The sequence below is a fragment of the Anticarsia gemmatalis genome, chromosome 24 (assembly GCF_050436995.1).
Source record: "Anticarsia gemmatalis isolate Benzon Research Colony breed Stoneville strain chromosome 24, ilAntGemm2 primary, whole genome shotgun sequence".
Classification (NCBI taxonomy): Eukaryota; Metazoa; Arthropoda; class Insecta; order Lepidoptera; family Erebidae; genus Anticarsia; species Anticarsia gemmatalis.
Window position 1 is genome coordinate 5,189,225 of NC_134768.1, and position 144,179 is coordinate 5,333,403.

At 34.0% G+C, this 144,179-nt stretch overlaps 6 protein-coding genes and 1 pseudogene across 12 annotated transcripts; 6 read left to right on the forward strand and 1 right to left on the reverse strand.

Moving 5' to 3' along the window:
* Nucleotides 1-7,127: 7,127 nt before the first annotated feature.
* Crz (Corazonin) lies at nt 7,128-19,512 on the reverse strand. The gene is made up of 3 exons (XM_076130553.1): nt 19,372-19,512; nt 9,367-9,587; nt 7,128-7,690 (listed from the first exon to the last, which is right to left on the reverse strand). Exons 2-3 carry the CDS (start codon nt 9,580-9,582, stop codon nt 7,595-7,597), a joined length of 312 nt encoding a protein of 103 aa, XP_075986668.1. The 5' UTR covers nt 9,583-9,587; nt 19,372-19,512; the 3' UTR covers nt 7,128-7,594.
* An 18,912-nt stretch (nt 19,513-38,424) lies between these two features.
* LOC142983444 (lateral signaling target protein 2 homolog) lies at nt 38,425-84,435 on the forward strand. 2 transcript variants are annotated; one of them, XM_076130316.1, is made up of 14 exons: nt 38,425-38,651; nt 55,763-55,903; nt 73,146-73,283; nt 74,332-74,522; nt 75,494-75,641; nt 76,113-76,218; nt 76,785-76,940; nt 77,379-77,487; nt 77,658-79,259; nt 79,465-79,569; nt 79,897-80,102; nt 80,518-80,731; nt 81,242-81,366; nt 81,720-84,435. In XM_076130316.1, exons 1-14 carry the CDS (start codon nt 38,589-38,591, stop codon nt 81,863-81,865), a joined length of 3,450 nt encoding a protein of 1,149 aa, XP_075986431.1. In that variant the 5' UTR covers nt 38,425-38,588; the 3' UTR covers nt 81,866-84,435. The 2 variants fall into 2 exon arrangements, with proteins under 2 accessions (XP_075986431.1, XP_075986432.1); XM_076130317.1 differs by having other exon boundaries at nt 79,468-79,569.
* A 356-nt stretch (nt 84,436-84,791) lies between these two features.
* Nucleotides 84,792-85,690, forward strand: LOC142983509 (glutathione S-transferase 1 pseudogene; annotated as a pseudogene).
* Nucleotides 85,691-85,866: 176 nt separating this feature from the next.
* On the forward strand, nt 85,867-90,088 carry LOC142983445 (uncharacterized). Its single transcript, XM_076130318.1, has 9 exons — nt 85,867-86,003; nt 86,110-86,171; nt 86,553-86,781; nt 87,123-87,334; nt 87,641-87,877; nt 88,503-88,718; nt 89,030-89,202; nt 89,614-89,706; nt 90,018-90,088. Exons 1-9 carry the CDS (start codon nt 85,961-85,963, stop codon nt 90,037-90,039), a joined length of 1,287 nt encoding a protein of 428 aa, XP_075986433.1. The 5' UTR covers nt 85,867-85,960; the 3' UTR covers nt 90,040-90,088.
* A 530-nt stretch (nt 90,089-90,618) lies between these two features.
* Nucleotides 90,619-95,268, forward strand: LOC142983614 (uncharacterized). Its single transcript, XM_076130586.1, has 9 exons — nt 90,619-90,759; nt 91,396-91,457; nt 91,969-92,197; nt 92,298-92,512; nt 92,904-93,134; nt 93,528-93,860; nt 94,129-94,301; nt 94,884-94,976; nt 95,139-95,268. Exons 1-9 carry the CDS (start codon nt 90,684-90,686, stop codon nt 95,155-95,157), a joined length of 1,431 nt encoding a protein of 476 aa, XP_075986701.1. The 5' UTR covers nt 90,619-90,683; the 3' UTR covers nt 95,158-95,268.
* A 313-nt stretch (nt 95,269-95,581) lies between these two features.
* Nucleotides 95,582-103,461, forward strand: LOC142983548 (phenoloxidase-activating factor 3-like). 6 transcript variants are annotated; one of them, XR_012960099.1, is made up of 11 exons: nt 95,582-95,688; nt 95,982-96,043; nt 96,532-96,760; nt 99,167-99,381; nt 99,617-99,847; nt 100,208-100,489; nt 101,050-101,222; nt 101,547-101,639; nt 102,241-102,264; nt 102,474-102,542; nt 102,658-103,461. XR_012960099.1 is itself a non-coding variant. In XM_076130479.1 (9 exons), exons 1-9 carry the CDS (start codon nt 95,646-95,648, stop codon nt 102,257-102,259), a joined length of 1,347 nt encoding a protein of 448 aa, XP_075986594.1. In that variant the 5' UTR covers nt 95,582-95,645; the 3' UTR covers nt 102,260-103,461. The 6 variants fall into 6 exon arrangements, 2 of the variants coding, with proteins under 2 accessions (XP_075986594.1, XP_075986595.1); XR_012960098.1 differs by having other exon boundaries at nt 102,698-103,461; XR_012960097.1 differs by having other exon boundaries at nt 102,241-102,542.
* Nucleotides 103,462-124,770: 21,309 nt separating this feature from the next.
* Nucleotides 124,771-126,960, forward strand: LOC142983577 (trypsin, alkaline B-like). The gene is made up of 4 exons (XM_076130529.1): nt 124,771-124,841; nt 125,312-125,480; nt 125,842-126,100; nt 126,607-126,960. The coding sequence occupies exons 1-4, from the start codon at nt 124,796-124,798 to the stop codon at nt 126,901-126,903; spliced, it is 771 nt and encodes a 256-aa protein (XP_075986644.1). The 5' UTR covers nt 124,771-124,795; the 3' UTR covers nt 126,904-126,960.
* The last annotated feature ends 17,219 nt before the right edge of the window (nt 126,961-144,179 follow it).

Below are 144,179 nucleotides of genomic sequence, written 5' to 3' on the forward strand. Positions count from 1 at the left end.
GAGTGCTTGTTGTCAAGTCTGTAGAATTTTATATTAGATCAATAAGTAATGTACAAAAAATGGTTTATACAAAATCAATTACTTTGTCTCCCGTTTCCCCGTTATTCTAGGGGAAACCTTAATATAGAAAAAATATTTGCTAGATTGTCAGAATCAAACCTTGGACCACATACTAGCTATTGATACTAGTGTTAAGAATCCACCTGCATCATCAGGTGTGATGTGATATATAAATATTTAAGTAATGTATACATCTTTTCAACCCGAGAATCGAACCCATCTAAACACCATACAGCTTAATTGGGATGTAAGTAGCAAAGTCGTTAAGTGATATAAAATCAGAAGTTAACTTGTGTTTTCAAAGTATCAAAATGATTGATGAGCCAGCTATTTCTGCCGAGACTTCTTAATAAAGATCTCCTTAATTGTATTGATAAATAAATTAAATCTAGAATCGTATAAATACTGGCACTCCAATATAATCCGAAATGCAATAAATTGACATAAAAATTACACCAAACGTGCACAGGAAAATGAAACAGCAAAAAAAGCAGGAAAAAAATTCACACGAAGCCTACATTGCCTGCACTCTGATGCATTAAATCTACTAAATTAGAATACTCAAATAAAAACTGGCAACACAATATCTATAAATAACAAAAAAAAAGTAGCAGAGGGAATTTCAAAAATAACGTGCAAAATCAAAAGTCATTAATGTCCAATAAGTTAAAAAGTTGAGCGACGCGAATAATAAATCATTTTTTATTACATCTCTGTACCAATTTTTCCTAGTCTTTTTTCATCAATTTAACACGAGCAAAAAGTGGCACTCAATTGTAAGGATACTTTTTTTTATTACGAGCAACCCGTTTAATATTTTGGACCAATCAGAGGCGTTGTTTGGCGGTCGCGCGCCGCCCTCCTCGCTCGTGATTGGTCGGTTGCGGTACAGATTGTGTGATGGCGGGAAACGGATTTAAGTCTATGGCATCTCATTCTTACAATCGACAGGGCAGTTACTGTAGTATATCGATATCGATTTAATGTTTATTTGTGTTATAATGTAGGTGGTAATTGTGAAGTATCTTAGTGAAGTTTTATGTACAAATTAATTGTGTTACATTTTAAAACGTAAAGACTTTTCCTTTGTGCACAATGTAAGATTCCCGGATATTACCAAATGAGATTTCTGTAAGATTAGAGATTAGAGAAAATGTAGCATCATTATAACAAATCTGAATTATTTATGTTGATATTGAGTATAGTGAAATGGTGCTTGTTTTTCGATACGAGTATAGCTTAGATGAACACTACTAATCACCGTTTAAAGGGATCCTGATCCTGACCCTGGTCACATAAGTCACTTATCGTTCAAACATCTGCATAGTCTTCAAACAAATATTTCTTTTTTGAACATTTCATAGTTAACTATATTTTGCAGGAGTCCTTCTTCATATACAAGTATGGGAAATCCTGCGAATTATATTATTATTTATAAGAATCGCAACCAAAACAATAAAAAATATATTACTAGACAAAGCAAAGAAATACAACAAATACATTATGTATCGAGTCGCCTTACGCTACGTCCTTACGACGTCGGTTGTCTGAGCTTGAAACATTTGAAGCTAAGCGAGTGTATGTCTTCACTTAGATGGACAATTTCATCAGTTGTACTTTGTAACACTCATTCAGATTCACAAATTTCGTTTGACACGGTTTATATACATAAATACTTTTAAATATCAGTATTTAATCAGTTGTTAACTGTTATATATATTAGAGTTCAATTAATATAATTAAATATTTGTCCACTCATTAAGGTGTTAACGTTCAAAATTGATTCGCAAATCTGTCTCTTTATCTACCTTCAAATAACGTTATTCATTTATTAAAATAGATTGTTAGATACTTTACGGATAATGTGCTTTAAATCTTTTAAATTCAATGCATTAATTCCCACATTTTTTATCTCTATTTTTGCAATAAAAATATTCTCAATCGCTCACCCGCTATAAACAAAAAACGAAAGGACTAATTAGATCTAAGATTTTACATGCAAAGCACCTGTAAAGCAATTTAAATTTAAAAAATATCTTACACTAGCTGACCCGCGCAACTTCGCTTGCGTCACATAAGAGAGAATGGGTCATAATTTTCCCCGTTTTTGTAACATTTTTCGTTGCTACTCCGCTCCTAATGGCCGTAGCGTAATGTTATATAGCCTAAAGCCTTCCTCGATAAATGGGCTATCTAACACTGAAAGAATTTTTCAAATCGGATCAGTAGTTCCTGAGATTAGCGCGTTCAAACAAACAAACAAACAAACAAACAATCAAACAAACAAACTCTTCAGCTTTATAATATTAGTATAGATTTCGAATGTAATACACAATCTCAAATCTACCTTCTACATAAATAACTAAAACTAAGCACGTCTTAATTCTATCGACACATTCCCTTCCCTACAAACTAAACGTCTCGAGACGACCAATTTCATCAACTATACATTGTAGGCACTGGTATCATTACGACGTAATCACGCGGGATATCGGCAGGTAATACTGTAATCACGTTAACTAGCTAAGGCTAAATAGCTTCGGTAATCACTGTTTGATGTATGTATGATTGTATGATCTTTAGAAATAAGATGAAACTAAGAAACGTTGGGTTATGTCTAATGTTATGTATTAAAATGGTAGTGTAGAGTTGATTTCAATTAAACTAATTTGTTTTTAGATGTACTACACTTTTTTTTATTTATGCGCGTAAGTTATTTTTAAAAGACGAGATCCGTTTTATTTTTGATCTCGCTTTTGAAATTTATAAAATAACCTTTCAATTACTCTTAAAAATAATCAGAATCTTAAGAAGCTACCTAACATACAAAGTAAATTAAAATTGACCGTTTCCTTCACTTGTTTAAGCATTTTGCTGCCACCATTAACTCTTTCAATTACGTGTACCTATTTTAGAAATCATTTTCTGTCTTAATTAATCTGTACTAATATTAAGCTGAAGAGTTTGTTTGTTTAATTGTTTGTTTGTTTGAACGCGCTAATCTCAGGCACTATAGGTCCGATTTGAAAAATTCTGTCAGTGTTAGATAGCCCATTTATCGAGGAAGGCTATAGGCTATATATCATCACGCTACGACTAATAGGAGCAGAGTTCCAGTAAAAAATGTTACAAAAACGGGGAAAATTTTGACCCATTCTCTCTTAAATGACGCAAGCGAAGTTGCGCGGGTCAGCTAGTTACACATAAAGTAAAGGAAATCCTTGCGGCTTGCAAAAGAAACCTTGTATTAAAATCTTGAATGAACAAAATGTAAAGTCTTCAATCCGCAATTGGCCCGACTCAAAGCTCAACTCCTACTTTTTCTGAAGGAGGCTCTTGCCTGGTAGAAAGACAAGTAATCTATACTAATATTATAAAGCTGAAGAGTTTGTTTGTTTGAACGCGCTAATCTATACTAATATTATAAAGCTGAAGAGTTTGTTTGTTTGTTTGTTTGAATCTCAAGAACTACTGGTCCGATTTGAAAAATTCTTTCAGTGTTAGATAGCCTATTTATCGAGGAAGGCTATAGGCTATATATCATCACGCTATGACCAATAGGAGCAGAGTACCAGTTTAAAATGTTACAAAAACGGGGAAAATTATGACCCATTCTCTCTTACGTGACGCAAGCGAAGTTGCGCGGGTCAGCTAGTTCTCATATAATATGTTTCATAATTTAGATACATCATAACCTGAAGCCGAGCCTCAACGAATCACTAACATAATTTCCGTAACAAATATTGATCAACAAACACAATTACTTTTCAATCGCGTAGATTACCCCACTTTCCTAATACATACTTAACGCACATAAAGTATACTATCATTTGGTGCCGAACTACAAGTTAATACGTTTTTAAACGACGCGATAACGAAACTTTGGACCTTAATGATGCTTGTTTCATATGATAGATGAACCACAAATTAGATACTTTGGATACAATGAAAATTTAACTTTATTTCTAAAAGATACGGTTGAAAATTGTTCAGTGGTTTGCTTTTTATATGGGTGGGATCTACTTAAATAGTTTTTTGTTATTAGATATGTATTTGTTGTGTGTATTTATATAGAGTACTAATATCAAATTGATTGTCGGTTCATGTGAAATGCTATGTTGAGTAATTAGGTATGGTGACTTTATTTTCAGTTGACGTAGTTAGACCAAAGTAAATGTAAAAATAGAATCTCAGATAGGTATCGTAGTTGAATTGTAAATCAAAGCTTCTTAGTATTTAATTAGGACTTCTGTTAGTGTTGCAAACTCCGTAGGATAGGAGGAGTAGAAAGTAATGTTTTAAATATAAAAGAGAAAGTTTAAAATTTTCATTATTTGTCTGAAAAACCCCGAATCGGCCCTGTGAAGAATTTATTAATTAATCAACGCAATATGTCAATAAAATCCTGTAAAATCAGATTTTAAAACATAAACAAGTTCTTAAGCGCTTCTAGAAGCCTCTAACAAGATTTTCTATGACCACTATTCAGTCTTCCAATAATAATTTACTTAATTATGTTCTAATAATAGTATTAAGACCAAAATGTTCCTGAATAATTCAGCAACTTATTCAAACATTACAAGTAACTATCTAGAGTATTTGAATTGATAGTGTTGCTATGACAACATTGCCTTCAATTACTTGTTCATGAATATTCACAGTATAATATCTTTAACAGTCACTTCAGTAGCCAGAAGCTTGAAAGTCTGACAACCAGTCTTACCGAAGGGTGTTATAACCCAGGTACCTGGGTTTGGGAGGTCAGATAGGCAGTCGCTCCATGTAAAACACTGCAATTCAGCTGCATCTGGTGAGAATGGAAGCCAACATAGTTTGGAAGAGAGGCTAAGCTGACTTATTAACCCATTACTAGTGTTTTCTTTTAACCCATTGCTATCCCACTGCAGAGCAAGGGTCTCCTCCCAAACGAGGTGGAGGGGTTAGGCCTTGAGTCCACCACGCTGGCCAAGTGCGGATTGGGGATTTTTCATGCCCTCAATAAATGTATTAAACAAATTTATTTTATTTTATTGATATTAAGACTAAAATGTATCTGAATAATGCAGCTATTCAGGTTTTTTAAGTAGCTATTCAGGTTTTCTAAGCAGCTAGTTACAGTACTTGATTCGGTACTGTGTTGCTATGACAACATTGTCTTCAATTACGTGTTCATGAATATTAGGCCGCAAGCGAGTGTACAGTTGTTTCACAGTTAGTTGGCTGTTTATACGCGTGCAAACATTACGGTGATTTTCATTTACTAGACCTCACACGATGTTAGTGGGTACTGCCTGAGATAGTTACATTAAGGACTATTATAGAGGTAAATGGGTATGGATTTTCGAAAAAAAGGGCCTTAAATTATTTTTATAGGTTTATTAATGGGTCTAGACTGGGTAGGAAATGATGGTAATAAATATATTATTCTGTTAGTAAGAGTTCTGAGTTTGTAAATAATAAAATAAATTTAGAACTTAACCTAAGAACGTTAACTTAGCTGTCAATTTAGTAAGTCGGAGACAGACAGTGCTGGTAATTTTTTGTTTGATAATAACATAATACAAAATTAATATGCTGCCATCTGTTGTCGAATAGCACAACTACAGCTAGCACGTCTATCCAACCGTTGTTGCGGTCTTTCTATTGCATACTAGATGGCGCTCTGTGTTCCGTAACCGATCAAAGCTTTAAGTAATGAGCAAAAACGCATAGTAATGTAATAAATGTAAGAAATATAATTTACTAGCTGACCCGCGCAACTTCGCTTGCGTCACATAAGAAAGAATGAAAAAACATTTTTCGTTGCTACTCCGCTCTTAATGGCCGTAGCGTGATGTTATATAGCCTAAAGCCTTCCTCGATAAATGGTCTATCTAACACTGAAAGAATTTTTCAAATCAGACCAGTAGTTCCTGATATTAGCGCGTTCAAACAAACAAACTCTTCAGCTTTATAATATTAGTATAGATTTATAATATTAGTATAGATTAGCTGGTAGAAATATTTTTATCGTTCAATAAACGCATGACCAAACCTGGTGGAGGTTATTGTAAACCCGGAAAGTTCTCACATACAAAGCTCGGAAACCTCATCTTCAAGATGATGCTTTACAAAGCTTAAAGCATGACAACACAGATGGCGCTTAACACTTTAAGAAGTTGAACACAGAAATGAGACTTAAAAATTATAATTCTTTCTGACATGTGTTGATATCATGTTGCCTTAACAGACATTATAAAACGTGATGGACTCTAGGCATAACCCTCGCCTCATTTCGAGACGAGACCCTTGCCCAGCAGTGAGACATTAATGGCTTTTTATAACAGACGTATTAGAGCTCCTCACTTCGATTACCTTACAAAGATAATTCCTTAGTACAGTGTATGCTATTGTCGGAGGTCACGAATTCGAATCGCATCCTACGCGAGTCGGAAAAAGCGCTATTGGTTTTTTTCAAACTGATTTAATACCTGATCATAGAGATATTTCCCATGCTCTCAGGGGAAAGAGAGCGAATCTAAATTTAGCGAAAGAGCGTGTTTGTGACAATGTCTCTCGACAAGCAGATAGTGTAATCTCATGAATAGAATCGCTAAGTAATGATAATTCATTAAATATTCAGATAATTTATCTCTGCGAAACTTGGTTAATACTTCTTAAATTAATTAAATGACTGCCTCCATGGCGCAGTGGTTTAGGTCGCCACGCCGATACCACTGCAACGGGAGGTCGTGGGTTCGATTCCCACACGGGACAATTATTTGTGCGTTCCACAAATAATTGTTTCGGGTCTGGTTGTGCTTTGTGTCCGTTGTTTGTATGTTTGTAAAAGTCCCCGCGACGCAAGAGCAATTCTTAGTGCGGGAGTTGTCTTTTTTTTTTTTTTTTAAATCTATATCGCGACAACTCAGTAAAGAGTTTTGTCGAGCAAGATTTATCTAGATAATATTGTGAACCATATCTACAAGGTCTCTAAATTAAGTTGTTGGACTATAAGGTTTGAAGCAAAATTACTTTGTAGGTAAAATGTTTTTCTCTTGATAGATAAGAAAACGACAAAATATAATCTTAGTTTTTATTTTCAATATAAGTTATAATACAATATTGTTGTCAACATTTTCAACATTATTAAACACTAATATAATTTTTGAAGTAGGTACTGCACCTCGAAATAGCACAAATTACATTTTAATAAAAAGCGAATGCAGTTGCTTTAGACATTGACACGTGTGTAAGAAATCTCCATTTTGTTTTAATAAATATTTAATTATTAATAATTGAAATAACATTTGAAAATCACACGAATTTATTTTTAAATTTTACATGATGAAAAAAGAACGAAACTTTTTAAATGTCTCTTAGTAATGCACTTTTCCAGCCATGAATGCATTACCTAAAAAAAGTATACATTACATTTAATTAATTAACTTTACAATAATAAAATCTATCAAAATGGTCCTTGTTACCTAACTATAAAATAAATAAATAATTAATCTCATAATCTTTGGCACATAACTCTTAGACAGTTTGTTTTTCATTGGAAAGCTTCGAACAGCGGGTCCTGGCTTCTCTCGTTCTTGTATCTCTTGGGGGAGTCGTCATCTTCGATGTAGTCGCATGGTACGAATAGCTGAAAACAAAGGAGAAAACACTTTAGATTAAAAATAAATAATTATTGCCTTAAAAAATATCAGGCAATCAGTATTCGTTTACAAATGCATAGGCTTATAATTAATAATTGTTTATTCAATTATATAATTTGAAAGTACTTCATTTTCGACATATTTCTCATAAAATGGTATAGGCTGTTTTTTTAAAAACTTAGTTTGTTTTGTCTTAGGAAATCATTGAAATGATTTCAGGACTATAAGTTCCTAAGCTCCTCCCAGCATACGCTATTGCCAAAGTACAATATTCTAAAATGACAATTGTTAATGCTAAGCACTAGTTAGTGAAATAAAAGTACCACTATAAAATATGTCCAACTAACTACCACTGAGGGATCGTTAGTTTAACTTTTTGTACTACAATTTTATTTGTCTAATGGATTCTAATGCAAAGGTATTGTATTAGACTGGACAAGGGCTAGTTAGAAAAGTTTCTATGTACAGTAATTAGCTGGTCATTGACCGTCTAGTGTGTTTGAATACATAATGTATTTACGTTAGTATGTAAAATTCTTAAAAAAACAGATAATATTTCCCTATTGCTTTAGCTGTCTTTTCAAAGCTTCGCTCCATGTATACTGGTATTAAGCTGCATCTGGTGAGACTGGAAGCCGACTCCAACATAGTTGGAAGACGGGCTAGGCTGATTGATGGATAGTTTGGTTTTGTTATGCGAATTCATTGCTTTATAGCTATGTAGCTATAAACGTATTGCATGTGGAAAGTTGAGTCGTAAATTCACAGGATTCTTAGATCAGACGTATTCTAGACCAATTTTTTTCTCCTTACGACATGGCAAGGGGCGCCTAATATATTATGTCGAGTGTGATTATCTGCAGTGTCATTTTTGGAGATAAGAACTCTAGAAATTGACATCCTCTCCGACAAATATGATTAAACTTGGGTCCTAATTCGAATGTAGTAAAACTAAATAATTTCACACTACCCTTTCGCATTTACAGGTTTAAGAAAAAAGTAGCATTCCTTAGATTTTCAAAGAACTGACACTAAAATACCACCTTATAATTCTACCTTCGTTCGTCTACCTCAATAGCTCGTACAACACATACAAGTTCCGCGCAAATGTCCATAATGGCGTCTATTAATAATAAGAAAGTAAACATCACAACTATATTTCCCTGCGGAGTGATGTGCGATGCATTGACCACATTTAAGCCTATGGACTTTTCCTCTAAGGTTTAGATAAAGGGAATCTCATAGTTCATGGTGAAAATACTTCCGTATCTATTTTGAAATTTTACTAGAAAACTTTGGTGAAGTTATTTTAATAAGTAATAGCTTATTTTTGGTGTATTAAAGACAAGAACATTGCTAATGTCCTTGTATGTTGACATGTGTGATCTAGGAAATTGAAATACATAATTCCCTAGTCTTCACTCACACAAATCTTAGAGAGTGTCTTATGGCTTGCAATTTAGAAACCATTAACTAGGGATGAAAAAAACCTTTTCATTTTGAAATCTCTAGTTACCCAAAACTATTTAACACCAGGAATCAGAAGAACCTTTCAGGAAAGCTGTATAATATAGGGCATTATAATATATAATATAGGGCATTATAATATATAATATAGGGCATTATCAAATCGAATAAATAGTCCAGAATAGTTAAAACCCACCCTCTCATTAAGCGGCTTCCCTTCCAACACGTACTTCAGCTTGCTCATCTGACAAGGAGAGAAGATCTTCTCGAGATTGGAGGCGATATCTCTCATCTCTTCCCTCTTATGCCCGTCTCGCTTGCCGTTTGTCCAGCCGCGGGAGTACTGGAACGTCTGCGCCGTGACGGACGCCAGGGTCACGAATATGAGAAGCAGGGTCGCGTTGGTCACCATTTTGACTGGAACAAATAGACACATGTTGAAGAATGCTATAGAAATACACACATAGACTAGGATTTTGGTAATGCTTATTTAAATGAACTTTTGAACCATTTTCGATGTCAAACAGTTCTAGTTTTATATTAATTTTGACGGTTAAGTTAATTGTAAAACTATTTGCTTTTGTTGTTTTTCCAGAAAAAATACTAAAGTCGTGAACTCATTTAAACATGAAAGTGTTTGACTGATCACTTACGATTGTTAGCTGACAATCTTGAATTTGATGCCTCAATTGAGTCCATATTGGGAACTGTTCCTTAAACTACCGTGATGACTCCTGAGGTAATTTTACTCATCTAATATACTATATCTACACTAATATTATAAAGCTGAAGAGTTTGTTTGTTTGAACGCGCTAATCTCAGAAACTACTGGTCCGATTTGAAAAATTCTTTCAGTTAGATAGTCCATTTATCAAGGAAGGTTATAGGCTATATATCATCACGCTTTTACCAATAGGAGCAGAGTACCAGTGAAAAATGTTGCAAAATCGGGGAAAATTTTGGCCCATTCTCTCTTATGTGACGCAAGCGAAGTTGCGCGGGTCAGCTAGTTCACCATAAAGTTACCTAATGGTAACATACTAATATTTACGACGCGATCTGTTAATCCATTAATAGGTATAAATCTCATTCGTAATGAGTTAAAGATAGTAATTTAATGTTTATTCTAATACTAAACATATCTTTAGCGGCCAAAGTGCCGACACACTACACGACGATACGCCAAGCTTAAGTTTACGACTGAACTAAGCGATTTTACGAGTATTTAACTTGGACTCCTGATTTTAATGAATATTATTAAGACATTAAACTTCGGTTTAGTGGTATGGTGACTGATTTCACTTACGTTTAACTTTAAGAGGTCCTTAGCTTCTCAAAGACTGGTTAGTGAAGGATAACTTTGGTATTCTTTGTACCTTTGGAACCATATTAATATCCATTGTTTTCGAGACATCAAAATAATGAAGTCATAGGCTTGTCATAAGACTTGTAAAGTATAAATTGATTGTTATATATTTTTTTATCTGAATAGTGGTCACCCTATCAAGCTGCTTATGAACGCCTCATAAAGCAATGAATGAAAAAAGTTGTGAGTGTGTTCGATCACTCGCATAAAAAGCTACTTATATCTTATTTCTGAGCAAAGGTTTCTTCATAAACTGTGTAACAAGTATTTGAAAACGTGGTGTTGTGAATCACCCACCGTTTCGGAAATATACGCTTATTAAAAGAAACTGTAAAAAATCATTACTACGTTTTTTTATTGGTTATCCTATAATAATAAAAAGTAAATTAATTTAAGTTTTTAGATTTCCACACAATCACAAACTAACACTATTTAAATGATCGAATACAATTATTTTACTCTTATTGCGTACTAGCTGACCCGCGCAATTTCGCTTGCGTCATATAAGAGAGAAAGAATGGGTCAAATTTTCCCGTTTTTGTAACATTTTTTACTTGTACTCTGCTCCTATTGGTCATAGCGTGATGATATATAGCTATAGGCTTCCTCGATAAATGGGCTATCTAACATTGAAAGAATTTTTCAAATCGGACCGGTAGTTCCTGAGATTAGCGCGTTCAAACAAACATACAAACAAACTCTTCAGCTTTATAATATTAGAATAATACGAGTATTAGTATGGATGCCTCTTCTCTAACCCGAGAATGATTTTCCCATCAAACCATCACAGGTTAAATGTGCCTATTAAGATCATAACAAACTTGCAATTTTCATAGCTTTTCCTCACATAAAGTATTAAATCTATTGCTTGTTATTTCACAGGCCATCGGTGCTTGGAATATCATATTGAACAGGATGTGGGATAAAGTGCATACAACCTTCGTATGTGTGGAAAAATTGTGACTTTAACACGATATAAATAAGGTTGATATTAGAATGAAGATAGCAGTGTTGTTGAGGGGTAACTGAAAAGGATACTAAGTAAGCCTGCAGGTGATATGAGTTCATAAAAAATCTAACGCACTTTTAAGATTTTCGTTGAGTAATATTGTAAAAAAACCGTTAAGATTTGAGTTTAAGAGTTCTTTTACCATGACTTAATCGCGACATTTGAAGTGTCATATCACGCATGTTTGCTCGTACATAATAATTGTATTTAAATCTGTAAAAGATATATTAAGAATATTTCTTCAATTGTCATTCATTGACATTACACAGAAAACCATAACTAGCCAATCAATATAACTTCTGAAAAATCATTGAAATTGGTTATTAGACTTCTCCTGTTGTATTTCATATATGACATACCTACGTAAAGACACCAAAATTGTGTCTCATACATTTTTCTTCACCGATATTTTCCTTGTTTTCCCACGCATACTTGATACTTTTACGAGTATTAAGGCGTCAACGAGCCTCAATGTGTTGTTAACACCTGATCGGAGACGACATCGTTCAATTACTTCATTTTGTTAAAAAAATTGTAAAATATTTTTAGTACATGTATCAGTAAAAGCGTTTAGAAAATTTGCTACAACAGGGGCACGAAAAACGTACTGTCATTGATAAATATAGACATACCGTCACTGCACAAAAACAATGGGGATGGTATCTTTAACTTATGTTTAGGTAGGTATAGTACATTATAAATACAAACTTAAATCACATCTTTCTCTTTCTCTATATAGGGGAAGGCTGAGACCAAATAACAAAACTTGCTACAATCGTTACAAACTTTCCTTGCTTCATTCGTTTCCATACATCTTGTCATACAGGACTACCGTTGGCTCCTGATCGTTTTGAAGGACATGATCATAATAATCGCTGTATGTCTTTCCGAGGCGCCCCCTAACGGCATTTTATTTACTTTTCAATATTAGAAATGTCATAAAGGAATACTTAAATAAGTTAAAAAACAACTTGAAAAGTTTATCAAACAGTCGCGTTTTCCGTTAATCTATCACTGTTTCATATTCATAATTTTGTCTCTTAGGAACTATAAAAAATGATAAACATATTATAATAATATAAATGTATCATAGTTTTTCTCCTTGTCAACTATATAACATAGCTTTTCAATTCCTGTTCGAACCTAAAGGGATTTGATTCAATACAAATCGTAATCAATTTTATTTGTTAGAGAACTTTTTGATTTATATTCAATATTTTGTTTAAATAAATTAGTATATTCCTTTGGGAAAGGAATGTGAAGGTGCAACTTTTTAACGTTCATAGCGATAAATTGTAGTTGTAAAATCACGTGGTTATTTCCCTAAAGGGGTTAACAGAAATGTATTACTACACCCACGTATCCATAGTGAGATTTAAGTTGTGTAGCTTTAAATTGATACAAAATCAAAGTCACTGTTTTTGTAGTCAGGGTGGTATTTGTAAATTGTATGTATGTTGCTCAGGTGTCAGATTGAGATCCGGATCAGACATATATTATATCTACAGTACAGTCTAGTCGCCACTAGACGGTTAGAACACGACTCATGAGATTACGAGTTCTATTCAGGCGTCAAGCAAAGTATTATCAGCAGTAGGTTTTCAAATTTGCATTTTTTTTTTCATGAACATATTTTAGGTTACACGGAAATCGACATTAAACTAACCTTTTACCTTAGGTTGCGACCACAGTCATTGTAACCTATGCCAAAATAACAAACAAACCAGGGTAAATAGTAAATAGAATGATTACGTGACTCCTCATGCAATATTAGATAATAATCATGTAACGCAATAGTTTGATAGTTATAACCTAAAAATAAATATCAAATAGGAAAGCTTGCAAACTTCCTAATCCACTGTCGATGTTAGTTAGAAAATAATTTGTAAACGTTTCCAAGTTGTTGGCAATCGACTCGCCTCTCTCGATTAGTTGTGTGGTAGCATTAATAATATCCTACATAGTTTTCCTCGTGAGTTCACCCGCGTCAGAAGATTCTTCATGATTTTCAGACAAAGTGTATTTTTGTGATGAACAAGCACACTCAATTTTTTAAAGGTTTTTCAATTGCACAATAAGTTTCTAAGAGTATCTACCTTATTTTTCTATTTTTGTTTTTAGTGATTCAATTTTGCCAAACTGAAAATCAATACGATAATAACGAAATGTATTAAAGCAGTGATAGCCGCGTGGTATAAGTCGACACCTGCCACTCAAGTGGTCGCAGGTTTGAACCCGAGGCAACACACCAATGACTTTTCGAAGGAGGGTGGGAGGAGATCCTTGCCCAGCAGTGGGACAGTAATGGTTTAAATTTATTTCTATTTACTTTTATTAAAGCCAAATAAAAATAAAATTTAGTTCTAACTTCGTGATGATTGCTACTCGTATTAAACAGGTAAGGTCGGTAAATCACGGTATATATTAAAATGTAACGCAATTAGTCAGACGTAGCTACTATTCAGTTATAACGACAAACTTCTTACCGAGACACAAACGCCCACCGATTCCAAAGATACTTAGAAACAATTAAAGTCCCTACATTCGTGTCCTCATATGATTATCCCGGGATCTGCAACTAAAGTGCCATAACACAATTTATAAAGAAACCCTATTATATTATAACAAGTTGGCTTTGTTTTATATTACTTTATAAGTGCAATGGGTAACACAATGTTTAATGTATGTTATATTCAGATTTTTTATGTAATTTAGTGTGACAATGATCCTACGCTTAGGATAGTTTACCTACTAATTGCTTTTGCGGCGCGGACGGTAGTGAATCTGACTTCTGATTATGAGGTCTCGGGTTCTATTCCTGGGTACGGCAAAGTACTGTTGGTCCTTTTTAAATTTATATTAGACTATCTCTTAATAGTGACCCGGTATTTCCCAACATGCCCAGTAAGTGGCAATAGGCTTGTCCCATATTACATGGAACTAACATTGTCAATAGCGAAAAGTGGCTTTACATCATGCAACTCTGCCTGCATCTTATAGGCATAACCGGGATGGAATTTTGTATGTATGTTGAATCGGAGCGGTTATCTAGAAAGTAACTCCATCGCATTTACCACTCGGTTATCGTTACCTATTTCTTGTAACTTAAACAATATGACGTAAATTAGCTTCCAAGTTCCAAGAAACCAATTGTTTTGATCACAATGCAACAGGAAGATACTGCAATTTAAATGGGACTATGCAAATAGAACGCCGTGGACTAAGGACTTTAATTGATAGACCTCACGTTTTTCCTTGTGCCCGTTCAGAACACGGACGGTAAAAATTATTTGTATGAATAAATTAGTGAAATTATTTTGACACGCTTTCCCTGAAGGGGAAAACACGATGACTGTAAGTTTGTTTGAAATACGAAATATGGGAGCGTCATAATTTACTAGATCGTATGGAGCTTCCATAGGCATGAATGTATGGCATAGTGGTTACATATGCTGTCTATTTGCCTGACATGAACACGAGTCCACACAAACACGGCTGTTGACAGTGCAACGGAATTCAAAACTCAAGTTACAATTACGTGTGGCCGTAATAAGTAACACTACGTCTTTCACTGCTAATTAAAATAGAACAGAAAACTTCTTTATGAAAATGATAACACTTTGAACCACCATAAATTGCCCGTCTTGCCATAGCTAACTTTCATTTTTGAGACGAAAAAATCAGCATATCCTATGAAATAAATACTGAGTGTAGATGTATTATCTTAGTATCTTAATATTAAAAATATACCCAAGATGCCTAGAAAATTATTTTGGGCTCCCTTTATGACTATCAATGGGCACATTAGCCCAGACTAAGTAATCATAAACTCGGCATGAACTATGATATTTACGAAGTTACAACTAATAGCTAAGATTGAATGTAAACTGCTACAACTAAAACTATTAAATGAACAGAATATATCCCTAATTCTAATGCAATCCCACAAATTTGGTTTCTTGGCCTAAGTAGTCACTGTTTTGAACAAACCAAGAACCTAGAGTACGTTCTTTAAAAAACAGTGGCAGAATAACTTTTGGCAGATTTTCAGTTGACTATAAAAATGAATCACAGTAAAAAGACCATAGACTCGCATCTTTACATGGATTTACATTGATTTACATTATTAATGGTAGGGTGTGTATGTACCATACACCTCTGCTTACGCCTTCGGTTATAACAGGCGTGAAATTATGTTTGAAATACAACAAAACGTCTAAGTATTAATGCAATCGATAAGTAAACAGTCTCTGAAAGCATAACATACTCGATTGGCTTGCTTACAACAGAAAGGCAAAGACGTAAAAAGAAATACCACTAAGTTTAACAAAATGCTTACAAATATTTTAATGGTTCGCTTCTTTTACCTTCACTACCAATGGTTTCCACTAAACTGTTAGCATTTACTTACGCAACGCAATGCCAAAATATCATTACATTTATATAACGGGAACTAGGAATATCTTTGTTCATTTGGAAACGAAGCCTTTAATAGAGTCGGAAGGCTCGTGGAAATTAACAGAAATAAGGTGTAAAATATTTAAGATCTCTTGTACTGTGAAGTGAACTTGGATCGCGAGATATTTTAACAAAACGTTTTTTGAACAATTGGCTCCAAAAACCTTAACTAATTCTGTGTGAATCGTAATCGTATATTCACGCCGCTAAGGCTGTGTGGTGTACAGTTAAACGAGAAATTATTTAGGTACATATAATCAAAAAATTTTTTTTTTTTCAAAACAAAGTTTTACGTTTCCAAAAGCGTATTAGTATATTAGTTGGTAGGAATTAAACAATTCAACAGAGAATATTCAAGAACTAGGGTATCGTAGTTTTCCAAAATAGATTTCCCTATGTATGCCCTCGAAAAAAATTATCATGACGTACCTATAAACAAATGTCTCTGAATTAACTTACTATTAAACAAACATTAGCACACTTTATAGTCACTATAAGTTTATATAAGCTTAAGATAATACAGCTAAGACTCTGTATTGAAAATAGACAATAATATTTCACACAATGAGAGAGAGATGTTATGACAGACGAGAAGAGCTTACAATGACATTGAAGATGTAATTATAGAGAATTAGTGGAATTTGTGTAACCATCTTGTACTCATTTAACTTACTATGTCAGTTATGTTTCGGAAGAGGTTTTTAGAGTACAACTGAGATACGATTTTGTACTATGACTTTTGCAGAAAGTGTTAACGGCTTTCGGAAACGCGGGCAGATTGAACAATTTTATTTTGACACAAGGATTGACCACTTACTATGCGACAAGTAATTAAAAAACTTAAAAATAAATACTTCGACGACGAATAATCTTTACGGATTAAGTTTTCATATCAGACTTTAGTGGTACAAGAAGTAGTAGTAGTAGTAGTTAATTAAAAGGTGGATCCGTTTGCCTCCAGCAATAATAGCAAACCACAAGTATGTCCAGGCATAGAACGTCCTATTATCGCTATTAACGATGTAATTTGCAAGATTCTGCACGAGATCAAAATCACCATATTGCATCGTCATAGAATTTCAATAAAATCTCAGATGCTGATCTGATGCATATTTATTGCGTAACTACTAGTACTGATAGTAGTAGGTTAATAGTACAAGCTCTGCTTAGTTTGGAATCAGATGACCGTGTGTAAGTTGTCCAAAAATATTTTATTTTGTTATTTCTGTAGACTAAGTTTAATAGTATTTAAATAATCGTATAACCGAGTTAAACTAAGTTATAACCGAGTTAACTCTTAATATAATCGTTCGTTTAAACCTGCTGTTTTAACTAGTGCGTTAGTTTGCGTTTGACCACAACTTGCCTGAAATGTTGTCTAGACCTAATTTTAGGTTTAGACAGAACTGTGTAGCAAGTATTAGCGAATAAAACAACTAGTTAAATTAGTGGTTTACCCAAAGAGTTAATAAGCATTAAAAGGTTTTATTATACCCAGGCCCTAAGGGAAAATAACACTATTTGTATAGGAAGGAGGTTTTTAAATGTCTTTCTCTAAAGAAAAGTAATTCATTCTTTCTTTTCAATGAAAATTCCCGTACTAAAAACTATATTAAAACAAGATAGTAGAGAACTGAGGTATGCATGGAGTGAGTTACAGAGTTAGTTAGTTATAGTTCTCTTTTACAAACATACAATAATCAAATATTGAAATACTAGATTTGCATCTTTACCACAATAGTGAGTGGTGATATATTCTGTGTTTTTAGCAATTATTTCGTATATTTATACTTTAATAAATGAATGGAGTACGCTTTATGGGTTATTACGTCTTGCGGTATATGAATCAACAAACTTCACATGTATTTCAAAACATTATCAGAAAACTCTGGAATGTTCTTCACGAAAGCGAGGGTTAATTAATTATCAAAACATAACGCTTGTTTCCTAAGAGCAAGCAGTGTTCAATAAAATACGAATTCTACGTAATCATTTATTGATTTCCGATTCACGAATTCAAAGCAATTTATTGGTGGTTCTCAGTACCTAAGCTTTGGTAATGAATCCGCAATAATTTTACTCATAATAAATATTAATTCGATTAAATTAACCTGTTCTGATGTTTGATTTTGACATTTACGCGAAACCCCAAACAATCAAATTAAAAACAAATTTCCTTCAGGAAATCGAAATAAAATTGAAATCTCGGTGCATTATTATAGACAGGATTTTGTTACAAGTTATGATGAAAAGTAATGGTAATTTACTTTTTCGTGCTAGCTCTTTAGTAGTATAGATGTTCGGCTTAGGTTACCAAGGAGGCTAGGTAAAGGATTTGATTTCGCATCCCTTAAAGAGAATGGGAAGAATGCTGTTCGCGAGATTTCCCTACGATAATTATTTTAATGTTTTCTAAAGATAATATCAGTAGTAGGTAAAGTGATTAAAAATATTAAAAAAAAAATTGTACTCTACGAGCTTTACAAAAAAAAGGTTTTAGTTCAGAATACAAACTTGAAGCCGAAGGATCTAAAGTTCTAAACCGTGCCTTTAAGTGCATCAAACTAAAAACTAATACAATACCAATGTGAGGACATTTCACTATCAATTTATTAACAGCAAAACATTTTTCGAACATCTCAAATGGATATTAAAATTTATGACCAATAGCTATTCTATCTAAGTGGATTGTATTAAATGCATACATCCATCTTGAATTTATTCGTACCGCCTACGACACAGTTGCTTAGAGGTATTTCATACTTTTCTAATAATAGTCCAAATAGTTTTATTAATATCTGACGCCTAATAACTTCCTTTAATGGTTGCCAGGAATTTGCTTCTACGAATACGGACTTTTTGGCGACGGAACTACTTAGTACAGTTAGAGAACATAGTTTTAGGTGAAAATTAATAGGGAGTTTTGTGAATTACTATGTGAATATTGATTTTTTTTTGTGTAATAATTCAAAAGAATATTTTGTTAATTTTTACGGTGATAGTTTATCTGGTGTGTGGGTTGTCTTTAATGCAAGTACCTTCGAGAAATATTTAGAGAACTCTCAGGTGGTTTACCTTGCAGTTTTGTCTTAGTATTGAAATAATATTGTTCTTGGTGATATCTGGACTTAATTTAATTTGACCTTTAATTCCTGTTAATACGACGTAGTAGATTCCTTGTAATTAAAACCTTTTTTATGTGAAGTCTAATTTTAAACAATCCCTAAATCAAAATTCGATTTTATCTATTTATATTTACAATTAACATTCAATCACAGCACTTCACAGTGAAACATGGAATAAAATTAAAAAAGTAAACTCAATTAATTCAATCGTACAAATGATCCTTCGATATTTAAAAAACTCACCTTTCAATTACTGGCCAATCAAAACGTGACGTCACAAACTCCACAGAAAAGAATGTAATTTAAAAACAAACGGTGACCCAAAATCGGTTGGTTTTCGAATTTGGATGTTCGGTGGTCGGTTACGTTCGAATGGTTGGGCGGTAAGGCTTGACTACGCTCCGTCGAGATCCGTTCGCCCCTTTTATATGAACGGGGCTGTTATACAATGAACGTAGGACGGCGCATGGCGTTTATCATTTTCGTAGAAGGTTCTTAAATGGTACTTGTTACTTTGTAACCAGTATAATAAAGTTGAATTTTGATTACCTTTAAGTGTATGAATCATGGTTTGTTTTAGAAGAAAATGGACATTTAAACTAACTTTACTAAAAAAATATATATAAATGCAAGGTCCCCAATCTGCACTGGCCAGCGTGGCTGACTCAAGGCATATCACGCCCCATAATTCGGGAGCAGACCCTTGCCCATCAGTGGGGCAGAAATAACAGGAGCATTGCAATAAAAAAAACTGAAAAATATTTGACAGATAGTTGGTATCACTTGCGAAAAAGATTTTTTCTGATACTACATTATACGTGTAGTGTAACAAAATCTGTATGATACGTTTCTATTCCCAAGAGTAGAATGAGCATGATATCATTAATATGATTACTTAATAATATTAATCGAAGAACACAAAGTTTCTAGCTAAACTTTTAATGTAATGTAATAAGTATTGAACGTTACTTACTTCAATATGGCGTTCATATGTAACAGTGCACTTGACTTTTTTAATGTATTACGAAGTACTGTCAAATAAAATTTTAATTATTTTTGTAGTTGCTCTAAAGTTTATGAACAAATTAACCTTGAGTTATTATCGATGAATCCACCTACATGCTTTCTTTGTATTTTAATTTCACACGCTTTTTAATACGTTTTTTTTAACTTATAACTGTGCCACCCACTGCCGAGCAAGGATCTCCTAGCGAATTAAATGATTTAAAATTTATGACTTTTAAAAAAAAATAAGATAGTGGGTATGTACTAATATAAAATCTTCATTTGGTCACGATTTCTATATTTGTATTAGTTTTATTATTTTTATTTAATATGATGTTTATTCTAGATTCTTTTTTACTAATGAACCACGTGAGTTTTTCTTCTAAAAAAAGTCTACTGCAACTACAAAGGTTTTAATTTAAAAAAGGCAGTAAGTATCTATTCACCTACGATTCTAACCTCTAAAAATATTCACGTACAAAGAAAATATTATTAAAACAAGTAAGACAGCTAATCGTAAGTGACGAGACGTGTACAAAGACCGTTTATAAATCTGCAATATTTTCCCGCGTTTTCATGACGCCATTGTGGAACGTACAGCGTACGTTTAAGTTCCCCGCCAAAACGTGAAATAATAACTTGGAGCGTAGATTATCTGAACCCTATACGGGTATAGGGTATAGTTTTGCTAGGAGATTTCGTAGCCGTATCTTTTGTCTATTAAATATTATAACCTATCCTAAGATAATAAAAAGTTTATTTTTAGTTTTTGACGTACGTGTCCTAAGTTTAAGACCTAAAAAGTTACTGGTTTATGGTCTTTTATTTTTTTAAAGAATTAAAGTTAATCATATAATTTCGTAAAAAAATAAAGTTCCACGTTTTGATGTGAGTACAAAAATTAAATAAATAGAATAAAAATCTGGTACAGATATAAAATAGTAAAAAAGAACAAGATATTCCCAACATTACATATTTTATTATTCTCTATTCTCCATTCATAAATATAGTAGAAGTTTCTTACGACGCAGTTCAAGAAACTACAGAAACGTAGAATTAAATATGTAAATAAACAACACACAAACCTCGATTTAGAACCCACCATCAGTAAATCAAAGTTGAATGAACGAAATGATTAAAGCACAAAATGGCTACATTTAACTTACTCTAATAAATTACAGGTAATTTTCCGCTCATTACCGCGTTTTCATCTAAATAAACGCATCTTTGACGTTTTATGTGTAAGCAATTAGCCACTTCGCTATTTCGGTTTTGTGGACGTCAATATGTTCCTTTTCCTTTTAATTAGATAACTTCGTTCAGAATAGAACTCGGCCCAAAAGGTAGTAAAATCACTTAACCGAACGTCTTATTATGCATTATTCATACTCCATAATAGTATTATTACAATTAAAAAGTAATATTCATATATTTATCTCTAGTTTCTGCCTACCTCTATGAGGAAAGACGTGATTTTATGTATGCTAAAGAAATATTTATTCGTTCTTTAATTTTAACTTATTTGTTGATTAATATAATTTCTATTAGCTAATAAAGCTTTTGAGATGATCATTCTCGTGGTATCAAAATTTTCTTTATATTTGGTTCATAATAATCACTGCTCTAGGCCTAATAACTTCTAATACGACTAGAAAACCTCTTCAGGGAAATACTGTCTTGTTGATGCATTAACTTTACAAAGTTTCATTAGAGCCTTGTTAAGTAAAAGTAATGCGTTTCTCCATACTCTTTAAAGTACTTACATTTAGCTTAACTCACACTTACATTTTTTATACTGTTGTATGATTTCACAAGAAATTAAAGAAGCTATATGTGTAGGTAGTACTTTTTATTGTTTTTAATAAATGTCTTAAGTAGGTAATGGCTTATTATGAGCAGTCAATACGTTTTTTTTCTTGCACACATAAACTGGTAGTTATTTTTAAACTCATGGTTAAGGCAGCATATCTATTCTGTGCTTAAAGTTTATGCCAAAGTTTTTCAAAGGCTTTTCCTGCTAATTAAATTCTAATTTAAATTCGTCGCCTACGTTTCCTGACTTGCCTTGACAACGAAATTTGGGCAGCAGTAGCTTAGCTGGGTTACTCCTCACTATATAGAATTCAAAACCGATCGAGATTGATTGTGATGTTAAATCGTACTCTTAATTTCTAAACCAGTGCATGATTTGACGTTGGTTCAAATTAAAACCAATTACGACTGGAATCAGATTCTAGCAATTTAGAATTAAAGGAAAATGCATACTTAAGTTTACATATCGAATCCTGTGAAATGCGACCACAAACCGAAAGACTAAGAGTGGGCAGTCTACCCGCAAGGTGGAACGACAACCCGATAAGGGTATACACCAATAGACCTTTTTTGACTGACATATTCATCATGTCAGCCAAAAGACCAGCAGGAGGCACCAATGTGGTTTCACCTGAGCAAATTGAAATGCACTTTATTAATGGTTAGCCTGTTACCCATAAGTGTAGAGTGACGTAAGAAGTGCACCTCATTTTCCTTTGCCTTTGAACAGTTCTTGCGGATGAAAATCAATTTCTAATTTCTACATGTAATTAGAAAGTAAGATGTGAGTTTATTTATAGAAAACACGCCACCTGAATTGATGGTGGAGTGAAATTGTTAGTGGTGGTGAGGTTAACTGAACATTAATTTAATTTTTTTTGTGGTTTTTAAATTTAAAAGATTAATAATTTAGTTCAAAATTTCATATTAATTGATTGTGAGAGTTGCAATGCATAATTCGTAAAAAAAAATCGAATCATACAGTTATGAGCATAAATAAATTCTACAACCTAAAGTTTCCTCAATTAGGCAAAATATCCATATTATCCTACTACTTTCATTATTAAATTTCAAATAAACACAAACAAAACAAACATTTGCATACCCAAAGGAAATTGGTGCCTTCAAAAATTAGGGACGGTACGCTTAAAATCTACAAGTATAAATACGCATCTAGTATTATACTTATAATACTTTAAAATATCTACGAATCCCTTTAAGCCTTAGGACTTACAAATGACTTTTGCCTCAACTCCTATTAAAACATTGGTCTGTCATGCAACAGGTTGTTTTCATAGGATGGGAACATAGAACATGTGTGTCTTTGAAATGCAAAAAGCTCGGCGTGTTGAAAACAATTGAGTATTCTAGCTAATTTTCAAATTTTTATTGTACATATCGAAGCTGGATCTTGCATTCTACATTCGCTTGATAGTTCTATTCGAAATGGACCGGTCTCGAAAAGTTTATAAAGTATAAAATTGGAATAATCTGAAAATGTGATAGTGTTCAGCAGAGTTTATTTACAATTTCTGGATTTCATCTTCGCAAACTGTAGGTTGATGACATTTTAGTAAATCAGATCAAACCATTGCGTATGTGATATATTTATATGTTTTCATCTTACCTACCCACAAATAAAGACATTGTCGTCACAATGTGAATAATGTTGTTTATTATTTGCAGGATTGAATGGTTCACTGCGTATTCTTCAGGCGTATGTCAATCATATCATGACAGAAGTAACCTCATTCTTTAAACGATTGATTTTTAGGAAGACTACAGTTTTCTCCACCCACCCACGCAATAGATCTTTTATATTAGGATTTTTCGTACCAAGATCATAATTTTTATGAAGTCCTAAGACTACTTACATCACTTCAGCATAGCCTTTCTTCCAAACTATGTTGGAGTCAGTTTCCAGTCTGACCGGATTCAGCTGAATATCAGTGTTTTACATGCAGTGACTGCCTATCTGACGTCCACAACCCAGTTACCTGGGTCATAAGACAATACTCTTCGGTAAGACTGGTTGTCAGATATCACTATTAAAAATATAGCCTCTTTTTGATCTCCAATTCCTTTTCAACATAGGTACATAGTGTTGGTTTTAAATAAAAATTAAGAACACTTTGTTTAACAAAGCCGTAATAATTGTAAAAAAATAGTTTTAAAAAGAACTGAACGTCGTAACTAAGCCTAAAAGGCGGGAAAATGGTCGAATTTTCTTTGCCTTGCCCTTGACCTCCGTTGACCTCTTTTTACAGCATGCTTAGCACGTACCCTTGTTTGTTTATCTTTCATTATTTTTAGAAACCACCAAGATTTTTTAGAGCACTGAAACTAAAAGTAAAAGCATCATAATGTTGTAGGGAAGAAAAATAAAGTGTATCTTAGATCAAGTCAGGTTACTAGGGATACGGTTATTCGTTTCCTTTTCGTACTACCATATTTCTGGAAAAGTTTTAAGTCAGCTACCACTACCACAAACAATGCTTACTTTTTTATAAATGGACAGTAAGTTTTAGGTTTTTTTTTAAATGAATTTAAGTACCTAGATAAGCTAAAATCATATGCTTGTTTTTTAATAAAAGCTTAGGCATAGTGCTTACTATTTCATATAAAAAAACAAAATCTTTTTCTCTTTGCTGACAAAAACGTTTAATAGTCATTCGTCCTCCATAACTTTAATTACAAGTGAAAGCTTTATTCCACCATGACATAAACGTCCGAGCAAACAAATTAATTAATTTCTCCCACAAAATAATAAAATGAAATTAGTTATTCACTAATTAATAATTGTAATGAAGGCTGAACGTGCCCCGGTATCATAAAATGAGCTGTTACGAGTGTGTATTTAATTATATCACCTTTGCGGTAGAAGCCTCACAATTCCGTGCAACAATTATTGGCAGGGGACTGTTTGTAGTACATTGGCTAGTCAATATTGCCATGAAAAGTTGAGTGGTCACAGTTGTATTAATTTACTTTTTTGTCGTAATAGATTTATTTAGATACTAGTTTTTGCCCTCGATTCCGCTTGCATGAAAATTTTGGTATACATTTTGACAAATGAGATTATGACTATAATTTGAATTAATATGTTCGATCGCCCTGCAAAATTACAATTAGCTAAAAATATTGGCTGCAAATGTGTGACAGACATACCTACAGCCTGAACTGGCAAACAGATTTACGTTTAACTACGTTTTTAAAGTAAAATAGATAGCTATTAGCTTGTCGACTAATCCTAGAGATTTTTTTATGATTACATGCATTTTACGATTCTGTATCAGTCTATATTTTACTTAAAGTCTTTTTAGTACCTGTACACGCTAAAACTGTTAATTTATTTTCCATGCGACTAGACATAATAGATTAGAGTTACGGTATACCATTATAAAGAGATCTATGAGGCTGCAATCTGGCCACTTGAAAGAATCCTTTCCCACTCGCAATTTTTTCTTTACATGCGAGCGAAGCCACACGGTAGGGTTAGCAATTCATATTTTTTCAACTCCCGCACTATAATCTATTGCTCTAGTGTCACGGGGACTCGGTTAATCGGACATATAATTGTTCCGTGTGGGGATCAAACCCACGACCTTCCGTCGTGATGGTATCGGTGTGGCGACTACCGTAATTACTGTGCTACGCAGGTCGTCAATTACTTTATCAAATCTCTTAACATCTATTATGAAGTTCATCGAGTTTAACATTCAAAATGAAGTTTAACCTATTGCTTTTCCGAACTTCCGAACGTTTACAACAAAATGTTACATTTTCTGTACAAAATATTCAGTTGCAGAACACCAGGGTCTAAAAAGAATCTGGTTCCTTCCGTTAATTATAATTCATAGTTGTGCTCATTTCACCACGAAAGTACGTGGGTGTTTACATGATGACGTCATGCTCACACATAAATAATTAGTTAATGTCATCAATACGATCCAAATTAATACACGTACTGCCTCCCTTATAATTTAAGTCGAATTGATAATTACGTAGATGTTGTAATTATAACATATTTCTAGGATATAAGCAATCTACGGATATAGATTTTGAGATGACTAGATGTGACACATTGAGCTTCTAATGATGAAAAGGATGGACCTTAATTAAATAGAAGACTGTTGACGTTTTTGTTGTAAGTTAGAGCAGAAGCTGAAAGCCTAAAGTTTAAAGTGTAGCTAGGTATTCATTGTTTAAAACACAGACTTAACTACCGTTTACATATTGCCTCATTTGCCTCTTAAACAAAAGCTTCTTAAAAAGATTTATTTGGAGTGTATATTACTGTATATTCTCATATGAATTCAAGCAAGCTCAGCTCCTTTTTTAAGTGTAGTTCGTTGGAAGTTGGAACTTAATATTGAGTACCTGATACGCAATCTTAAGCTACATCCCACATAAAATCCATTTATTTTGCATTAAATTTTTATCATTTTTTCAATATTTCAAGTACAGTGCAATCACTTCCAGTTGCGTCCATACATCAATATGGTAGGTTGTTAATGATCTATAGGGACAGCTTCTAATCTTCTAATCATTCCGTAGTGTATAATTTGTGACATTGTACGTTATATTAATTAATAACTGGCGGAGTGACTTGATATTCCTTCAGAGAATACACTACAAACTGTGAATTACTTTAAAGTTCAACGTGCTACAGCCTACAGACGTTAAACAGATCGAAATCTTGAAAGAAACGCGTAATTAAAAATGCTGAATAATTTTAAACGTGTGTTTTAAATGTGTGGATTATCGATTTGAGATCGAATAAAGCATAATAGCAATAATAATATAATTATCGTAACGAAAATGAGTATATGCTCGAATTATAGGTGTTTTATAATTGAAAGCCTCTCCCGTTACGATAATTATAAAACACCGAGACGAGAGAAACACAGAGACTAAAATCTATATGGATTTAATTAGGTTCCATCGATAATAAGAAACGAGTTTTTATCTTATTCCAAAGGAAAATGTTCAAAACCTACATTTCAAGTTTCCTATCCGATATAGACGGTTTTGTTGTCTTAATATGAATGCAAATCTATGTTTTGTATGAGTAAAGTTTGAAGTTGCATAGTTTTAATGGATACCGCGAATTGCGTTCATAGGCTCTTAATAGCACTTAAGGATTAACTGTTGAACTAAACGTGGAAGTATATTTATAGCAATGTACTAAAATAGGCTCAGTTTTGTGGTTTATAATAATTGCCTACGACGTATATGATGCTTGTGTTATTGAGCACGCGAAACAATTCCTTATCGAGAGAATGAGCCCTAAGTAGGGGAGTATTCTAACAACTTTAGAAATAACCGTGCTTAGGTTTTTATGAGAATGTTGCTAGCATACAACCAAGAGATGAGCCTTGTAAATACTAAGATTTCTATTATTATCTATGGAGATATCATATAAAACAGTGTAATCTAATATATGAAATTCTCGCGTTACAGTCTTCGTTACCGTACTCCTCCGAAACGGCTTGACGTTTGCCGGGTCAGCTAGTTAATAATATAATAAGTGTAACGGATCAAATGTATGAAGTGGTACCTCTCATTCTCATGAAAGTTTAAATGAGAACTTTAACATTTTCAATTCACTTATAATTTTAAAACAAAGTCAAGTGACACAAAGTTTCTTCAGCGTTTATCAAATTATCTTACTAGAAAGATTACGTCAAAAAACTGGGCAATCTTCGCAGAACTTTTTCGCCTTTTTAAAATATTTACACGCAAAAATAATTAAGTATTTCCCGCAAAGAGTTGTGCGGCGTCCGTATTTAAGTAACCAGTAATTTCATCAATTAATTCTCTTTGGACAAAAATTGTATCGATTTACTATCTTTCAGTTTTTATGAATGGAATATTTGACTAAACTGGACTTCATTGGGTTTTGGGTAGTATCTTATTATAAATAGAACTATCCTCTACGTGGGAGTTTGTAATCGGGTAAATTAAGAGATTAACTGAACCTTAACGTTTATTTAATTTTATAATTCCACTGCATTTTGCTTTGAACTGTTTTACAATATTTATTGTTTGACATAGGTATTTATTTGTTATGAAATTTTATTTCCAGGCACCTACTTATGATTTGGGATGTGTGGTAGTCATACTGATGGTATTATTACAAAGTAACTGTATGCTTTTTGCAGATTGGGACTAAATGCTCCACATATACCGACATGTCTATAATATGTTGTAAAAATAAAATAAATTTTACCCATTAATGTCCCAATGGGCAAAGGGCTTACTATAAATAGTATAGAAACCAAGACAAATCGAAGCCAAACATTTTAGTATATTATATTAAAAGTACCTGTTGACTACTGAAAATAAATATGCTATCTCCACATAAGTAGTAAACAACACTAATTTCAATGAACTGCTATACAACTCAGTAATTAGCCGTGACAGCTCCAACGCGAACGTAAAACATGACATCTTACTAAAACTTATTCATTTAGCCATCCCGCTAACCCGAGGGAAAACCAACTTTGTGAGCATTCCAGTAACATAATTCATTTCAGCTATTATTCGCCCACGTTAGAAGGAGCCGTTAAAAGTAACAAAATAATAAAAATCGTAGAGACAAGCCTCCTTTGAGTTATTTTCGGTTTGAAGTACTGAAACCAAAGTAAAGTTCAAAGAGAATGTCAATGGTGGGATGATAGCGCCGAAAACTGCACCGTTTAGATTCTAATAGTGATTTGAAACAATGAACTTATTTTTAGGGTATTTAAAAAGGCTAAACGCTTTTGATATTAGTAAGTATATTATTATTTTAAATGTCAGAATGTCTTTTAGTATCCTACAACGAACGAATAAATATTTATGGTTGTCATAGTCAAATGTTAGGATTTAAATCTATGATTGTATAAGATAATCGTGCGTTTGTAAACGGCATTTACAAAATAATCCTCTGATGCCGTTGAATAATAGTAATAATACAATATGACCATTAAAATATTAGCTAGTGACGTCATGCTCGAAAGTTTCAAGATTTTTGCACGAATTTAAATTGTATAATCGTAGAGAACGAAACCCCAGAGGGTCCATACTTACGCCCACACTCAAAGACTTACCGGAGACACTGCTACGTGTCTACATTCTTTATACCAATCGCCCTAATTCGTCGATCAATTTACATTGAAATTCGGTTCATTCCCTTGGCTGTTATTGTTGTTTTAATCCTTAAGGGATCGCTCGTCACTTTGAGAGACACAGAGGTCTATCTCTTATTATTCATAATTATTTCTGGAGAAATTTGTTCAATAACTTTGTAATACCTTTGAAAAAAATGAGTTGAGTATTGTCACACGTAAAGATAACAGTCGTCTGTAGCCGCCGAATTTTGCTTCGCACTTTCTACGTCGTAGCAATTGCGTAGCTGTCTGCGATGCTGCGTAGCTCGTGGCTACAAATAAAATAGGATAGAATGTCGGTACTCGGTGTTGTCGATTTAAGTAGAACCCCTTTCCCTATTAAATTTTGTATTCCTTATTTTGTATTCAGTATCTTTTATAATCATAACTATCATTTTTGAATGTATTTGGCATTAGACAGGTTTTTTTCACATGTTGATAACATTACTCCCACGGTGCGGGGGCGAGCTTACTGCAATACTACTAACCAATTATATATTTTTTTATTCGAGTATCGAACCCAAGACTTCGTGACCAGCAGTTGCACACATTGGGATCAGAGTAAATATTTTCTATAATTCGAGATCGGTACGCATCATTACGTATTCAGCTAATAATTATTCATCAAACATTTTACACCCACGTTCCCACTAAGTCACAATTTAATTAAGTAATTGTAACTTATGGTCTATAGTCCCATTACGCCGACTCGTTTAAGTGATAACTAAGACAAACAGACACTCTTGAATCCTTTCTTCCTTACATCTCCGTTTTGAAGATTAACTATGTAGTTGGGAATTAAGTTTTTGAATTCGATTTGTGACAAACTTTTTAAATAGTTACAACGGGTACATGGACTTATTCTAGCAAATTTAGTATTATTTACGTAAGAAACACAAAAAAAAGAGATTCTCTCAAGAATGCAATTTTAATACCTAGGTATTATATTATTTTTAAGGTAAAAACCCAGCAGGAATTATTTGGATAAGTTCATGATTTTGATCGTAGTTAACATTTTCTCACGTCAAATAGGTAGGAACGATAAGTGAATAATCACGATTAGGTAGGTACTGATATTCAGTGTAAACTTGTGTGGGTCTTAATTTGCCTAGGGATCATTTTATTACGTTATTATATTAATCTTCAACTTTAATAGGGCTATAAAAACAGTTATGTAAAGACATGCTACTATAAAATTAACTAGCAAGATTTTCATTAATATTCAAAACAAAAATGAAACATAAATCCCAATTGCCAATCCAATACAAATATTTATTCATAAACCAGTCATAGATAAGAACTAAATCATAAAATAAAAGAAAAAACAACGCATAGACAATAGAGTAAACGAGCAAAATAATCTTCTCTATTTGAAATAGATACGCTTGTTTCGTTCAAAGGGAACAACATCGGATCGGTAGACGGCGCAATGGTGAAATCTGTTGTCATTATTTCGGTATTATCCACCTACATAATAACGATAGTCAATATCTAGTTGCAGATGACACACTGGCGAAGAAATCGACAAACTGTGATTGAAATACAGCTTTTATTTTCTATCTAAACGAACTTTATTTGCTATAGGTATTTCGATATACGAAGTCAATTTTTTCGAGTCTGTTTCATAATAAGTCAATCAGATATGATATTATTTTGGCGGATAAAGAATAAAAACGCTACTTAAATTTGTTTGGGTAGGTTTTTGTGGGGGTGGTGAATTAAAGGAAGGACTACAGAAGACAATTTTATTACAAAACACACCTTTTGATCTTAATTTTCGAAAGAATTTCATGTACCTATGTGGGTAACCCATAACTTTGAAAACTCAATGGTTCGTCAAGATTCTTATAATACCTTTACCTTTTTTGCATAATCGATCCAATTTGCACATTAATTTGGGACATGTTGGAGCACTGACCACAGTCATTAATGAACTTATTGAATTATTCAATTAGCCATGATGAAAACAATACTGAAAAATAGCTCGTGTATATTGTAAAATGACTGAAACGGTAAAACGGACGAATTGGAAAACCAGGAGTATAAAAATGTGCGTTATGGATTTTTAAGGTCAATTTCATTTATCTCGTGGACTGTAGGTTAAAACTAAAAGTTGAACCCTACAAAGGTCGCGTATCAAACTAATTACTACCGAGAAAGAGCGATGAAGTCCGTGTAATGAGAAACTAGTGACTGTCTTTAGCGCAATTATCTGGTCGCGACGAGGCGTCTGCTGTAACTATAGTGCACTCACTTTTTCCTTTAGAAAGGTGAATGAAGTGACCAGAAACTTTGTTACCTACTTACTTAAGTTACAAAGTTTCTTAAAGTTCTATTTTAGTAGCTCTTCTATAACATTAAAAAAAATACATTAAACACTAGAAGAAATACTACAAAGTATCGTCAAGGTATACTAAAAATTGTATGAAAATCTTTTATCTTCGGAAAATTATGTGCGTCTGTTACGAATAATAATCGTATTTTGCCACATTTTTATTGAAACAGCTGCATAATTGGCCATAGTTAAACGGAAACGATCCAACCCACACAGACGTAGTTTCGAGATATTTAACTTTTAAGTTCAGATCACTTTAACTTTGGGGACTAACTCAGGACTATAACTTCATGGTGGGTTTGAATTTTACTTGGATTGTTTTCGTGATATTAAAATTTTAACTTCAAGGAGTGTTTTGGTATACATAACTCATTTTACCCATAGTGTGGGTTGGATCCTTTCCGTTTAACTATGGCCAATTGGTGATTCGAGTTAATTTTATGTCTATAAATACTTACCTTCCCTTATTGAAATTCAAAGGAGGATTCAACGCGACGATTCAACATTGTATTGTCCTGTAAGAGTATGCAAAGTCTAAAACACGTAGCTTGGCAGGAAAATGAACTCGAGGTCTATATGTTACTGTAAAAGCCCGAACAGTGGTAAATCCTAAGATTTTCCGGTAAAACCTAAGATTTACCAACTGTCAATGGTAAAAGTCCGAGCAATACTTTTATTTCGAACTTTGACCCGACTTACCACAGATAAAAAAGGTCAAAGTAAAACGGTGCATTACAAACGCTCTTAATTAGGATGGACGTCACTCAAGTTGAATATAAGTGTAAAGGTTACGCTCATTACGTCTCTTGTTCTAATTTAATGACTTCTGACGAAGATTGAATTTTTATGGCTGGTAAAAAAAAATGTATTGATGGAAACATATTGGAGCATAGCTATTGGGACTGAACCTTCTGCATTTTTAAAGCAAACTGATACTTAAAGAGCAAATTATTGAACATGGGTGGATACAATGTACCTACTTAGTATTACAAAGGTATTGAATTACGTAGTTCTAACTACGTAATGACTTATCAAATGGTATCAATCTTTTCTATCAATTGTAAAAATAATAAATAAAAATGTTTTATTGTTACAGATTCCTCGGGTCTCTGAGTACATTGATCACAAAATAGACTACGCATTTTCCAAGAAACGATTGTTCAGAGTTAACAAGTCATCGCCTATCGTATGTCGACATATATACAGTAAATCGGGAGCTTATTTTTCCACCTCAGTCGCATAAAGACGTAAGGTTGTTTAAGAAATATTGCTAAAATATTTTCGAAAACATTTTTTATTAATATGCAACACGTCATTAGGTATTATCTTTCAACTTAATGATAATTACTTACAAGTCTATAATCAATTGATCACCTTTTGGTCCAAGTGCAATGCTAAGGCCCATCACCAAATATATTTTTATATGCTTTGATCTCATGGGGATAGGCGGGCATAGAGTGAACTGAAAAACTTAAGAACGTTTTTAATAATTGTCTAATCGACAACCATTATTCTATAAGACGATGTTTCGTTACCTATTCATCCCCCTATAATCCAGCAAATCTTATGATAATAATAAGTCATTTTAACACTTCTTAGACAGTACTAGAAAAGCTGTAATAAAAAGCTAGCTTTAAGTAAAATTGAAGAAAGAGTCACTATTACTCTTTCCTAGTGGTAAGGTTGTGTTGATGTAAGTAAGTTGAACAACTTACTTACATCCTAACCAACCTTTTTTTATTAAGGCGCAAAAGATCTGGCGTCAGCAAAATCTACCTTTCAACTATGTTACCAAACATACTATGGCACTATATATATGAATGACTCGCCCTGAAAACTGTAACTACTAAAAAACTTGCATAATAGGTTATTAGGTAAGCATGCAGGTACATACATGCATACTTATTAAGATTTAGCAAAGCGTGGGTGTGTTGTATTTACTCATCACTCCATTTAGAAAATAGTATCATAATATTTTAAAACCAGTGACCTAAAGATTGAGGTGTTTACAACGCCCACATAATAATTTCATTCATCTTGTTTTCATTTCATATTAAGTATTTTATATTCTTGAATTGACAATTTTACTTAAAGCTAGCTTTTTATTACAGCTTTTCTAATAGGTACTCCCTGTCTAAGAAGTGTTAAAATGACTAATCACACAAGATTTTCTGGATTATTATTATTACCGATTGGCACTCTGTTCAATGTGCTGTGTAATATAGGTAGGTAAAATCATCTTAATAAACACAAAATTATTTTATTTAACATTTAATTTTATTAAAATCGTTAACTATTTGTTTTTATTATTAGATAAAATAAACCTAATGATATATACAGGGTGTGGCGTAAATAATGGATAATCCTTTACCAGCGGATGGGCGACAACCCAACTGATCTAAATATCAAAATTTACCTCTGGCACAAGTATCATAGTTTTTGAGATTTTGGCCATTTTGTGTGTTTTTTAAGAAAGCGATTTAAGCTCGTTCTTTTTAATGCTGTGATCACAATTTGAGGCTTTTTTTAAATCGGTTTTTTGCAAATAAATCCTGAATAGATGTGCTATTGAATCTACAATCTTGTTTTGTTATTACTACTTGTTTTTTATTTAAATTATGCATTCAAAGTTGAATTTTATAATCTTTCACAACATTTGTGCAACTTTGAGCACTTGTGGTGAAAAAAAAATGTATGGTGGCTTTACTGCCCATGCCATAAATAATTTCTAAATTTTATTAGAATTCTAAATTGGTATAACATGCAGCATTAATACCGATTATTGTCAAAATATTACAAAGAACTTAAATTATTAACACTTTTGCCGGTCGACTAATTTTATGTTTTCACACTAAGCGCGTTCTAGATTCAATAGCACATCTATTCAGGATTTAATTGCAAAACACGGATTTAAAAAAAGTCTTAATTTGTGATCACAGCACCAAAAAGTACGAGCGTAAATCGCTTTCTTAAACACACATAATGGCTAAAATTTTTTGGAAATAAATCCTAAATTGATGTGCTATTGAACCTAATATCTTTTTTTGTTATTACTACTTGTCTTTTATTTAAACTATGCATTCAAAGTAAAATTTTATACTTTTTCAACACTTTTGTGCAACTTTGAACACTTGTGTGCAGTGTTGAAAAAAATAAAGAAATACAAAACACAAATACTATTCAAATAATAAAGATAATTAGAAATCTAAAGAGAACTACTCTGTTGACAAAAAAAACATTTTTCATCAAATTGTTATACATTATTTTGAAATAGACTTGGTCGAAGCAGCACAGTTCCAAGCTTTTTTATCATCTAAATAATCTTTAATAGTGTAATAACCCTATAAACATGAATATTTGAAAGCAAACTTAGCTTAAACGCGCTGATAAAATAAAATTAGTCGACCGGCAAAAGTGTTAATAATTTAAGTTCGTTGTAATATTTTGACAATAATCGGTATTAATGCTGCATGTTATAACAATTTAGAATTCTAATAAAATTTAGAAATTATTTATGGCGTGGGCAGTAAAGCCACCATACATTTTTTTTTCACCACAAGTGCTCAAAGTTGCACAAATGTTGTGAAAGATTATAAAATTCAACTTTGAATGCATAATTTAAATAAAAAACAAGTAGTAATAACAAAACAAGATTGTAGATTCAATAGCACATCTATTCAGGATTTATTTGCAAAAAACCGATTTAAAAAAAGCCTTAAATTGTGATCACAGCATTAAAAAGAACGAGTTTAAATCGCTTTCTTAAAAAACACACAAAATGGCCAAAATCTCAAAAACTATGATACTTGTGCCAGAGGTAAATTTTGATATTTAGATCAGTTGGGTTGTCGCCCATCCGCTGGTAAAGGATTATCCATTATTTACGCCACACCCTGTATAATATATAATTATAATGTTTTCTGCGATGTGAGAAACAGATGAGTGGTGACGGAAATATTAAGGATCGTACCAGTCATATTAGTTTAGTTATGTTTACATAGATGGCGATGATGTCGTAAACTTTGAAAGGTTGCTAAATTAACAAGATAACATTAATTATATCAATAGACAAATAGAACGGAGCTCACTGCTTTGAAGTGCAAAAATATTTAATATCTATTTACCTAAAACTAGAAACAATAAAGAATATGTACCCACTAACATTTAAACTAATATTATGACCTATTTATTTTCGTTCACACGTTTCATTAATTTATTTCTTGTACATTATACATTATATGAATTAAAAAATATATATTGTTCGAACAAAAAGTTGATTAGGACCAATCCATGTAAACACAATATTTGGACGTAGTTATGAAAGAACGTTCCAATCCACACGCAGGTCGAACTGAGTAAATCGCGTTTTTGTAATTTTGTGGTACGCTTTTTTTTGGTAGCGAGTACAGCTAAGTAGTATGTATCACTGCAACTAAATAAATAAACTTTATTTTTAAATATACTTGTCACTAAAATTTATTCATATTTCTCATACAAATTATGAAAAAAATGCACTTGGAACGTTTTTGAAAAAAGGCTTAATGTATGGAGGTAGATTTTAACTTAATTTGCAAAAACGTTCCAATATGTTACAATTGCTATATTTTGGTAATTAATATATATATTTTCTAAAACATAAGTAAAACAATGAAACATTATTAAAACATATTTTTTAAGAAATATTCATACATAGCTGGACCCACGCAACTTCGCTTGCGTCATATAAGAGAGAATGGGTCATAATTTTCCCCGTTTTAGTAACATTTTTTACTGGTACTCTGCTTCTACTTGTCGTAGCGTGATGATATATAGCTTACAGCCTTCCTCGATAAATGGGCTATCTTACACTGAATGATTTTTTCAAATCGGACCTGTAGTTCCTGAGATTAGCGCGTTCAAACAAACAAACAAACTCTTCAGTTTTGTAATATTAGTATAGATAACATTTTTTATTGCTACTCTGCTCCTATTAGTAGTCGCGTAATGATATATAGCCTATAGCCTTCCTCGATAAATGAACTATCTAACACTGAAATAATTTTTCAAATCGGACCAGTAGTTCCTGAGATTTGCTCGTACAAACAAACTCTTCTTTTCATTCAGCTTTATAATATTAATATAGATAACATGTGATGTATGTGAAATATGTGAATGTAAATTTTATTGTGATGATTTTCCATACGTTGATACAACTGTATCAAAGCATAAAAAATTATCAAGCTAAGAAGCTGGATTTCGATCTAGATGATGAATAAAAATTATAATATCACAATTTATTCATCATCCAGATCGAAATCCAGCTCTTTACCGAATCCATCAGCATCGTCAATGGAGTCATTATTTTACTTTTATTGTTGTCTTTTATTTACGCGAACACGACACATTTAAATGAAACAACTTTTACAGATTATTTTGCGATTTATTTACATTTTATTTAATTGACTTTTCGAACACTACAGCTTTGGGTTAGTCCCTGAGTACCCCGATCCCCGAGGCCGCCGTCCCGGAGTACCCCTATTTATTTTGTCTTGATAAACGATTCTTTAAAATCAGTTTAGCGTAAAAGTACCGTCAGCAAATGATATGTAAAATACATTTTTATTAATTAATGAAACATTCTTGAAGCCAAAGAGATTTTATTACAAGGTCATACATACTATAATGCGAAAAATCTTTTTCCCCAACAATATTTTCCTTAACCAAGCACGACTTTATAATCTTTTCCTAATCCTTAAAGTTAAGTATTAACTAACAAAAATTTATTTGACATAGCATTTGCTGACGGTACTTTTACGCTAAACTGACTTTTAGTCGTTTATCAAGACAAAAATAAATTGGGGTACTCCGGGACGGGGGCTTCGGGGATCGGGGTACTCAGAGACTCGGTGTGGATTCAGTACAACACGTATTGAAACAGTACGATCCAAATGAATTGTCATTTATAATTGTTATTTTTAAAAACGTTCCAAGTTGATTGAGTCATTATTCTTATTTTATTCAGTCCAAATGTAATAAAATATAACGATCCAAATGGAATGTCACTTTTTTATTTATTTAAAATTTCTTAAAATTATTTATTTTAAAACGTTTCAAGATGGATTGGATCGTTATTTCTATTGCATTCAGTCCAAAACAAATAAAAATGGTACGATCCATATGTAATGTCACATTATACGATTACAATTTAGATCTTTTGGTACGTTTTATCATTTAGACCGTGTAATTATTTCAGTAGTTATTGTCGTAAAAGAGTCAGTGTCTTCACCACTAGATAGGACGATCCAAAATACCTAGCTTGGGCTCAAAAACTCAATTTTGACCACCTTGTGGATTGGAACGTTCTTTCATAACTACGTCCATTTATAAACCTGTATCATAAAAACCAGTTTCTATTTCGCGCGGTTTTTAAGTGTCATTCACTCATTCATTCACCACAGATAAAATATATGAAGTGCTGTGCGTCATTGAATACAGCTAGCAGAGCAGATAGACGATTGGTCGGTTATGGTTTAGTCATTTAATTTAAATAAGAAGTCTTTTGAAAACATCCCATCGTATATAGGTAACAAACATTTTGTAACACCATCTCAGGTACTTATCATACCAAAACACTCAAAATATACAACTGCGTCAAAAATTATTATAGTTTCAAAGTAGCTTAAAATGGTTTAAAAACATAACCGACAGATATGATAAACAAACAAAATAATCCTATTGAATATACAAAATTATATTAAAACAAGTCAAAAGTAAATAAAGCTTGGCTTAAAGGTAATTATTAATTTTCATGAGAATATTATTTATTATAATATCCTTTCACATGATAATAGAAGATTATGAACTTATTTTAACTTGATTTTGCAACAATACCTAAACGAGATAATTTTGCTTACTAAATCTACTAAGATGTTTTAGATTATAGTTGAGTTTGGATCGTGCAACACTAGAAGTTCGTAACGAGTTCATCATACTATCATCATTCAACCATCATTCATTCCGTAACGTGAACGGAACGCGGTTAGTGGAAACATGTCTGCCGTATGTGTTATTTGACGTAAATATTGACGAAAATCAATTTTCTGTTTTCATTTTCGTAGTGATTATCGGTGCTATTTCGTTTTATAATGTGTGTGGATGTGCAGTGATCCGTTCATATGAGGCTGCTATATAAAACTGGTCCAATGGAGTCCCTAAGAAAGTGGTTCTACAAACCGAAGGTACGTCAACACTTTAAATCGTAATTATATCTTCAACAAAGGTATTTTATGGGTAAATCAAGTAATAAAATGCTTTATTAGAGCTTGTATTTGTGGTCAATGATCTTAAAAGTGTTTCGCAGCAATGGTTTATACGAATAACGATGTACCAGTTGTCATTCTTTGTTGGCTTAGTTTGAGATGATTCAGGCAATGTTTCTGTTTGATTTTCCTACTACCTACCATTGTTCTGATTATTAATATGGTCAGAATAGTTTCCTATTGCCATAAAGGACGTTAAATCTCTAGGGTTTGATTGTTGGCCCTTACGTCATATGTTTAGTATTGTATGATTTCTGTTCGACGTGTATGTTAATGAGTTTACAATAGTAAATAAGTTTGAATTTAATGTAGTGAGCGTCTCAAGCGCGTATAACATGCAGAACAGTATACGTTGAGGCCATTATGTAAAACAGTTGCCTCTATTTAGCCTGATTTACAGGTTTGTTTTGCGACATTTGTTTTGATAGCATTGTAAAAACATTTGGCGGAGTTATTATTTTTTTTGACCGTGTTCGTTACCTGTGGTGTTTTTGTCCTGCTATCGATAGTTTGCAGCTATTACAAACTGTTTACCAACCTTTTTGTGAGGTCATAAGTAACATTAACCACAAAATGTTCTCTTTATTTCATATAAGTAGGTATAGATACAGGACATGTTGTAGAGTTAAAGTAAATAGCAAAATAACTTTACTCCATATTTCAAATTGAAATAAAATTTCAGAAGTAGGTAATTAAGGCCACAAATGATTGATATTGACAAATTCACAATTATCTTTGTATGTAGGTATTATTGTGACATATAACGCCATAAACAAAGCAAGTAAGTACCTATTAATGTTTTAATTTACTAAGTGAAGTCTTTGTGTAATGTTTACTTTATTGTCAATTCTTTCGGGAAGTCCCACCCATATAAAATTATGTTTGGAAATTACAAATCATTAAAATGTACACTTATTTGTGGTTTAATGTAAGTTTCTGATAACTAAATAAGTAAATGTATGAGATATTAATTAAATAATAACTTAAAGATGTTTTTTTATATCACATGTCATGTAAAAATAAAAGCCCATCAAACTGAAACTGAACTAAATTTTTTCTGAATATCCAGTTTTATCAAAGTGGAAAGTTGAAAAAAATGTTGAAGTAAAGTAAAAATTAAGCAATTTTCAACCTTATTGACATTACACGTTTGACAAGTATTCTTTGGACAAACAACCTTCACAGTCCTACTCATAGATAATAATTATACAATAATTATACAAACATGTACTTAACGGCTATTACTTAGGCCCTGTTATGAATAACCGCTATAAATTATTGTTTATTATTTGTTCATAATTATTTTTGTTGTGTCATCTACCTACCTATTCGTTATGTTCTATTTTCTATTTACAACAAAAATGAAAAAGGTATGTTACCAGTCCTTCCGTAGATATCTTTGTTAGATATTCATGGAACTTTTAATACTTTTATTTTTTGTAAACCGTTAAAATAAATTGTTAAAATTGTTGTTATATCTATGCATATCAAGATTGTTTGTTGAAGTTATAGAAATAGCAAGTATTTAATTTTTAAACCTTGTTAAGTAATTAGTACCACCACCCACAAACCCTGTATACAGGGCTCTCTACTCAGTTATCAGACTATCAGTCTGGTATGATGTGTTCACCGCACTACAAATAAGTAATGTAATTAGTCAATTGATATTGAGCATTGTTTTCATTCAAATTATTCAACAAATTATAATATAAGCTTAAGTGAATAAGGTACCTGTAAATATACAACAATATACCATACCATTAGGTAACTATACCTATCTACCTAGTATGTCTTTAAAGTAAAACTTTAAATACTTAAGAGAATTGTTATGGAAAAGTAATGTCACATTTCATTAAAGATATCATAATAGGAGCGTGATGCTTGAACCATTTTGCTTAGAAACACATAACAAATACCATTGTGACAAGAAATTGGCTTATCTTTGTTTATTTACGGCAGTTGTCAAGTGACTAGGTGTGTAATTAAACTTATTAACGCATAATAATTAAAACATATGACTGTATTATTATAACTGTTTAAGTCTTGCATTGCTTGTTTATTATATAATAATATAATACGGAAATTAACGCGAATTCATTCGCATTTTCTCTTCTAATGCCTGTTGTTTCGTCGCGACAAAGGAATCAGAACTGTGACCACGGCCAGTGTGTACTTCTCCGAAATGTTCGCTTCCCGGGCGTAGGGGATACAATTTCATACATAAACCAAGTAAAAAAAGGCATTCCAAGGTATAATGCGTGTCCGCGTTAGTTACCATAGTAAGAATATAGGTATAGAGTAATCAAATAATATTTTTATTTGTTGTCTAAAGTGCATATTGCAACTAAAATGTATAATTTTAGATATCTTTCATATCTATTTATGATATGTTATCTTTTCTTTAACCGCTATGAATCACAATAGCGTCATAAATTAATTTCCATTTCAAAATAACAATTGCTCATAATTTTGTCACTTTATTTGTTTGTTGTAGAAAGTGATTAGATAGGATTTTGTAATAAAAATGTTTATTTTATTGACCATTAGTACAATTACCATTATTTATTATAATTAGATAGAAATAATGATTACAAATTATTAATTTTGTGATTGAATTGAATGCGAAACACTACTGTTGCATAAGGCGTTTGCTATGCAGAAAGAAGATTTACAGGGTCAGGAGGGTAGGTAACTACCTAATTACGTACTTTCTTTTAGAGCTTTTTATTAGGTAGGTATTATTAAACACCTATAGGACCTTATTCATAAAAATATATGAAGTTATGAAAGGCTTATAAAGTGTTTTGTTTCTTTCACTCCTTAGCGAAATGAAAAAGAGAAAACATATTGTAGTAGCTTTATAACTAAAATAGGTTTAGAGTGTGTTTATGAATAAGAGGGATAGAATAATACGAAAACGTATTCATCGTAACGTAATAATCGACATAGGAGTAAGTAAGTAGTCCCATATCGGGAGTGTTCATAACTTAATACCGTAAATTATGAACACTCATGAGAAAAATCCAGTGATTTTATTATCAATCAAAAGTCACACAGTTTGGAAGAAGCGATAATTTAAACATATTAACGCGAAAGCAGGATGCGTTGATTCAATAAACTTTCCTTTCGCCTGCAGATATTGAATTAAACTGATGAGTACTTTATAACCACAGATGATACATCCTTATTACGATTGACAAATTGATCTGTGCACTTGGACCAAGGCCTTTGTCCCGTTGTGGTACAATTATCGTACAATTAGATGACGAATACGGATTAGTGTACCGATTCACACCGGTACCGTTCGCTCTTTTGTCATTTTAAGCTCATTTGGGTCATGTGATTATCATTTTACTTATTTACTTTCAACATAATGTCGTCTTTCCTGGCCTTTCGGAGGTGTTTGAACAGTCCCTGGGTTAAGACGAAAGGACATTTTTTTGGTATACGTAATTTATGTTTAAAGTAAGTTGGTACGGTCATTTGCCTTATAAAATACGTGTTCTCGCGTTTAGAGATGTCTTTACTAACAAACCTGTACTCATTTTATAAGACAAAGACTAACAGTTAATTATCACGTAATAAATCGTATCAAAAACTTAAAAAAACAGTTCCAGCCAGTAATAAACATGCGACTTCTTGAGTTAATTACCAGCACATCATAATATTTCATAACATTTATGTTTTGACGTCCAACATCAAGCGAATTCACTTATCATTACATTTGCAAACACACAATGTTCTTCGCGATCGATTTATTATATTGCTATCCTTAATCCGCGTTATCGGATTGTGACGTCATGTCGTCTGTCCTGCTTTAACTAACTTGATTGGTTATTTGCGTCTCACTCGCACACTTTCACTTTTTTTTCACCGCTTTCCCAATAGCGAAACTCGGTCGTCTTTGCCAAATGTTTTGCGAATGATGCCGTCTGGCCATTCAACGATTAAACTTTGTGGGTGTCTAGAGACTTTAAACGGGTTTCTTGTTCCATTGTTTTGACTTTTTTTAGGCCCATTGTTCGTGTTTCGTGGTATCCGTTACCTGAGTATTGTGATTTTGGTAAACAGTTAATTTTTTGGCAACACATTTTACAGTAATCAGCTTCGGTCGGAATTTCTTTTTTTCTATTTTGGTCTTCGATATAAATGTTCTTCCTATATTTACTTGATATAAACACGCGGCAGCTAATAATAAACGAAACACGAAGTGGAAGTTTGTAAATAAACTTTTTAATTTGGTGACGCAAATAGAAGTTTCTCTTTGGCCAATAAAAAACGAATCTGCTAATGCTTTCGAGTTGAAACTTTAAACGAACGTAGCTAAAAACGTTATTATTGCTATAGATAGACGTTTCATCATCATGTAAATTGTTTGTTGATCAAATCCTTATTAGTATGGGCTGTTCGATGGGCACATGGTCGCGGTTATCTGGCACGAGATAATAAATTGACGTAAAAACCGCGCCTCGCCTGCGGGTCATCACATTACACTCCGGTTTTAATAGTACGCTGCGTGTATTAGTAAACATTGTACCGTGCCATATGTTTAGTGCACGTTTTACTCATAGAACGGATAAAATGCACTCATCCATACTATTCCATACTTCTATACTTGATTACTTTATATTACTTTATAATATTATAAATGCGAAAGTAACTCTGTCTGTCTGTTACTCAATCACGCCTAAACTACTGAGCCAATTTGCATGAAATTTGGTATGGAGATATTTTGATACCCGAGAAAGGACATAGGCTACTTTTTACCCCGGGAAAATGACGCATTTCGGTGGGAAAATTCAGGTGGCGGACGATGTCGCAGATAAAAGCTAATCTTAAATATATTTAAAACTAGTCCCAAGTAAAAAGTCAAATTGTAGAGTTTTATCTGTATTGCGTAAATCGCGCTTAATGAGCAATTAGCGAAGAGGATTGCAGATTCTGAAAATCAGCACTACTTAATTTTATTCTCATACACCAGACTGGTAAACTAATCATTATTGTAGGCTGCTGTAATTTTTCTTTTAATTAGTCTGCATTTTTACCTCACTTTACTAATTTGGTTCACATAAATAGCAATTAACTAAGCTAATACCTGTATTTATGTCGTGTGAGGGGTTGTCCATGAGACGCCTTATCTTGAACCAGTCACCGACCTGCGTCGATCCAGTTTCCTGCTGTGGAATTACTAGTATCAAGAAGACATCGGTAATCCTACGCAATACTTCCCATTACTAAATAGAGAAAAGAGATAAACCCGTTCTCAAAATTATATTGTCCAAAAAATTATCTGTTATGTCAATACAAAGATTGGTTAGATACCTACCTACGTAGATTTGAAAGAAATCTATTAGCCAGCTAGGTATTCTGTATGAGACCCTTTACTTTCAATAGGCTGTAAACGGCTATATGCTGGAGGCGGATACCAGACGTTTTGGCATGAAATCTATACCTATTTATCGCTTAGGGCTTGATCGTGATGATTCCAGATTATTTTAACGATTTGAGTTTCTTATCCTCCTCTCTTGAATAGTCCCAAATCCAGCGATGGTTCCTTATCTAAACTAGGTAGCGAATTTGAGCTACTCATGTTCAAGACGTTATCACAGCGATTCATTAATCATGCAATCGTTGACACGCATACGGATTCTGCGGAAAATTTACAAATACATTATGTTCTAGATATCTAGGTCTAACAGAGACGATTTTGTTTCCTACTGGTAGAGTTTTTAGATAATATTATGTATAGATTTTTGTTAGTGGCCTACTTTCTGTTTGATGTTGGTAAACACTTTAAAATCTAGATTTTCTGATTGTTGCCAACATTTACAAATATAACTAAATGCATAAGTAAATAATTACCAAGTCAATGACTGGGTGACTTTGTATTGTTAAAATGTAAAGTAGGTACCTAAAATGTTCCTGGTTTGTTTTTGACCAAATCTACCTACAAAATACTATTGCCCATGGCTCCAAATGTATCTTTTAAGCTTTTGTCCTTCCCTAAAATATATAATATCGCCTTACCAAATTGAATCCAAATTGGTAAAGTCGAATTGACGCAAAAAAAAACTATGATATACAAACTTTCGCGTGTACCTAATATTAATTAGAGATTAGTCTGTATGCCCTTTAGAGTCTTTAGTCTACGCCTACGTTGCTTCCTAAGCGCCCAGCGACAATGAAAGTACCGTGACGATAAGATCATATTTAACTACTTTTGTAACACCTACGTTCAACCATTTATAGAAACATCCACGAGGAAGAAATTAGTTCTTAATGTAGGATGCTACCGAGAATGTTCTTCAACAGTACAAGAATTAGGTACTTATCTATTAATATACTATTCATGTAGGTTTAGCGGAGTATTACAATTCTTTGGCATTGATTTCGATCTACGATATATCACAGCCCTGATACGAATCCGAATTAGGTAGGTAATCATTGAAAAATCTTTAGATAGGTACTTATACGGTAAAATGACCAACAGTTTCTGTACCCTATTTTGTTAAAAGTACTTTAAAACGTCATATTTTTGATTCTACAATGATTTTGGAATCCGGTACTGAGGAATCGGCCATGAGGATTACGAATACAATGAACTAAACGCATTCAATAACAAAGAATATTATCAATATGCTACTGCTATTGTCTTTAATCAAAAGATTATATTAAAATCTACATAAGCAATTACTAGGTAGGTATTTAAAATGATACAAGGAACACTTAAAATAGATTAATTAGTAACTATTATAATGACTGTACAATAACCGATATCGTTTATTATATTGTAATTATTTGTAATCTTTCAAACACTTATGATAATAAATTGTTGCAATACGCAAATCGTGAAGTCATGCAAAGTTTTCCATGCATAAAGGTCCCTACCATATAAATTTTTTTTAACATAAGACTAGTAATCCCGTATCTACCTGAGTTGCATGAACGTCGGGATTCATGATGGCATAAAAAAACTGAAATGATATGACAAGAGCTACCTTTACTAAAGGTTTCCTTCCCTATCCTTATCTATTATAAGGTACGTGGCGAATAAACCATACTGTTATGAATGTTTAAGTATTAATTTTTCCACAAAAAATGCCAATCATTCACGTTGATCAGAAAGTGCACGTACAATGATGTCAGTCCGTATATTTCCTAGACTTCCTCCTGTATCAGATTTCTTCGTATCAACTCAGATAAGATTCTGCATGCGACGTCTCGCGTATGTATGCGGCCTTTAATGAATGCGAACAAGCGAGATTGTTATTCGACATACTAGCCATTATATTGCTCTATGTAATAGAGGAATGACACGACGCACACGCAGAGATTTTTGTTATGTCATCGTTTGATACAGTGATATATTGCCTACTGTCTTTAGACTGTAAAAAACTTTACTGTTAGTACATTTCTAAATATTTGTATTTATGTCGACGCGTCACGATTGCTGAGGTGATTAACACTTACCTACTTCGGCTTGGAGTAAACGTCCTATCTCTTGACGAAAGCAGCCATTGCTTTCGTCAACGGTATTAATAAATCTGATAGTCTATCAACATGATGACGTAGGACGGTTCATTGATACACGACTTTTCGTGTATTTTTCCGGTTCCGATGTTAGTGATCTCAAAACATCTAATTGATGACTTATTGAGTTCTAATTGACGGAAGGATTGCTTTTGTAAATATTCTGATCCATTGCCCGATATGTGTATAACCAAGGTTTATATGTTTTCAGTCTCGACGGTCATGTGATCTCATTGTCATTACATTGAAAAGCGATGAAATATAAGCTTTATTGAGATAAAATGATGTCATTCAGTATTGTGAAGCAAATCCGTTGCGAGAGAAATGTTTGTTCCGGGCTCAGTAATTTATTGTTATGTTATGTTGACAGATTACGTCTGCACAACTTATGTAACATCAATTACGAATTATGGGAATTAATTGATCAATTACATTTCAATTAACCTGTGAACTTGTTACTCGTAGAACATAGGCTGTTTGTTGAATGTTTCGATTGGCCGCTGATGGTTACGTAGGCAGATGTTCGCGTAATATACTTGACCGTCGACATCACGTGCTCACCGCGGGACTATCAAAGATCCTTCATGCACATAGCAACTGTGTATAGATCAGCCACAAAGGCCGTATGCAGCTGTTGTAATGATAATTTCGATGTATCTTTAGGGACAGATGCAATATCTTCTGTAGTCGGTAAAAATGTGTAAGACATGACCTCTTTTCTAGCGGTCGTTGTAGGTTAGTATGTCAGAAGGTAGACAATAGTATTGTTGCCTCTTCATGACATTTGGGAATTTCTTCAGAATCTTAAGGCCGTCGCGTATAGCCTTCACTGTATGAATGTAGGCAACTTGACGCGCTTGAACAATGCGAATACATGTAAATGTTGGTTATAAACAGACTTTAGTTCTCAAGCAATTCTGACGTTTTAAGTGTCTAAAGTTCTTGTTACTTTAGACTACGCTTGAGTATTTTATAGTTTCGATTTTAATATTATGTTTGTAGTTATTCCTCGTTGTTTGTTGTAACACATCGTAGTAAATAAGCGTGTTATATTACAATAATATTGTTCAGTTTGCTTTTAAACATCAATATTAACCCATAGACATATGTAAACGGTAAACGCTTTATCCAAAGGTACCTTTATGATAAATTTTATTCATACAACGTAAATTGCACGCACATAATAGACTTTTTTGCTTTTGTATCGTAATTCAAGTTTATTGAACGCACGTCCATCACGTTTTCTGTGCAATAACACGTAAAATATGGTAATATCAGTACTATAATAGAAAAAGAAATGTTTTAATTTAGTGTTACTATCGAGTCAAGGACCTGTACAACAAAAGGTCATGGGTGTCATGACCGGTAAGCTGAGCAGGTGAAGTTGTCCATTTGTTTTTAAAACCGCTTTAAGTGTAAATGTCAAGAACCCCATTTGCTGTGAAATGAACATCTCAATATAAAACTCGAATTTGATAATGAAACTACATTTTTTCGTATACCTAGACTCTTTGTTTAGGAGTGATCATCCGTAAACTTATCCAAGAGGTACCACTTACCAACATTTTTACATGTGTAAGAACACACGTAAAAATGTTGGTGAAATGTGTGTGTACGAAACTCTATAAGTTTGGAGGTAGGTACTGCCGATGTGCAGAAACAAAAATTCCATTATCGGACATTTATGTTGCGTTGTATACGAGGGGCCTTATATTATACTTCTCTACGACTCATCAGCTACTCATCAACGTAATTTCAGAGGTCCAATAGCCTTGATCCAATGATTGTGGCATGCGACCAAACTAACACCAATAAGAATAATACAGCTCAATGACCCATCGGAGATGAATCTAGAACTGAATATACCATACACCTACTTGACTTTCAATTAGATTGTCTGTGAGTCATACTGGCTGCGTATCATAATAAAACTTCTAAACAACTGGCTTGTAGGTGAACCGAATGCCAATGTCGAGGATAATTAGTAGCGCTACGTCTTTTTATATTAATTTACTAGTTTTCAAATGCCTGATATCATCGGGGATAGAATCTAAGGGATATTTTATTATGTTATGGCTCTGCATAGCAAAATTAGATACATAAAGGTAGGTATTTTTTTTATTTACATGCACTTCAATTTAAATTGGTATAACTGAAGAGTTTCATACCGGGACTGGATGAAATATGTCATCAAAATGCGACATAGCATTGATGTATCAAAACAGCTGATCGTCTTGCCATGAGTGTTGTACATGCTGTGACGCTAAGCGATTATTCCTGTCTCCAAGGTGCTCCTCCAATTAATTTTATGACAAAATTTAAACTTGAAACTCAACATTTAATATTATTTATCGGTATTTTTAATACTTGTTGCTGATCTCACAGTGTGACAGAAAAAACCGCCTATTTTTAGATCCTTTATATTTTCCTGGAACCGAAAAGTACTATTAATTGTCTGGGGAGAATTTTCTGATGCATGGTCTGTCAGATGACAAAAATAAAGTGGTTACTATAGCTATGTATTCTTCGTTTCTAATGTTGGGGAAAACCTTTTGCTACAATACGACTTACCGCGAACCGTCATACATTTTTAATAATACATTTGTATAGTATTATAAATAAAATTAGTTAAAAGATATCTTGATGGCTTGTCTAGACAGGTTTCATTCTATTTCGGATAATTCTATCACATCCACGCTCAGTTTTTGTGTTAGATCAACATTTTCTCGGTATCTGTCTTAAGGCAGTGTAGGCTGTTTGCGTAGGCTAGAATATGTTATTGCAGAATACACGTATGTTATTATGTCATATTATTTTATTATGTTATAACATTGATGTCTTCTTGTTTTAATTAATAACTTTCATATGTCTCGAAGCTTAGATTTTCGAATAAAAGATCTTCGTATGGGATAATTTTGATCTAAAAAGTATATAACTTGCCTGTACTTGCTTCTTCTGTATTACGGAAAATGTCTAAATAATTTGGTACATTTCTTGTGATTCGATCCATTTTACAAAAACATTCTGCGACTATGAATAGGTTTTACTTAAATACCTAATGACTTGTTATTTACTTAGCAGTGCAACTGCGCAGGCATCACATGATATTACAAGATTTGCTTGTTAACTCAATCTTGATGCGTTATTTTCTGACGACCGCTTGTAGTAAAATCTTCCTTTGCTATAAGGTAAATGTATAAAAATAATCAAGTAAGATCCGGTTTCTTGATATCAGATGGGTTAAGTTTGCTATAAAGGAAATCCCATTTAGTTTTATAGTCTGGAAATTACGTATATTTATGAGGTCTTTATACATACGGTTACTATTGTGTAATGTTTGGTTTAAAATTACTTGTTGGAGTGTCGAAACTGGAAACTCCAGTGTCGGCAAAGGGCTGGAATAAAAACATCAGTTTTCCTCATGAACTACATTTCTATTGTGTGTCAGTAGCCGCGTTTTGTCCAAATACTCGTAGCCAATGTGTTGTCATAGGTCTGAAATTGCCCAAATATTTTTAGCTTCGGGAAATCTTTACAACAACTTGCTTCGAATGTGCCAATTTTCCTCATTATTCAAGAAATACCAGTTATTGCAGTATTTTTATTGCTTTTGAACATTGTTTTAAACGGCTGTTTACTTGTTGCCCCCATAGCGTGTTTTGAATGGGGAATCCCGCCATTTTCCTCGTCGACTATGTCGTATTTTATTGAATGCAATGCAAAACGATCGTTAGGTTGCCAACACGAATTGAGATATACTGGTTGTTCGTGCCGTAAATACAGTTAATCACATATTTAGTTATCTGTAGTATTTTCTGATCTGATAACAATAAAGTAGGTTAAAGGAAATGCAGAGAAACTCACTCAATAGCCATAAACCGATTCTTAGAAAATAAAAGGAAATAAACAAAAGATATTACGTATTAGAATAAAATTGTTACGTAGATGACTGTTGGTGTGTGTAATCTGGAGAGCGTAACAACATGGGTTTACCAGCAAGCCATATTCTTACTCTCCAGGATGCGAAATCTTGCAGATTTACTTGTCGTATTGATATCATAATTGTGGATTCCTCAATAAAGAAAATCCAATAATAATAAGAATAAAGCTAAGAAAGTGCGTTACACTACCTTCATATAAGCGTTATTATCAGTGATCACAGACTTAAAAATAGTGGAACTTACTATTTGTCGCATAAACTCCAAATTCATCTGTCAAAACCATAGCAGATCCGCTTGACAAAACAGTTGAATATTGTTATTTTTTAGCCATCCCATATTCCTGTATCCAATTGAGTTTCTTATCTTTAGAAGCCGTTATAAATGGATAAACTGCAATGAATTTAATGGACACAAATCACAATAGAGCTGTCTGCTTCATCTGTTGGACAGTTTCAAGGTGCCAACTGCATGCCGCGCAAGCCGGAAAATTGCCGCCACGGGCTGTCGTCATCCAGAGTTGCAATTTTCCGGCAATTGTTGCATGACTGGCTTGTTTCAACACGTTCAAGTTCACAGCCAACGTTGTTTAGTTCATTACTCAATGTATTATTAGAGAATCGTATTTTAAAGTACTTATTTTCTTTAGTTTTGCCTTCTTTTAGTCCAAATCGGATAGTCTTGTTGTAATGTTAAAAATACTCCATTTCCGGTTCACAGCAAATCATTGTTCCAAATAACATCCCGCTTATCCAACATGTTGAGATAGCGAATGATATACGCACTCGTAAAAGAGCGATTCTAAGCACTAATATGCAAAGCGACAAATTGCTGTCTACATTTCGCGCATTTTTGCGATATCCTGTGATGATGCCAACAATAGGAATGGTTTATTTTCTGTTTACAAATTAAAGCGTTTAGTAGGTAGTGCCTCTTTATTAATTTATCAAAAGGCGGTCTGCTAAAGTCATGATCAACCAAAGCCGTTTACAGAACGCAATGACACCATGACCCATTTTCGTCTGTTGGGCAAGATCTCGCGCCAATTTGTTCCATGGGATTGCAACCGAGTCTGTTTTCTCTCTTTTAAATATAATAACACTGTTATTCTCCAAATGAGAACCGATATGAACAATGTCAGGGTGTTGGACAAGTTGCCATATTTGCAAAGATTTCACACAACAAAACCTGTCTGCTTGCAGATGTCCGTTTCAACAAGCCATTGCGAAACCAATGTGTTTACATTGCCACTGAAATGACTCACTGATCCTACGGCTGTCGTCACTGTAACCGTCTTGAACCTATAGTTTGTGACAAACGATTTGCTGTTGAGTCTTCATATTGTAAATATAATTGGTTGAACTTCAATTACTAAGAATATAGACTTGTTTATATTAGCGTAAGGAAGAAACTCACTCTAAATTCTGTTTAAACGCTTGTGCTATGACCGAGTCATACTATAACATGTTTAATTAGAACGCATCTTCCTGTAAGCAGACAGTAGATTAACTCATCGACTGCATTCATACTGCATATTGATTGAAACTTGAAAGGTCTCGCATGTTTCCTCACAACAGTTGTCTGTTTACAAAGATGCGCTCGCCGCATCACGGCTTCCGTCATTATGTAGCTCATGGCCGTCATACGAACTGTCAAAAGCCGTACGAAGAATTAGAACGCGCCCAATTTCGTGCATTCTAAATTGACACTCATTGAATCTGTTTCTCGGTCAATTTGTACTAAAACATAACGTTTGTTTATATCTGTGAAGTGTCTGTCGGTAGGCTAGGGTTTTGCCGATTTCGCGATGTTCGACCGCTTGGACTGAGTCCAATCGACTTGACCTAGTACGGAACTCTTGTTAGATTCTCGATAACTGATAGTATGCTCGTATTTATTTTATCATGCAGTTTTTGGAAGGTATTTTTTGTTTTTAGTTTGACTGCAAGCTTAATAAAAACGAATTAAGTACTTATTGTTACTTGATGATTTAATAACTATCACCACCGTGTACAACAAAATATACGGACCAGAATACACAATGTAAGTTTTACAATCTCATTACTGCACCAACCGTTTATCTCAACTTTATGACTACACCTGTTTCAGAACAAATTGCGACACAGAACAACAATGACAAGTTTCTAACAAAATCATACCATATCATATCTCTCAGTGTAATCCGATTTTACTTTATCGTTCAGTTTTACAAATACGTGTTCGCCATTATCTGATTAAAAGCGATAACTTATTCGTCTTCGTTCACCTGTACCTACACAGTTTCAAATAAAATACGATAAAAATACATCCAACATTTGTTTATTTGCACAACTTGTGTTTATCAAGTTAATTTGCATACACGTCAACGGATTCCATTCAACCTTATTTGTAATGTGCTAAGGATCAAATTTGAATGGCAGCCGTTACATAAAGCGAAGTCGAAAGTGACAAATTCAAGCCGTGTGACGTCTGTCGCCTTGATCTCGCGCCGTTCACTTAATCCTAGTCTTTATTTATATAATATCAAAGAAATCTTTCCACTTACATGTATTCACTTTAATTTAATAAGATTATTACGCAATTGGTTCATTCTTAACAAAATTTGTGGAGTGTTTCCATGTTCTGCGTTCTCGGTTCTCACAAATTGCAGTCTCAATTACTTACGTAATGTCGAGATAAACGTAATACAATTTTGCTCTTTGGCCTTGTGATAACATGCACTGCTTCGAAATAATAGCGTCTGACAACCTAATTTCATGTACTAAGTTACAACTTAGATATTTGAACTGTTATATTCCGTTATGTTATAGGAAATTATATTTGTTAAATATATATAGTGCCTACTTCGTCAAACTACCTCTTTGATAAATGGTCATAGAAATAGAAAATGTAATGATAAATCCTCATTTGTCATAATATCAACTTTCCGAAAATGATTATGGTTTGTTGTAGTTTTACACTACCTATCCATGTATTTACGTTTTAGATCCATAAACCGGCAAAAAACGAAATTAAAGACTAACTAGCTAAAATACTGTTATTGAGCATAAATCTTCATATAAATTATGCGTGACTACAACAAATATTCCTTCAGTATCGTGGTCAAAGTCACTAAACCACCTCGCGACGTGATATATTCTAACACTAAATAATTCCATTAACAAAATGTATTTATCCTAAATATACGGAGACGTCACCGTGGAGGTCGTTCGACAAAGGTCTAAAGGCTCGTTTAGAACTAGCTAGTAAGCCAGTGATATTTAAACCAGTATTATCTTTTTATATTCAACACTAGACTAGACTTTATGTTAGTATTCTATAAAGTTATCTTATTATCTATATCTAAGGGTTCATTACACGATACACCCACATTTGGCACGTGTTAGCACCTGTGTAATAGGGTGCGTGTTTACTGCCATCTACCGAAGTACAAGCTGTTGCGAAGTTCGAAAGGTCATTCCTATTATAATAGCAGGTCATTGCCTTCAATGTAGGCTTAAGCAAATATATTATACTTTATCAAGTAGCACACCAACAAATCTTGTTCACATAAGAAATCTGGTTTTTGTTTTTATGAGATTGAAACCGTTACAAAACATTGGTGTAATGTAGCATCATATCCCATAATACACTTGGGAAATCTATCTACTTGGTATTGTTAAGATAAATTGAATCTTGGCAGCAAAAATAAAAAATAAAACAAGATTTTAAACTTTCACGGACGGTAGAAAAGTCGATTTTAATTTAAATATATTGTTATGGCAAAATTAATAATTATTGTATTGCAAGCAATAATATGAATTGGAAAGTATTCATATTGCATTCCATTAGTGGGTAGCATTAAAGGCTGTTATTAATCAATTGTGTAGCCAGTGAACTGGAACGCTAGAACGCACTCGAACTTGGGTCTATTCTGCGTCAAATGTCCTAGGTTTGTCCTGCCGAAGGTCTTTACGTCAGTTTGGTCTACCGTTTTTATAGTTGTATTCGTTGAATCTCTGCGATCTGCCGTACATCATAAATGTTCTAGCGATGTTTTATTTAGCATTTATATTACTCTTAAATTGACGATATTTGTATCAGATAGAAATACTTTTAGGCCTTTATATTTATAGCCGTATTCGCTTTATGATTGCTATATAAAAATGCTGTATTGGCTATTATATGTATATAAGTCGTATTGGCTTTTAGAAATTACTCACCAATGAAAAGACGATTTGAATAAATATCTTCAGACGCTTTTATCAAGTAATTTGGAGTGTGACCTTTGAATGTATTATTAATTTATTCTGGAACGTGATAGTTGTGTATACAATTCAGTTATTTTTAGTGCTATGAACTTAACATGACTTTAAGTTTTAACTTAATCGACGACCGTCGTAAATATAAGGTGTGTACACTGTAATTTACTTGTCAACTCTTTCATTTGTTATGCCAACATTGTTGTACACGTACCTTAAATTGCCTTGTTGTATGATTCAACTACAACTATGTATTGTGATTATGTCAATGACGTACTTCTTGTATGCCATTACATAAAAATCACATGAAAGAAACAAAAAGGAAGACTTTGTAAGAAAATCTTGATATTCAAGAATAGGTACTTTTAATCATTTTCTGCCTTATCACCAAAATCTGTTATGATGCAATGAAGAATCACGATGCGTTCCTGCAAATGACGCTAAATGATTGCGCTTCTTGCGCCCGTCAGCCTCTGTCGATAGTAGTGCCTCAAAAATTCTCCTAACAGTATTAAAATATTTGAGATTCAGAACCTGACCTAACAGCATTAGTTGGCGAATGCCCCGCTTCATGAGCCTGGAGGGAATCATGTCATGCATTGCTACAATATTAAGATAAGCTACGTACCTCAACGAAATGTCACTATAATTTAATTGACATCTTAGCAATTCAGCCCTGCAGTATTTATTAGTTCCATAAAATCTTATTTCTAGTATCGTACGATGCATCTAAAATTAGTTGTGCAATGTATCAGTAATAGGTCCATTAGCGTCTATTTGTATGTAAATATTTTCTGTTTATACAGTTCATTAATCTTACTGGACAAAGTCCTAATAACGGGCTGTTCATGTCGTGATGATGTATAACAGTATTATCTTTCTATCAATAAGTACTTGCATTGACCAAAAAATTAGTTGGCTTAAAATGATAAGCGATAAGGAAATAAAACGTCCGTGATTCATAACTAAAACGACGAAACCTAATAAAGAAGATCTGAAATAGAAAATGCTAACTTAGCAGGCTATAAATAATTTAATTTGGTTTTAAAAGGTTAGTAACCGAAGTTTCCCTGAATAGATAAGTTAAAGAAAGAACATTAGGGTTAAGAATAAAAAGATAATGCATCCGTTGTCAGATGTGGTATAAAAATATGTACGTCGCTCTTGATCTTACCGTTTGAACCAAGAATGATAATAGACCAGATGTCCTGATTTCATACATGCATCTGAATGCCTCTTTCGAAGATTCCAGGACCATTCTCTTGGAGCTCCGTGTTTATTTATTTTTCTTTATATTAACGTGTATTTTCTCTTGTTACAGAGGGACGACCGGTCGCTTCTGGCGCAGTTCTTCTTCGCCGACGACGCATTAAACATGGTCGCGGCGGAGTTGGACTCGTTTGACGGCCGGAAAGACCCAGAGAGGTGCTCCACTCTCGTCAACCAGCTCAGACATGCACAGGTAAGGGCTGAAGCACTTAGTTTTTACGAGATAATATATGTAAATTCGCCCGATCGTCTTCTTTGTCTTGCCCTCTCTTTTTGATTTGAAGATCACCTTTGAAAGACAAATAACAAAAACGACGAGTAACAAGTGACTGTCACAAGTTATGTTGTTGCCTTACTGAAACATTTAATTAGAAAAGCTTTTAAAAGAAAATAAATTTCACTTAAGTGTTATTCTAACTGTTGAAGGTGCCTTCCCCACCCTATTGGCACGGCCTACCGTACCTAAACTAAACGATTCCGACAATAATTTTATTCTGAAAATAAATGGGACCTACCAATCGATAGACGCTCCCAAACAACTATGCTGATTATCTAACTTCGCTGCGGGGTTTCCATACATTAGCCATAACAATATTGACCTTGGTAGTTACGTCATAACATATTATATGCTTTGTTCTAAGGGACTGTTCATGTCTATCTGATATGCGTGCCGAATACCATTATACATTTTGACAGTCACGTCGGCTGGCTCAGTTTACACGGTATGGTTTAATTTTTGCAAACATTTCATACTTCTTCAAATGTTTCTTCAGGTGATTTACGATGTTGTCATCACGGTTGTCTTCTTATAACTTAAAAGGGTACAGCCACAGGTTGTAAAAGTCATACAGGTCATACAGTCTTCATACATATAGAGATTTCTCTTTTTCTGATCGTTTAAGTACGTCAGTCTATCATCATGTCATAGGCCACTATCTAATGATTTTATCACGCTTAGTACTTTAACCGATAAAGTAGGTTCACATCTTTGTAAATGTCACGGGTGTCGTTACGCTATCTGTACATTTAATTAATTATTTACTTATCATTTACAAGTTATCTTCCCGTATTTATAAAATAGTAATAACATCGCTGTAATATTAAAACATATGATTGTTATAAAACGGTACTGTTATATAAGATCTCGTAAGATTTTGAGTGCGAATGCGTCACGACAATTATGTTACGAGTAAGTGCTTCAGAATAATAAAATTGCACTTTTATCTGTTCACGAGGGTTGTTATATTTATGTAACAAACTTAAAAGTCGAGTGACTTGTTTAGTTTGTGCAAAATGTGGAGCTGAATTTATATTATGTTGAATGTAGATGTATGTTATAAGTTTACGGTTATTCAAATGTTATCTTGTGCAAAGGATTCTAAATTTCCTTTTCCATTAAAAAGTTTAAAGTAAGCTACTATGCCCATTCACATGAAAGTTTTCGCTCAGAAATGCGTTAATACGAATGTCTATGGTGCTCTGTCTCCAACAATAGGATAAACATCCAGCGATTGCCTTGTGACACACGTGATCGAATGACATTTTAAAGGCAGCAATATAGGGATTTCGCGGCGCTTTTATTGTGAAAAATTGCGAATTTATACGAGAAGGCCGCTGAGAATAATGGCTGTGACAGACAGACGTGTGGGTGGCGCGTGCGATAAGAGTTCTATTTTTCTTTTCACCTAAAAAGCGGTTAACATATGCGAATAACTTTCCGGCCATATCTGACATGTTGAGCTAAAAAAACAAGTGAATAAACGGATGTCGAGTTGAATGCCTAATTGACTACTTAGAGAAAGGCCTGGATTTTCGTGCCATGATTTTTTTATCATCTTAAACTTGATAGAAATTCCTTCTGTTCAAAACCTTTACTACTGATTGGTATGGTATGAGTACTGAGGAATATAGTCTTTGCAAACTATTAGGTCGGGGAAAAAGTCTTTTCGCATTATGGTATGTATGAACTTGTAATAAAATCTCTTTGGCTTCAAGAATCACAAATGAGTACACGGTTCATTAGGTTTCTTTCAGTGAGCTCGTGAGGTATGTAGTATAGTAGTAGTATGTATATAGGTCATTTGTGATTCTTAAAGCCAAAGAGATTTTATTACAAGTTCATACATACTGTAATGCGAAAAGACTTTTTCCCCCACTAGTATTTTGAAAGTACAAGAGTGTCGATACAGCTGTTACTCGTGTAAGTCCTGAACATTCTTTATCAGAAGGTCGTTAATATATTATGTTCTGCTCCAAAAACTCCTCTACAGTGTATCTTTAATCTCTCACGCATTAAATTAGGGTCATAACCGTGAATCCAAGGTATTCATGTTTCGACTGCGTATTGCAGTTTAAATGCCCTTAGTAAATTATTTACATTTCCAACATTATTATTGCCGGCTGTAAATACTTTAAAGAGGGAAGTTTTGTAAAGAAAATAACGAGACATTTGGAATCATAATAAGGTACTAATTTTATGACTGAAAATCATTAAATTCTAAGCAAATTGTTAATTGTGATATAAAAAGTGGATGAACTGGTTATTGATTTTCTCTTGAATTCCAGAATCCTCAAGTAATGATTTAATAAAAAAATCTTGCATACCAGTAAGAAGAGGTAGTTCAGGCAGATGTTCTACTCGTATGCCAGAATACAAATTGATATACCTATAATATTAAGTTAACGTATCGTGAATGCGAAAGAGCAAAGAGGAAACGTGTAAGCAGCCGTAGTTCCTGTCTACTTCGTTGTCTAGCGCCTGTCATCTTTGAATACAGACATGTATCTACGTAGGTACCATTTTATATTATTGGTAGTGACGAATATTATTGCGTGACGTAAATACTTAACGTATGATAAAAATGAAACTATCGTTAACCCAAATAAACCAATGTTTAGGAGTTATAAAAATGTATTTGTGTAACTTAAATAGATCGATTGGTCTTGTCGTGTTTTGTTAGAGCCAAACCTAGTTTTAGTTTCAAATGGTTACAGTACCTTGTTTTTAGGCAGAAAATGAAAGGCGAACGGCAGGTTTGTATGAAAAATTCGTACAGCTTAATATAATGTCATGTTTAGGTTTACTTTTTGTTTTAATTGATAGCTAATATGATAAACAAGCTTATTTTAAAATTCTTATATTTTTAAAAGTTGGGAGGAAAAAGTTATGCCCATTTTTAAGAAGCTCCGATAGTTCGCTAAATTGCCCAGATGCTGTCAAAACCACAATCCAAAACAACACGGATGCGTAGACGTCAGCCTAACAATGACATCTCACGAGATTTTCTTTTTCTTCAGTTGTCAAATATAACAAACAAATATGACTAATATAAGCCATAGACCAAAAAATATTATTTAATTTATCAAATCTTTCTTCCTGAATTATTAATTAATCCGGACTTCTAAAAATAATACTCCCAAATAAAAATAAGTGACTTAGTCCCCTTGATAAGTGGTACAAATTCTGTAACGAAACAACACCAACTTTAAGCTGTACGAAATCTGCCGATCTCCTTTACTGACGAATTAATTAGATTAAGTTTAACAATATTTGGAAGCGTCCGATTTATGTGTTAACTAGGTAATAAAACGACTCTCTTATTTTTTTCGGGAGAACTTGAATATGGTTTCTCTATGCATAAATTCGCAGAACAAAGTTGGACGACATGCTAAAATCTCATACGTATCATTTAGGTAGGTAATTTAATATCGAGTGTATAAAATAAAATACATGTGAAATCACAGAATTATGAATAACATTGTGAAAAATGATGTGTGGACTTGAGATCGTCTTTAATTGAGATTGGAAGCCGTGTATCACACCGAAGCTAAATAATAATTTGTGCAAACTCATGAACGCGGCCCAATTATAAAACATTAACTAGTAAAACCGCAAAAATGTTTGGCTATTAACCAATAATTGGTTTTCCAATAAAAATATTAAACGCCCTATAGTAAATAATGTACTCATGTAGACCCTGAAAAAAACCCGTACTCGTAACCGGAATTGCCATTAAAAATAACTTAAATGTTTAATTTCTCATTGTACGATAAGATAAATTCATACATTGTGCGGAAAATACTTGTTAAAATGTAGATAAACTCATTAACTTTATGACGGTCTGTTATTTTATAATATTTATCTTTAGTTATCAACATTGTTAGAGGCACGTTTATATCGATATACACAGTAGATAATATATGTACTATGATAATGAGGATTCTCTGTTTTTATCACAAATATAACATAATTATGCAATTAAATATTACGCTTAAAAGAGAAAGTTTATTTTTGTGTATCGTTCTCAAGTATTATGATCCAATAATATGTTCTCTCTTTGTATACTAAAAAGAAACTCGACCTTTTTTGTTGATTATAAATTGGTCTTGTGTAACAAATGTTATGGTTAGAAAAATTATTCAAGGCAAAGGTTTTATTTACACATATTTCCTGTTACTCACACCACTAAATAATTACAAATGAGGTAATTGCTATAAAATAAGTACAAGCGTAATGAGCCAACTGGTACTAGAACTGACCAACACTGGCTGACATCAACACTATTAAATCATTACTATTAAGCCGCGTACTGACTGACCGAGAAGCCCCGCGAGGCAATATCTAGGTCTCTTTTCTTTCAGATCAAAATGAGCGGGACCGAGATATTGCGTCGCGAGGCTGCTCGGTCAGTCAGTACGCGGCTTGAGGAATACATCACACCGAGTTGTGACTTACTCTGTCTAACATTCGGTTCTAGGATCTTAAAACCGAATGTTCGTGTGGACTCTTCCATAGAAATACAATTGCCAGTGACCTGGGTTCTGAAAAAAATCTGATCCGACATTGTTAGACACGACTCCGTATGATCGCAGACCAATTGCTTCGGTGTGATACACGGTAAGGAAACATACCTTGATCGTTCCGAGTGGAGTTTTGCGTAGTTTTTGTTGTTAATGTGACTCACGCGCATGTTGCATGGTCTAGAGGCCACAGAGACGCGTCATACTATGCAATGGTGGGGGTACCACAATAAAGTTGAAAAACTCGCATTATTGATGTGATGTTTCAAGGTGCACGTGTGCATTTATTTGGCTGCACGACTTTTAGGGCTCGCTCTTTTTTTTTCGTGAATCGACATGGCAGGTGATGTCAAGGATTTGAAAAGGATGGCGTCACGACACACCTCATAAGAGCGAAGACCCGTGTTTATAAATAAAATTTGGTAGCGTATTATTGCCTAATTGCTGACCAGATATTCTTAAAATTACTAACAAAAAACACGTTAGGAGGAAAATTACTAAGTTTTAGTTAGAACTGGAATCATTTAGTTTTTCACGTCGATTGACTCATAGAACCAGGTATTGCGCATTTATTTTCAATAATTACGCATGCATCTGGCAACGACATTCCATTTGTTATTCAACGTTTAAAAACAAGTCTTGTATAAAATGCTCATTAAAACAATGTCAAACTCCCAAAGAATTGTTTTGCAAGTTTTCAGCATCACTTGGTTGGGTAACATCTGGCTTCACGGTCTACCGATCTTGGGGTGTTGTTTAAGGATCCAAGTAAAGCGGTTATTCTCTCGCTTCTTTATGGAAATGAGTACTTGAGAACAGATATTTGTATATCGGCACCAATGCCAGTCTGTCGGAATTTTGATAATGTTATATTTAAAGCGGGCTTGTTTTGTCGCTTTGTGAATTGATTGTGTGCTTCTGTTTTGTTGAGTGAAATGGAGTTAAGGTCTTTTAAATGTTTGAATTTTGCATGTTTGCTTATAAATTCTGAAGTGTCATTGACGTTTTCTCCCTAGTTATAACACCTTAATAGCATATCTTCATCTTGCTGTACAAAAAAGCGACTGTCGCAATTATGTTCAGTTAATGAGAAATTATGTATTATTACCAATTCGTCTAATTAGTGTTTTCTAGTGTTAATCAAATCACCCAAATAAAAACATTGACGAAAAGCACCTAGCTTAGTCCATGAAGGGAACCCATCAATATATATATTTGGTTTTCCAAAATGTTTTCAAAACCACGCGACGTTAGGTTATGTAGTTCCACAACTAGACTATTTAACGTGACTAGACTGGAGTCGGTCTATGGGTAATGTTTCAGGTAATGGAATTCCAACGCTTCCGCCTAAACATTGTTTTACTATAATATTTATATCTACACCGGAACGATGGTAGATTACATTATATTGTTCTGTAATAGCTCTATGAGTTTCTGTTCTTTTTTATCGCTTTTCAATCTTGATGGTAAGTTATGATTCATACAAGGACAATAAACAACTCAATTATGATCGTCTGCTGACCTGAATACGCCTGTTATCCAAACTATGGCTTGTATTCGAGAAAATGCTTTGTAATTAACATATCTCTACTGTCTGCTGTTATTTGATTCGTATTGTTCGTTTCCTATGGAGTTCTTAGATATATACATTGTTTCAAACCTTTCACAGCCGAGAACTTTGTAGCCTATGGTTATACACTATCTGGCTGTGGTTGTGAATGTCTAAACTTTCCAATTTCAGTACCAGAATACACAGAAAATTCGAGAAATTATCCTCCGTACTAAGATATACAAAGTTACTTTTCAACCTGTCTAACAGGCTGATTTCGAGGACTTGATTGCAAATGCAGAAACTAGTTATATCCCTCAATAATAGTGAATTGATTTGAATAAATATATTCACTAGAAGCTGTTGCCTAGACTAGATGTTGAGATAAGTGTAAATTAAGGAAGCGTTTACACCTCGGTGACAAATATCATCTATCTCTTCGATAATTTTAATTTATGAGATCAACCGGAGATTATTTGGAACGCTCATCAGCTAGGAAAGCTTTCTCCACTTCTTAGGCTTTGGTTATTTCAGTAGAATTTCGCTACTAGTAGTGTAAATCATTAAATCGTGGCCGTACCAACAGATAATCGGCACTCGTCATTTTTTGTCAACAAACACCCATTTAGAGTAAACGTCGGAAAATGAGCATTGATGACGCACGAAAATAATTTTCGAAAGGTTATTCGTAGGTTCTTTTTGTTCACGGTATTGCGTACATTGAAAACACACGCAATGAGTAGGGGTGCCCTTATACAGGATAGGCTTACGTTCATTGTGCAATTCATATGTATACTGCGCAGTACGGTTACTGGGACATCGAGATTCCATTAGTGGATTACATACGTTTAAACGTATTGGCACTCGACGCGTGCTTACTTGATGCAATGTCGGGAATCTTGTTACGATTTGATTTTCTATTTCTTCTGTAAGTGGTTATTGTGTAAACGTAGATCAAACAAGCGATGCTTTTAAATGTTTTTCGTTGATTGTTGCTCTGGCTATTACCGTGTCAGCCAATATAGTGCCCTACTTAAGAGTGAATTGAAAGTTTCTGAGGACGATAGTTAACATAAAAACTGTTCTTTACTGTTTTCGACAGCCTCTTATCCCAGGAACAGCTTATGTGTATCTCAGTTTAACAATAAAAATATTATAGATAGATAAGAATCAATGAAACTCGGTATTGCTAGATCGTATCGGAGATGGCCCACATGAGACCTGATCCGGTTTATAGATATCCACCCAGTTTATTTCTTGCTGATTCTTCGGTACTTAAGTAGGTTCTAACTAGTTCTTAAAGAAAGTATTTAACTAAAAACTGGCCCTAACTAGCAGAATAATACGGAACTTACCTTCAAATCTCGTAAATATGATCATAAACACAATAACAAAGAAAATAATCCATTCAATATCGGCTTTTCCATACAAGTATCAGTATTATTAGATCTGACATAAAACCTCTTCTATCTCAGATCCTGGTTCAACGGTATAATTCTTATTTGGTATAACAACCGGCAACTAGCGGACTTAGCGATAAACTGTCGTCATAATCGCCTTCTAGTTATAGATTACGGCTAGGAATCAGGACAATCGGTGCCAGTCAAAGGAAAATGCAGCGACGCAAATCAACCGTGTAATTGCTTTGACATTATTAGTTTGAGTGCTCCTTTGAACCGCTTTATTTTATTAATTTTTTTGAATTGTGTTGCGATTTTAATTCTATATTGTAATATTTTTTTGTCTTTATTTGAAACTTTCTTTCCTTTTCTCTCTTCGTCTCCTGTGCCATCGATACGTAGGTCTTTGCGCCAAATAATACGGTGACATCTCGGTCCAGCTTTTCTTTCAAATCTCAGTTTCTTTAAAGCTCCGTTTTGTGAGTTTTACACAATACCGGGAATTCTGTTAACCATACTGTTAATTTGTTTTTGGATTGTGGAAGACGTAGAAAAACGGTTCAGTAGTTTTCGAGTAATCTCACCTATAGAAAAATAAACACTCAAAAATCGTATTGCCGCTATCACTAAGTATTATTTTCGCATTAATCCGCATTGTAATCCAGATTGACTATCGATCATCAAGTTAAGTGTATTTGAAACACATACAGTTTCTATAAGGAACTTTATTAACGGCTTCGTATCGCGATAACTTTGAAGGTTACCACTATGTACTTGAACGCTTTGTTTGTATACTAATCGGCGGTAATTAGTTTAGCAATATGTTTCCTTGTACAGCATTTTTAGTAATCTTTAGAAAAAAATAATGTTTGGAGAAATTTCCTAAGAGATTAGCAAGGTCTTTAAAATAAGTGGTCACTGATACAGATGCAAAAAATAATTAATTTACATGGACAAATATTTCTCCAAATGACTGAGTTATTGCTTAGCGGCATTGAAGAGAGTTTTTTTTAATGGTCACCCATCTCAAACCTGTCCTCGACTAGGTTGCTTAACCTTACGCATTGTTAAACGTCGCGGTCACAACCTTATTTAGCCTTCGATATCCCATGTAATATCTTTTATAAGGGATCGTAATTGGACGAGTAAAACTTGCATTCGGCCGGTTATGAATTTCCACCTGCTATTTAATCGACGCGCTATTACTGTGCTGTCACAATTGCTGATAAAAAATACATATTGGACCTTTTGTGGCCAATGTATTGTTGGTTGGAAACCTATTAACTATTGTTGGATGAGTCCCAATAACTTACAACGACGAAAATTGATATTTCTCCCGATTTGTTATGGCATCGAATTTGGCTAGCAATTTCCATGTTTTGGGGTTTTCTCAGATTTGTGGGAAAAAGAATCTCCATCTTGATACTGAGAATAATAATGGGAAATTTAACTGAAAAAGTTCATTCACACGAATATCTTAAATTGATTTTAATAACTACACTGTTATTACAATCGGGTTTCCCTTCACATATTGACCGAATTAAGACCAAGCGATCTTCAAGAAATAGTTTTCAATAGACCTAGGTACTTAGTTGTAATGAGTGACCTTTGTCTGTGTGTTTGTATTGGCTTATCAATTTCGGATGCGGGAGATGTCTATTCATTTAAAAAACGATTTATCAGCAGTATACTTCACTATAGTTATCGATATCTTGTTTATAGCTGCTTTGGTTGCTAATAGACGATACCCATATTAAGCAGTGGACTAATTAATCGTAATAGTTTGTATTGATTTATTAAACTCCACTATTTTACTTGCAGATACAATCGTTATACGAGCTATTACTTAAACGGGAAACTTGCATTTAATTTGTATTTCAATGAAGTTGTTGATAAGGTATTCATAACTCTAAATTGATACGCGGTGGTGGTCTTAGTAAAAAGTCGATCCAGGGTTCAGCAGTCAGGTTTTTAATCTTTGAGAGTCAAGCTTGAAAATTTTGATGTGTGATCTTTGAAATAGGTACTTAGGACAATCATGTACAGACTAGACTTTGCTTTTGAAGATCTCTCTTTTCCCCTGGATCCACGTGATTTTTCAAATGTACTGTATTTATTGCTTATAATCTCAGTGTCTTTACTTAATTCATTTCTCATCCTTGACATTCCATTTGGAGAAAGTATAACCTTCTAAAATACAAAGCAAATAATATGAAAGAAAATCGTGAGATGGATAGACGATATAAGAGTACTTATACTTTTCGAACTCGGAGCATACGCAACAATAAGAACTGAACATATTAAAATTGCCTCTACTTCATAACATAAACAGAACATGAGTAATATACCTAGCTTCAAAATACAGTCACAAAGTCTGGAGTCGGCTAGTTGAGTCACTTTCGAGTCATAAATATAAGAACGGCAATATCAGCTTACTGGACGACATTGTCGCGGGCCCGTGTAGAAAGTTCACTGTTTTATTCAGCTCTTACCTTTTGTATCGGACCTGTTTCATTATTATTCTGCTTTATTATTTACGTATATTTGAGATTGAGTTTACGAATTCCAGAGTTTCAACGTTATGAAGTTACAGACTTTCAATGAAAGCCAATACCTTGATTTATTGAAGAACTAGTTTCACTAACATCAATATTGAAATAGCAATTGTACCTAATTGGTGTTTTCTTTGTTATTATGTTTTGGTGGAACTAATTTCTCTTAGAAACATAAAATCTTTTACCGAAATTGTCATTTCATCATCTTTAAATAAAAGACTTGGGTAATGGTTGACAGCAAAACAGTTTCAAGTAACATTTAATTTTGTAGTTTTCTTCAAAACGAAATGCTTTTTTCAATGCTCTGGCAAAGACAATTTTCCTACGAATTCTACAAGCATGTAATATAAACGTGACAATTCTATCTTTACAAAAAACACGCATAAACCCCGCCTGCACGTGATAGACGCATTTTCTTTATATCAAATCGTTTTGTTCGGATTACAAAGACAGGGGACATTTATAAACCTTGAACAAATACTTAGATATGGCTCACGTAAAAGGCGAGTCGCGCTTAAAAGAAAAAGGTTTGTTATCATTCAACTGACCTTTCTCTTGAATTTAATGTTATCGTGTTCATACGTAATTTATGTTCTACGAATAGATAATGGGATGTTCGAAATATGCGGTTTTTATTCATTTACGCTATTATCGTGGATAGGGGCGTTGCTCTCGGCATGTCGAAGAATTGCGACGCTTCGTTGTAATTCAGAACTAAGTACCGAATGGTTAGAAAATCTTATATATAAAATTTCCGTGTCACAATGTTATAGTTACCGTACTCCTCCGAAACGGCTTAACCGATTCTCATGAAATTTTGTGAGCATATTAAGAAGGCCTAAGAATCGGCCAACATCTATTTTTCAGTATGTTTTTTCAAGTGACACTATTCTTTTTTATTTATATGGCAAAACAAGGTTTTCCAGGTCAGCTAGTGTATACTTATATTTCTAAACAAAATTTAACACTTTCGCTGCCAACAAACCTACTTAGTAGGTTTTCTGAACCCACTCAGTGAGTTGCTGGCAACCTATGTGTTAAGTCCTTACTTAGACGTTTTATTCATAATTCAAAATATCTGAATAGCATGTCAATCATTATTCTTATTGCATTTCAAAAGAATTCATGCCAGTATGCATATTATCACTTGGCAACGAAGTTGTAATCCTGCCGTAATCGCTTATGAATGAGTTACGTTATACGATATTTGCATGGAGCTTCCTAGTACATTAATTATAATACTCCTCTATTATATACGCCGTGTGTCATACTTTACGTAAATTAAGCACGCTTAAACAATTCTTGCGGTTGAGACAGCTGCGAGGCGCGCGTAGAACGGAATGAAGTCACTCATATTGTTCGATGATGCAGCTCTTTGTGTTGCTATCGTATTGATAATACACGTATGTGCGGTATAGCCAAGAATTTCTTGGTTTAATGATAACCTTATTTTATCTGGCTTTACCTTAAATTTCATTGCGGCATTAGGAAATTGTTTAACACAAAAAAAAAATAGGTTATTGCATCGATAAGGATGTTCAGTAAAACTAGACTCAAGGTTTGGTTTCTATCAATCACAAGGTAACTGCTACCACCTGTATTTTATTTATTTCTAGGGACCTACTTAGTTTACCAGTTCCAAGATATGGTTAAGTTGAAACGAGAATTTGCTGTTGTTAGGTTACTTAGGAACTAGGTAAATTAGTATAACTTCAGTCACAAGACTGCAATAAACAGTATTCTTCATTGTGACAGAACGCATTCAATTAATCAATGGCGATATATTCATATAAAATATGTGAAGAAAAACCTAATGACCTCGATAATACACGTGCCCTCATTGAACACTGTCGCGACTAATTACTACAAACATTACTGTTTTGGTTTAGTTCCACTTAATATGGCGCTTGGAATAACAGAAACGACACAATATTATTGTGTTGGAAAACAAATATCGTGCCTTTAATTTTAAAGTCCAAAAGAAAAATAGAGAAGGTGTGGTTATTTTATTTAGCAAGTACAATGTGAAAAACACCCAACTTCGACTTATTTAATTTGTTAATATTTATCACCACGATGTTTACTGTCAAAATCTATTGAGTTTTTGTTACTTTGAGCGAATTCTTAGTTTTTTCATAAAATTAGCCTATCAAGGTGTCGAAAGGCCAAGATTGTTTTGTTATATTCTCGCCTGCCTGTTACAGTTTCAGCTGTCTTAATGATTCATAACACCAGTAAACAATTGAGTCATTTTCATCTGTCTTATTAAAACCAGACATTTTCTGAACAAAAGTACTGCCAATTGTATATATGTTAGACAATTTTTTTATACAATTTTCTTTATGTTTCATAATCGGTTTGCTGTTGGACTATCGTTGCAGTTTTATAAACAATTACAAGTTGTTTTCATAAACAATGCCGGTCAATTATATGTACAAACATTGTATTGGCGGGTTCGGACCCAATTAGTTATTACGAAAACTGCACAGTATCGAATTATTGTCCAGTTATACAAGTGTGTTTGTATGTTAGTAGGCTTGAATGTAATTAAGAACTAAATAGAAACAGTGATCAGTTCGTGTTTTGATTTGCCGAGTACGTTTGCGGGATCTCTTGCGGGAAGTGAACTGTTTTATTTCTATTTAAAGAATGCTGGACTCATTGTTTTGTCCTTCTAACTATTTTGCTTTACTTTAATTGGGCTAGGAATCTTGTTTGAAGATGAAAGAATTTGAAGTACTTCTCAAATAAAATGTAGATAGTTCTCAAAAGCAAGAAAGCAGTGTCGTGTAACTATTACTGACTGCTTTTTATGTTTAGCACATTTTTGATTACTCTGCTGTATAAAACTGTGCCTTAATGCCTTTGCAAAACAGTCAATAATAAGTTCCCGACATACACTTTTCAAAGGCAGAAAATAAAATGGGTATTCACTCTTCCTACGCTTAGAATTAAAATTTCAAACATGTATCTTTATTCAGCTTCTAAAATATTATACAAGACGTATTAGAAACTGCGCGGTTATGCGAAATTCATAATTCTCGAGCCAAATGAAGTTATTTGCGTGTTCACCGGTACTTACTATGTGGAACGATCACTCGCCTCCAGTGCATATCTGACATGATTTAATTTACTGTAATTCGTTGTTTTACCACTACACTATTAAGTTTATCACGCTCAGCGCATTCTCAGGTATTATTCTGACAGTTAGAACCAGTAAATTGGATCACGGAGAACTTAATCAATTATCCAGGTAAAATTAATTTGAGAAAAATCATAGTTCATTGAATTGTCTGATCATTGGAATGTTTTTTTACAACAGGGAGATTTACTACACCTAGCACCTTTCTTGGTAATTCACTTGAAGAGATAGTGTTTTTAATTAACACTTAATTTGTTTAATCGAATCTTGTCGCCAAATGATCTTATCTTAGGTAGTTTTCCTCCTCGTTGCCAAATTACTATCATAATATTCCCAAGTCATATTTTTCCAATGTTGCTTTTGATTTCTTCAACATGTAAGACCATGAACCATGAAGCAACGTTTTTCTTCCTAGTTTAAATGAATCCTATTAAAATTATTTATTGTTGCCAAAACAACCGTAATTCCAACCTCCTTTTCATTCTCTTTCTTAATCTATCCTACATCGTGTTGTGGTCCACTCAAAATGTTACTTTATTCCTATTGACCAGAAGTACTAAATCTTAATAATATTAATGGAAAATAACACACCAATTTAGGCCAACAACAAATAAAAACGTTAATCATTAATGACCACGTGCTCTAATCTATTTTTGTGTGGACACAATGTATCGTGCGTCGTTATCTGTGTGTGTATTCAATGATTGAGTTTCTTTCACGTGCGTCCTTAACATTCACATAGTTTGAACTGTGCAAGGGCGTTTTTGAGGTTTTGTTCTATGATATGTCTATATAATTGTTATAATATATGGATAGAGGGATATGAACAATGACGGTTACAACGTCTTAAACATCTTCCAAACAAACTCTAGTAAAATTCTGTCATGAAATGGTTAGTTACTTTCCATGGATACCAACACAATATAGTTTAGACTACTCTTAGATTCGTCCATGGTTTTATTTCAGTCTTTGTACAACAATCATAGAAATTAGAGATTGAAAACATACGGCTTTCTTGACGTTAAGATACGGTATTTACTTCACCAAAAATCCGTTCAAATGACCTAAACCAAAACTTACTTCAACATGCTCTTACTCTACTAACATAAGCAAAAGTACAAAACGTTTGATAATTCGTGACCGGGAATATTTTATCCCCTGAATACATTCAACCATCAAATGCACTGTTTTATACATAAGCGGAGTCAAACGTGTAGCCAGACGGGCGTATCTTTATGTAACTATAAAAATTATCGCGTGGTTCGTTAATAGTGTGTTGCACGCTTCGGTTTTGGCATTCTTAGTTACGTTCGTGTTAACTCTCGTGTTTTGCTATGTAATATCACTGTTGGTATCTGTATAGGTAAGGACTTAAGGCCGTTATTTTGGTGAAGAATTATGAGTTCAAACTTGTAATCTTGACTATTGGCGGAAGGCAAGATCTCCTTCCAAATAGAGGGGCTATAAAAAAGCGCAGAATCGTAAGCGTCACGTAAAAACATCACGCCTATTTATTATAGTTTTTTTGTTACGAGGATACATTAATTTGATGAAGATCTACAAGCGTGCGTTTGCGCCGTAAACCCATGCCTGTGCCTGTACCCCTAATCAATCAAAATTGCAGTACCATTGCAAATTAAACTTTGCTAGCTTCAGGATTTCCCCCTAGTTCAGGAGCGAGTAAACCAGTGACTCACACTGACGGGTTTTCTCTTGAATAAGTAAAAGAGCATTTCTATTATTATAGAGACGTGATTCACACAGATGCTGTGAAATTTTGATCAACTGAAAGAATGAATGTTTTCTCACCAGGCGTTAATTACGTTTGACGACTGTTTAACTTTAAAAGAAAATGATAAGTGAATGTATGCTAATACCAGGTTATAAGTGCTTCTAAATTTCCCCATAAAAAAATATTTTGTTCTGTTTGTATCAGCGAAACCTTTTTACTAACCATATTCATAACGCATAACTTATCTGCTTATTATTCGTGTATAAAACATAGGTATTTAGCCTTACCTTTCATGAGTTTCATGTGTATTCGTGATTAAGTACAAAACAGTCCTCCATCTGGTTGCACGCATGGTTTGACACGTGACCTTTAGGCCGACAACCTATCGTGCGACTAGTCGGCCGAATAATGCTGTTACTTGTGCATACTGAATACTGACAAAGGTTTCCGCATAATGGACTATGCTTATAGTCGACATTTGCCTTTATTTATAGTAGCTCACCACATTTCATTGTGGTTTATTAATTTGGGGCTGTGTTTGGTAGATAAGAATTGATTTGATGCATCGAACGTGTTGTATTTATGCAGTTATCATTGGACTTCATGGCGGAAAAACGTAAATAAACCAAACGTAAAATGCAAGGAATACGTAAGATCATCATCCAGTTAGAGCACTAAACATAAAGCACACCGAATTACTTCTAGCAATAAGACCGGCAAGTTATTAAGATGCCCTAAGATCAGCGTATGTTGGGTTGAGAGAATGTTTAAACCAACCTTTAGAGAGAAATTTCGCTACAGCCGGTGATTGGCAACCATTCAATATTACTTTGTTATTAAAATGATCTAAAACGTTCTAGGGCATTGACAGTAATATTTATGCCAAATGTGTTTACAAATTAGTACGTTGGCAGTAATGCACTTTGCCTAATTAATGCTAATTCGGCAATAACGGTCGGATCATTATCTTGTTTTTAAGTACCTAGTTAACTATTACTTAGAGCTATTTATGTTCTCAGAATATAACTGAATATTCTCATCAATATACATTTTGCAATCGTCGTTCGTCTTGTAATTTGTGAAACTAGGACTCATGCGCCTGCTTGTAATGTACAATTAGTTTTATTTTACTACTAGCGGACTGGCCCGACTTCGCCCGGGTACACAGTACAATTTTATACCGTTGATTCCATTCCCATGACAATTTTGATTCCATCAATCCCATACAAACCTTGTCCCGTCAGTTACAAATATATTAAAAAAGGGCTAGTATAAAGTATATCCTAGGCTATAAGTATTTTCTAGGCTAATTTTAGATTGACTCTTAACTTTTTAAGAACTTCTTTGAACGAAGCCAGTATTTGAGGTTTGAAAGGTTTCTCTTTCTTCACGTCGTAAAATCATGTTTCACTTCAGCTACTAAATATCCTTCGACTATAATATTATTATAAACATTTACTCGTGATTTTCATTTCGCGTTCAAACTACCGTGATATTGTGATAAAAATCTACATTTTACCTATGCGTTGTACCTGACCCAAATCCTTTCGTTCCCTATAGATTGACCCTGTTCAAAACATCCATTTAAACATTCAAACTCGCGTCCATACTTTAATGTTTGTGCTCGGGGCTATGCAGCTGCGAGTTTCAGTTTGTCCCAAGTGATATCCATTATCCCATAACAAGTTATAATAAGAAGATATTTCGTTAAACGATATACCTAGCAAAATTGGTTTCATAAAGAATAGTCGATTACTTTCTTAATTCTACAATCAACTACTGCGCTTCTCAGTTAAGGCCTCATTTTTTACCCCGCCCTCGTATGTTTGTGCTATCGTACGAAGTGCAACGCACAAAGTGACATCATCGTCGCAATGTTCCACTCGACGATTCTGGGCGTCTCTTGATAATGTTTAATTACTGAATAGGGAGCAAATCTGATTACTTCCTTACTAAGGAAAGCGTTGAACCCTGACTCAGCGATAGTACTTAGACGTCTTCCACTTGGCCCTCTACATGTTCCAAACCTTATAAACCCTTATACCTTCATTTTTATTTATTTTAAAGACAACTCCTGCTCTAAGAATTGCTCTTGAGTTTTACAACGGGAACTTTTACAAACATACAAATAACAGACCCAGAGTACAACCAGACCCGAAATAACTATTTGTAATAAATAATTGTCCCGTGTGGGAATCGGATTCACGTCCGTACGAGTAGTACGGAATATACTAACTCAATTTTTTGTTGTTTCCAGGACCGGGTGCTGAACATCACAAGTCAGATAATGGACCAACTGCTGGGTGACGAGAGAGTGGCACGCGGTTTCCGTGTCAAGTTCCCTGAGGATGTACTCCAGGACAACTTGGCTGGACAGCTCTGGTTTGGTGCCGAGGTTTGTATATTTACTTTTGTTTAGGGTATTTACAGCCAAGAATCGCTGGCGTGACAACCTAGATAGCTTTTTTTTATCAAGTGATAGGTACGACTGGAAAAAATGGGGAAGGCCCAGCTGTAGGACAACAGGTTGGCAAAAAAAAATCCAACCAGCCAGTTTCAATAACATTTCGTAACTAAACTAGTTTTCCGCAATTTAAGACCTAAGTATTCTTGAAAGGCCTATGCTTTCTGACTAGAACTATTTAGGTCAAATGTGTAAGAAAAAGGAGTGTGACAGTGTAAAAGAGACTTTAGCTTTCAGTAGCCCACTTTTTGTGTAAAAGTATGAGGTTATCAGATAGATACACTTACGGTCTTCAGGATCCATCCATGAATGATTACTGTTCTTCAAGGGTTTCTATTGTAGAACTTTTAAAAATACTAAGAGCCCGTTTAGTTTTGTTCGTTTGTAATAGGGCTCCAGTGTTAATGAACTTGCTTAAGATGATCGAATGTTTTTCAAGGTCGACCCCGACGGCTTTAATTAGAAGTTACTTAAATAAATTATGATTGAAAGGAACAGTAAATAGCCTTAAGGGCTTCCGATACTAATAAGTTATTTTGTTTAAATCTTACATTTGAAGGAAACGGATGATATTAACTTGATTTATTTTTCAACTTATACTTAATATCCATACAATGATTTATTGAACAAGTTATTAATTGTATACTATTTGGGCGTCTTTTACCTTCGATTTTTTATAAGAATTTCAATTTCATTACTATTAGGAATAATTCCCAGATATCAATTCTCCCTGATATCTATTGATTTAGAATACTATTATTGTTAATGCAATCAAGTCTTTAACAAAATTACGCACATTTAATGCCTTCCCAATCAAGCTTACTTGAATTACGTACCTATTTTAAGTTAATTAAAGTACCTAGTACTTTAAAAATGGTTAATATAAAACAACTGGAAATTAATCAATTTCTCAAGAGCTCGATACCAACCTCGACATACTTACATGCCATATTTTAATATACATTTTTCTTACTTCCAGTGTCTAGCCGCCGGTTCATCAATAATGAACCGCGAGGAAGAGTCAGCGGCAATGCGTCCGCTGGCGAAGGCGCTGACTCGCAGCCTGGAGACGGTGCGCTCGTTGCTCCGCGAACAGTGCTTGAGGCCGAGGGGCATGGCGTTGTCGCAGCACGACGATATGCTGCATGAGAGCCTGAGGATATTTGACAGGTACTTTAGAACTATAAGGCGTAGCGAGAAGCGTTGGGAGGTTGCTAAGTAAACCATAAAAAACCTCTTACTTAATATGCTTAAGTCAGTTTGAGATGTATATTTTGGGTTTTCAAATCTGTGATTATTGCATATTTACTGTATTTACTTGATATTTTGGGAAGTAGCAAAATGTTACAATACAGTACTGCAAAACATCCAAGTTTTAAGACCTCTTAAGTGCTGATAGTTACTGAAAGCACCTGAACAGACGTCTTGACTATAAGCAGACCGGGGAAATACGTTACCTCAGCGTACCACAATCCGACCCCTTACCCAAACTGCCATACTTACTGTTAGAACGTCCTGCCATTCTACAATGACTTTCCTAGAACAACTTGTTGCGTTATCAGCAGGCATTAACAAAAAAAATGACAGCATGTAAATAGTAAAAGTCAAAGCAGTGCATCGCTATCAGCGCGGGTAATAGTCCAACAAATTGTTTTCGTTACATACACAGAGTAATTATAACGCTTATCTACGCACGTGGATTACTGTACCCGTATTTGTATGGAGAATTTATGTCACAGTAACAACTAAAAATATGTACTCGTTTTATTTTTGTCCTAAATAAATGCCGCGCATTGGTAAAAGTTCGTAATGTACTAATGAAAATCTCTCAATTATGGGTACAAGTATCCCTCAATACAAAATTCTATGTTATCTACAAATAATTGTTTTGAGATCGTAGTTTATGGTCATTAATGTTATGTTTTTGAAATCCTCTTTCTTGTCTTTTACCTGGTAAATAAATTGAAAAGAGACCTGGTTTGTCTACTTTTCAAAATGTTCCTCGCACCCTATTACATGAGACGAACATTGTAAACAGCGAAACTCGGTCATACCCCTGAATACCTTTGGGTACAACATTCTTGATGTTCTGTACTTATGTGTAATATTGGCTTTAATACGTTTTTTTTGTTTCATTTCAGACTGTTCGCCGAGTTCGAGCTATGCTACGTAAGCGCTATGGTGAACGTGAAGACACCTCATGAGTTCGAAGCGCAGCAACTGATATGCGTGCTCTTCTCTGAAAGCCTTCGAAGAGCTCTCAAACAAAATCTGCTCACGCAAGAACAGGTTAGTTGTAAACTTGCAACACTATACTATAATCACCCCTTAAGCGATCAATCAATACAAATAGCCATGAACCTGCGATTTTGCTTTCATTGATTTTAAGTTAACTATGATTGTTTCAATAAAAAAAATATTTTACCGCAATGAAAGTAAAAAAATAAGTAAATATTACCTGCTACTATCTTTTTGTATGTTAACAGTAGTTTTACAAGTCAACAAGGCTTGTCGCTAAATTTGAAGAACAAAAGTACTGGTATAAAAAAAATAAGTTTTTTGAATTTAAAGCTCGCGACCAAGTGGTAGCAGATCCATCATTTAGTCACCACTTCACGTACACAAAAAACTTATGCACAGAAAACAAAATCAATAACGCATTTGTATTGTATTTACACAGCACACATGGAAACGTAAGCAAATACCCCATAACTTCAAATATTGAATGAAAGACTAATCAATTTTGTGTTTATTTTTCAGGTGGATTCATACGACCCTGCGTTGATGTTCGCTGTGCCCAGACTGGCTATTGTTAGCGGACTGCTGATATATTCTAGCGGGCCGCTTAGCATTGACAAACCACCAGGTAATTACGATAGCAAATATGAAATTTTTATGGTGTTCAAAGGCCGTTTGATTAAGTCAAGGTCGATTAAAATTGATCGTAAATAAATATGTGTTTGAGTTACAGTTAAAAAAATCGTAGGTTGATGCTTAAAACATATAAAAACGATGGCGTTTTGAGACGAGTCGATGTAGTTGTAATAGTTTATGTGACTGTAGATGTAAGTGTGTGATGTGATAAAAATAAATAATTCGTACGCGTACGTGTTCGTTAGACTATGCGTATACGAACGAGTACGCTCATACTTGAGCGTATACAAACTTATACGCTTTAATAAAATAATAAAGGTATATCGCTTATAATCCTATATTAAAATGTCCCTAAAAGCGTATTGACCAAGACTCCACTAACACCAACACTCAAGTAGAGACAATATTTTAAAGCGCTTAAAAAAACTTCTTTTTCTAACCTTTTCTGACCCATCGTCGGGCTCAGGTACACTTTAATGTAAAATTAAACAACGAGTTTATAAAATTACTGCTTTAAATCACTACATATTAATTAATACTTTATTTATGTTATTACAGAGGAGATGTCGGACATGTTCCGTCCGTTCCGCACGTTGTTGCACAAGATCCGCTCGTTGCTGTGGACGCTCGACCGGCGCGAGCTCATGGCGCTGGAGCGACTGCTCTGTACCAACGAGGATATATCCAACCTGGCTGCCTTGGACCTGCCTGTTGGTACGTAGAACAACAGCTACTTGCATAGCTTTTGGATACTTTCTGGTTTCGTGGAAAGGCGCCTTGGATGGTGACAAGATTCCATGGAAATGGACCTTGGCAAGAGGGAGTATTGCAGACTGCGAATCGACCTATGAGACTTTCTATTAACACGGAGTGGAGATTTTGAGCATTGTTATGGTTGTCCAAATCAGTCATGGCTTTCTTTTCCCAGTTTGTAATCCAGAGTTTAATATCAGAAGAACTATCTAATTAGGTACTAAACGCGCATGCGTATTTCGCATATGTTATCTTAATTCTTTGAGTGTTTTATGACCGATTAGAATGTCTAACATTACTTTTTAATAACTAAAGATAAGCAATCAATTTGTATTGCCTGTTGTGACGTAATCGATTTAAGTGAACCTACTTATTAATAACAATCATCTTTGTTTACAGAGCCGGAATCGTCAAACGACTGGTCATGTCCGTACCCGGACATAGGAGAGTTCGTGTCGAGGTTCTATGCAGATCATGCGCACTGTCGCGACCTGTACTCACAGCAAAGGTAACTAACATACGTAAAAGACGGCACAGAAAGAAAGAAAATGAGCGAAAATCTTTCCCACTATCCACATATCAAAATACCTAGTATAAGTCGCCAAAACAAAAGCTGTAGTAATCTCCTGCAATATATCCCGTTACAATAATTCTAAATCTCAGAAATTGTGTTTCCAGTTCAACCGAGCCAGTAATAACGGACGGCGATTATCTTCCCGACAACATCGAGGTGATGACGCCGATCATTGACGGGCTGCGACGTCTGAGCGAAGGCACCGAGGACACGGACGCGCCCGACTCCGAGCACGACACCGTCAAGACCTCCTCGCGACACTACTCCGACACCACCAGCACAGACACATTCCAAACCAACGACAGCAGAGACTACATCGAAAGATCTCGAAAAACAAGCAAAAATGAGACCAACAATGACCTCTCCTCGCTAAGAAACCTGTCCACGAACGGCCTCATGATGTTCGACCCGTTAGTCATCAACGCCGTCTCGTCCACCGACGCGAATAGGCAACTCCCCGATCATGATCTTGTGACGTCACTCAACGAACAAGTCACGGAAATTGCCGATCGTCTGTCCTCGATCGCCGCGAGCGACGTCGATATCATAGATCACAATCAGATGCACTCGTTCTCGACTAATGATGTGCCTACGTTAATAGCGACGGATGATTCGGAGGCATACGGCTTCTCTGGCCCGAGGAACGAACAGTTAAGCTGTATGCCGTCAACGAGCCACGGGTACTTGATACCCAATGCGATAAGTCACGAGCCAGCAGTGTTGTCGTCCTTATCGCACAATAACTCGGCCGTTTTCAACCAGGAAGACGAGTCAGGCAACGACATCAACGGTGCAATACTAAACGCTGATCTCCCGCTCATAATCCCCGACAATATTGACGCGGATATAGTTAATACAAATATTTCTATTGCTAACGCTAATTTAAGTTCTCTGCTACTAACCAATGAGGAATATAATAATTATGTAGATAACGAAACTGCCGACGGTGACAATACGAGTTTCCATTCGGCTAAAATGACTTTAGACAGAGAAGACGAAAGGGTTAAGTTTATGTTAGGATACGAAAGCGACCACGAATCCCCGGTCGACTCGGGCGTCAGTACTGAAAATACTAGTTTAGATAGATCGCCCGACACCGAGGGTAAAGACATAAAGGAGTTAAAGGACAATCACTTCATGCAACAAAACAGGGTATTAAAGAGTCCGGAGTGCGAGACAGACGACACCAAACACACCAAAAATACGTTAGAGAGTTCCTTTTCCGATGTAAATAATGAAACTGTAAATATTTCTTATGTAGAGGATGACAGTAGGAAGAACGAGGCGGGCTCTTCTTCGAGTATAATGGATAAGGTTATAAATAGGTTAAGTTCTGACGAGGAAGGCTTGAACGAGGCTTCGAGTGTGAACGAAGCGAGACGGGTGTTGCAGGAGTGGGGGGCGAATGCGGGGGGAGACGACTATAGGACGATAGATGAGGTTATTACCGAGTTGAGAAGGCACAGAGAGGCCGATAAGAGAATTAGTTCGTTAGTTGAAGAAGACAATAATGTTAGTACTAACGCCGACGTTGGGCCTAGCGCTCAGACTAGCAGCCGACCTAAGAAGACGAGGAAATCGGCTACTAAGACCAAAAAGAAAAAGGCTAAGATCTGGTCGCCCGGTATGGTGATATTGGATAACCGGTCGACACAGAACCAGAATAGTCCGCTCAGATTGAATTTGGATCATTTTGTGGATGAAAGGTGAGTTAGATATATTTCAATCCCTTTAAATTATTATATCGTTAGTACGTTTTACTTATGTGAAGTATTAAAAGTGACCATGATTCGGGTATGCGTCAGGCTATACGATTCGAGTTATACTAGTAATAATATGTGGAATGTCCTCGTTTTTCCCTTATCATTAGCTATTTTCATAGTACTAAAAGTTTCTAATTATTTTTTTCAGCAGTAGCAGATGTAGTACATCGGAGTGCGCAGATGACGAGCAAATTGCGTTAGCATTACAAGCTCAAGAGTTAGCGGCGAGACATCACGCACGTGGCAAGTTCAAGTAAGTATCACTACAAACGATTACCAACATACCCATGGAGCTCTTGACTATCCGTAATTAACTCATTGTAGATGGCTTTTGAACAAGTAAGGACTGCTAGTTTTGTCATAGCCGGATTTCGTTGGGTACAACAATCATTATCATTTTTCGACAAACTTCAATGCACAATTCTTTCCTGTTGCGGCAGACAAACTTGTTCTATGTCAGAGTTTTATTAAAGTAAAACGTCACGCATAGTGCACAATAATACAAGGAATTCCATAAATCACAGGTGAGGTACAAATACTTACTCCCAACTTAATTAAATTCTTCCATTTATAATTCCAGATCCAGCGAAGACTTAATCCACCGTCTATTCGTGTGTATCGCGGGTGTCGCGGATCAGTTACAAACGAACTTCGCGGCGGATCTGCGTAATATCCTCAAGTCTGTGTTCCTTATGAACCAGTCGGTGGACCCCGAGCCGGAGCTCATCGCTGAGAAGACGCCCGCGATCGAGTATGAACCTACTGAGGATCAGGTTATACAGAATGGTACGTACTACAGTTATTACAAAACTATACCGTTTAATTAAAATCGTTAATATTTATATGGTTTTCTTTACTATTGACGGTTTTATTTCAGCTTTCTGATTTATAAGAAAGTCTTTATCGTGTTTTAACTTTAAAATTTACATAACAGAGATTATTATTATCGCAGTATTAAACCGAAATGTGCCATCATAAGCAAAGAATTCACTCTTCATTTTATATTTGTAAACGATGATGTTGAAAAATAGAAAACAATAAATCAAACAAATCAGTCTTAAGCGTGTTTGGCACTACACCTGTTGCACAAAATATCACCAGTCCAATGACAATTAAACCCAAATACAACATACTTCTATATTAACTTCATAGGTCTAAATAGCCAAGCCAAAGCCACTTATCCCTCTCTTTCCCTCCACAGGTAGCTCATTCGACAGCGTATACTCAGCAGAGGAGGTATACGCGGACAGTACATCAGACTCCACGTCTAACGGCAGCGGTCGCGTGGCGCGCCGCAACACGGTGAACGCGAGCGAGCGCGCCGAGCCCGCGCCCAGCACTGAACAGCGCAGGAAGTCTGTTGATACTGCTACTAACCTGCAAGCGTCTGTTTCTACTGGCGATTTGACTTATAGGTAAGAGCTGTGAACAGAAAATATAGTAAAATTGCCTGTTTATTGTAAATAATGCGAACTTGCCCATAATATTATAATGCAACGGGTCTTAAACGCGATTGAAAATTAAAGGTTAAGATACCTTCAATTCGATCAAAACGACGAATAAACAAACATCACCTTTAATTTTCAATCGCGTCTAAAACCTTTTGCATTTCAATATATTGTAGATTACTTGATTACACTGACCGCCGCGGCAATAATACCCAACTAGCTTGATAATTTAACTATGTTAAAAACGGCACGGCTGAAAGGAAATAAGCACATGACGTCAGTCAATAAAGAAGACGTTGTCTATTTTCACTTATCTTACGTAACATACCTACGAACGAGTTGCCTCTGTGGCACCGTCGATGATATTTGAATCGCCGCGAAGTAGTTTCGGGTTGGGATCCTGGGTCGCACTTAAAAGTTGTTCTGGATTTTTGGGGTTTTCTATTATTATACTAAACACTTTGTGTGTCGGTGCAGGGAGGAGCGCGTGCCGGCGCCGGAGAGCCTGCCGGAGTGGGTGCCGGACATCGCGGCGCCCGCCTGCATGCGCTGCGCCGCGCACTTCACCGCCTTCCGCCGCCGACACCACTGTCGCAACTGCGGTACGATACACTACATTCTATACTAGAAGTGGAACAAACTTAACATTAACGAATTTAGTAATAATGTACTTAATAACCTAAACAATTTGTAACTTTCCCCTAATAAATTTTACTCAATAATAATTAGCATAAGTGTGTATCTTTTATTAATTTGTATATTTTGTATAACTAATAAGTTAGAAGAATATTCCAAATAGTTCGTGCAATCTTGTCATGATAAAAGTAGGTATGTATACAGTTTCAATTTCTAATCCATATTTATCAATTGAAATGATTATTATGATCCTCATATCTTTCACTAACAGTTATTCACGCTACAGTTATCCATACTAAAACAATAATTACTTCAACAGGTAAAGTATTCTGCGCATCATGCAGTTCGAACTCAATACCGCTCCCACGCTACGGGCAGTTGAAGCCGGTTCGTGTTTGTGACGAATGCTTCAAGTCTATAGCGAACAACTGCCGCCGCCCGCAAACATCACAACAGCATCGGTGAAATTCGGCCACATCACTTCATGCACCTGAACAAACTGACCCCGATTCGTGTACTACAGTTTTATAGGTACTGAAGTTGGTAATATAACAGAATAATCCTGACAGTTCGTGTATTAAAACGATTACAAGGTGTTAAACAGTTAAACGTATTTATCGTGATTGTTCGTGTATTATTTTTGTAATAGTTTTGCGAAAGTGATTCTTATAATTGTGTATACTGAGAATTGGATAATTTGGCGGCAAAGTTGGCGGCTAAGGACCTATTTCATTCAAAGTTTTTCAACTTACTGTCTGGGCTTTAAAGCACCGATATTATAGTTTGGCTCACTCAAGACTGGTAACCCTGTAAAATACTGGAAAATGGTTACGATGGACTCCACTTTTAACCTTTCGATGCAATAAGTCCAATCGTTAACTTCACTTCTAAACTATCAATACCTCAGTATACTATAACTATTTGAATCACATTGAACTAGAAATCGTGACTGTTTTAGCCGAGTAATAACACATACATGTACACATACTTGCCTATGTATTTAGTGTTGACTGTATGATATATTATTATTTGTGCATATATTTTGTATATTTTAGTACTATGTTTGACCAACATCACATCACAATATTCTACATAGTGACTTTTTACAGGCAGAGTCAGAAATACACTCACACATTTTCAATAGTACTTTTTGAATGAAAATATCAATTTGATGATTGCTATTGGTCACGAAATAAAACACAGTGTTTGTCAAATTACTCTATAGTGAATATACAGCGAAAAAATCTATATTTTCGTTGGTAAAATTACTTATGAAAAGGTGTTTATGTATTTCGGAGGCTGGCTGTTCTTTCAATTCTTATACAGTCAATATTAAACATAATTATTTTATAAGAATGAGTTGACCGAAACCTTTGTTTTAACGACTGTTTAATCCAGCGCATTGTGGCCTAAACAGATTTGATACTTTTTTCAGATACCCAACTACTTCATCCATAAAATCTGAAATAGTAGCCGATCTGTACGCAACCTTGCCAAAATGTGTTCTGCACAACTCCCCTTTATATTCGATTTTACGTCCATAATCGTGTCTTTACAAGTGTACCCACGTGATATCGAAATATTATTCCATACTTTATAGACCCAACATTGTAAGCAGTGTTAGTTAAAATATGTATAGTTTGTTTTTTTAATGACTGATAAATTTTCGTGTAAGGAGTTTCCATGTTTTGTTAGGTAGCTCTCTAAATGTAATTTGTTGCAATGTATTTGTAACAATTTGTTTGCAAACGTCAATGGTATTTAATTCTATATTATCAATAAAATTTCCTTAAAATATGGTCTTTCCTAGATCATATTATAACATCATCACGTAATTCTCAACAATTTTGTCCCGCCTAAATAAATTATAGGTACCATAAAGTCTTCCCTGTTTACAAAAATGCTAAGAATAAATCATCACAATCCGCCTTCCACAGTGTAATATATTAACGTTAAATTAAAAACTAACTACTTTACAGAAATATAACATTTAGACCAAACATCTTGAAATGTTTTCAAACAAAAAACATTACACGAAAATAAATATAACTTCTATCTGTCACTAACGATTGACTCCCACTTCTGAAGTATTGGTTAACATATCAAATGGAATTTTGACAGTTATTTTTATACATTTGCTGTCACGTTATCTATGGGATAGCTTATCTGACACGTCTATGTCAGTCTATGATTATCGTAAAAAATAATGTTGCATGCTATGTATAGACCAAGATAGTACGTCTGACCAATTTCTACTAAGTTTGTCTCAATTTTAGATAAATAAAGTATAAATTGGACTTCATCTAAATGTGTATTTCTGAAGAGTATAAACATCAATATCAACTTGTAAAAGGGAAGTCACCGTTGACGTTTGCAAACAAACAACTATCGCCCCAAAATAAATGAATAAAATTGTTTCGTTTTTAGTGTTATGAATTAGGGACATTCGAAAAAAGTATATTTTTAAGAATACTATTGTCTGATTGAATTTTTAGGTCTTTATTTTACTGTGTGAGACGAAATATCGTAGATGGCTTCTTGTATTACTTTCATAATATAACGATATGGTAATATAATTTATAAAATACGTTTCAGAAAATATTTGTATTTCCTGACAACTATAGAGCGTGATATTGCTTTTTTAAGGTATAAATATCAACTAATTTTCACGGATTTAGTTGATTTTATAACTCATAAGGTCTAAATAGTAATATTTTCTAAAATGTGTTTTAAATCTCGGCTACGATGTTTCGTAATACAATCTTAATGTTAATCTACGACTTTAAATAAAAAAAATAAAACTTTAAAAAGATTCCATAATTTTTATATCCAACACATTAGATAATAAGAATTATTTTATCATAAGTATAATGTTGAATGTTTGTAAATTTTGTAAAGGTAATGAGTGTACCCTACCCTATCGTTTTTGTATATTGCAAAGGTGGAATAACTATAGCTATTTTCAAAAAAATGTTATAAGTGATAGCATAGGTATAAAATATTTTAACGTGTAAATAAAATTCGTTATTAGCTAATCAATGGTTTTATTAAAGATCCCTCCTAACATTAAAAGATTAAATACATACTTTCATCTCAAAACCAAAAGGCAGTGTTACCATGACTGCTTCTGAAATTGGCGTGGCAACCTCAAATATTAAGTGATCGGACATAAGATAAAAATTGATTTTGATAAAGTTGTACCGTTTAAAGAGAGCACCTATCTAAAATGTATTATTAATGGATCTACCTATTAAAAATTTATTAATGGATTTTAAAAGATCAGTAGTACAAATTAATAATACTAATAGAAGGACATCACAGTACATTAAACTTATCTAAGATAAACCCATGTTATATCACCCCAGTGATGTTTCACACAACAAGTGACGTCACATCAATGGCGCCCGACACGCTCGCCAAAACAAATTACTTTCGAGCTAAATCATATCAAAATATACGATACGGTTGCCGCATACTATCTCGCCGATAAGAGACTTGCAGCATTCAGTTTACCGTACAAAGTGAATTAAAACAAACATGCCGATTATTATACACAAAACGAGTGTCAGCCCGCCGGCTCGGACCACCATGATGGTAGCAGACATCCTTAGACTTGACATTGAAACTCGCGAAGTCAATCTACCAACGAGGGAGCAGTACAAACCAGATTATTTGAGAAAGAACCCTCTACACACAGTGCCTTTGCTAGAAGACGGTGACCTTGTACTGGCGGACAGTCACGCGATAATAACATATTTGGTATCAGCATACGGCAACGAAAACAACAAGAATTTGTACCCTAGTGACATAGTTTCAAGGGCGATTGTCGATCAACGCTTGTACTTCGATGCTACAATACTCTTTCCGCGATTGAGAACTGTTATTTACAGTCTGGTGAAGAATAGAATTGGTGTGACGAGTGAACAGGCTAATGATATTATTGATGCGTATAATGTCACAGAGATATATCTTGAATCGTCGGAGTATATAGCAGGTAACGAGTTGACACTGGCTGATATATCGTGTGTCTCGACACTGTCTTCGTTGGATTGTATTATACCTATTGATAGTAAATATATCAAATTGCACGTGTGGTGGAACCGACTAAAGCGTCAAGGCTGGTATATAAAGGAAAATGAACCAGGACGGAATTTATTCAGCAGTTTCATCAAACAATTCCTATAATTTGTGTGTTGTGTTAATACTTAGTCTTTATATATTGTTTGTATTGCTGATTTTAATATTGCTTTTTCAAGATTGTCTGTGAATGTCATTAAATATTAAACGTATATTTTAATTTTAATAAAGTACAAATCTCTTTTATTTTGTTTTGCTATCGTAACTATAGCGAAGAAGTTCAGTGGGACTTGAGACTCTTTCTTATCTTAACTAGGTACGTCGGTACGCTCTAAACTATGTATAGAGGAATAATAAAGAAATCCAAGTAAATATCATCTGGTATGAAACTAAATTAGAAATCAGTACGCTCAATTGTTTGGTTGCATGCCGTTAAATTGCATAATATAACATGATTTTAATAAGGCAAGCTCGTGCTGAAAAATGTTTTTATTAATGCTCTTGGTTAATTCAATGATTTTTCACGGTAAGTTTGAAAAAGTATTTATTTTTAAACTGTTGAATAATATTTCTATCGTTAATCTGGTGCTCAAAATTATCCTGTCAATAATATATTATTTTCTATGTCATAGCATGCAATAGTCAACGTAGAATTGTTAATGGACGTGAAGTCAAGTCCGAAAAAAAGTATATGGTAAGAAAGTATGTTTTTTTTTGTTTATTTTACTGGCCTTAGAGTTATTGGTAATGCCTATCCATGGTCAACGTTACCCTGGAAATTGGAACGGCTTTCATTATTATTGAGCAGAATTTGCCGCTGAGAGAATAATGTAGAAACATGTTCCTTTGACCATTAGTTACTTACTAAGGCTAGATATTTATTCTAATAAGGATACTAGACCCTCCAAAAATGTTTACACCTAATTGAAACACATAACTAAAAGCTATAATATAAATTTGGCTTGATTTTGTCATCTTAGAAATGTTGAAAAAAAAATCAAGCTTGTACTCAGCATACAACTCCTATAAAAAGAGGATCAATTAGGTTAAGAACAGAATGCTAATCTTTTTTCAGGTGTATTTAGTCCAAGCAGACATTGACCCACAAAACTATGACTACTGGTTGTGTGGAGGAGCACTGGTCACTCGTTCTTTTATACTAACTTCGGCTGCGTGCGTTGAAGATGTTCAATACATTTACGCTATAGCAGGGTACAAGAAATACGTTATGAAAAATGATTTGGACGGTGATGAGTGCATTAAGAATACTAGGAAGAAAGTTGTTTATACTTGTGTGCCTAAAAGTGAGTAGAGATTTACGTTAGAAGTATCAAGAACATAATAACCTTTTATTGTTTGTTCATCAATATGCGTCCCTAAAAAGACTGGTACCTACTTATTAAGACAACGAACTGCAACGAACGAATCTGAGGGTGATTTAAAGAAATATTAGAAGCCTATATATTGAGTCTAGATCTTAAAGTATGATCATTACCTTCGCCACAACCAGGTTAGCAAATTGGAATGGTATCCACAAGCAGACATTTATAATATTAGTAGATATGTATTTATAGTTTTGTTAGTTAATAGATATTATATTATTCTTTGAATTTATGTGGAAGGTAATATGTAACTTTCCTTTCAGAATATACCTTTAATTACGACAGAACGGACCGGTGGGCGTACATAGACATAGCTCTTGCCAAAACAGAGGCACCGTTTAGTAAAAACGATGATAATTTCAAGTTCTGCGACTACGTTCCCGTGCCGATACCGATCAACTTTGAGACGAGGTATCAAGAACCGGGCATAGATTGTCTTGCTTTAGGATGGGGACATAGGAAAGTCTGGCGACAGGTAATATACATCTGAATCCTTCTACTGTACGGTATCAAGCATCGGCGTGCTTGATTGGTTTATAATTAACGAATATGTACACAAACAGGTACACTATAATTTTCCACTCTACTCTATTATTTGTTTTGAGAGTGCGAAAATGGAGAGTGTACTTCGTCACGACTGATGGGACCTTAGTAGCAGAATCGAAGTCTTAACGTGCTCTCAGAAGCACAAAAATGTGTTTTTGATATTTCATAAAGAGTAGCTGATTTGATTGGTAGGCAACTGTCCTATTTTAACTACTTAAATCAATTACTGTTCCAGCCCGAAGATTACAAAAATTACAACGAAGCCTATTTACGTTATGCTTCAACGAAAATCACGGACAAAGGCACTTGCAAAGACCAGTTCACTGAGTTGAAAGGCATGGATGCTGTCATCGACGAATACATGCTTTGTACTTTAGAAAAAGGTGCTTTGAACGAGAATGGGACTTATGATAGAGACGGTAATATAGATTTAGCTGATGGATGCTCACGAAGGGATGCTCAGTTAGGTAGAGTAAGTAGTTTTTATTTTTTTATATAGTCATTCTGAAACTGTTCCATCACTAAGAAATAGTTGCCTAGTGCAGTTTTTGTGGCGTACGAACTTTATATTTGAACCCGGGTTTCAAACTATATTTAACTAAATTTATGCATACATAATATCACGCCTTTTTCCAATAGAGGTCTAACCCTATAAGAAAAAGATGCACAGAGCATTTTATGCAAAATTTTATCCAAATTAGTTTAACGGTACAGCCGTGAAAGCAATAGTGAGGCAGACAAACAGCGGTATACCTGGCGTCAGATTTGATCTATGAATACAGTTGCATGTGTTCTTTACGTACCGAGAGTTTGACATTTAACCCTTTGACCGCCATGGTCGGCTATACTCGACTCGTCGAACACGTGCTCACGACATACTTTTGTCGACATTTGCTGACGAAAGCCTCGTGAGCACCTGAGCACTTTATGATATGTCGAGTAAAGCCGACCGTGGCAGTCAAACGGTTAAAATTTACGGCAAAAATAGTTCTTACGGCGCCCGCTAGAAGCATTCAACGGATTTTTATTCATAATTACTCGTACTCGTAGACGTAGGAAATCGTCCCTCTGAATATTATAAATCCCCTTTTTTATAGTGTAAAGAAGACGCACGTCGAAGACCTGCAGGCGTAGTAATTCGTGACAAATCATACACTTACAAAGGAAAAACGTATAATTTTACCAGCGATGAGTACGTCTGGTTTGATGATGGCGAAGTCAAACTTAAGAAGAAAAGAAAGGGGCAAGTAGGAGAAAGAGGCGGAGGGGGAGGGGATGAAAGTGAAAAACCAAAATTTGCAGGAATCTGTCAGGTATCTTCTGATAAAAATTCTCTACTTTAGTATCTATATTTTTCTTTTTACTTACTGGCTTGGTAGCTGTTCGCCTGTAAAGTGGGATAATTTTGTAAGCCTTGACGATTAAAAAAAAAAAAGCCCACCCTACATATATATTTTTGACTCCGGGTTTTAAACTATAATTTTTTAAATCGGTTCTGTGGTTTTACCTTGAAAGCACAGCGTACAGACGGACACAGATAGACAAACAGACTCTCGCATTTACCTATTTGACTAAGCATGAATTATTCCATACACAGTATTAATATACTAATTATTTTCATCAGAATGATCACGGTGGACCACTTGTCACGTGGGTAGGCCCTCAAGAACAAGTTATCGGCGTTGCTTCAGTCTTCAAAGTAAATAAAAACCACGAATGTGTAGGACCTTTCTTATTCACCAGTACACAGTGTAACGGAAGATTTTTGAACTGCATTTTAGAAGCTAACAACGAAAAGTAAGTATCAAGTTATTTAGTCGAATTGGATCGTTGTGGTGTTACGTCAGTAGCTCGATTATATAGTACTACCGACCACCGATTAGTTATCGAAAAATTTTACACGAAAATCTGTTTAACGCCTCTACCGGGCTAAGTAGGAACTATTTTGGCAGTACATTTTAAATATCAAACTCTCGATACTGGACAGTACCGTCTGTAGAAAATTGAGCTACTATAGTGCGTTTCTATACCACTATCAACAACTACATATTTTGTATGAAAATCGGATTAGCGCGTCTAGCGGGCGCCGTGAAAACTATTATTGAAGAATATCTTAAATGTCAAACTCTTGGTACTCGATAGTACCGACCTCAGAGAGTTGCGCTACTAAAAAGGTTTGATTTAAATTATTTAATTTTTAAATTTCAGTGCCAGAAGAGCCTTCCATTGCGACAGTTCGCCTAAAGTGAAGGGTTTCGATACTTTAGAAAATAATATATCATGGAAACGTCATCCAGATGGGTGAGTGTTGTAATAAAACCTTTCTATGTACTTATCTGTATTCTATGGCTATGAAATTGAAGAATACAAATGTAATGAATACAAATCTGGGTAACTTTAAATCAGTTAACACAATTGATAAAAGTTTATTTTACTTTTGCAAACTTTTATCAATTGATGGTTTCATATGAAAAAATAAGCTAAACTAGTTCATATTCCCACTGTCAATGTTACCCAAATGATACAAAGTTGACAAGTTTTACAAGACTGTATGACTTTAATTTGATTTGAAAATGAGGTTAATTTAATTTCAATTTTGTTTATTTTTCCAGGCCCGCCCTTAACGAGCGTTGAACAGCTTTACATTTAACTATATTTAGTTGTAATAAAAATAATATTATGAGATATGTGTTTTTGTCATTCCTTAAAAGAAAATAGTTTATGTCTTTATGGAAACCCGTCAGTGTTTAATAAACGTACTTATATAGCATACATAAATTTGAGTAAAAAAACGACTTCAAAGCAAAATATCAGTTCACTAAATATGTCCATAATATTTCTTCTATTTATATAAAGTTACGCCTTTGTAAGGTAGCGGCAACGCAATTGTAAGGTAAGAAAGTGAGAGACACTATCTTACGATACATAGGGTTAGGGGAACACGAGAAAAACGGTTCACTTAAAAAAAGCGGGCATATATGGGTAAAAAACATAACAAAAAATTTATCATACAGACATCAAAACTTCTTTTGTTTTTCCGAAGTCAGTTAAAAGTATTAAAAAATGTAACCCATTAATGTTTCTGGGCAAGGGTCTCCACCCGTAATAAGGGAGGGGCTAGGCCTTGAGTCCACCACACTGGCCAATTGCGGGTTGGAGACTGAAGTAAATAGTATTATTAATTAGTTTTACATGTAAATTGCAATGCATGAATTTCTATCAGAAAGCCAGTCAACTAATTGTTTTTGTCATAAACCGTGAAATGACAATCATATAAAATGGTACTGAAGAAGTCTGGGTCAATTCAGGGAATATTTTTGATAATATACTTGGTTTATTTTACCATTATAAATGGTGAGTAACACGTGTAAAGTATTTTTTTATATCAGTCTCGTGGCCTATTGGCGCTTGCACTACCCTGGGCATCAAAAACGCTACAGATCCGTTGAAAAGTTTTTGTAGGGGTATTTATTTTGACTGCTTCCGTCGCGCAGTGGTTAAGGTCACCATGCCGCTACCATTGCGTCGGGAGGTCGTGGGTTCGATTCCCACACGGAAGAATTATTTGTGCGATCCACAAATAATTGTTTCGGATCTGGTTTTGCTTTGTGTCCGTTATTTGTATGTTTGTAAAAGTAAAAGACGCAAGAGCAAAGTTTAGCGCGGGAGCAGTCTTTTTTAAAAAGAAGAATAGAAAGAAGAACGAAATCTCAGTGGATATGCATGAACCCCGTGAATTATGTACCTCCTAATCCCTATGATTTAGTTCTTAAAGTTTGTCGCATCTCGTGATGGGTACAATAGTACCTTTATATCAATTGACATTTCGTTTCATCTCAAAAATATATCACAATCATAAATAAAAGCTTACAATATTCATCAAAAACAAAAATGTTGCACATATTTTGATCTTCATTGGGTTTTTTTCTTTAACTCACGCTATCTATCATATATCATATCGCTATATATCACGCTGTCTATGTATTTCAGTATGTAACTGTCAGCGTAGAATTATAAATGGACGAATGGTCAAAGGAGATAAGAAGTACGTGGTAAGAATCGTAGCATTGTTAAAACATGATTGGGTAACGAGCTTTACCACTTACTGTACTATACTACTTCATTTAATTCTGCATCACCTTAAGATAGACTGGTAGATATAGTATGGCATTCAATAAATAAATATATTGACTTTTTCTATGATAGCTCGGATAGTTTGTCGGTCGGTAAACGATCAGCGGGTTAAGCAACTCTTGGCGCGGTCAATCTATAAATGATTGACCACATAATGGTATTTGAACTGAGCGTCTCCATGCTTCGGAGGGCACGTAAATAGTCAGTCCCGGTTGTTGTCTACTAAGATAAAAGTCGTTAAGCCAAAGGCCTTTCGGGCGGCTTAAACAACTTTGACACTAAGTTGACCACTAACCATATGACAGAATAGATAATAGGCCCTTTTGAAAAACTTATAGAAGTCGATGTCATTTGAACTGCGGTTGATCAGTAGGTAATACTAGTAGTCACCGTAGTATAATAAGTTCGCAATTAAATTGTGAATTCCAGGTGTACTTGGTTCAAGCAGCCCACGATACACAAGAATATGACTATTGGTTATGTGGTGGCGCAATTGTTTCTCCTTCGTACATACTAACATCAGCTGCTTGCGTTGAAGATATTAAATATCTTTACGCTATAGCTGGATACAGGAAATATGTAAACAATGACAAACTGGGTAACGACGACTGCATTCAGAAAACTAAGAAGAAAATCGTTTATATTTGTGTTCCGAAAGGTTTGTCTGAAAGTAAAATAATTAGTTCAATTCTGTTTGTCCGGCACGGATTGAAAATAATTTTCTTAATTTATTGTGATTCTTTTCTGTTCTTCTTCAGCCTATAAGCTAAATTATAAGAAAGTGGTCGAGTGGGCCTACATAGACATTGCTTTGGCTAAGGTGGAATCACCATACGGCACAAACGATGATGTATTTAAAAAATATTGTGATTACGCTCCTCAACCGATAGCCATTAATTATCAGCAGAAACTTCAAGAACCCGGAACTGATGTGATTGTCATGGGATGGGGACATAAGAAAAAATGGCGAAAGGTAAGTTTGCGTCTGATTTACTACATAGTATTTAAACAAAAACCGGCCCAGTGCGAGTCGGACTCACGCACGAAAGGTTCTGTACCAAATTGATAGGAAAAAAGCACGATTGTATTGGGACTCCCTTAATATTTTTTAATTCTTACTTTTATTTATTATTTTGTTGTTATAACGGCAACAGAAATAGATCATTTGTAAAACAACTTTCTAGCTATCACGGTTTATGAGATACAGCCTGGGGACAGACAGACAGCGGAGGCTTAGTAATAGGGTCCCGTTTTACCCATTGGGTACGGAACCCTAATAAGTTATTCGTAGAAACGTTGTGATACTAATAGTTCTTGCTGTGACTATGCTTCATAAAATGCTTGTAACAATTAAACTCTTTTAGGCCAACGATAAAAGCAATTATAATCAATTATGTTTGCGGTACGCTTCAACGAAAATAATATCCAAATCAATTTGTAAAGAAGAATACGCCGGTATCAAGAACATGGGCAGTGTGATAGATGAATACATGATTTGTACTAACGGCAAAGGCGACCTTAATGAGGTTGGCGATGTGCGAGGGCCTAATAAACTTATAAACGGATGTACACGAAAAGATTTCATATTAGGTAATGTAAGTATTGATTGTTGGACGATCTGATTTTAAATTGTAGTCTGTTTAAACAATAACCCTGGAATCTATGGTCTTCTTTAGATCGTAATTTAAGTCTTGTTTAGTCCTGAAATATTTTTATTCACGTTTGCTCAGTTTGTTCTACCGTGATTGACTCCTATTCAAAGAGAATTAAATTCAAGACAGCTCGAATGCTGTCTGTTTATTCGTAGGTATAAATTTGGCTTTTAGTATTCAACATTTGGATGGTCACTTAAAAAATACTAAAGAATAATTAAAATTATCATATCATTTTGAACTCAGCGAAAGCTCATTCGAGTTAAACATAATCTAGCAAATTTTTTAAGATTTCCTGAAAGTAGTTATAGAAAATTAAAGTAGATAATTTTACAGTGCAGCGGAGAGTTGGATGGACGACGCCATAACGATGTAGACAAGCATTCCGTGACGATCAATGGCAAAACATATTATTACGGTACTGACGAATATTTTTCTTTGAAAAATGGTAAGATTGTAATCAGGAAGAAAAAAGATCATTCTATAGTAAGGGAGATAACATTGGGCGGAGAGAGTAGAGAGTCAATAGGTACAGGGAGTAAAGAACGGCCAGGCGGTGAGGAAAGTAGAGAAAGCAGTACTAAGCAGACAATACGGAGTACTACACAAAATATAGAAGATACCGAAGAAATAAGCAACGAAAATGCAGAATTTGAAGGAATATGTCAGGTGGGCAATAGGGTTTTTGTAAAGTAATTTGAATCTTATTTATTTTATGGTAGTTTAAAGTATGCCACACGATTCCTTGTATATAGTTTCTTCGTAATCAGTGTTTTAAAAGACTTATGCGTTATATATTGGTACAAAAAATAAACAATTCCATCGTCTTGTCTTGGCATATTATTCTTGAAAAGTGTCTATAAACATGGCCAGTCCATGATTTTTGATTTTCTCACTAATGTGGTCTGTTAAACATATTCAAGAATAATATTTTCAGAATGACCACGGTGGACCAATCGTCACTTGGGCAGGAGCGCGTGAGCAAGTGATTGGTGTTGCTTCAGTGTTCAGAGTGGACATGCATTCAGAATGCACCGGACCATTTTTGTACACAAGTACACAGTGTAATGGAAAGTTTCTGAATTGCATTTTGAATGCTGAAGACCAAAGGTGAGTTGTATCTCTTCCGTAAATTATGTCACACATCCGATCAAATGTATATTTGTTTTTGTTTTTGCTCAAGTCATCTGCTCATGGAGACAAAAAGAATTTACTATTTACTGATTAATTTGCTGCACGCCTGTTAATGGAAACGCTGAGAGGATTATATCCTTAAATATTATATTGGCGCTGTCTTGTAAAAATGTCAGGCGCGTAGTGCTCGTAATAGGCGGTCCTTTCCGTGCCTCGGAGAGTATGTAAAGCCGTCGGTTCTGCGCCTGATCTCTCACTGGTCGTGTCGGTTATCCGTCCCACCGGGCTATGAGAGTGAAGGAATAGAGTGTACCTGTGTATCGTGCGCACATTCGGACACTATAAACAAAGTCCTGCACTGATGGCCAGTTTCAATGAAACTGATCGCCGTAGCCGAATATCGGCTAGGAGGACATTATTTAGGCGGCACTATATGACAAGTTGTATGGATTTTAATGAAGCAACTGATGTTTATAGGCATCGTAGAAAGTCGCGTTCTCTAGGTGTAATTTTAATGATAATCATTTGTAATTGCCCTTATTACATATCACTTTACAGGGCAAGAAGAATATTTCAATGTGACAAGTCGCCTGAGGAAAGGGGATTCGCTACTTTTGACAAAGTGATTTCTTGGAAGAATCATCCCGATGGGTATGTTTACCTAAAGACTTAAGTTTAAAATGTCTTGTCTGTATTAAATCGGTATTTTGTTCGTGACAATGTAAACAGTCTAAAAGATATACAAAAGGCAAAATAAGCTATGAAAATTTGTACTTAAACGTATTTTTCACTTTTCATTTTTGTATTTTTCAGACCTGCCTTTGGAGAATAATCTGTGAAGACTATTGCAATATTTGTACAGCAATAACTTTATGAATACTGCCTGAAAACTGGCAATCAAATATTTTTCAAACAATAAATATATTGCTTGTGAAGAATAATTTTTCCTTTTTTATTTATGAAACACCAAGCATAAGTATAGACAGTGATTTTATTACGAGAAAGTAGGGTGTTAAGTCCCAAATGTAACATTTTTGTATTAGGTTTTGTCGTATAGATATTGCAAATGTCGTTTGTCATATAGATGTTAAGCATATGAGCAGTATGTTAGATGAAAACAAAGAGTAATTATAATTGTTTCCAATTAAAAAACGGGTTGTATATAAAAATATCTTTTCGTTTAATAAAATAGTGAAATACCATATTATTGAAATATCAATCTGAAATTCCAGATATACAATAAATATTAAATTTTATCAGTAATGTTGAACTTGTCGTAAAAGCCGTAATATTGCCATGGAGTAAAATCGTATTCAAGAAATGTTCTGGATAAAATATTTAGTTTATTTTGTATGTTTCAATGGTCAGTACCTAGTTTTTTGTGTAAATGTCGCTAGTTTTTAATTCGATAAACAAAAAAAATGAATAAATAAATAATAAACATTTTTAGACAACTCGCACATGGTCATCAAATTGCGAATAATTCCGAACAAAGCAGAGTGTTCTATGGTAACCAGACAACTGATAACCGAAGTTATATGCTTTTAAATACATGCTTACAAAATTTTAATTCTCTTAACTTACTATTTGTCAATATGAGATCAATTTGCGAACGTATCGTGCAAAGTATTAGGTAGTCAAACGTTTTTGTTACAGCGTGCATTGGGGAGCGTAGAATTATAAACGGACACATGGTGAAAGCAGACAAGAAATATGTGGTAAGGAGTATTCAAGGATTAACATAAGTTTTAATAAAATGATTAACAAAAAAACATTGGTTTAGGTATTTGGTACTTAAAATTATTTTTCTTTTAAGCAATTACATAAAAAAGTAATTTTGAGGCAAGGCCTTATCCCTCCCTCGATTGGGAGGAGAGCCTTGCGCAGCAGTGGATCAGTAATAGGTTAAAATATATGTTTACTTCTGTTCGATATCTAATAAATCTTCATTCCTGTCCGCACAAAATATTTATCTCAAATATGGTGGTGATGCGGGTTAATGAAGTAGGTGTGTGGAACATAGATAGGGGAGGGACTGTGGGACTCAACAACTATGGCGAAGAAGTTGGTAAATGCGACGGTGTTTAAGGTAGGTCGGAATCGCATGCCCAAATTTGTCTACTATATGATTGGATAGATCCATAGGAAGAGACATCCCTGACCATATAAGATATTTAAATATTATCTTCGAAAATATATTTTTCAGGTGTATTTAATTCAAGCAACTTCTGAAACACAAGAATATGACTACTGGTTATGTGGAGGAGCACTTGTTTCCCGCTCGTTCATACTAACATCAGCTGCGTGCGTTGAAGATATTAAATATCTTTACGCCGTAGCTGGATATAGGACATATGTCGCTAATGAAGATCTGGAGACTGATGATTGCATACAGAAAACTAAGAAGAAAATCGTTTATACTTGTGTACCGAAAGGTATATAAAAAATATTTACATGCCTTTTTCTTGTTTTTATGCCACGTTGATTGCCTCTGCGGCGCTGTCGGTAATGTATGCGACTGCCGTGCAAGAGATATTGGGATCGAGTCCTAGGTCGGGCCAAAATGTCCTTTCTGAGATTTTCGGTGAGAATCCCATATTCAATGGGAAATTTCGAGCAAATGCAGGTAAGTAATCTGGGATATAAATGGAGGCGGGACTGGGGGACTTTGTAGCTATGGAAGCAGTTGGTGAAGGTTGCAGTGGCTCTGATAGGTTGGGATCGCATGCCCAAATGTCTCTATTCTATTATTGGAAATATTAGGTCGGGGAAAAAGTCTTTTCGCATTATAAACTAGTCCCAAAAATTAAGGGATATAAAAAAAGAATCCAAATTTTTGGGTGATTTTCAACAAGCTGTAACTCCGAGGAAAATGGTCGTACAGAAAAAATAAAAAAAACAAATTATAGCTTCAAGTGTCTAATTTTTAGATATGACCATGAAAATTTTTTGTCACGGCCAGGTCTGGAGAAATCCAACGAAAACTACCAAAAAAAAATTTTTCAAAATTTTTTCCCTCCTAAAAAAAGGTCCACGGGCTTCAAAAATTTTTTTTTGATTCTTTCGTTCTAAATTTCTTTTAGAAAATTTAATCCTCTTTAATTTGCCGTATTCAAAAAGCCTGTACGACGATTTGCCACGGAGTTATCGTCAATCAAAGCAAAAAAGTTATTTTTGACTTTGATATTCAATAACTCCGGAAATAATGATCGTACAGGAAATCAAAGGAGGGTTTTGAAAACTGCACAATATTCTCTATAAGAAAATGTAAATATCTTCTAAGAAAAAAATTTTTTTTGAATTGAAACCTCGGACTGAAAAAAAGACAAAAATTCGCGAAATTAAGGATATTTGGATAACTTGGTATAACTTTGGATAAAATCGATGAACGAAGAATATAATCGGTAATTTTTCAACCTCAAAGTGTCCCCTAATATCCCTCAAAAATTCAAAGCGCTGTGATTTTTTTTTCATTGTGCCCCGAAGCTTCAAATTCTTTGTTGTTGCAAAAATCACCATTGTGAGCAATTTTGTGATTTTTATTCATTTTTTTAATAAACATTTTTTTTTCTCTCTAAAATCTTTATTTTTTCGATTAAAAATCAAATCGCGTGCCTATGCTCACTCCACGACATCGTCGAGCCCGATTGGCTTATGCGCATGACCATCACGATTGGGGTCGTAGACAGTGGACCAGTGTCTTATGGACTGACGAATCTCGATTTTGACTTCATGGCAGCGATAGACGATCTCTCGTTTTGCGATTTGCTTTTTAATCGAAAAAATAAAGATTTTAGAGAGAAAAAAAAATGTTTATTAAAAAAATGAATAAAAATCACAAAATTGCTCACAAAGGTGATTTTTGCAACAACAAAGAATTTGAAGCTTCGGGGCACAATGAAAAAAAAATCGCAGCGCTTTGAATTTTTGAGGGATATTAGGGGACACTTTGAGGTTGAAAAATTACCGATTATATTCTTCGTTCATCGATTTTATCCAAAGTTATACCAAGTTATCCAAATATCCTTAATTTCGCGAATTTTTGTCTTTTTTTCAGTCCGAGGTTTCAATTCAAAAAAAAATTTTTTCTTAAAAGATGTTTACATTTTCTTATAGAGAATATTGTGCAGTTTTCAAAACCCTCCTTTGATTTCCTGTACGATCATTATTTCCGGAGTTATTGAATATCAAAGTCAAAAATAACTTTTTTGCTTTGATTGACGATAACTCCGTGGCAAATCGTCGTACAGGCTTTTTGAATACGGCAAATTAAAGAGGATTAAATTTTCTAAAAGAAATTTAGAACGAAAGAATCAAAAAAAAATTTTTGAAGCCCGTGGACCTTTTTTTAGGAGGGAAAAAATTTTGAAAAATTTTTTTTTGGTAGTTTTCGTTGGATTTCTCCAGACCTGGCCGTGACAAAAAATTTTCATGGTCATATCTAAAAATTAGACACTTGAAGCTATAATTTGTTTTTTTTATTTTTTCTGTACGACCATTTTCCTCGGAGTTACAGCTTGTTGAAAATCACCCAAAAATTTGGATTCTTTTTTTATATCCCTTAATTTTTGGGACTAGTGTAGTATGTATGAACTTGTAATAAAATCTTTTCTCTACACAAAAAAGCTCGATATTTGGGTACCTCACGATCTCACTGAAAGAACCATAATGAACCGTATATGTACTCGTTTGTGATTCTTGAAGCCAAAGAGATTTTATTATAAAGTCCATACATACTATAATGCTAAAAGACTTTTTCCCCGACCTAATATTCATATTGGGATTCATCCTTGACCATGCAACGAACTAAAAACAGATTTACCAATATTTTTCTGTTTTAGCATACAAATTAACTTATAATAAAGTAATTGAGTGGGCTTACATAGATATAGCATTGGCAAAAGTAGAATCACCTTATGGAAAGAATGATGATTTATTTATGAAGTATTGTGATTATGTACCAGCGCCAATAGAAATTAATTACGAAGCGAAGTTTCAAGAGCCGGGCACAGATGTTATTGTTATGGGATGGGGACACAAGAAGAAATGGCGGAAGGTAAATTTGTTACTTTTTAAATATTTTATTTACCCTCTACATGTTAACGAACCCGTTCCTCATTACAGTAGAGGGATCCTTGCCCAGCAGTGATGATGTGTTGATGGGTTAAATTTATTCATTTATATAAAGCCATTGTCAAGCCATTGTCTTTGTAAAGTACTCAATAAAAATACATTATTTGGTATTCTAGCCTATTAACGTGTTATAAAATAATTTTGTATTGTGGTTATAGCCTGATGATACAAATAACTACAATGCCCCATGTTTGAGATATGCTACAACAAAAATAATACCCAAATCAGTTTGCAAAGAAGCGTACATTGGTATAAAAAACATGAACCCTGTGATAGATGAATATATGATTTGTACTAACGGCAAGGGCGAGCTCAATGAAGAAGGGAAAGTACACGAGACTGTTCAATTTGTGGATGGGTGTTCACGTAGAGATTTCGAATTAGGTGTAGTAAGTACGGTGTTTTTTATTATTTATTTATTTACATATCTAATAAGTGGTGTCTTCGCCGGATTCGATTGGAGAGATTAATGCAATCATTTACTTATTTTTTGAATCAGTAATTTATCAATAGCTCGATTCTCTACAGTTTGTTTTATAGAGTACATACCGCGAGTTTGACTATTTAACAAACAAATTTTGACCAAATGCTAATCTGATATTTTTTTACAAAATTTCTCTGTAGTTAGCTGGTTGTCGGTACTCGATTGTAACAGAGAATCACGCTACAGGCCGTTAAGAGAATTTATTTCACTTAGGTTGTTTTTCAAATTGCATGAAATAACGTTTTACCAATTTTGTGATTTCCAGTGTAGCCATGAAGTCATAAATGGACGTCGGCAAATTTTCAACAATTCTTACGTTCACAAGGGTGTTACATATTTTTATAACTCAAAGGAAATCATTTGGATGGAAGAAGGTCGACCAAAAACTAAAAAGAGAACACCTGGTTTGAGTATCAGTAAAGAATTTAATGGAGGTAATAGCAAAGAGAATAAAGAAACGGACAAACCTAATGACAAGGAAAAACCTGTTAAGGAAGATGGCGCTGAAATTATTGATGGGCAAGGGGATTTCGAAGGAATTTGTCAGGTAATATAACAAGTTATTCAGAATAGTAATTTTGAAGTAACAATATAAATATAATTACTTTTTTGATTAAGGTGGTAATATATGCGATTGTTGATGAGGGATTGGTTCCCAGGTTGGACAAGGTGCTATTATTTAGTCTTTTAGAATTTAAATTAAAATGTTCCCAATACTAGTCCGAGTTTGAGTAACGATACAGAACCGAAACAAACTGGGATTATTGCAATAGGGTCACTTTAGTGCAACAGGTTTATGTCTACAGCAACCTTCATGTCATAGCCATATTATGGCGCCCGTAGCCAGTTGCGCTCAGCGGTTGGTAAACTGATGATCTGTGGGTTAAGCTTGCTTCGGAGGGCACGTAATAATTCGGTCCCGGCGGTTGTCGTCAGTTAAGATAACAGTCGTAAAGCCATGTCAAAGGCCTTTCGGGCGGCTCGGAAAACCTGGACACTAGGTTGACCACTAACAATGACAAACAACAACAATGTCAAATCTTATGTTAATGGGCTCAATGATTCTTGCATTTGTAATATTGGTATAGATAACTAATACTTTTTCAGAATGATCATGGCGGACCCATAGTCACTTGGGCAGGAGCTCGCGAACAAATTATCGGAGTCGCTTCAGTATTTAAAGTGAACAGATATTCAGAATGCGAAGGACCGTTTTTGTACACGAGTACGCAGTGCAATGGGAAGTTTCTGAATTGCATATTGAATTCTAAAAATGCTAAGTGAGTTGCCGTACGTTTTTTATACCTTATCCGTAAGATTGGTTTAATAATATAATTATGTAGGCATAATTCTTTTAAGACCCAGCCCATGTGGCATCTCTCAATTTACCTCCGTCAGCGAACTTCGACCGCGTGCATATAATTAAAAGGATAAAAATCCCGACCTATTTTATGTGTTGATTTAAGTTATGAACTATCTATTTCCCAAATTGTATCAAGATCCAACCAGTAGTATTGGCGGGATTGAGAATCAAACATTCATCCAAACTTTCGCATTAAAAATATTGTTACAAAAACAATGACTATTCTTGTTATTTTACACAGAGCCAGAAGAATGTTCCAATGTGACAACTCAGCGAGAGATAAAGGCTTCACAAATTTTGAAAAAGTTATTTCATGGAGGCACCATGCTGATGGGTATGTCATGTCAGAGCTTATACTTAGTTAAGATTTTATACAAAATATTTATTTGTAGTGCTAGTTTCACAGGTCATGAATAAGTGTCGGGTAACCCAGTTGTCAGATAAAACGTAAATGAATGAAAACAACTGTCCAATCCATTTGATAAGCTATCTGATCCAGTAGCTCAATTCTCTATTACTATCGACTATCGACAACCGACCTGTCATCGAGAAATTTTATTAGAAAATCTGTGCCTCGATTCTCTACCATTATCGACTACCGACAACCGGCTAGCTATCGAAATTTTGACATTTAGAATGTATTGCCAAAATGTTTCCTACGACACCCGTCAGAGGCGCTGATCAGATTTTCATACAAAATTTCTCGATGACAGTTCGGTTGTCGGTAGTCGATAGTAGTAGAGAATCGAGGCACTGATCAGCGCCTCTGACGGGCGTCGCGTCGTAGAAACTGTTTTGGCAGCACATCCTAAATATCAAAATGTCAATAGCTAGCCGGTTGTTGGTAGTCGATAGTGGTAGAGAATAAGAAGTGGTGACCTTGGGCCTTAATTTTATTTCTTTTCATGTCGTTATTTTTTTTTCTATTTTCTCAGGCCGGCAGCCAATGAATAGTTTCTGTAAGCGTCGTTGAAGATCTTAATTAAGACACTTTAATTGATTTCTAGTTTACTTACAAGTAGTGATTTCGATGAAAATATTATTTTAATATAGTTAAACTGTAACCCAGATCATTTTAATTCATTTTTAATCCATAATCATGAACCAATCAAGAATATAACATGCATAAAAGACCTGGCTCTATAGTTTTAACTATTTGATCTTTTAGTCCTTACAGTGACAGAAATTTGGCCAGCAAAAGAACTAAAGAAATTATATGCAAAGAGAATAACGGAGAGTGAGTATAAGTATATTATTATAACATTAACTTTACAGGTTACACTAGAAAGTAATCTATACTAATATTATAAAGCTGAAGAGATTGTTTGTTTGTTTAAACGCGCTTATTTCAGGAACCACTGATGCAAATTGTTTTCTTTTTTTGTTGGATAGCCTATTTATTGAGGCTATATAACATCACGCAGCGACCAACAGGAGCAGAGTACCAGTAAAAATGTTACAAAAACGGGGGAAAATATGCCCATTCTCTGTTATGTGACGCAAGCGAAGTTGCGCGGGTCGGCTAGTTAACTTATAAAACTGTGTTCATTGGACAACTCAACTCATAGAGTTAAGTGAGAGACGCGTTGAGACAACAAAGGAACTCAAACAATTGAGGGCAGCTTAAATACTAAGTAAAACAACCAGCTTACGTCCCAAACTAACACCAACTTTGAAAACATTTAAATATCTGCAGCTATTCTCTTAATAGGAAATTTTACTTGTATATTCTTAAGTAGATGTATAGACTAGGGAATGCAATCCCGACTCGAGATCGTCAACTCGAGATCCCTCGCGATCAGAAATAACAATCCCGCGGGATCCCGAGATTTTCGGGATCCCGTCTAGTTAGTAAAAATAATACAATTCGAACGGCTTGTTTAATATAATATGTGTGTGATAGTGTGGTGAATGCAATAAATTATTATTTGAAAGAAAATAAAAGCCTTTATTTTTGAATATTACTAACAACGTAACATAATTAACAGGTGTAATAACATGAACATAATCAAAAAAGTAGGTGTAGCTCCAGGAGATCAAAATAAAAAGTAATCACATGGCATTTTGAAAGTAGCCTCTTAAAATACAAAGTGTATCAATAGTACGAGCTTCTAATCGGCATCTTAAGTCTATTGCAATGTAGCCAGCTGCTGAAAATGCCCTCTCCGACAATCCCGAACGGGATCTCGTCATATTATGCTTCGGGATTGATCCAGAAAAAATACACGGGATCTCGCGAGATCGGGATCCCGCGAGATCGGGATTTCATTCACTAGTATAGACCCGTGCAGCGCCGTTTTCGCGAGAAAGGTTTCCTACGTATATCAGTCCCTTAAGGGTTAAATTAAAAAGAATATGTTGCTCATCTTCACCCTTAATTATTTTAAAATTAGTTTACTGTGAACGCGATACAGACAAATAGATATACAGCTTCACAAATGATTTCCTAAGCAGCTGAAGTGGGCGACGAAATTTTAAACTCTAGTGGGTGCCAGGCGCCAAGTGGGTCAGTTAAAACAGAATAATTTTATGGGTATTTTTTGTAATACGTTGTCAAATAAAAACCCGTAAATCATCACTTTACACTGATGGATAATACCTATCAATATCACCCCGACAAAAATATACATAATCCGACAAAGTTGAGATTGAAACCAAATTCAATAACGAACACAATAAAGGGAAATGCGTAACAATACAATTGTTATCAGCAGAAGTACAACTTGTTGACGTTGTAGAATATCAATTATATTATCATTTAATTTTATTTTTTTCACAAATTATATTATTATCAGGCATAGTTAATTTTAGTTTATTAATTTTATGTTAGTTTTTAAGTTTAAAAAGTATGTACCTAGCTTAAAATAGTATAGTATGTAAGTGCCTTGGTGTCAAACTGTAAGCTTATATTGCTTTTTTTTAATAAATCTATACTAATATTATAAAGCTGAAGAGTTTGTTTGTTTGTTTGAACGCGCTAATGGCAGGAACTACTGGTCCGATTTGAAAAATTCTTTCAGTGTTAGATAGTCCATTTATCGAGGAAGGCTATAGGCTATATTTCATCACGCTACGATCAATAGGAGCGGAGTAGCAATGAAAAATGTTACAAAAACAGGGAACATTTTGACCCACTCTCTCTTACGTGACGCAAGCGAAGTTGCGCGGGTCAGCTAGTAGATAATAAATAAATAGTGTGATGCGGGAACGTCAAACAATTCGGGGTAAAATGTTTGACCAAATTATGGTGTAGCGGTGGCCGAGTGATCTAAGCATACATAAGATGTATTCTCTAAGCAAATGCTGGTTTGAACCCAAGACAACTGAAATATCATAGCTTGTTCTTACCGTAAAGAAAAACATTGTGATAAAACTCTGAGTGCCCAAAAGTCCTTTTACACAGTTCTTGGAGGAATGCTAAGTTGGAAACCTGAACTTGACCCGCGTGCTGAACTCAAGACCCTTCCCTGATTTACCCTTCCCTCATTTTAGAAGGTGACCCTAGCCCAGCTGTGGGATACTAATGTCAGTACATATGTACTACAGTAATAATGAAAGTTGTATCGAATTAGTTTACTGCGATAAACATTTTTAGTGACATCTCCCATTATTGGATTGTACTGCGACTGTTATTCCTGCCTTGTTCGAAGAAATTATTATTAAGAGAATAGGTATGTATTGTTATAGAGTAACACAAATTAATTCTATATGCATTGGTTTATACTAAGCAAGTTGGTAATTTAGATCTGAGAATTAGATTCGAATAATTGTGTTTCTTTAACATGAAAGGTAAATCAGATCTAATTTTATTGCATTGTCAAATTCATAGTAGAAAAGGTTAAAGCTCTCTATACGTGCACCATGATTGCTATACAAAATGCACACTTGTTACGTCACTGAAACTTATAATTTAGTCGGTAATATCGACTCGATGCACACATCGAGCCATATTTAATACATGTAAAGAAATTACTCGGTTGTCGACAGTCAGGAGTGGAATGAAATCATCCTCCACGATATTCTACAGTCGATACTAACAGGTATTAAAAGATTGAAATTTAAAATGTTCATGCAGCACCCGCCAGGTACGTTTTTCTGGTTTTTAAACAAAATTTGCTACTTTGATAGCTCAAGCTTTAGGTTGATGGTGGTACTAAAACGTCTTGTGCAGCATAGAAACAACATTCTCATTGCTCATTGCGACCTACATCCCAATATAACCAGGATTCCGTAGTCTAGTCTCCATCGTATCAGCTGTCAACTGTTGAGGACGATATTTAAGTTTTTGACAGGCCCATTAATTTATTGACATAAAACAATCACAAAGTTAGACGGCAGACCTTTGATCTCAAGTTTCCTAAATTCTAATCATAATTAAAATCTGTTTATTTCGTTCGATTTTAGAGCAAACAAGTTTAATTAATGTTTAGTTTTTAAGTTTACTAGGTCATCATTTGTTTGACAGATAACTTTATTTAAATTTCAAATATGTAATCATATTTATAGCATATTATCTAACACTAATTTCTTCTTGATGTCCATAACACCTGTTTTCTACACAGCCACTTTATGAATACTCATAAAACAGCTGCTCTGTCTTATAGGCTTTGGTCATCTTCTGAACGCGGTACCAAAGTCTTGACTGTACAGAAAGTTCAAGATTGTATTTTTATGTGTATCCTTTTTTGAGTTATATAATGTTCATTGCACTAACAACGGACTACCAAATCATTAAAATAAGTAATAACTACTCAAAAATATTAGTTTATTTATAAACTATGATACTTGTAAGTTATACCTATATAAATTGGATTTGCAACCAACAAAGCTCTTGTTACTACGGTGTGTTGTTTATTTATCGGCGTGTCGTTTATTTGCCGCCCTCTGATTGGATGTAGAGCCGCTATCAATGTGTCGTATTGATAGTTTGTACGAAAGGTGAGGAATAGCAGGTAGAAAATTAGATGGGTTAAGAAATCGTTGGCGCGGACATTCTATAGATGGGTTGCCGTTTAGTGTAGTTGCATAGACTGAAAACCGTATAGAATCAAATATCTGCATATTTGCTTCGGCTTTTGATTCCTACGAAAGAAGCCAAAGCCTGAAAGTTTTCTGTAGTGTGATATTTTATAGTCAAAAGCTGGCTATCGCGTAGCAACAAAAGATGGGATCCCTAGAGAATGTCGGTAGAACTAATTCGTATCGTAAATAAATTACAAAAGACCCGACGATACTGTGGCGACAACAAAAATAAAAATAAGCAATTTTCTACAGTTTGGTAGCAAATTTAAATCTAAACACCCATCTCCACACGTTGGTACGGTCTAAAATTCAAAAACAAACGCTTCGTTAAGCCAAACCAAAGGCTGAAAGTTTCAGGAGCCACATCGTTTAAACTTCTCGACTGTAAATTAGAAGCGTAAAGTGGAAAACGGAATAAAAATAACAACAAAAAGCAGGCTTTGCATAGTTACCTAAGAGTTTGTGACAAAGATTAAGTGTACGTATGGAAACCAAAGAAGCGTTTTAAAGTTCTATTTTTTGCCTATGTTTGCTTTAGAGAAAAGTATTTATTATTGTGTTCAAATTTGTCTTGGTTTTCTTGTTAATAATTTTCCTTGAATAACATTTTTTGAAAACGGATTGTTGAAGCTTGTGTTTAAACTATTGAATAAAACGTACCCTAATTTCATCGTATTTCGTAATTTTAAATATCTTATGCAGTTGTATTTTGTGTTATTTGTAAATATAATTAAATGCTATATTAACAGTTTAAAATTTGCAGAAGTTATCAGTATGATATCATCAGTCAGTTATAAGCTATACTTCATAAAAAGCATACTTAGGTATTACACTTTGTTCTAAAAATAATCTCGTGAATTTCAAATAGGTACCCTAAACGTTCAGGAGTAGTGAATGCGAAGTAGCGCTGACAGCCCGTCGTAGATGACACGTTGAAAGAGTTCCATAATGTTATTATGATCGAGAAAATAAGACGTTTGATATTCCACAGGGAAAAATGAATTCTACACACTGAAGAATACGTAAAAAATTTTGGAAATGTTGTTTTTTTGTTCAGAGATTTGTAAAATCTATTAATATTTGTTACTATGCTTCACAAAGTAAGCCAGTAGAAGAACTAACAATTGAATAAAAGAGATTCAAATGAGTCCCCGGCCTGCACTTGGTTGCTGAATTTAAAGCTTTTTTCTCTCATTTGGAAAGGAGACCCTTGCTTCTGTTAAATTGACATGAAGTTATTGCTTATACATTTTGGGTAGAATATACTAATTAAACTGTACAAACGTTCTCATCTGCAAATTAATCTATGAGGCAGGTCAACGTAGGCCGCAAGTAGGTTGGCGCTGACAAACACGCAACCGTCGAGCGGAGTCAATCCGGTTACCCTTCTATTTCCTTTTGCGAATGACCGGAGCGCAAACGTTTTCGATTGCGTTTTATTCAGTTTTATTTATAGACTCGCGTGTTTGTTTTTATGAAGTTTTAGATTTGTACGTATTGTGTACTAGTGGTTATTCGAATAAAGTGTGTCAATATAGTCGCGTATTGCTTGGGAATAGGCAATAGGGATTTGTCTAGTGAGGCTCGTGGATAAAGCGTTTCTGTTTCAGATTGTCGCTGTTATACGGCCGTGTTTTCTTTATTTAGGTCTAGTGGAAATGTTGGGAAGAATTTTATTCACAAAATACTTCGATAAATAAAGGCAATAAATACGTATAGGCTATAATATAAAATATAAAATATAACACAACTTTACGACAAAAAAAAATCTGCTATGTCAAAGTAATTTTTTGTTAATCGTAATTTAGATAGAGTTAAATTTTAAAAGTTTGGACGTAATAAAGATTTTAAATATCTATATAATATCCAAAACCTATATTCCTACAGAAACATTTATTCCACACCTACAAATAAAGTTAAGTAAAGATAGCAAAGGTTTTTTCACTACCAACGCAAGAATAACTTAAGAAATATTTCTTCAAAATTGCCTGCAGGGAATGCACCAGGTGCGAAGTACTATTAAATAGGACTTTCCTCTAATTGGGGCTAAAAGGGCAGATTTATGTTGCAATACAAATTACGTGGTCATGCCGACAGGAGATTTAAAATATGAGCAGTTTTTAGCGCGGACATAAATTCTAGCCCGGTTTGTTTACCGTTTAAGCAATTGGATGAGATTTAAATGTTAAGTGGGCAATTAAGTTTAAGTTGGTAGCTAGATTTTTCGAAATTCCTGTAAAAATATACTTGCGTTTGATGACCATATCCATGAATAAAAAGTATAGCAGCAGCAAAGAATTGTGTTTCAACTTTACTTATTGCTACTCTCTAGAAATTTTCAAAACTCTTATAATTGCAGTAAGGCGTTGTAGCATATTTATATTAAGTACATGTTTATGTTTTAAAACAACATCGTATCACAAACTCTAAAGAATATAATTCTGCCAATTTTATATTGTAAAACAAATGATATTCAAAATGCCAATGACATTAAGCTTTGCTTTCCGAATCGGTTGGAAAACGGCTAATTCTAATTCTGTTAATCCAAACGGATTGCTTTTGACTTTGAATGCTAACGCGATTATAAGCCATTAGGCTATGTTGCCGAATTACACCGGGCATTACTGTCATTGAGCTAAACACGACATTTTCTATAAAATTTATATTAAACCTTATGTCAAACAATATAGAGTCGAAATTGTTTTGATTACAGAGCTGATAGGGTTCCCTATTCCGAAATAATCTGACACAGATTACCATAGACCGCTAGTCTGTTGGTGTGTTTCAAATGAGGTTTGGCCTGAAATGTATTGGTTTACAATTAAATGAATTTAGTAAATTAGCCTACGATAACTGGCTTTAGTCATAATTCCTTAACCCAGAAATTAGATAATCAGTATAGCAATAGCTTATTACAATGACATTGCTCGGCAAGGATCTCCTCCCAGAGTCAGTGAGGGTTACGCCTTAAATTCATAAAGTGCGGGTTGGGACTTGGAAAACAAAAGTATTTTAATTTTCAAACCATGGTAAAGCTTTCCATTAATTGACTGGTTAATTATGATTGATTGAAAAGGATTTAGGGCGGAAAAATTGTAATAATGAAGATTGATGACGAGATTCAATTTTAAGTTTCATCCAAATCAATAAATTTGTTGGATATCAATTATTTATATTCCTTGAAATGAACTATAAAATCAAAACTAATCACATGTGAAAAAGTATTTTCGTTGAACAGACCAAAAATACCTTATACTATAATACCTAGTCATTATTTTAAAAGCTTTGGATTTATTCAATGGCTGCCGCGACATGCACCGTTACAAAACAGAACGGACAAAAACTAAAATGTATGAATCAAATATCGATGAAAAATCTTCGCTATTTCAAATTCTTTTGATTTTGACTTTCTCACGTAGGAATAAAAACGGTGGGTAGTACAAAACGTTAGTCATAAGAAAGATCGACCCGCCTTACAGCACCTGTCTCGTAATCCGAACCGAATTTGACGAGGGTAGCCCGAGAAACATACTTTATACTTTTTCATAGATATTCGTCAAGAATTTTTTGTTCACCCCTACTTTTGACGGTGATAAGCAAATTGCTATATTATTTTACTTTCAGATATTTTTTTCAAGAAATTCAACTGTTTTTAAATTATTTTATTTTACCTGAGAATATTAAAGTTAGTTTAATAGTTCGAAGTCTTGTAGAAGCGTGTTTGAACTGCGGTAGCTTTCATATTAAAACGACTGAACATATTGGGGTATGAAATTGGCAAGACTTTTAAATTCCATAGTTTTAAAAGCAGATTATAGTTGTAGATGAATTTCGTTATTGAAACATATCCAAAGTTTTCGGATATTCCAACTTAATACTAGACTTATCTTATCTGCAGAAAAGACTAGTATTAAGTGCTGAATTAAGATTGTAATCTGTTTAAAACTTATTAATAACTTTGAAATGAATACAAGATTTAGCGCATTAGCAAAAGCTGCAGGATTTTAAGCCGTTCTAAATGGATCATAACTTAGCTGTAGTTTGTCAAATACAACATTTGTTTAATTTTTTCTTGCAAATCAATTTAAAACGATTTATGTATATTATATTTTTTACACAATACAATGTGTTTTAATTTTCCGGATTTGTTTTAATTATTGATTGACTTCCATTTATCATTATTTTCAGTCAAGACAATCTGTCAGTAGGTACCGACACTTTATGTATTAAATTTTGAAACCAAATAACAGCCTGTACTCAATACAAGAATCTTCTTATCACTCACATAAACTACGACTAAGACCCATGGTTACAGAAGTACCAATAAATAATCAAATAGTTTTGGACTAATTCCAAACTTAGTAAATCTTGAACTACGGCAACCAGGCAACAGATGAACATATATGTAGTTATGTAGTCCTAAACACATACTTACATATATAGATAAATCTGCACCTAGACTCACAACAAAATATAATTGTGCTGTGCTGACCACACAAATACTTGTCCTAATAATCTCGTTTTCTATCTAAACTGATGAACATCAATCCTCATTATTCTTCAACAAAAACACACGTCTTTGATCGATGGGTGGCCACAACATATTATTTATTTGATGTTATTTGAACGATCCCTCATATTCCCCTTCTTCTTGGTATATAATGAGATAAAGGAACGTGTTGTCCGTGCTATCCATCAAAGTGTTATTTGTCCACAGATGACGATAAACGAAGTTGAGTGTGTAATGGGAGTATTATGGGAAAGGAAAAAAATGCAAGTTATTTTGTGAGAAGAAATCAAAAACAGATGTTTGTGGTTAGCGTATTACGATAAAAGGAGTTGTTTTTATTTTATTTTATTACATTTGCATCGTATTGAGTTTCTAGTGAAAAAATACACTGATTTCATTGGTAACCTTATCGTTGAAAATTCTTTAGTTTTGCTTGTTTTTTCAAGTACATATGACATAATCATTCGTTTCTATATAATGTAGATTGTGCTAAGTTATGTGTATAGCTGTTAATGGCTCTTAGCCATTATCAAAAACAAACTTCAATTAATTCCGGTACTTTTCAACTGTTCTTTATCATCGGCAAAGCGACAAACTCTTAATCGATAGCTAAACTAGTACCAAAGATTTAACCAAAACAGCTAATAAATCAAGCCAATGTATAATATATCCCTCGATCTACAAGATAAACAGCAGTGATACAATGTTAAATGTTGCTAGTATAAGATAGGAGTGGTAACACAAACAGGGAGAATCAAGATTTATACACGATATTGGAGAGCTGACCGGCCGAGATCGCTCCATAACTAGGTTAGGGGCTCCTTGTCTAGTGCTGCCATCTGTCGATATTGTTTATGTTGTTGTAAAATTTGGTAAATGTGTCATACTGATTTTTATAGCTTTGTTGTCAAATTATTATCAATTGCGGGGCCACTGCCGTGCCCCCAGACTGATCAGAACGTGTTAACTACCCACATAATCAAGGCATCGCAGTTCCATATCAATAAGAAAGATGTAGATTTTTCTTAAAAAGCGTACGCAGGTACAAATTAAATTCGGAGCTTCGATAAATATCATTTTGAGTTTTTAAATAATTTAATAGACCGAGAAATTGTACCTAACGATTTGCGGATCTACGGAACGTTCGCGCAAAACATGATCTAACCCACTGATCATATATCCATCGGAGAGGGGAACTCTAAAAAAATGTACACATACATGTGCAAAGGCACGCTTCGTTCGTTCGTCGTATGGTTAGTGGTCAACCTAGTGTCAAAGTTGTTCAAGCCGCCCGAGAGGCCTTTGACATGGCTTAACGACTGTTATCTTAGTAACAACAGCCGGGACCGACTTTTTGCGTGCCCTCCGAAGCACGGAGACGGCCAGTTCAAATACCACTATGCGGTCACCCATCTATGGAATGACCGCGCCAGGGGTTGCTTAACCCACCGATCGTTTACCGACCGGTGAGCGCAACTGGCTATGGGCAACTGGCACGCTTTATTCCCTTCATAGGCAGATATCAGATCACCACCTGTATTTAAAAAAAAACTAATGAATAAATATCGACACTTTATCGACATTACAGCCCATCCCTATCAGCAGTGGGTCAGGCAGGTAACGATTTTCCCTAGCCCATCCTTCCGATATTCAACGAGCCACTCATACTCCACGGAATCGACTTTCACTCAACAATAAAAATGGTATATTTTATTTTGAGAATGTTCAGTCAAGCGCTGGCAGTGCCGTGAAAATTGCTGTCATGTAGTTTATCTCACCTTAGAAATGTATTTGAAGATTGAAAGGATAAGATAATATTATTAGGCTAAGGAAGAAACTGTTTCGTATATTTATAATATATAATGGAGGTTTCAGAGCCCTATCTATAAGAAATTAAACGAATTACCAAAATGTACGTACGTGAAAATCTTTGGAAAAACTAAACTAAATTGAATAATTCTTGGATAAGACTGTCGGGTCCAGGTGGGATTAAATTTCTGGAAATGGGATAAAATGTACCTGGACGAAGCAGGCCAGTCCGCTAGTTATGACATGGTTGCTGTAATTTTTTTTTACAGGAGAAGATCGACCTTTACCAGATACCAAAAATCTAAAGTATGAAAGTCCGCAATATGGGCGCAATAGTTTCCTGAGAAGTATACCTTTATTTTACTACCTATCAACCTGTAGCTTTCACAACAGTACTCATAAAGTTTACAAGAGGACAAAGGACTCATATTTCTCTAGCCACTTTTTTTTCTTACTAGTTGTTCAACTAAATATTATTTGTAAAACAAATTAATCTAAAATTTATTTTAATTATCTATGCAAATGAAATTCGCAGTCCTATGGCTTGCGATTTAGAAAATTCAATTACAAATATCACCACAAGAAAGTAATTTATTTCTTGTGACAAATTGCTTTTCTCAAATATAAATTATTAAGTACATGCAGATGCCGTTCAAAAACGAAATTAATAAAACTAATTTAAAATTCTTTATGAAAGTAAATTTTTGAAGTATGATCGAAAATAAATATGTGCGAAATTTTGTGTTACAATCATCGTAGAAATGTTTATTTTAGATTATTGAACTTGACTTGTACTTGATTGTATGATTATATTATTATTTTCTTGTAATACTAAAATACGTTTTCGAATACACAAAAATTGCAACAGAAAATAAATTGGAAAAAATATTTGTATGACAGGTTTGACAGGCTGATAAAAGTACTTCAAAAATAATTTATTAAAATACTGTTTACTTACTGTTAAGTATATCATTTATATATTCATTTTACTTCTAAATAAATATCTTTCATTCGTTAAGTCAAGACGTAAGAAACTGTACTAATCTTACTTTACTTTGAAAAGTCTAACTCCATTTATTCGTTCCCGAGACAGCCAAGTTAATACTTGAAAAATAAATGATAGACTAAACCGGTACAAATAACAGTGCCTATTCAAACTTAAGATCGCAAGAACCAAAATGAAAAGAGCTTGGCATATCTTTTAATATCGTATTAGAAAAAGGGAATACGGTGAGGCTGGGGGTCTATGTAAAATGGTTGTCTCATGCAAAGAGAGTTCCCTGTACAACGACTGAGTTTCGCATAATGCGATCCATTTAAGTTCTAAAGTAAACTACGTTTGACGTGCTCTCCAATTTACAAATTGCAAGTTCCACCATATGTTAGCACTAAAATTTTGATAGCATAATGAATATGTAATGTTGATTAAATTACCGTATCTTGCTACTGGAATTATATCACTATTTTCGGAACAAACTTGGAATTAGTTTTGGTAGTGTATAAATAATTAGGTACGAACTAGGAACCCGGTTTCTACAAAATCGGTAAGTTAAATGTAGATTTATTCTGAAACACAACGTTGAAATGATTTTAGAGTTCCGCAATATAATATCCTGTAAGGTATAATGTGTCATAACGTGATTTTCATGACATCTAGCTCGTAAACACTAAATATGTTCTATTTATCAGATTGCTACATTCTCTCATATCTAACATAATTTGAAAAAGTAATAATGAAATGCATGAGTTGATTGTTTAAACTCCCGCAAAACCTTGAATTACTCTTAAGAGAAAACTTTGAAATGTTATCAAGACTATCATTAAAATTAGTTTCACAAACTCGACTCAGATTTTTCTAAAATAGTTGAAATATGTTCTTTAATTAACATCTGTCGATAACATCGGTGGCGCGGCGGCGGACGACGGCAAGTGATTAAATATTCCACGTTTAATAGGTACTGTAATTAACTGTTAGCTCCTTCGACAATTTCATAGACATTTTATTGAAAGGTGAATACTGTTGCACAATTCTCTACGTCTGTATTGACGAGTATCGAGAATTTTAAAAGTGTACTGCCAAAATTGTTTCTACGGTGTCCGTCAGAGGCTGATCATATTTTCATACAAAAATTCTCGATAGCTAGTCGATAGAGGTAGAGAGTCGTGATACTGTTGCGCGTTATCTATAGTCGATACAATCGACAGTCTTGACATTTACAATTAACTTACAATTGGTTCTTACGGTCCCGTTAGAGCGTGCTGTAACGAGATTCTGTACGGTCGGTACTATCGAGACTCAAGAATTTGACAATTAAGATGTACAGCAAAATAGGTTTACGTTTTCAGGAAAGCGTTAATAGGTATTTAAATGTTAAGCGTACTTAACTGTCTGTTAAATACGCTTTAAGGGACAGCATATTTTCGTTAGCTGTGCTGATGATTTTCTGGGAGCTGTGATTTTAGGTACGTTCTACGATTTCGAATATTTCACAAACGCCGCGACTGCCAAATATTCCGAAGTGTAATTTTATATATTTCTTTTATTCAAAACATTACAAGTTACGAGTGTTACGATCCCCGAGACACACATTTACATAAGAATTACATAACGTAACGTATGTTCAATATTGAGGAAACTCATTGTTTTGGATGGAAAAAATATTGGACAAAAATCTATATAATTTATTGTTTACTAAGTGTTTTACTTTAAAAACAAAGTCTGAAATGTTATCGGCAATTTTGCTTACATTATTCGATTTAAGCTGAATTTAAAATGTGTTTTCTGATATAAAAATCTTTGCTTATATCAAAATAGTACTGTTCACTTTCTTTTTGCACGATATGTTTTTTAATTTATGATTATATAAAAATAAACGCGAACCTGCCTTTTGCCTCGGATTGATGTTTTGGCACAGTAAAAGCTCGTTGGACGTAAACATTGTTCAATTCATTTTAAAATGATGAATACAAATTAAATATACTCTTAATTATTTCCAGCCAATGTTATGATAATTTAACGTCATTAAATATGCAAGCGAAAGGATTGTTTTAAAATTGAAATAAAGGCGGTGAATGCGAATTCTAATAATTTTGCACAATTAATTCAGTTGAAAGGCATCCTACCAAATCGCATTATTTGTTCACGGTTTCCCTTTGAAAATAATATTGCGTTTGTAATAAATTTTGTGCAGATTTACCTTCATAAGTACGAATAATTTATTTTTCTGGCTATTTTTAAATATTACATTAACAGAAATGGTAAGAATATTTTTTTCGAATCTTATTTGGCGACCAACGAAATATTTAACTTAGAATACATTAGAATTTTAATAAGGTATATTTTTTTTAAAGAATAAAGGTTTTTAAAATCTTTTTTACAGTAACCATATTTTAGCCCCAGTGTTTTAATCGTTTTGTTAACAAAATAACCATCTATAAACACGGCACTCCGAATTTACTTTTTTCCGACGAAATTCAGAAATACCTTTAGCCCAATTCTCTGGTCGGCGTCCCATTTCCATTTCGGAAAAAAATGTGTCCACCTTGTAAACGTCTGACTCCAATTAAACTGTTGCCTCTACAGCGAGCCAGTTAGGATTTCAATTTTAGATAAAATACCTAAAAGGCACTAGAAATTTTCTATTGGAAAGCCAATATAACCATCTAAAAGGCCAAACCTGAGTTTTCATTTACAAGAAATTTGTTTAAAGTTGTTACGGTATTGAAGGTTTGATGCTAATAAAAATATTTTGCAAGAGAACATCATTAATTTAGCTTTTTCTGGTAAGGAGAACAGGTATATAAACTTTCAGGTTTATTGTTGTCGTTATGGTACAGGTATCTCCAAATACTGTTGAATAAAATTACCATTTCAATTTTTTTTCTAAAATCTTACAATAGTCATTTAAAAAGTCGGCCAGTTTACTTACGTCTCTTATGTCAATTTCAAATGTTCGAGAATGTTCGTTTTCAAAAACCGGGCAGCTATACATATATAGGTATATTTCGAAATATACAAGGTATACTAGGGGACAAATATCTTTCTTTACGTTTCTTCGATAACTATAAAGTGACATCGCGCGACTTGTGTCCGTAGCAACGAGCGAAGCGTAGCATATCGAGCAAAGTCTACCAACGTCGCTCAACCTCGCCCGACGTCGCGGACAACAGGTGTCGCAGGACACTTGGCTTTATGCTTTGTTGATTGTTAGGTAGGTATAAAGATTGTTGAAAATAGCTCTTTGCTTCTTCAAATACACTTGTTATTGAATTATCCCAAAATATTAAAATATAACCTTAAGGCGGAACCACCTTAAAGTTACGAACTCGAAAGATCAATCTCAAAGTCTTTAAATAGATCGATGAATTAATTATTTTCGAAGTGTACGTTATTATAAGGTTTTGTCTGCAAATTCGGCTTCTTAACAGTAGGGTAATCGACTACTAGTCAAATCTACTACTCTTTATGAAATGTCTTAAAAACACATCTTAATTTAGAAAAACTAGCCCATGACGTCACAATTTCGAACTTCCTTTAGGACCGCATGAGTGCCTGATATAATGTTCGAGTCTTTATTAAGATTATTTACAAAAAAAAAATACAGAGCAGGTTTGGATGAACCTTTTACGAACACAAGTTTGTTAATATATATTTCGTTAATCCAGTCGACTACCCAATTCCACACTAACTAGAGAAATACAAGGCTACTATTATCCACTTATATAAAACGATTTAAGTAGTAACTACAATCCCTATCGTTTAGGTAAACCGTTAGTAGTTATTTCACCGTAGATTGGAACGGAGACTGGCAATAATGGGCTTTCGACGTCAGTAATTGGGGGCTTGAAGACGCGAAGGATTTGCATCAGTTATATGAACTACACTATTAGTAAACTACACTATTATGATAAAGTTTTTATATGATAACCAGCGTATAGCCACGGTCTTTTTTTAAGCCGGTTTTTTAAAAGAGATACTAAGTTATGGTGTTATCCCTGATTATAATCTATCACCTTGCTAAATCTTATTTTATTTGTTACAGACGTTTTGACTGACGGGTAAAAAGCATACTGCTACGTGTATAGTATTTCTAGTGATTAATAATAATTCAACGGCAGTAGCGATAATTATGTATAGTAAGTGTAACAAAAAAAAATAGGCAAAAAAAGTTCCCTTTTTGGTACAGTAAAAAGACCAAACATAAACTATCAAATATTTCATAATCATTAAAAAGCGGACCTTGAGACTCAGTCGTGTATCTACTGCGTAATATGTTCTTAAATTATTTAGATATTGGAAACTTTAATGTTACGTAGCTAAGTAACCTCAATTGTAAGTTTCTAAGGACTGAACCTGATTGGGTAAATAGTATGTCTGGCGTATTTTCTGTAAATTGCAACCAAACTACAGTATTTAAGTCTTATTATTAAAAACTTAAACTTAAAAAATATTATTATGTTCTCTGTACAAGATATCACCAGCAAAAATGTGGCTCGTAGTGGCTAGTGATAGATTTTTAGAAAGTACATTTGTACTCATGTCGGTCTGATACAAACCAGATAATATGAAAAAGGTTGATCATTATCAGTATAGCCTTTTTTCCAACTATATTGGAGTCGGCTTCCACTCTCACCAGATGCAACTGAATACTAGAATTAACATAATTAAGGTTGATAAACTTATTAAAAGGTTCAATTTCTAATATAGCATAGTGTAAACTTTTCCTAAATTCTCACAACTTATGACTACATCACAATAATCTCCCTAGAGCTCCGTGGTTATTAACTCAAGTTAATAAGAACAATATAAATTTTAACTAAACAAATTATTTAAGGCTGAAGCTACGTAGACGTTCAGAATCTTTGCTTCAACATTTATTATAAGTTAATTAGACACATGTAGGCTTCACGTATTATTTTGATAGAAATTTTATACTCCAGTGAACGAAACATGAATTTCGCTCAATTTATCTATAGAATAACTTTTTTTTTGGTTTAATACAGGACGTGAGGTATCTATTCAGCTGCATCGTTCACTCTGTGCAACATGCGTATGTGAATGTCAGTTGATAACTATTTGATAGCTACCTTGCATTGCACTGTTTTCTTCCTCAAATAATGGTCATTCAAGTCAATTGTTCCCTGATGTTCCTTATACACTCTTCTACATCAGAGAGACACAGAATAGACTTTACCCTATTTTTTTACCTATAACTCTCCCACTACTGGGCAAGGATCTCCTTCCAAACGAGGAAGAAGTTAGGCCTTAATATAAAATTTTGAAAATGAAAATATAAAGAAGCTATTTGATCACTCGTTTACTACTTAAAATTTATTTTGTAAAGTGCTATTATTATTCAATTTAATTATCCAAGTCTTTAAAGTTACGAAGGATCGTTTCCTCAATTTTCCGCTTGGATAGCACAGTCTAAAAATAAAACTCACTTATTATTACATAACACAAAATTTTCCTACCAATTTTATTCAAAATCGTAAAGGTCATAATTAACTTTGTTTTTAATATATTCTGAGATAACTTGTGACGTTTTTCTCTTGGAAAGTTTTACTAATTTACTTTGTGTTAGCTTTCAATTAAGCGTTTAAGAGCGAACCTATTTAAGAATGTCTTGTAAAAATTACTTAAGTTTTTACGTCTCGTAATAAACTGTCAACAGAAACTTGAAATATAGGTCTACCTTGTGGTCAATATTTGATATTCTTTAGTATATCTTTCTCATTTTTTCTTGCTTGTTTAACTTAGAGCCTGTTTACACGACGCATGATGTGTACGGCCTGAATAAAATGTTTGTAGTTGTAAAAGGGCGTTATCAAAACGCGCGTTCAATATTTTTCATATGAACAGGCTCCTTTATTTCTAAATCTTGATATAAATTATAAACACATACTCATTAAATACAATCTAAACTGTGTTGCGCAAGTTTTTCAATCAAAGCATTAATTGACTAAGTTTCGTACAGCATTATTTTCATTATTGATATTTTCTATAAGTACAAGGAAAGATAGTTGGAGATATAAATTTATGTAGAATCGAAAATAATAAATCATGTATTTCACGTATACTAGGACTACGACCTAATTTGTAACGTACTAGCGACTGACTATAAACTTTTCAAAACTGTGGTTGAAATCCATTCAGTAGTTTTTGAGTTGAAGTTAACAGACAAACTTAATACAAGTTGGCCAATCAATCGCATAAGTTAAACCGAGTTCAGGCATCGTAACTAACTTTAACTGGTTTAGTAGTTGCTATTGAAAATCAATAATGCAAATGCACTATCATAGTGCTAATATAATTTTGGTGGAATATTGAATTGATGAAGTTTGAGGAAGGCGGATAGATGATTGAATAATTATTTCTAATATCTATATTAAGATTATAAACGCGGTAGTGTATTTGTCTGTTTTATAGGTTTCGTGGTTTAATCATCGCATCGTATTTAATGCAATTTAGTATATAATGAGGTAATGAGTCAGAATGATCAAGCATTTCAACATCAGCTTGTATTTTATACTAGCTTCTACCGCGGATTTACCAAAAGAAGAAGGGCAAAATTTGATTGCACGATAGTATACTATACTTGAGGTTTTAGTAAAGCAGCTAGTTATGACCTGAAAGACATCCGATTTTGAGTCATTAAAATATCAATTCTCGTTGACAAGAGTACTATGAGGGATTATTTGAAACGAAATTAGCAAACCATCACTCATGATATTCAATCATAATTTGAAGTTAATAAGGTCAATAAACTAATACAAATAATAGTCACGTTTCGTCAAACAGTCCTCAATCAGTCGGATTGTCGGATTGTTCACGATTTTAATGCGACTATCAAGCGGGATCACGATAAACCTCTGAGTGAATTGCTATTGAATCTCTCGTGATTGGACGGTAAAATGTGTGTGTGGGACGTTTGGTGGCATTCAGAGTTATCATTTTATACTTGCTTGTCATTTATTTATTTATTTATCTATACTAATATTATAAAGCTGAAGAGTTTTTTGTTTGTTTGTTTGTTTGAACGCTCTAATCTCAGGAACTACTGGTCCGATTTAAAAATAATATTTCAGTGTTAGATAGTCCATTTATCGAGGAAGGTTATAGGCTACATATCATTACGCTACGACTAATAGGAGCAGAGTAGCAATAAAAAATGTTACGAAAACGGAGAAAATTATGACCCATCCTCTCTTATGTGACGCAAGCGACGTTGCGCAGGTCAGCTAGTTTGTTTAATAAGTACGGCCAGGCCAATTACACTAATACAAGAAGCTTAAAGTCCGACAACCAGTCTTACCGAAAGGTATCGTGGTATATAACCTAGGTAACTGGGTTGTGGAGGTCAGATATACAGTCGCTCCATGTAAAATACTGATATTCATCTGAAACCTGTGAGACTGGAAACCGACTCCAATATAGTTTGGAAAAAAGGCTAGGCTGGTATGTATATTAAAACGTAGTATAAAACTGCAAGTTTGGTGAAGTGGTTGACGTGGTCACCTCGCCGCAATTACCATGGCGCCTCGTTTGGTGGGTTCTAATCCCATTTAGGATATTATTTTTGAGTAATTAGTTCTAGTCAGGTACATGAGCCTAGTTGTAAATTTGTCTTTACTAGTATGTAATTAGAAGTATATAAGTGTATTTAACAGTCAGTCTGGTTACTAGTAAGTATACAAATAAAAGTTGAAATATTTGAATGCTCGAATTTGCTTTGATTCTTTGATGTTTATAGTCCATGCATTAGTTTTTACCCGCTGTATTATAAAGCTTGTTCAAATGATAAATTATAATACATACATCAAAAGAGTATTTCTCAGAATCGCTACTGTCTTTGACAAAATGTTCAACTTATGAGAGCATTCGTTTGTAAACCATGTGAACGACCCCAAATTATATTGAGAGAGTTTTTTTTATAATGTGAAGTGTGTTTTGTTGGTTTACTTTAAAATTGTCACCTAAATATTAGGTCGGGGAAAAAGTCTTGTCGTATTAAAGTATGTACGAACTTGCAATAAAATCTTTTCTCTACACAAAAAAGCTCGATATTTGGGTACCTCACGAGCTTACTGAAAGAAACCTAATGAATTGTGTAGGTACTCATTTGTGATTTTTGAAGCCAAAGAGATTTTATTACAAGTTCATACATACTATAATGCGAAAAGACTTTTCCCCCAACCTAATATAATTGGTATTCAATCCATATTGAATTTTTAACTTCTGGCTTAACATGTACCGCAAAAATACAGTGTATATCAAATGTTCAGTCATAAGTACGTAGTTGATATGACTGGCCAAGTATTAGAACTTCTATGTAATAATCTATACAGAAAATAATACAATCTTGTACCATGACGCGTCGCTTTATTTATTTAATCTCTCCTCTTCTAAAACTTTATTTTCCGATATAAAAGTTGACAAAGCGATGTCATTACCTGCTGAACATAAAATAATTATAGTCTGCCTAGTGCCTAGCTGCTAACCTTTTCCCGACGGTGACCTAATTACCTGAGCTGACCCTTTTAATAACAGGGATGATAAGCCCTCGGATGTATCTACAATATTTAAGATAATTGTACAGAGTATTTAAAATTGTTTTCAATGTTCAGTTTTGTTATAAAATTCAGGAAATTAACCCATGTTTCTAACCTTGGATAACAAAAAAAAGTCAAATGTTTTACTTTTAATTGAAGACCTTTTGTTACAATTTATTTTCTAACTAAATTGTGCCTAGGCATAATGAACAACCAATTACCGAAGAATCACCAACACATTAAAAAGGTAAAGAATTACCTATATATTTTTATCATCATTATCTACGAAAAAAAAAATCTTTGTAGTCGTACTCGTACTCGTATATTATATTTTATGCCTAGATGTGCTCTAAACTTTTTATCCGCTACAGGATTCAACTCAAACTCCTCATTCATAACCCACGTGTCCTTTTTCAGTAACTTTTCTTTAAACAATACAAAAACAATTCAGATTTAATGATACAATGTAAAGGAAACAATTTGTAAGATGACGTCACGTTGGTCTCGCTTCCGCACCTGTCACCCGACAAGAGATTTATACTTGCCAACTTTGCACTGAGTAACGATATTATAATTGATATAATTTAACTGTTAAGATTAAATTAAAGGATTAAGATTAAGAGGAATATTATGAAATAGAGATATGTATGACTAGATGATAAGTTTGTTTGTTTGTTTGTCGTATGGTTAGTGGTCAACCTAGTGTCAAAGTTGTTCAAGCCGCTCGAGAGGCCTTTGACGTGGCTGTTATCTTAGTAGACAACAACCGGGACCAACATTTCACGTGCCCTCCGAAGCACGGAGACGCCCAGTTCAAATACCACTATGCAGTCACTCATCTATGGAATGACCGCGCCAATGGTTGCTTAACCCATAGATCGTTTACCGACCGGTGAGCGCAACTGGCTATGCGCGACTCAAAGTTGATCTTTACGGGAATAATAACAGTCTTTACTTAGGACATCGTGTTTTTGCTTTTAAATGAGACCTCATACAGTTACTTGAATTTTATTAGCTATCACTGTGCTAACAACATACAGTCACAGTATAAATTGCGCTTTATAGAGTAGAAAAAATGGTCGGCATAAAGAGAAACTACTATTATTGATTGTTAATGTGCAACTTTGTTGAAAATCTTTTGAAATACAAGTGTGTTTCATTTCAGTGAATGAGGATATCTTAAATATTTCAAGTATTTCTCTCCATGACCCGTAATTTTCTTTCTACTCTGTACATTAAGAAAAACAATTGCTTGTAATACAATATTATCTATTTATGAATGCCAGATTAATATATTTCGTTTAGATAATAAACAATGGATCATCAAACTAATGATATCAAGGAGTTTTAGATACCTAAAGTGTACCTAATAACACAATTAAATCTGCGTTGATTAGTGATATTGATACCAGAATAAATGGTATTACAGTTTTTAACATGAAAAAAGATAATCATACAGATTTTTTAATGAAAAAGATAAATAATTTTACGAATTTTCATCTATTATCTTATAACATTTGGTAATTATATATCAGCAACGTAGAATTTCAATGCTAAATGAATCAACTAGTGTATAATACTCGAGATTTTTCTTTTAGAAATATTTAAACCCTTTGTATGACTGAAGCTCTTTTACAATACTCGAGATTTTTCTTTTAGAAATTTTTAACCCTTTGTATGACTGTGATTTCTGGGCCAAAAAAACGACGTCGAGATATGTCTGTTCAAAACATACAGTTTCAATTTATAGTTTCATATTGGTTTGTCAGAATAGTCAACCGTACGTTGCAATGTTTGACAGTGACGTAATGTACTGTGTTAGTTCCGGAACGTTATTTTGTTATTGTTTATTTCTAACGTTTGTTTAGGAGTTACGTGATGGATTAGGAACTCCTTTACGGGATAAGCGCTATTGTTTTTGGAAATAAAATGTGTGTTCTTTATTACTGCTCTATGTCAGAATTGTTCATGTTTTATAACACTTGAAAACATCGATCTGTTTCAGTCGTAAAACTTAAAAATCTAAAATATTTGATCACGTAGTTAATTGATTGTGAAGTAATTAATACAAAATAAAATAAATTTAACCCATTAATGTCCCACTGCTGGGCAAGGGTCTCCTCCCGTAATGAGGGAGGGGTTAGGCCTTGAGTCCACCACGCTGGCCAAGTGCGGGTTGGGGACTTTAATTCAAAATATTGAAGAAAATCTTATTGCTGCTTTATTCGCATTAGACGTTTATGATACCTTAAAGTTAGTATATAGAGCCATTCAAAGATTTTATTGTTTTAAACCTAACGATCCTAATTATACCTCATGTGACCGATATACTCGATAACATCTCTTATTAAAACATTACCTATATGTATTGATGAAAGAATAACATATTAATTTGATAACAAATAAGATAGCTATTTTGTTCATAATTGTTTTTAGTAGGCTGATATAAAAAATGGGTATCCCCATACATAAATCTTTTGATATATTATAATTAAGATTAGATATTAAAATTACGCAATCATTTAATTATTGATCAGATATATACCGGTGATTGGATTTATTAATTGTCATTAGTGTGCTATCAGTGCGAGAACAAGATGAGCGTGTTAATATTTTTGGGACTTTGCCTTGCCGCTGTTTCAGGTATGTATCATATGAAATCATAATTTACTGTCAATCTATTGACTGTGACAGCTAGAAGAAAATAATCTGTGTTAAATACCTGTCTTTTGTTGAACGAGGAAGAACTAAGCTTCTATGTCGAAAAAAAACATTAGGTGTCTTTACACACACGTTCTTTCGCGCGTGCAAGGGTAAAGAAAAGAGCGCGCGCTGCGCTCATCTGTCAAGCCCTCGAAGAAAACGTGAGCAAAGAGCGCGCCGTCTTTCTCGTGCGTAATCCTGTACGCCCATAATCACGCGTGTGTAAAGACACCTAATATGTCGTGTGGAGATTTTAACAAAAACCCAATTGATTACAATTAAGATAATCATTTTTATAATTAATCATCAGAATATTATACCGAGAACAAATACAAACGTTTATCTGCTACTTTTACCACGTACACAAAATACCTTGCCTCATTCGAAGTTCTATTTTTTCTGCATTTTAGCGGTACCATTTGACTCTGCAAGGATAGTAGGTGGCTCCGTGACTACTATTGACAACTATCCAACCATAGCTGCCGTTCTCTTTGGATGGGACTTTGTCAATTTCCGTCAATCATGTGGCGGTATTATTATCAACCAGAGATCTGTTCTTTCAGCAGCTCATTGTATACCGTAAGTTGTACTTCATTACTAAATAATATTTGGTATACATTAATGTATTTATTCTACCTCCAATGAGGGGTAATTTGTTGCAGTAACCTTTGTATTAATGAATTTTTACAATAAGAGTTAGTAAGATTGGGAATACCTTTTGCAAACTTTAAATGCCATGCATAATGACATTATAAATTATGATACTAAGTATTATATAATATACTGCTCCAGGCAGACGGTGTTTAAGGAATCTTGTTTCTGAGGACAATGGCTGATATTTTTGCAGTCGTTATGGAAAATAATTAATAGTAAACTTTATTTCGTAATATTGTCTGGCCCAATTACATTGTTTCACTAAGCTGCTTATTATCTTCTTCAGAGCAACCAGCAGTCCATTGCAGCACCGTATTAGAGTAGGTTCCACATGGGGCAACAGTGGCGGTGCCGTTCACGACCTCGCCGCCTTCTTCATTCATCAAAACTATAACGCGATGACATTTGATAGTGATATTGTAGTGCTGAGAACTAGTACCTTCATATCTTATAATAACGTGGTCCAACCGGCGTCTATTGCTGGTCCGAACTATGTAGTTCCTGATAATGAGCTCGTCTGGGCTGCTGGATGGGGAGCTATTGCTGTAAGTACTCTTAAAACATTGTCATTCTATATCTCCCAGGTTCTTAGCGTTTTGATTTGGAAGCATACTGGTTTTTGGATGAATTGGACTCATTTCTATTAGAGCACCTTATTTTCTACAATATTACTTGCTTTTTATTAAAGTCTTTCTTAAAATAAACCCTAAAACTTAACTGAAACGCCTTATCCAAATCCAATCTTTTATCTTACTTTGTCCTTTGAATTGAGAATATATTAGGCACTAGCTTTTACCCGCGACTTCGTCCGCCACCCAATTTTCCCATTATGCGTAATTTTCCCGGGGTATAAAGTAGCCTATGTCCTTTTTCGGGTATCGAAATATCTCCATACCAAATTTCATGCAAATTGGTTCAGTAGTTTAGGCGTGATTGAGAAACAGACAGACTGACAGACACACAGACAGAGTTATTTTCGCATTTATAATATTAGTATGGATTAGGTTAATTAATTTGTAATGGTTACACAAGTACTACTATTTTTATACAGAGCGGCGGTCCATGGTCTGAACAACTCCGTCACGTCAACATGTGGACGATCAACCAAGAAGTTTGTACCCAAAAATTCGTGAACTTTGCCCGTATCAATGACAACATGTTGTGTACCGGTGAACCCAATGTTGGTGGTCTCTCAACCTGTCAGGGTGACTCTGGTGGTCCACTGTACCACCAAGGAGTGGTGGTCGGTGTTACTTCGTTCGGTGGTCCAGTTTGTGGTCATGTGGATTTTGCTGCTGTTAGTGTTCGAGTGTCCAGGTTTACTTCTTGGATCCAGAGTCTTGCCTAAGATGATTTAAATATGATATTATACAAGAAATAAATATGTTTATTTGACGAATGTAATAAAGAGATGATTTTTATAAAATCTGTGTTTCTTTTATGATCTCGTGGTTATTTTTGTTTAGTTTTTGGGTGTGTGCCTATAATGATTATTTTCTTATATTTTCCTTAAGATCTGATTAATAGATATACTCAATAATTATTCTTTCAAAAATATATGAGATAAATAACAAATAAAATATTGTTTAATAAATTCTTGCGCAGATTACGTTTATGGACTTATCTAAATTCGTCTTACTAATGCATAATTATGATTTGAAGGTGTGCTAACTTTACAAGACCATCAATTTATAATGTAACTATCATAATATTGATATAATTCTCAAGGCTGCAAACATAATGCGTAAATGAAATTTGTAAAGAACTTAATGCCCAAAAATATAATTAAAATAAACTCTACATTAATTCAACATTTTAATAAAAATGAACACAATGCAACCTATAAGAAAACTGTCATAATAAAGCCCTTTATTGTGATTTGAACTGTCAAATAATAGTTCATTTAAACTAATTCCTTTGACACCTTCAGGTCAATGACACTAAGGTCTTGACACCAAGCATTGTGTACTAGGCGTATTTGTTCAGGCCTAGCGGTTGACGGGATCAACTAAATTGAGGCCTTGTCTTTACAACTGCGGCTAATTTTAGAACATGAAAGGCTAAATTCAGTTTCAAACTTTTTATAGAAATTTGTTAGGTGGGTTTTATACAGTGAAAAGTTATACATACACAGTCAACGAATTAGTAAATTGTTGTTTAACTCTCTTGCTCTATAATCTTCATACAGAAAACTGAACAGTAATTTGCATACACAGATATTACGCTACCTATCTTCTTATGCAATATAGGTCAATAGTTTATTGGGTGATGTTTTTCAGTCATATTGTCATACTATGTGCTGTCTCTTTAAACTCGTGTCGTTCACTATACCTCCATTGAAGCTGAGACGATTATGATGCACTTATCTGCTTTTCTTGTTTTTTGTTCTTGATCCACGGCACAAAAGTTTATGGGCATAACGTTCTTTCAAAACATAATCATTAAAAGATCTTAAAATTACCTGAACATAAATATTTTCTCCAAAGTTTATCCGTTATCCATTTTATTTAAGTAGGTACTAGACCTACTTAAATAAAACGTCTCGCCGAATTAAATTTTCAGTATCGTACTCTTTCCAGGAAAAAATGTGGTGTAAATAAAAAGTGCTTCAGTGACTCCGGATGTTTTGGTTAGAACCCTGTCTAACTAACTGAGACACGGCAAATACATTTTAAAGAATTCAAAGTAGAAGGAAAGTGAGGTACGCTCCGTAAATAAAATAGATTCACCTCGGTGGTTCTTGCTGGATAAAATGTATGTTTTACTAGCCAGCTGTGGCAAGTCGCTTGCTCATACTGTAGTTATACTTTTATCTAACTGCGTATAGGTTGAACTTATCTATACTAATATTATAATCTATACTAATATTATAAAGCTGAAGAGTTTGTTTGTTTGTTCGTTTGTTTGTTTGAAGGCGCTAATCTTAGCAACTACTGGTCCGATTTGAAAAATTCTTTCAGTGTTAGATAGCCCATTTATTGAGGAAGGCTATAGGCTATATAACATCACGCTTCGGTCATGAGGAGCGGAGTAGCAACGAAAAATGTTACAAAAACGGGGAAAATTTTGACCAATTCTCATAGGTGCCGCAAGCGAAGTTGCGCGGGTCAGCTAGTTAATAATATAATCTTTGTAGATCTAATTCTTACCAATTTATAAATCAAAGTTGTCAATGAGTTGGTTTCGACTACTCGTTTGCAACTGTTTTTTTATAGTTTTTATTCAGAAGTTTTTCATTTCGATAGAATCAGTTACTCATTAGAATATTTTTCCTTCCATTGACGCGTCAAATTGTGGGTCAATATCATGTTCATGTATCACAAACCCTAAAAACTATTTGAAAATTTATTTCAATTTATTGTCGCCTATAGTTTGCAACTTGCTTTGTGAGGTACATTTCTTATTTATTCCTGATTTTCTTTCAATTTTAGATAAGAAAGTACTTTGGTTTTGTAACTAAGTTAAACTTGCAACGAACCTACACCACTTTACAATTGCATTAGCAAGTCTTGGTACTGAAAAATTCTTACCTTCAGCATTTTTCATCTTTGTCACTCTGGAAGTCTTAACGCGAGTCAAATAGAGACAAAATACAGACAGGTATTCGAAGTTGCGGTGTGACTTCGTCGAATTTGTCCGAAAAAATTGATAAATTTTATGAAGAAAATACTTTACAATTTATTTTTTCTTAGCAAAGCAATTATGTTAGCAGTCGTTGTGAAACTGAACAAGAATTTTAATAAATATGGAAGTACTTTTTGTCAGTTGAACATAGATTTGGGTATGTATTAAAAATGTAGGTACCTACCTATGCAAAAATTGAATAGTATCATATGCTGACTACATAAGTACAGTGTACATACAGTCACTATTAGTGCGTAAAATGGTATCTTTTTGCGTGTATCGTATTGTACGGTTTTTTGGACATTCCCGGGCCGTCCCGAAAAGATAATTGATTGCATCTTTTTATTTAATTATTATCTATCGTAATAACTCATCAATTTGTAATAAACAATTAATTTAAAGTATAAAACAGAGGATTTATACCAGTGAACGCCACTCAACCGAACTAACTAAACCGCTAGCACTGACACTCAACAGATGCAGCTCAGCGGTTGCAAACGTAACTCTCCGTGGAATTATTAATGTTCCCACAACGACTTACACTCAGACCCTGAGGGTAGATAACACCTTATTGATGCGTCTGGACCGAGGATGTGAAGGTACGGTCGACTTTATTTTATTTTATTTTTATTGTATTTGAGTCTGATGATCTATAGGCAAACTATAGTTGATTGTCTGTATTAAAAAATAAGGCTGTGAAAGTTTTGCTGCTATAAAAATAAGGCCTTGATATTTTTGCTTAATATTTATCGGCATTATAAATTGTAATTCTTAACCCACTTCATAAAAGGCGTAGATTCTACATTTGACTATATTTTTAAAATATATTATTGCTATGGTCTGGTCAACCCTCTCGTGTCTGTTGCACGCTTAAGATACACTTTGTTAAGGTGTAGTTTCGTTGTATTTGGAACTTATTTTTAAATGTCTGAATAGTTCAGATTTATGTGCAAAAATTAAATTAAAAAAGTAAAAACTATGACATATTGGGGTAAGTTGTTAAACACTTTTGCACACTAAAACATTATCACTTGTAAAACCCTTCTGAAGACGCCAATGACAGGAAAATTTCTACCAACATTTCAAAAATTATGCGAACCCACGAGCATTCAGACGAATCATCAAAAGCTTTCATTGACAGCAAACAATGTAATTCCCTGTCGGTACAAAAAGTCTCAATAAATTCATGGCAAGAACTCTCAAGCTGTTGTTCACTGTTCACTCTCTTATCCACTTATTCTTAAGTGAAAGTAAACATTGGACCAAACTGGATTACTCGGATTATCATAAAACCACTGACGATTTTCGGCCACTTAACATAATGTGATTGTCTCGACTAAGAAAAATGTTAATTTTGGATTAGCGACGAAAATATTGTTCTAATAGGTAGTATACTCGTGTTATTATTATATTTCTGGTTATTTATCGATAAAAAGAAATTATATTTTTATTTTGCCAGAAATAAAAACTATATCTTTATCACAGACACTAACCAACTAGTAGCACGTCTATCCACCTAAGAACTACTGTCTTTCAATGTTATAATAAAAATGTATCATAGTTCAAAACGTTGAAAAAACTATCTTTTGCTCAATATTCTACACTACATAGAATTTAAATAAGACAAATATTTTTAGCGAATACACATTGGGTTCGCCTCAAATCATCATAATAAAAAATATACCCTAAGTACTCGATTATCGACGATGACAAAAAAATCCCTTCTGCATTAATTTTATGCCAAAGTTGTAAGTTATTATGTGCAAATAGCTTCTGGTATCATTATTATAACACCATCTTACAACTGGAACATAAATGTTCGCTCCAGTTTACGTACAGTACTGAAGTACCTTGTTCCTTACACTGTAGAGGTACAAACTTTGTACAATAAATATAAAAATATTGTGCATAAAAGTACTTTCGATGCACATAAAGATGAAGAGTTGCAGTTGTGAGTTTGGTATTTTATGTCGATGTGTTTGTCAATATTCTTGAACTTAGAAGGAAAATAGTGTTTGAGAGTTCTTGTTAGTTTAGAGAAACTTATTGACGCTATGTTCTCAATGACGAAAGGATATTTATGCAATATTATACCTGCAGACTGGCTTAAATATTTTTTTAAAAGAAAACATAAGTTCATATTATTTTGAAATATAATAATTTGGCAACAAAACAATCGACCACAAGTAGATTTTTTTAAGTCTTTTAATTCACGTTGACAATAGTACATTGACACTATTTAAAAAGAAACATTTGTTTTTTTTTATCATCACCCCGAATTAGAACAATCTTCAAACACAGATTGAGTTTTTCAAAAAACTCTTTTTTCAAATTTAATTTTCTTCAATTCAATCCAGAGCACAATATTTGCATCGTCATTGATTTGAGAATTCCGTTCACGGCGAGCTCCACGTTTGAACTGCAACAGATAACTGCGATCTCGTACTAATGCCCCTCTATTTGCAGTTTGCCTCCCTCCACTGAATATTAAGTAGTCAGCACTTGTTGGTGTACCTAGAATACTTTAAGATGGGAAAAATGTACAGTTTGTGACAAAAGTTAAGAAGAAGTAGTAAATTTCTGTAAAGTAACAAATATGCAAAACTAAAAATCAAGGCAAACATTACATAAAAAATGTCATACAACCCTCAAAACTAATTTTCTACAAAAAAAGGGTCAAAAAGACAGGAACCCTGCTAGGTACTTAAATTCAAAAGATATTAATTAGTTTATTAATGTCATATTTTATACTCGACTAAACGAAAGAAGATTAAAATGAATACTACTAATTGTTATCGACTTTTGCTGCTCACTGTACAAAAGTACCAAGTTTTATTTAGTATTCATATTGGTCGCTGTGTAGAGGTAAGAAAAGCGTCTCCACTCTTAAGCCACACGTAAACTTATAACCCGTTGTGACTTTTTGTTTAGCTCAATGCATTATATATTATAGGTAAACATAAAGTTAAAAGTTTAATTGCAAGAAGCGTAGATTGTTAAATTTAATAAGATTAAACCACTATTAATTGATGCTATTTAATCTGCCGAAAATTTTTACAACGAAATCTTACCAAAAAAACTTATCAAGGTATTTTTGTATTATTATTGTATTATATTTTTCTAGTTAAAATAGGTTTTTGTGAGTTCATTAATCAGTATCTACTGGTAGCTGCTCAGTACTTATATTGTTGTAAAAGCGAGTCCTGTAATTTGTTAAAACAATAAACATCTTATGACCAACACTTCATGATAGCATAAAGATTTGAACTTAATCTCACTAAACTTTCTTTAACACCTACTAGACTGTAAATTCAATACAAAAAGCTCTTGTAACCCTGAACAATGATTTGCTCCTTGTTCTCTTACAAAGCCTTCTATATTTAGTTCATAGACTGAAGTCTGACGGTTTCTAATTGATAGTATAGGTTTCAAAGAGACGTTGAACTATACCTTAAAGTTAAGGTATCCATGTTATGAAGAGCTGTGCTAGACTATACTGTGTATAGTCATCTATTTCCTTTCAGATCATAATCTTTACTCTAGCAAATATAGGTAGCTATAAAATAAACGTTATTTGGCTGTATTTTTTGTAGTTTAAAGTAATCAAGTTCATACATTTCTTTCGAAGCATCAAAACTACGACTTTGTACCCTGTTTAAAACACAGCAAATACATACAATGCGTGTATATCTTCCCATTAATGTTGCCCGATCCAAATTCCTTCCGCAAATCTCATATCTATACACAATATGACTTGACAAATCACGCATTTGAAGATGTTTATTAAACATAGCTCTCAACAGCAAACACAGCACATCATATCTCCGTCAATCCACCCTTAAATTCTGTATTGTTAGTGAGAAAATAATAGCCGGAATCCAGACACGGGTGTCTCAAAGAGTACGGAGAGTACGGTGCACTACTAAAGAATTTGTGTGAGTATTCCTACAGAATATAATGACGTGTTCTTTTGTCATACGAAGGATGAAAGTCTGATTTTTATTTTTAGTTCTAGTTGTAAGATATGGTTAGATTTTTACCTATTGTTATGGGTTTCTTCTACTAGTTTAAGCTCCCGAAAAGGCCCTTTAGGAAGAAAGGCAATACTTTTGCATATTTGTATTATTATGTGGGGGTAAAAGAAGAGAGAGTACTTGTGTATTGTACACACACTTGGTCACTATTAATAAAGTCATGGCTCATACTCTATCTCAAAATTCCATTAGTATGAAGAGAACTATTTCAACGCATTCATATTCTTAGTTCCAGTTTTTACTTCCAGCTTGAATTTGATAAGTCAGTTAAATTTCTCATGAGTGATTTTAAATCTTTAATAATAGGATTGGTCGCTAATCCAACGATTCATATTCACTTTGCATTCAAACGCTGGAGAATTTATCTTCTATAGAATTCATATAAGGAAGTACAAATTAAGATTTATATTTAATAATAATTTTATATGTACAAACGAAAAAAAATAATAATAAAGGAATTAAACATAAATAAAATTAAATAAGGCATCATAAAATATCTCCGCATCGCCGTCCCCGGGTAACGTGCCCAGATGGCTGGCAGCATTGCCACGTTGAATGGCAATGCTTATTCTTTGCCCTAAGTAAAGGTAGGCCAGCCCTCTGGTCACGTGTCGAAAATACTAAGCAAGTGGAAGTACTTAGATTAGAAGCTTATTACAGACTGTCCCACGGATTTGGATTTTTTTTTCATCATAAAATCGGTTCTGAGATGAAATCATCAGCTATGAAATCAGTGCAGTAATTTAGTCTTGAAATTTGGATAAACATTAAACCTAGGAGATACTTTATAAATACATAATAATTTTATAAGTTATTTTTGTAATAGGTACGTATTGAAGTCTTTGAAAGCCTTTATAAAACATACTTCCTTGTACCGAGCTTAACTTGTAAACGTCATTCATATTTTTCACATATTTATAACACAAAAGGAAAATGCCAATAAAATAAACAAAACATTTCGATTGATATTTCGCCTTTCAGTTCCAAAACATATAAACATATGCCTTACATGTGCTAGCACTTATAAGTGTTTATAACTTCAATGGAAAAAAAAACGTTTGTTCTTAAAATAGCAATGATGTAAAAGCTTTGGAATATAAAGTATGTTATTCAAAAGAAATTGAGACTTGTACGTTTCAAAGCTAAGGGCTGTCGCATACAACTACTTTTAAAGCAACCTTATTTGAATATTATCAAACTTCGCTTTCTTTAACAATATAGTTCCTAATTCTTCCTTTTCATAACATCACTTTTCTTTCATTATTATTTATTTTCCATAACATTTAACTTTTCACAACTAATACTTTACTACTAATACTTTCATAATATCTGTATTTGGTGTGAAACTACCCAATCTTACTTTAGCTCTCAATTATTCCACTGCACTCGATGACGTAACAAAATGTTAGTTTAAATGAGGAGGTTTCCATATAACTTCTTTTAATGCTATCCGAATAGAACTGTAGAAGTACTGAGCCATTAACAATAATTATTTTATGAATATTTTGCCCATAAACATTAATGATATTTTTTAGTAAATAGTAAGTATAGGTATATAATATGTGTACAAATCAATTAAAAAAAAAGTAATTTTTAAATAGGAGAAATATGTATTGCGTATCGATACTACATATGATTCAAGCCTTATCCGTAAATTACCGGGGTTTGTTCACGGCACGGTTATTTTGGGGTGAGCAGCGAGCCATGACAACATTGCTTATTGGAAACATGTGCTCGTTTGAAACATTTCGCCTTTATAAATACGACGGATCAAACTGATTGATATTGTGGAAAAATTTGATATTAATCAACACGAGATGAAATGGTATGTAACAAACTCACATGAGTTGATGGCTAAGAGGTGCATTAATGTATGAAGCTACGCAGAGATCTAGAATTTCTCACCCCCGGTTTCTGAGGTACATTAAGCGGCAATTTATCTATTCAATAGCGTTTAAACTCATATAAAAAAAACGCTATTGAATAGATAAACTACCGCTAAGTGTGTATATGTATGTACCTCTGAAACCGGAAGTTAGGCTTTTCTTTTAAATTTCTACTTGCTATGACTGAATGTTAGTTCTGGAAAATTATTACCAAGACAGCTTTAGATTGGTTTATCTTATGTATCACGATTAAAAGAACGACGAGAAATGTGCAATAACATTAAGATCATAATAATTATCATCTTATATATAAAACACAATTTAGTTACCGTACTCCTCCGAAACGACTTTACCGATATTTACAAAATTTTATATGCGTATTCAGTAAGTGGGAGAATCTATTATTAATACACCTAAACGCCCCTTTAAAAAAAAATATATTGCAAAACAAGGTTTGCCGGGTCACCTATTATTAATAAAATATTCTAATTTTTCCATCATAGTTCTCAAATATTCCTAGTAATGTGAAAATAGAAATAACATTGGATCCTCTGTTGGCTGGTCGCAGGTCAGAGAACGAGGATACTTTTCGCGAAAAACCTGAGACCTTAAAACAAACAGTGTACGCAATCAAATACTAATTACAAGTACTATTAAAGTTAATTGCTTCCTTTATAACAAATTTTGTAATCCTTTGATGATTTTAATTACTTTACACCGGCGTTCAGTGAACAAATTGAAATTCAGGTTACCGTTAAAGTAATACTGATTGAGTTAAACATTATGAAATCTCGTGAAATGGTGCGGAAATTTGCTTTTATTTCGCGTAAAGTTTATAGTTTATACACAGCTCTGTAGCGTATAAGTAAATAGCTACACTATAACCCTCTTATTCATAAAAATATATGAAGTTATGAAAGGCTTATGAAGAGTTTTGTTTCTTTCACTCCTTAACGAAATGAAAAAGAGAAAACATATTTTAGTAGTTTTTTTAACTAAAATAGGTTTATAGTGTGTTTATAAATAAGAGGGTAAGTCCATGTCGTATTATCAACTGACAACTGAGATCCGAATGAATGAAAAAAAATCTATAACCGGAATCAGAGAGGTAAAGACAGTCATAAACTTTTTTCATTACGAAGGCACAACTACATCATGGAAATTTATCCCATATCCTATATAATCTAGATAAAATGTTTAGTATATTTGAGTTGGCTCACAATATAAGCTCGTATGATAGATTATGCAGAGCAACTGTCTGCTGACTTCGGCTATCCATCACCGGATGAGTTAGGATGTAACAAAAAATATGTGTTAACAATACATGCTCGGGAATTTTTATGTCACTTCATCGAAAAAGACTCAAAATATTCTAGATAACATTTCTTGTTTGTTCGATACTTTCGCAAACGGGATTTCGCTACTTCTCCGATAATATTGAAATGGGAATAGAAATTTCGATACTATCAAAAACGCCAGTAATTTCAGAAAATTATATTTTATTATATGAACACAGTCAGGTTGCTAGTTACCTGAACTACCAAAAACATTATTTGTATTTCAGCTATCCATATACTATTAAGTCGGGGAAAAAGTCTGTAATACAAGTTCATACATACTATAATGCGAAAGACCTAATATATCAAAAGCTGATCAGGTAAATTTATAGCAATGTATTACTTAAACAGCAACTTGTTCGTGTAATACCTGTAATGTAAACTCTCTCTACATGGCTACATACTGTAACCTTCACCGTAACAAATGTTTACATTTGAACATAGTTCTTGGTATATTTCGGCACGTGTCGACTACTTTACAAATATGGTCTGATCTGTTTTAAAAGATTTATGTGTTATAAATGATTTTTAGGTCTATGAATCCCTTAAACTCGGAACTTAAAGGTTTCTGTGTCAGGGATACGAATTTGTCAAATTCTACTATGGATAACACGAGTTTTTTCTGATTTAGTATATTCTTTAAGTAAAATTTTGATAACATTTGCAGATGGATCCTTATTTGTTAAAGACCCCATAAAATAACACCACCTAAATTGTCGTAAACATTTGTATTACACCTTTAAATTCAAACGTAACTTAAATTCCATATTCACTATTATCCCTCTAAATTGACAAAGTGTTGACAGTTCAAATTAATGAGTCCTTTATGAAACGTTACGTATATTTTGTACGCTTATAATTTGTGAGCTCCGATAATTTTGTTGGAGAGTGCTAACGACGGGGTTTAGCTTAATTTATTAATCGGATGGAAGCAGGTCGATGAATAAACAGTTTGATTCTGTTATAGTTTTAGAAGGTGCGTGATTTTACATTATTATTAAAGCTGGTTCGAAAACCCTTTTTTAGTATCAGTAATTTGTTGCAGCTTTACAAAAACTGTAAAAGTAATATGACCATTAAAAATTACCCAAGAATTTTGTTGCCAAACATTTTTGTTGTTTTAATCAATCAAATAAGGTACCACACTATTATATCTTGACGAATTTCCTAGATTTAGACTAAACTCTACGTTCAATGTGTGCGCTAGGAATTACATTTATTTGTAACATTGTCATCTACAAATATTGTTTTGTTTACATTAAAGTTTACTTCCCTAATTACCTTGTGTTACCCTACTATCTCAGCCCACAAAAAGAGCTCACGTTTTCGCCCGATTCGTAAATGTTGTTCAAAACTTCAATAAAAGTCCTGTGTCTTACAAAGTGGGACATTTCTCAAAGAACATTTTCAAATTTTCTCGTTTTTCTTTACAAGTTACACATACACATATCCTAAAAAAATACAGTACTAACATTTTTGTGAAACAAAAGTGGCTTCAAAAATACTCACAAAGGCATCTGCTGGGAATCCTTTGCAGGGATATCTGTGTGACTAATTCCAATCTGATCTGACCCTTTTACAGATGACTGGACACAATAAATTTTCTCAAAATTATTGTATTACCTGTGGATATTGAAAACAAAATTGCTTTTTTTGCGAAGATTTTTGCGCTCAATTTTACTCGAAGGTTATGTGTGATGTTAGTGTTTTATGGTGATCTCAGATAATAAGATTATGTCACTGTATAAAATATTAGTAGTATATAGCTCTGAATAATCTATCATCAAATTGGCTTAAAAGATGAAAACTGAAATGATTATACCAGTTTCTCTATTTAAGAGAAAATAAAAGCCAAGATTTTTCTTCACAAAACGTATTTCAGTATTTCAAAACAAGATTACACTCAACTATTATTACCTTGGGAATTTTTCGCGGACAAGTTAAAGAACTTACTTTCAGTTCTTTTTATATTAAGTTTTATAAGAATTTATGTATGTAATAATATCATATTCATTTGCTCTGAATTAAATGTGGAGTTTCTTGCACCATTTAAAAAAGTAATCGTTCATAATTAACCATTGGTTTTTCTGAGTGGTCAATTGATCATGACATAACGTACACATATAATATCATATAGACACTAAAAAGCAGTTCGTTATTAAAAAAAAATCTTGCAACTACCCCTACATAAGTTTACATACAGGTTTATGCCATCGGTACCAACGTCCATCCAATTTGTAAAGGTTCTTTCCCGAAGTGGCCAGTTGAGGTTCTATTATAAACAGTATCGGGTTTCAGGAAAGTTTCAATTGGAAAACTCTTTTGGCTCTTAAATTAAAAGAAACTCGGTACACATCGGTTAATACAGACGATGAAAAAGTCTGAATGGTTTTCAAAGATGGTTTTCCGAAAGTTTTGGGAATTATTATTTTACTCTTACTTATTTGTTTTTTTAATTCATATACAATAACATTGAGCCAATATCTTTGTAGTGTCATTGAGAAGAAAAGGCGTAGGTAAAATATGTAGTATTTATTGACTAAAAATCATACATGTTTGGTGAAGGAATATGTTAATTCTACCAGGTATCAGGTAAAATATGTTTTTTATCAACCGGTTTCACTACTTCTAGACAAGTTTCAGTTACCTTATTTGGTGTTTTTTTTTCAATGCGCTTCTGTCTACGCTAACTACGTACTATTTTTTTCTTACGTTTGTTGTCACTTTACTTCTTCTTAGGTTACCGAAGTATTGAGACGAGCCAATGTCGGTGGCATTGAGGCCTACTTAATGCGTCGACAACTTCGGTGGTGCGGTCATGTATCACGAATGAAGGAGGAGAGAGTGGCGAAGCGCATCTTTTATTCTGAACTCGTGGAGGGTAAGCGCAAGCATGGCGGACAACTCCTGCGGTATAAAGATGTGCAGAAGCGCCATATGAAGAGATGCAACATTGATCCTTCTCAATGGGAAGGTTTGGCAGCACAGCGGCCTGAATGGCGCGGGTTGGTACAACAACAGATCCACGAATTCGAAGAGAGGCGCAAAAAAGACCTCGACACAAAACGCGACGATTTAAAGGCTCGCCCACCTGCTGCCATTGCTTACAATTATATTAGCGGTAAACTCACGTGTCCGCACTGCACACGTGAATTTTCTAATAAAATTGGCTATATAAGCCATCTGCGTGCGCATCAGCGCCGACTTAATTAGGAGGTGAAGTAGTCGCCATGGCCGAAATCGGTCGGATAGATAGATAGATAGGTTATTCTTAACTAGAAATCGAGGAATTAACAAAAAAATTTATTTAGCTTAAACAGCACCTATGATGAATTATCGTGAATTAAGCGCTATATTTAGTCCAGTATCGTTATTATTTATAGAGATCAATGGACTGTAAAATTCCAAATCAAAGCCTAAAGCATAGAAGATAAACGTCAATTAATATTCATTTATACACAAACACTGGACTATCCGTCGGTTTTATTTACTCAGCCGATTAAACATGACACGATACCGTTCAAATTATAACATGAATGTAACGTTTCATGTTTACGTAGTACAAGCGTATGAAATACCCGCATTTACATATTTCGTGGTCTATTTTCTGTTGTCAGATTTGCCTATATGAAGTCTTTGTTATTAAAATTATAGACAGGCTAATATTAGGTCGGAGAAAGTCTTTTCGCATTATAGTATGTATTAAGTTGTAATAAAATCTCTTTGGCTTCAAGAATCACAAATGAGTTCACGGTTCAGTAGGTTTCTTTCAGTGACCTCGTGGGGTACCCAAATATCCAGCTTTTTTGTGTAGAGAAAATATTTTACTACACGTTCATACATACTATAGTGCGAAAAGACTTTTCCCCCGACCTATTATATTGACTTTTACTTCATATTGGCTCGTCATATCTAGCAATTTGGGTAAAGTTTTTAACTTATCTTTTGGCCAGTTACTAAATTATCTTTGTATTCAAATTGGAAAAACCTGTATTTTTTTAAAATTAATATTCTAAAACTTTTCATCTACTAATACTTTTTGTCTCTTCTCACATATAAAATGGTAATTTAATGCTATAAACATGGTTTTGTTTACTGGTTATAACTTGGAAATATTTTGGAAGTTATCTAATATTATCTATATCTATATTATTGAAGTTTCGTGACATAGGAAATCATTTCAATTTCCGATTCACTGCAACGTTGTGAATCCAATTAACATTTTCCTACACAGGAACGGAACATAGCTAAAATGTTCAGTAAAACATAGTTTCAGGAAATTAAATCATGACTGGTTACAATATTTCAAAATCAAACACAGTTTTATAAATTTAAGCCATTGCTGGGCATGGGTTTTCTCTAAAAACGAGAAAGCAGTCTGGTGTTATAGTGGGTATTATGGCCTTACTGATGGGAGAGTTTCACATAACCCGAATTCTACTCAGGTTACATGAGTACGCTAATGTATTTTCTACATAAAAAAAACATGCCTTAGGTCTATCACGCTGTTGACCAGTGCAGGTTGGGGACCTGAAAATATCCACAGAAAATATTAGGTCGGGGAAAAAGTCTTTTCGCATTATAGTAGGTCTGAACTTGTAATAAAATGTATTTGGCTTCAAGAATCACAAATGAGTTCATTTCAGTGAGCTCGTGAGGTACCCAAATATCGAGCTTTTTTGTGTAGAGAAAAGATTTTATTACAAGTTCATACATACTATAATGCGAAAAGACTTTTTCCCTGACCTAATATATTCATGTGACAAGCCTTCCCACAAAATAATTTCACCAAGGGTTTTTGACCAAAAACCGAGGCCCTATTATATAAAATGTTATTGAATCAGGGAAGGTCCGCTCGGTAATGAACTGACAAAGTGCGAACACCGATATAATGGACGTGCTCATTTACATAATGTCCAGCGTTTGTATACCAATATTGTACAGGTTTTTACCATACATTTTATTAAAAAACGTGGTTGAGGTTAAGATTCTTGTTCATGCAATGATGGACTAATATTGATGTGTTTTAAAATATTTGTACCAAGTGAAAATGCAGTTATTCGTTGATACTTTGTAAAATGTTAGTCAATGAACACGTTTCTTTTTAAATTAACGTAGCACAGTAAAAAAATCCCAATTAAATTAACTACAGAACTAATCTCAAGTAAAAATATTCGTTAAAGACAATCACAATTATAATATTAAAAAATATACATATGAATTGTTAGTACAGCAATGTAATTTTGTCTTTTACCTTCAACCAGAACAGGTAAAATTCTCTCAGCAAAATTATACGAAAAAACTTCTCATAGATAGACATTTAAATATCTTGAAGAACACGTAGAGTGTATCCCAGCTGACGTATACACCTTTATTTTGACAACTAGACCCGACCTTGGAATATCGTTATCCCTTTGGGCTACCGAGGTCAGGTATACTTGTGTGAAAACATCGGAACCAAAGTGTTGGTACAATTTATATACCGTTCGTTTAATATATTGTAACAAATAAATAAAATAAATTGAAGACGTTACTGTCCCACTGCTGGGCAAGGGTCTCCTCCCGTAATACGGAGGGTTTAGGTTTTCAGTCCACCACGCTGGCCAAGTGCGGGTTGGGTTGTAACAAATAGTAAAAAGTAATAATACCGAAAAGTCTTCATATGTTACACATAGAAAAGTGTTTGACATTAGCCAAAATAGGGTCACGGCAGTCAATCCTGCACTAAACATTGTAGCCACGCTGAAAGATGGTCCTTCGCCACAAATTTTCCTCTTCTGAAGGAATTTTAATATTATGTAAAATTCATCGTCTCGCAAATTTTGTGAATTATAAAAGTGTAATTTTTGAAAATTTCTGTTGTGTTATTGTAGATGCTAACGAAAAATAGAAACCAGCTACCATAAATTAAAAGGCACTTAAAAATGCTTTGAATAAGAAGAAAATACGTACCTACCTTATAATAATACTTCTTATACGTAAAACAGTTTCGAGACACTGAAATAATAAGTAACATATTCTTAAAATAATAAAGGCTTAAATAAAACTGTCTCAAATATAACGTTTCCAATAAAATTCTATTCTGTAACAATAATTTGAACGACATTACAAAGAAAAAAAGGTATTTTGTATTCAGCAGCCAGTTTTACAAGAATATCATATTAGGTATAAAACGACTGTAGGTTATTTCTATCTATACATACAGCTAAATGAAATTAAAATGTCTGTCTGTGCTTATAGTATTATGTACTCTCAAAAACCTTTTTAATAAGATACCACAACAAAATTAAATTACGACGGTAAAGAAATGTGTGTCGGTCTGAGATCATGTAAAGAGAAATCATTGGAACCGCATGACTAATTTCAATAGGACTTATACTGAAAGATAAATAAGTTTTTAGGCTACATTTTGAAGAAACTATTCAGGCTCTATGGGAAACTCCAAAAATACAAAATTATGCAAAACTAGGTGATATAAAGTAAAGTCAACTACCGTACTTAAATGGCTCTAGTGTCGCAGGGACTTTTACAAACATACAAACAACGGACACAAAGTACAATCTCGACATAATCATCGTAATATGCGAGTGAAACTGTAAGGCATAGCTAGTTAATAATAAAACGTCTATAGCTTATTTCTATCGATATTACTTTCAACATGATAGTAAGCAATTTGTAAAGATATTTAGGAAAATAGCAATATATTTATTATATAAAGTACACTTGAAAGCTTACATGTTTGAAGTCCTCGTCAGGAGGCCATTCGTGAAAGCCGATTATAGAAATGACGGAAGGTAAAGTCTACTGTTGTCGTCTTTTATGTACTTTCATTATTTAGAAACGTTTTGAGGCGATTTACGCACTGTCAGTTTAGAGTGTTGTAAGATGTTTGAGGTATCAAAAATAAGAAAATTACTATCAAAATAATATTTTCAACTCATTTCTGTCCTACTGCTGTGCATCCGAGATGGGTAAGGCCTCTAAAAAACTCACTACTCAGAGTACTCTACCTTAAGGCTACCACGCTAGCTTAGAACTGAAAAGTATTTTAAAATACGCTTAGCATTAAACTGAATTTGTCAGCACTTTATTTAATTCAACATTCAACAGCCAAAAATAAACAATAGAGTCTTTTTCATTACGACATATCCTTAACTAGATATTTAAACATTTTGATAGAAAAACGTTGCATAAGCATTTTTTTAATTAACACAATTACCGTTTCTGCATTAATAACCTGACACCATTTCACCACATAATGAAATTCAAAATTAGGTTAATTACACTTACAACGTCAAACAGCCGTCACCTTCTTATCCATAATTAAAATCTCTTGGGGAATAAACATGGACAACAATTGGTGTATTCACCCTACTTTCTATAGAGCTATTTACTTGAAATTGCTTAGTTGGACACTAAGCACTTATATTTATACGCGTAATTTGGGAATCAAATGTTTTACGCACGATTTCAACTCATGTAGAAAACAAAAGAATATTTAGGCCAATTTAGTTAACTTTCTTTTATCTATAATTTTATGGTCTTTTTACCTTACAAAGGAAGAAACTTATGAGATCGAATAAAGTGGGCAATTTTGTATTACAAAGGCATTTGTGATATCTTGTAACCACTTATTTGATATTCTTGTTATGTACCTATAATAGAGACAAGAAATTTCGTTGTTGTGAGTTAACTGTCTAACTGCTAAAAAGAAGAGATAATGACATGTATTGTTATATCATC

Coding starts and splice junctions, on each gene's coding strand:
- Crz (XM_076130553.1), bottom strand. CDS start 9,582: ATGGTGACCAACGCGACCCTGCTTCTCATATTCGTGACCCTGGCGTCC. Junction 7,691..9,366: donor GGAAGCCGCTTAATGAGAGG/GTGGGTTTTAAC, acceptor CTTTGTTTTCAG/CTATTCGTACCATGCGACTA.
- LOC142983548 (XM_076130479.1), top strand. CDS start 95,646: ATGTTCTGGATAAAATATTTAGTTTATTTTGTATGTTTCAATG. Junction 95,689..95,981: donor TTATTTTGTATGTTTCAATG/GTCAGTACCTAG, acceptor TTTTTGTTACAG/CGTGCATTGGGGAGCGTAGA. Junction 99,382..99,616: donor ACAAGAAGAAATGGCGGAAG/GTAAATTTGTTA, acceptor TTGTGGTTATAG/CCTGATGATACAAATAACTA.
- LOC142983445 (XM_076130318.1), top strand. CDS start 85,961: ATGTTTTTATTAATGCTCTTGGTTAATTCAATGATTTTTCACG. Junction 86,172..86,552: donor AGTCCGAAAAAAAGTATATG/GTAAGAAAGTAT, acceptor ATCTTTTTTCAG/GTGTATTTAGTCCAAGCAGA. Junction 89,203..89,613: donor TTAGAAGCTAACAACGAAAA/GTAAGTATCAAG, acceptor TTTAAATTTCAG/TGCCAGAAGAGCCTTCCATT.
- LOC142983614 (XM_076130586.1), top strand. CDS start 90,684: ATGGTACTGAAGAAGTCTGGGTCAATTCAGGGAATATTTTTGATAATA. Junction 93,861..94,128: donor AATTTGAAGGAATATGTCAG/GTGGGCAATAGG, acceptor TAATATTTTCAG/AATGACCACGGTGGACCAAT. Junction 94,302..94,883: donor TTGAATGCTGAAGACCAAAG/GTGAGTTGTATC, acceptor ATCACTTTACAG/GGCAAGAAGAATATTTCAAT.
- LOC142983577 (XM_076130529.1), top strand. CDS start 124,796: ATGAGCGTGTTAATATTTTTGGGACTTTGCCTTGCCGCTGTTTCAG. Junction 125,481..125,841: donor TCAGCAGCTCATTGTATACC/GTAAGTTGTACT, acceptor TATCTTCTTCAG/AGCAACCAGCAGTCCATTGC. Junction 126,101..126,606: donor CTGGATGGGGAGCTATTGCT/GTAAGTACTCTT, acceptor ATTTTTATACAG/AGCGGCGGTCCATGGTCTGA.
- LOC142983444 (XM_076130316.1), top strand. CDS start 38,589: ATGAGGCTGCTATATAAAACTGGTCCAATGGAGTCCCTAAGAAAGTGG. Junction 38,652..55,762: donor AGTGGTTCTACAAACCGAAG/GTACGTCAACAC, acceptor CTCTTGTTACAG/AGGGACGACCGGTCGCTTCT. Junction 74,523..75,493: donor AGCCTGAGGATATTTGACAG/GTACTTTAGAAC, acceptor GTTTCATTTCAG/ACTGTTCGCCGAGTTCGAGC.